The sequence below is a fragment of the Melozone crissalis genome, unplaced genomic scaffold (genome assembly GCF_028551555.1).
Source record: "Melozone crissalis strain CALT ecotype California unplaced genomic scaffold, PUWL_Pcris_2 ptg000086l_1, whole genome shotgun sequence".
Classification (NCBI taxonomy): domain Eukaryota; kingdom Metazoa; phylum Chordata; class Aves; order Passeriformes; family Passerellidae; genus Melozone; species Melozone crissalis.
Genome location: NW_026535863.1, coordinates 2,927,827 through 3,040,560, shown reverse-complemented (window position 1 = coordinate 3,040,560; position 112,734 = coordinate 2,927,827). Strand labels below are relative to the sequence as shown.

Genomic DNA, 112,734 nt, shown 5'->3' with positions numbered 1-112,734 from the left:
TGCTCAGAAGGTGTTTGTGTTTTTGTTAATGACCTGCTGGAGCACTGGGAGCTGTCCCAGCAGAGTGTCCCAGGGGTGACAGCAGCACCCAGGGCAGCACAGGCTGCTCTGGGCACAGAACCTGCTCCACATCCCATTCCCTGGCTGGACAATTCCTCCAGCTCTTGGGCTGGTGTGACACATAAGGTGTGGGTGGCACTTGAAGAGCACAAAGGCATTGCCCAACACCCCTGGAAAGCTGCATCAGGGCCTTTTTGGCCACCCTGGTCCCTCCAAGGTTTTTTGGACATGTCACCAGCACATCCCTGCTGTCCCCACGTGGCACCTGTGTCTGGCAGAGCCAAGCTCTGCTTCTCCCAAAAACTTCTGTTGCCAGGACAACGTGAGTGAAACCTTTTATTAACCCAGTAACCGGTCACAAAGAGAGACTTTTAATTAGGCACCAGCCTGGCCAGCGCTCCATGAGCTGCTGCTGTGGACAGGCTGAGGCAGAAGCGCACCCTGAGAACTCCTCCTGAAGGTGTTTGTCACCTCTCACCTGTCACCTGCAGGTCTGTGTTTACTGGGGAGGGGTTCAGACACTGGGAGCTAAACCAGAAACTTCCCAGAGATGAAACTCAGGTAGAGTTTGCTTTACATTTAGATGACAAACTCCCTAAAGCCACTCACCCATTTATTTTTTTAAGAAACTTGAGGCTCAAATGATGCCTCAAACCTGGGATTTGGGTCCATACAACATCTGCTTGGTTGGCGAGGGAACAGTTCCTCTTCTCTGCTCCTCCTTTCACTGCCTGCCCTGGGGCATTTCTGTCCCAGAGCCCCAAAACCAAAGGATTTGTACCCAAGGGGATGCAATGAGCCCCAGGCATCACGTCATGTCTCCAGCAGAGCAACAGTTTCTGCCTGAGCCACCAACACTGGCACCAAGAGAGGAGTTCCTGGAATATATCAGTCAAGTCTTGCATTTGAAATTTGAATTTATCTTGAAGGGATTTCAACAGACAAAAAAAACACCGCAGCTAAACTCTTTGAAAAAGGTTAATGCCCAATTGAGAGCTTGTAACACAGAAATCAATAATAAAATTCAATTATTTGGGGGGAAAAAGGGTAATTTTATTACAAAGGTAATACCAAGAACTTTTACTTTTAAATTTAAAGTCACCTTGGGTCAAATATTCACCTTGATTTACATATCAGAGGATTCCAGGCTCGCTGGATAGCAATAACAGAAGATCCTGCATCCATACTCTCAACAAATATTCCTTCAGAACAAAACCCAGATATTTTTGCACCTTGTACCTTTGAATTTATGTCACACACACTCTTTATTGTCCAGCACAGAAGGCTGGGAAAGAGCCTGGTGGCAGAAAATCCAAACGCTGTTTTTCCCAAGCAGGAGCTCTGGTCCCCAGTTCTCCTCTCCCTCATCCACACACACATCCAGCAGCTGGGGCACAGATTTTCCCTCTCACGTCCTGATGAGAAGCTCCCACTTTGCCCCACAGAGCAGCCCTGGAGAAGTCAGATCCCATCCCCAGACCCTGCAGCTCCCTCCACTCCTCAGGGCTGGCCAGAAATTCCTTTTTCCAGCTGCCTCAGACTGAGCTGGCATTTGGAGACCAAACTGCTCCCCAAGCTATGTTTCCACCTCCCAGCGTGAGAAGGAGAGACAATTCCCCAAATCCCAGGGAGCTGGCAGAGCTGATTCTCTGCAGGGGCTCAGTGGTGCTGTCTCATCCACATCCCCCCTGGCATTTTGGGTTTCCTGTGTCTGGCAGAGCTTTCCCTGCAGCTGCCTGCCCTTGGCATGAAGGGAAGTGTGGATGCCTCTCCCTCACAGGGCAGCGTTTATCTCCCCCCTGCTCCTGTCCTGGTGTCACACTTGGAGAGGCAGAGCCAGCAGTTGAACACAGCAGCAGCTGCCCCAGAAGGGCTGGGAGTGGAGTAAAGTTTGGGAGAAAGTGGCTCAACAGACTCGACAAAGAAATGAGTTACAGGCAACACAGCAGCTCTGGAATTACCTCTGGAACAACCCCTGAGGACAGGAGCACAAAATGAATGAAAACTGCAAGGAAAGATGGAAAACTGCAGCTTGTGGCAGCTCGAGGCTGCTCAGTGAGCAAGGCAGGGAGTGGGAAAATTCCTAAAATCTGAGAGGCACGAAAGAGCATCATTTTCCCTGCAGAAAAACAGAAGCCAAGCACCAGAGACAGCATTGCACAAGCATTTAAGGAACTGGGAGGTTTCATAGCACACTGCAATTGGATTAATGAGGGTGCTGTGCTCCAGACATATCCACTGGAAGGGATTTATTTCAGGGCTGGAAAATCTGGGCTAGGGGGAGGAGTCCCTGCCCATGGCAGGGGCTGGAAGGGGATGAGCTCTGAGATCCAACCCAAACCATTCCATGATTCCATGAATGTGCCACTAAGCTGGAATCCCAGATATATTTCTCCAGCTGAGACAGAACATGCTGTTCATTTAATCCGCATTAGGATCTATTTGAAGCTGATATTTTTATTTCTTAATAATAATCAAGTCTGGAGAGGGAGCAGCAGCATTTATTTGTGCCAGCTCTATCTAATAGCATGGCATTGTTTACTTTCCCAGTTAATATAATAATTGGAAACAGCTCACAAAGGATCCAGAGCTTCTTGCCAGGAAAAATGACGTGGATCTGGATCTTTTGGCAACAGCGCCGAGTCATCTGTGGATAAACACAACATTTGGGATTGCTGTGCCCCTCCACACACTGCTCCAGGGTGCTGGAGGTGTGTGAACATAGAGAAACCCAAAATCTTCACCTCATTCCTGCCTGCACAGAGGAGGAGAGCACCTTATCCTATGGAGACAGCGAGGGAGATTTAGTTGAAGTCCAATACAATTAGTTTAAAAAACAATTACTTTGTGCTAAGTGTCAAATCTGCTGCACAGAGGAACAGCAGAAACATAAAGGAAATATAAAGGTTCCCTCCTTGTGTGTTCTGAGTCTCTCCTGGCTGTTCATTCCCTGTGGAAATTTGGGGGTTGGGACGAGTTATTTCATTATAGACACTCCTTGAATATCCAGGAAGGAAGGAAGAAAGGGAGGGAAAGAGGGAAGGAAAAAAGAGAGGGAAAGAGGGAAGGAAAGAGGGAGGGAGGAAAAGAGGAAGAAAAAGAGGAAGGGGAAAAGGGAAGGGAGGGAGGGAGGGAGGGAGGGAGGGAGGAAGGAAGGAAGGAAGGAAGGAAGGAAGGAAGGAAGGAAGGAAGGAAGGAAGGAAGGAAGGAAGGAAGGAAGGAAGGAAGGAAGGAAGGGAGGGAAAGGATCATGCTGAATTTGTAGTCTAAAATGAAAATCCCTGGACTGCAGCACACGCACTCTCTGAGATGAGGAGTTTAAAGATAAATAACACATTTCCCTCCTGGGCACAGCCTGGGAGGAAACTGCTCAGCCCAAAGGCCACCGTGGCAGGGGGTGGCAGTCCCTGCTGCCAGCTCCTGTCCTGCAGTGCCAGCGAGGCATTCTGGGCAGGGTTGGCTTCATTGCATTCAGGGCAAGGAAATGTGGCTCTGTGTCCTGAAAAGCTCTGATTCCAAGAGGCATCTTGGAATATGCTGTGTTGTACACAAAGCTGGAGCCAGGGCCTGGGGGATTTGGAGCTGTGTGCATCCCGGCAGGAAGAGTTCCAGAGGCAGAACTACCACCAAAAGCTCTTTCCTGGTGGTGAGGCTTCTGAAATACATTTTATTGACCTGGAATCTTTGCATATCCTCAAGGTTAAGAGTCAGAGCCTGACTTGGCAGGGCTGGAAGCTCTAAAAAGCCATTTCTGCTCCAGCAGCATCAGATGGCTGATGGTATCAGCTGAGCTGGGCTCAGGAGGCAGAGGATGAGCTGTGCTCAAAGCCATTGTCCAGAGAGCTCAGGGAGCTCTGACCTTCCACAGCTGCCTTTAACAGCCTCAATAAAATGAATGAAGTGAAAGCCTGGCCTGGCTGAGGTAGCAGAGACCCAGGGAAGGGCTGGAGCTCTGCCAGGGCAGGTTTAGGTTGGATTTTGGGAAAGGTTCATCTCCCAGAGGGTGCTGGGCACTGCCCAGGCTCCCCAGGGAATGGGCACAGCCCCGAGGCTGCCAGAGCTCCAGGAGTGTCTGAACAGCACTCCCAGGGAAGCCCAGGGTGGGATTTTGGGGTGTCTGTGCAGGATAATGAGCTGGGCTGGATGGTCCTGGTGGACCCTTCCAGCTCAGGGTGCTCCATGGTTCCATGGCTTGGCAGCCTGGTGCCACCCTGTCACCAGCCTCTGTCAGCCTGGCAAGCTGGGCTGATTTAGGACATAAATTTCAGGAAGATTATGGCAGCAAATCCCTGGAATGAGCATTAGGTTGGGATTAGACCCTTTTCAGTTCCTCTCCCTGACCCAAACAGTTAATCCTACCTCTCCCAGGTCAGAGTGGCTGCTGCTGGTCCAGGGCTGGCCTTTGCCTAAATGTTAATGATCAATATTAACACATCCTTTCTCTGAGAGCAGATGAAAAACTGCTGCTTTTAGGGTCTCATTTCAGCCTTCTGTGCCATGGACACCTCTATCAGTATCACTGCATAATTTATTTTTAAAAGACTGCACTTTCTTTGAAGGCCAATAAAGTGCTGGTGTCAGAACCCAGAAGAGAGATTAAAATTTGTCCTTGGTTATAAAGTGCTAAAGATTCCTGGGAAGCTTTTGCTCTCACATCCTGCTCAGCCACTGCAGCTCAGGGGAGCAGGAGGAGCCCTCTGACATTTAATCCCTGCAGGCTCCAGGTGGCATCCGGGGTTTCCAGAGCAGGACAAGGCTTTGGCCATTGATCCCCAGCTCCAGCAGCCATGAAATGAGGGATTTTTAGGTTTGAAACATGTCCAGTCCACACAGCATATGGCTTTATCTCAGCACCATTTCCAGCAGGAAAGAAGAGGGCATTGGATAAAAGGCCCTGGATAAATTCCATGTGTCTGCACAGTCAGAGATTGAACACATCCATCTGCAGCCACCTTCCAGTAACACCTGGCAGGGAGGGCAGGAGGTACCAAGCCCCACATTCCTTGGAATTAACCCAGGTTTTAAACCATGAGTGTTTTCATGGAAACCAAAAAGCAAAGCAGGATATCCTTAATCTCAGCCCTCTGGAAGAACCACTCTAAGTTGCTGTCTGTAATGAGAAGTAAGGAGTTATAAGCTGGTTTTTTTTTTTTTTCCCCAGTGTGCTAACAAAGTATTTGCTGTATTCTGGTTATTTTTATCTCTCCCAGTGGAAATACAAGTAATAAAAATAGCAGTATTTTATAACAGGGAAAACAAAACCTATGGTGCACAATTGTGCCTCGGAGAGAAAATGCTGTAATGTTTTTATTTCAGGAGAATATTAACATGTGAAAAGAAACCTGAGAGCTCCTTGATTAACCTGCTCCAGCAGCCTCCAGAGAGGAGCTTGGATGTGCAGGAGCTGCTTTTCCTGGGCTGATGCTTCCCACCAACACTTTCAAGGAGCCAAGTCTCTGACCAAACCTCCTTACCCCTGTCTCTCCTGCTCTCCCAGGCACCTTCCAGCCCTTGGGTGTGTGGTGTGGGTCACAGCCATTCCCAGCTCATCCCAAACCTCTTTCACAGACCCACAGCCAGCAATCCCAGTGTTTTTTCCTGGTTAGAGGCGTGTGGATGTGTTCAGAGGAGCTGTTTACACATCCAGCTCACCCTCAGAGCCTCCTCTGCAGGGAGCTCCCCTGGGAGCCCAGAGCAGCATTTGCAATACTCCTATTAATAAAAAGAAAAAAGAGAAAGCCCTTGTCAATCACTTCACTACTTAATAATCTCCTTCCACAGGTGACAACAGACAGAATCCTAAATGACAGATGTGCTGGCAATCATGTCCCCAAGGACCCTCGTGGAGAAATAACCGGGTTCAGCTGAGCCATGCAGCACGTGGGCCTTTCCCAACTTTGGTTCCTGCTGCATCTGCTTTCCCAGAGCTCCAAATTCCCCAAAAGAGGGGCACCAGTCTGGAATAAGGCTGTCCTTGCCAGCTGCCCACAGGCAGAGCAGGAGAGTTGGGATGGTTTGGGAGGAAAGGGCCCTTAAAGCTCACCCAGTGCTCCCCTGCCATGGCAGGGACACTTTCCTCTACCCCAGGGTGTCCAAGCCCCGTCCAGCCTGGCCTGGGGCACTCCTAGAAGAAGATTTACAGACTGCCTTCCCAAACACAAAGGTTCTCACCCTGGAGAAAGGCTGGGATGGTGGGCAAGGGGATGGTGCAGGAGAATTCTCTGTGGGGTGTTGGCTGCCCCTGCCAGCATCAGATCCCAGGGCCAAAAGAGTTCACTGGGAATTTTTTTTAAGTGTCTTTTCTTACTGATAACATTATTTCCCAAGGCCTTAAATGACAAGAGACAAGGGCACCCTGCTGTTAGCTTTGGCAGGGAGTTGTGTGCTGAGTTCATCTGCTGTCTGACAGTCGGACATCCTCCCAGCACTGCCTCAGAGCCCAGCACCAGGGCAGGGCTGCAATGGGATGGACTCTAAGGTCCCTTCAACCCACACCACTCTGTGATTCTGTGGCTCTGAGAACTCAGGAGCAAACAGGGAAGAACATTGTTGAGTCAAAAGGAAGTAACTCATCAGGTAACTGAGGATACAGGTCTTGATTTAGATGAAGCTCTGCCATCTTACAAATATGGCCCCAATAAATCGCATTTCAGCCATGATTCTGCAGCCAGAAATCCTTCCTGTGAAGCCACTTGCTGTGCCCATCACCCAGGAAAGGCAAGAAAGAGAGAGATCCTTGGAACCACAGGGCAGGACAGAGTCTCCAGACCCAGCAGCATAACTGAATTACTTTCCACAGAATTCAGTTTTCAACAGCCAGCAGCAAATAAAGTGGCCTGGCACACTGATGTTCTGCTCAGCCACTAGAAGGACCCTGGGTCTGTATCTGCAGGAGAATTAGGCTGATTATAATTGGGCAGGAGATTAAACTGGTTTGACATGTCCGCAGTCACCCCTGAACCAGCAGCACCAGATCTCCTGCTGGGAAAGGGAACTGGGACGTGGAGGAGTTAACAAAGAGCAGACTGAGGTTTTTCTGGACACCTAACTGGAAAAGAGAGCTCCCAGACAGCACAGCAGAGGATTGAATACACACTCTGATTAATCAGGTTTTCCAGAGGGCAGGAGAGCATGGCACAAGGCTGGAAAAGCCAGGAACAAGCTGCAACTTCATCAGGAGACTCAGACCACACACAGGAACCCACAGCCCCATCAGCTCTGCCCGTGGGTAACGAAGGAAGAGCCAAAATGTGTCAGTTCCCAGCCATTCCCTGGGCCACACTGGGGGATCTCTGTGATCCCTGTGAGGGGGGCAGATGGAGCAGGGCCGAGCTCTTCACTCTGAGTGAATGTCCCTTTCCAAAGCTGCCTTTCCTTCCCAGCCATTCCATGGGCCACACTGGGGGATCTTTGGGGGACTCTCTGTGGGGTGTTGGCTACAGGTTCCCTCAGCAGGCCTGAGCCTTTCATTCTGAGCAAATCTCTCTTTCCAAAGCTCCTTCCCAGCCGTTCCATGGGCCACACTAGGGGATCTTTGAGGGTCATCACCTCAGCAGGGCCTTGTGAGGAGGGGCAGATGGAGCAGGGCTGGGCCCTTCACTCTGAGAATCTCCCTTTCCAAAGCTCCTTCCCTATCATTCCTTGGGCCACACTGGGGGAATCTCTGGGGGTCATCCCACAGGGGGGCAAATGGAGCAGAGCAGAGTCCTTCACTTCAAGCAAATCTCTCTTTCCATAGCTCCCTTTCCTCCTTTCCTTCCCAGCCATTCCCTGGGCCATACTGGGCAATCTCTGGGGTCACCCCACAGGTGCCCTCAGCAGGGGCCTCCCCACCTGCAGAACCCAAGGCCGAGAGTTTCTGCCCCATTACAGCTCCTGCTCCCCAGAGCCCGGCGTGCAGAGCGCTGTGCTCACAGCACCATCTGCTGCCGCCATCCAGGCAGCGGATTTTAAGGAATGAGCAGTTAATTTGGGGATTCTTGGCAGGATAATGCATGAATTACACACCGTGGTGCCTGCCTTCGTGGTTATCCAGAGCTCTCTGTGTTTCCCACCCCATCCCTGAAGTAGCAGCACCTTCCCCGAGCTCCTGAGCTGACCAAACCCCAAATCTGTCTCCAAATCTCTGATTTAGGAAGCAGATTTCACCCCGAGCCTGGGCCCTGCTGGTTGCAACATCTTCCTCTGGAAACATTTAGTACAAATAGAGAGGATGAAGAACTTATATTTGAGATTGCCTGGAGACACAAACTCAGAAAGGAAAAGATTCAGTTTGGAATTTTGCACCTCATTCTGCAGATAGCAGCAAACCCCTGTCAGATCCAGGGCACAGATGTTCCTGTGCTTGGTATCAGCTGCAGAACTGCACCAAACGTGACTCAAAAAGAAAAATCCAAATGAGTGGGGGTTCCAGGCACTTTCAGAGCTCTCTCTTTCCTGACAGGAAGGTGATCTGAAACAGATGCACACTGCAATACAAATACTATTGTCCACAGCACAGCCCAAAGGTGTATCCCAGTCCCATATTCCCACAGGGGTGGAAATCTTCAAAAGATGAGATTTCCGAACACTTCAGAGCAATTCTTCCACTATAAAGTCTTTTGAGTTTGTCTCTGATATACAAGATAAAAAATTAAAGGTGCTCTGAGCCAGGCAGCTGCTGGACAGGTTTAGTTGGGGTGGCTCATCCTGCCCAGCCCCAGAGGTTGTGTCTGAGGGAGGGCAGAGGCTGAGCTGCACAAACAGCAGCAAGTTCTGCCCCTGGCAGTGCTGGAGGTGCAAAAAGGGCCAGTCAGCAGATCACAGAATCCCAAAATAGTTTGGTTTTTAAGGAATCTTAAAGTTCATCCCCTTCCTGTCATGGGCAGGGACATTTTGCACTATCCCAGGCTGCTCCAAGCCCTTTCTAGCCTGGCCTTGGACACTCCCAGGGATGGAAGATGAATATCAGTGTCAGGATGAAGCAGCAGATACAGCCCAGCACACTCTGCCTGCTCCTTGATGAGGGGTCCCCCAGCACCTCAGCCACTGTCACCCAGCCTTGTGCCATCTGAGGTTCTGTGCTGAGTGTGCTCATCTGATGTGTCAATGAGAGGAGCAGGAGTTTATATCCCTGGTTTTAAACTCTGCTAATTTAGCAGACATTATCCTGGTTCCTAAGCATTAACCCAGGTGGAGATCAGCCAGCACTGTGCTGCAGCCCATGGGAAGCAGGGGAAGGTAATTTGGCCAAGAGCTGTTTGCTCAGCCCTAAGTGCTTTGTTCTGCTCCATCTGCTCCACAAACACTGAGCAAAGGACACAGGAACAGTCAGGAGAGCAGTTCAGCCCCTGTGAGTCTGTTTAGGCACTGGAGTGATGCAGAGCTCACATGGGGAGGGAGATTAATCAGGGGAAGGAAGGCCAGAGCTCTGGAGGAGATCCAGACTCAGCATCTCAACCCTCAGACAGCAGTAACTCCAAAATCATCTGTGTCTACAGAGATATCCACACCCTGGAAGTGTCCAAGGCCAGGCTGGATGGGGCTTGAAGCAAGATGGGATAGTGGAAGGTGTCCCTGCCATGGCAGGGGTGGAACTGGATGAGTTTAAAGCCTTTTCCAACCCAAACCATTGTGGGATTCTGTAACAGATGTGAATTCTACAATAGCAGCAAGGGGTTGAACAGTTTAGCAGCCGTTTCTAATCCTTGGTAGGATTTTGGGATGGGATTTTTCACCCTGGGTTGAAATGAAAATTGGCGACTTGTGTGATGGGGTGAACAGCTCAGTGTCACTGGAGCAAGCCAGGAGAATTAATTAAAGCCAGGAGAATTAAACCCAGGGCATTGAGAGGAAGAAAATCCAAGCAAGTCTGAGTGGAGTCAAACAGAGGAGCTGCAAATGCCAGATGCCAGCCCAGCCACAAAGGCCAACTGCAGCCACCCAAAGAGCTGCAGCAGATGGGCTGGCAGGGCTGCAGCAGATGGGCTGGTGGAGCTGGGAGTGCTCTGGACACAGCCAGGCAGCACCTGGCAAAGAGAAACAGACCCCCTCCTGAGACACTGATGCCTCAGGTTTGGCTTTTGTACTTTTCAAATTCTGGGCTGCTTTAGTGTGTGGGTCTGGGCTTTGTATCAGGGGATGGAGAGCTCTGTGCACAGAGCAGGGAGGCAAAACAGTTCCTGCTCCAGCTGGGGACCAAGGACAAATGATCCAAATTTCAGGCCCAAGAGCACAAACAATGTGGATTGAAGAGAGAAAAGGATGGGACTTCATGGGCTGGAGCTGTAATTGGACAATTAACTGCAATATGTAAATGGAGAAGAGCTTATCAAAGTGAGAGACTCCATGACCGGTCAAGCATTTTGTGACCATTTGGGTTCATCTTGGGTTCATTTTGTGACCATTTGGGGTTCATCTTTGTCTCATTTTTGTGACCATCTTGGTTCATTTTGGGTTCATCTTGTGATCATTTTGGTTCATCTTGGGTGTAGCCCTGGCTGGGCTCTGATGCTGCCCAAGGTGGATCCATTGAGGAGATCCTTTTAATAAATCCCTGCTTTATTCTTTAGCTCTGTCTGGTCTCTGTTTTAGCTCAGCCTTCACAAGGCATCAGCCTCCTCACTGCTGCTCTGGCAGCTCCAGGGAGGCTGAGCAGGGCACTCCCACCCCTGGTGCCCACGCAGAGCCAGCACCAGCTGTGCTGCCAGGGTTTGGGCTGGAAGTGCCACGGTTCAGGTGCAAACCACCTGTGTGAGTTTTGCCTGGGCCCTACAAAGAGACAGGAGCAGTAGTTGGTTGGTGTAAAGTTGTTTATTGCATGAATACACCAGCCTCGAAGGAGAGGGGTTCAGATTATTAAATCTGGGCTAAAAAACCTAAAAGTTTTCTGCCATAGAGTCCTGATGTTCTGAGCAGAAGCAGGAGAAGCTACTACCACCTTTTTTTTTTGGCACCCCAATACAGGGGGATTTTATTCATAAATCATCCATTCAGCTAAAAATGATTCTACAACATTCTTCCTACAGCTATCTGAGCTTAATTCCAATGTGAGAAAGCAGTGTCTGTTCTTACCCAAAATGTACACAAGTTGTTCCATCTGTTCATTCAAGTTGTTCTATCTGTTCATTCAGATGGTTCTATCTGCTCATTCAAATGGTTCTATCTGTTCTATCTAGAAATGCAAGCAATGTTCTGCTATGTTTTTGTTATGTCTGGAGCTAAGTTAATTTTGTGTAACATTAATGAACTTTAGGGCTTTTACTGGCTACCACAGTCTCTTAAGGCATTTCAGATATATTTCTACTTACTTAAAACTAAAACTTACACTCCTGCTTCGCGTCTGTGTGGCTTGATATATTTCAGTTTCTCTAAAGGTTCCAATTCATTCCTTTCTCTCTCTGAGGGGCTCGGAAGGTTTTTATTTGATGCATTCCCCTGGGCAGGGAGCAGAGCCCAGCAGGTGCAGCAGAGGATGCAGGTGTGCTTTGTTCCAGCAAGAACAGAAGCTCCAGCGAAGCTCACTGAACCTTTTCCTGGAACACAGCTCCCATCAAGGAGCCTCTGTGACACTCAGCCACCTCAGGCACTCCAAGAATAAACAGAGAGTGAGAGAAAAATTGGAGCTGGTTATGAGCCTGAAGGGAGGAACTGGTACATAACAGAGCTGCCTGGATCAGAGCCTTCAGCTGGGTTTGGGAGTTCAGACACACCCCAGGCTGGGAGGCATTCCAGAGCTCTCCCTCCCTGGCTGAGAAAAATTATTCCAAGGGAATTTAGGTGAGATGTGTGAAAAATGGCCAGATAATATTGGCTTTCACACTTATGTATTAGATTTTGCATGTTGTTAGTGATTATAAATATTTAGAAATAGTAGCAGTTAAAAAAATGTAATGCAATGCAATGCAATGCAATGCAATGCAATATAGTATAATATAATATAGTATAATATAATATAATATAATATAATATAATATAATATAATACTATAAAGTAATATAATATAATATAATATAATATAATATAATATAATATAATATAATATATAAATGGAAATTTCAGCTTAAGTGTGCACTGTGTTGCCCATAGAAATAGTAGTGTGATGAATATAATATCTATGTATTGCTTATGGAAAAATAGTGTGATGAGAGTATTTTATATAGACCTTAGCAAAATAATAAGATTTTTAAGAAAAGGTTTTTGTGAAACTAAAACCAGTGCAAGGCCATCCACTGCCCAAGTGATAACTGTGACACAAAGCAGAGCACTGAAGGACAATTAGAGAATACCAAGTTAAATTTGAGGACAATTAGAGAATACCATGTTAAAATTAAGGAGGACACACTAAAATCTTATCAGAGGACGTGAAACAGCAGGATGGAGACACAAGAAGAAATAAAATATATTGACCTAACACCCTGGACATCATGCAGTGTGAAGAAGTCAAACAGAGGAGTTCCCAAAACATCAGAAAATTCACAAGAATGTTTGAATAATGCATGAAACACATGAATCTGCATGTGATGTTATAAAGATAACACTGTCTCTATGTACCTGTGTGTTCTTTGGCTGTTGGAAATGGATTTGCTGACAATTTTTGAAACTTGTTACTAGTTCCATTTCTCTCTTGATAAAGTCTGTCTCATCCCATGGCATTTCTAAGCCAGCATTTCTTATCTTAGTGTTTGCATACAGATGCACACTCTGTGAGCCTTCTGTCAGGTTTGGAGAATTTTCTGCAAATCCATTTCCCTCATTTCCCCCTCTCTCTTGAACAGAAAAAACTTCTTTGATGGTTTGAAAATAGAATAAAAGTTTTTTAAACACCTCTCAGTTGGGGTCAGAAAAGGATATAATCCAACACTGGATTTTTGTCTCTGATTTTATCCATTATTAAACTTTTTAAAAATTCTTTATTTTAATAACTTGTGTCCCATGCCCAGGTGTAGATAAAAGTGACAAATCATTTTTTGCAGCCTCAGCTGAGCTCACCTGGGCTCCTGCAGCCCAATTTTCCCCCTATTTCCACACTGCAGGTGTTTTGAGGAAAATCTTGTGCCAGGTGTGGATCTGTATCTGATGACGTGCAAGAAAGAAACTCCAATTGAAAGAATGATTTTTCTAATTTAATAGAAATAACCAACCAAAATGGGTTTCAAACAATGCTTTAAACTGAGCTAATACAACTTCTACAGCACATTCCAGAGCACTTAACAAGAAATATTTACAGGCAGCTAAAGTATTAAATAACCAGGGAACGAAAAATTTTATTTTAATTACACACCAGCAAAAAAACACAGGAACAGAACAATTTGAAACAATAACTCTTAAAAAAAAAAAAAGTTAAATAGGATGAGTCAGATAATACAATATCACAGGAACAGCACTTGGGGTTTTTTGAAGAATCATATTAAAAGATGAGGCAAGTTTATTATGTGCAAAATGAGCCAGCTCCAGTACTGGAAGCAGGAAATAATTGAAGAACCAAAGAATGCCATGATTGAACCCTTCCAGGAGGATGTTTACATGTGAAACAAGCTTTGCACTGCACAAATCTGTATAGGATTATTTACATGTGTCCTGGTGTTCTGAGCCTGAAATTCCCCCAGTGCAGGTGAGCACAGATGTGCAGGGAGCTCACTCCAGACTGAATCCTGCCAAAATCCAGTTTATAAAACATTCCAGTGCCTCTCTTTGTAGAAAATCCCATAAATTCTCAAGGCAGCAGCCTCCAGCTGTGATTTCACCCAACAGAAAAGGCCCAAACTGCATTTCATACATCTCACAGTCCATTTCTAATAAAGGTTCCCAAATTAACTGCAATTTTGGAGAGCTGCTTCAATCCTGATGCATCAGAAAGCAGAAAAAAGGATCCCCATAAGCCAAGTGGAAGTAGATGGGAGAGTTACTGCACACACACTTTGAGAAGACAAAATAAATCACCGTACCCAAAGATACAATCCATATGTGCCATCTGTGTAAACTGTGGCATTTACATTCTTATTTTAAAAAAGTACCTCCATTATTTGCTCAAACAGCTACTTCTTAAAAAAATATGGAACTTTCCCCAACTTTTTAAAATAAAATGCCACACTCTGTATTGTCAGGAACTGCTGCAGACTTTGTTTTTAAAAGCTAGGCTTTGTGATTTGCATACAAACTTCCCTATAAAATCATTATCCTAAGGAGAGGATTCCTGTCATGCTGACAGGCAAATGACAAAGCAGTTTTATTGCTTTTTTTTCTGAGGAAGAGAGTGAGAAAAACAAGGAAAAGCCAACTGGGAAAAGCCAATTCCCAGTACACCACACAAACAGATTTAAAATACTGCTGCAATGACCTAAACTATTCCAGGTCAGCCAAAACCAGGTGATAAACCAGAAATTTGGGCTCATTTTAGGGACTTTTCCAGTCACTAGAGATGTTTGATCCAGCATGAAGAGTGTCACAGTGAAGTGTCACAGTGACATCCCCCACTGAGGAACAACCCCTCCACATTTAACTGAGCCTTTCTGTTTGCAGAATTTGGGGAAATCCCCTTTTTATGAAAAATAGCTCTGCCTTATTGTGCTCTAGGCCACTTCATTCCAGGGCACAGCAAAATAAAAGCCCTGAACCCATTTAGCTGTTGAATTTCCCCTCATCACCAGAAATCCATGGCAGGACAGCTGCTCACACTGGGCATTAGCACTCATTTCAAATTGCCTTTTCCTTCTTTGGATTAACTTAAAACTTCAGGGATAACAAAAACTCTCAGCCAAAATGAAGACATAAATTTTTGGGAGTATTTTAAATGAGACCAAAGTTCCACCAAGTGCCAGATTCCTCCTTCCACCCCAATTTTACAGATTTCCTGATGTAATCTGTGCTCTGATTTCCCACTGCCACATTGCACACCCAGCAGCTGGCACGGAGAAGATGCCCAGAGAATTAATGTGGCTCATTAACACAAACCCACTAATGAGTTACACCAAAAATTGTTCCCACTGAGCAAACCCTTCCCAGTTCTGTGATGAACACCCAGCCTACAGGACCAGGGAAGGGATTAGCAGAGTTTATCTTTGAAATCATTTCAAATAGAACTTTGCTGCTTTCAAAACAATCACTGAATTGCTGCTTTGGGAGTTCAAAAATGAAGGGGAAGAAGAAGAGAATGTTTTGTTTTCCTTGTATAAAGGAAACACTTGAGATTTCTTGCACACATTCAAAATCCCACATAATCCTGCTGAGCATTGGGGATGGGTGGGAGGAGCAGCTCTGGAGGGTGCAAGGGAAGAACTCAGGCCCAGCAAGGCCCAGCCCAGCTGCACTCCTGGTGTGCAGAAGATGCTGAGCATGAGCTGGCCAAGTTCTCCGCCTGCAGTGAAGTGTTGGAGAGGCCACCTCAAAGGAAAGGCTGTCCCAAAACACTCTGGGGCCTGGGTGGGGAGCAGAGGTCCTGCAGCAGCTGGGGGACACGAGCTTCTCTGGAGGGTTTGGGGTGAGTCCTTCCCACTGTGCTCCATTTGGGATCCCCTGAACTCCACCTGGGATCCCCTGAACTCCACCTGAGATCCTCTGAGCACCACCTGGGATGCCCCTGTCCTATGATAGGATCCCTTGAGCTCTGCTGGGATCCCCCTGGGCTCCATCTGGGATCCCCTGAACTCCATCTGGAATCCCCCTGTCCTATGCTGAGATCCCCTGAACTCCACCTGGAACCCCCTGAGCTCTGCTGGAATCCCCCTGTCCTATGCTGCAATCTCCTGAACTCCATCTGGGGATCCCCTGAGCTGCACCTGGGATCCCCCTGTCCTATAGTAGGATCCCTTGAGCTCTGCTGGGCTCCCCTGAGCTCCATCTGGGACCCCCCATGCCCGCCCCATACTCTGGCTCATCCCCAGGGTCTCTGCAGGATCCAATCCCCAGCTGCTGCTCAGGGAAAAGCTCAAAAGGTGAGGCCTGAAGGTACCAAAGTGCCACAAAAAACAGGAGGCCTGAGTGAAGAGAGCTCACAGCATCTTATTTTCATGATAATTTTAATAATATTCCTTTTGCAAAATGAAGCTGAGAAACTAGAAATGCATAAATAGGCAATACACAGAGCCATGAAATGATCCCTTGTCACTACCAGTGTCCTATTCACACATCAGCTTTTCCACAGGCAAAGTTGTTGCTCTTTGTCAATTTAATATGTTGAAGTGGAATTCCTTTTTCTTTCACATACAAACTGGTAAAAAATAAACTTAAAACAGCACTGTTCATGTCTAAGAAATTTAAAAAAAAACAACCAGTTTGAGTTTGAAGTGTAACATTTGAGTGAAGAAGTGAGCTGGAAGTTAAAAACATCTTCAGTCCCCTCATTTATTGCAAGAGGGAGAATCCCAAGGTACACAGACCTGGTTCTTATAAAAGAAACCAAACCTGCAGTGATTTGCATAAAAACTGCTGAGAGCATTTCTCCATTTGATATTGTGCTAAAATATTTCTCTTTACCATGATGGTAAAGCATGGACAATGTCACAGGAATTGTTGTGCTGAGCACACCAAACCCCCAGGGATCTCCCACAGAATTGCTGGATCCACACAAACCATGGCAAACTCAGTCTGCCATCTCGAGCTCATTGGTTCCATGAATTCTTCAACTTCCTTTAACAAGATCAACATGAAGGCCAGAAATTGTATTTATTTCTAGGACTGACTCGTGTCAGCAAAGAAAACAACTCCTGGAGCTGTAACTCCTTGTGATTCCATGATTTCTAACCAGGAATGCTGGGATGAGGCAGTGCAAGGGAAGGCACTGCAGAGGTGCCCCAGGGGTCACTGAGGAATTGGGAAATTGTTCTGTTCTCACTTTTTGACCAAAAACCACTCAAGGCCAAACCCTGTGCAAGTGCTTTGTTCAATGGATGGACAGGCAACCCAAACTCAGACTGATTCCAATCTTCCTGCACATTTCCCTCACAAGCTGCTTCTGAAGAAAGTTCTGAGAAGTACTCTAAGAAAAATAAGACAGAACCTCAAAATGAATGCAATGTTAGAAATAGCATATATTACAAATCTTTTCTTGATAGGAACAATCAATAAGAATACATATTAGCTTAAAAACAGTTCAGCAAATGTTGCTGACCTGCAAGAAATCTCAATTCACTATTTACAAATAAGACAAAGTGAATACAGGAAATTTTACACATTTGGTAGTTAATAGGTTATTGTTTGCCGAGTGGTCTATTAGAAACTGATATTTAGGAAGACTGGAAAAACACCCCAACCAGTTATTACCTCTTCAGTCTCTATTTTAAGTACAGAAAAGTAGAGAATGAACACTGGAGAGAACATTCTGCCTCGTCAGGGGGTCAGGGACAGATGACAACGCTGAGACTTCTGCCATGGATGCCATTAAAATGTTCTGGGTACAGGAGTTTAATAAATACACCTTGTCCTACTCATAGAGGGTTGGAGCCACCAGCTTAGCCTTTCATCTGCCTCCCATTCCTGCACTCGCCCATTCAGAACAGTTTAATGATTTTTCTTTCTTCTTCCTTTTGCTATACATGAAATGCAGTAAAGAAAGCAAAATGTCAACAGTTGGATGGACACAGAAGATCAGTTATTCCCAGTCCTGCTTCAATGAGATGATCAAAGCAACGACCAACACACACTTGAGTGGACACAGAGGGGATTCCAGGAGCTCTGCTCACAGTTTACACTGCAGTGGAATGCAAGACACAGTCACTGAGTGGGTCCAGTCCTGCAGGTCGTGTCACTACAGTCTTATCTGTACACGGAACATCTCCTATCAAATCTGCTTCTCTTCAACATTCCTCCACCTCTTGTCTGTGAGACCAGCATGAGTGTGTCCCCTCCAGCAGGAAAAGAAAGAATATAGCAAGTAATCAAGGAAAAAAAAAAAATACAAACCACCAAAAATTTACAATACAGGTTTTTTCCCCTTTTGATGCGAATGTTTTTCTGTACAAGTGTTTTTTGTTATCTAATACTGTTTAAAAAGCTATCAGCTTCTGCAAGATGGCCACTGTAGGCATGATAATATTCCAGGAACACTTAAATAACAGTTTTTACAATAAATTTTAGGTCCATATCATTAGATTACTTTATATGCACTGGTCTCTCATCTGATTTTAGGCGTTTTCTACGTGGTTGTATAAAATCTTCATCGGAGTCCTCAGTTATTTCACCATCATCCTCTTCCTGCTCAAATTCAGGCAAAGGCTGGAAGGTCCTGTCTGAGTAGATCTCTGTAAGTTTATCTTCAAAGTACAATGCAACTGCCTTCCCTGCCTGTGCTACTTCTGAATCAGCCTGTGGATGAAAGAAGACAGGAATATTCACCTGTTGGAAATGCACATCCCTTCACCAAGTGTGCATGGTCTGAAACGCTTACCTTCAAATTAATCTCTTGTGTTTCTGCATAAACTTGAACAACTTTCATCATCTAAAAAGGATACCAGAGTCAAAAAAAATGAAATTATAATCCTTTCTAAAGTTACGAGATCGCACAGGATTGGATGACTAAAGTCAGCCATAACAACAAGACAGTTTGTTATGGTTTGTTAGCTTTAGTTCCCAAACTTAGGCAGCAGGTTTAAAACAGTCTTAGGTGCTAAATAAACCTTGAACAGAACACACAACTTTTGTACAAGTGGCTCCCAGCCATTTTCCACTCATCACTGCTTTCCTCACAATAAACTGGAAATGCCTGGACATGATTGTGGGGAATTCTCCTTTGCAGGGAGGAGCTCCAGGAGATTTCCTGGGGATTACCCCACTGGGATTTCTGCTTTGGAAAAGCATTTGGCTTAGAGGCACTCGACATGATGCTGCTGTGAGAGGTCAGAGTGACCCAACGTTTGCCATGAGCCAGGCAAGCTGAAACACATTTATTTTTCTTTTTTAAAAAAGTTAAAAAATCACCACACCCTTCAGTCCTTCCTCGCTTGTTGTACTCGGGTCTCTAAGAGCTGCAGCATGCTTTCCTCTAGAGTGGATGCTTCATTAATTCCCCTGATTGAGAAGTTCACATAATTAAATTACCTGATGAACCTCCTCTAATGCAGGGACATAAAGGAGTCAGGGCTGTCAAAATCCCAAATGCTTGTGAGCGGTTCCAGCATCACATCACTGACCCTGATTTTTCCTAGGGAGGTTTTATTGCAGCTTTGTGCAGTTCCTTCAGTTTCCTTCTGCACAGGGCCAGAAATGCAGCCCAAACACTGCAAGTCCAGATTATATTTTGCAGAGAAATAAGAAATATTGGCTGCTTTCTGCATTTTAAGGTCAGAATAAAGCCATTCCTTGTGATGCCTTTTGTCATTCTTGCTTTAAAGCATCTCAAAAATTGGGAACCCCCTTAGCTCCTACTCACTTTCAGCCCAATACCACCTTTTTTTAATTTATATTCAGATTATTTTCCCATTGCTCAGTAACATTCAGGTCATTTATCTCCCCAAGTCACATTTCAGGTGTAAGGGATATTTCATTATCAGATGGGATCATTGCAAAATTTGTAAAAAATATGACCCCATACCCAAATTATTCACTGAAAACTGATTTTTGTGAGAGGCCAACCACCAAGGGTTTCAAGCAAGAAGGTTCATAAAAACCTTAAGGGCCACAAAGCTTTGTTGGATTCATTTGTGTGAGGTACTAAAACCAGAATAACTTCAGAAAGGCAGATTTCTCCCCAGTAGAGGAAGTTCCTCAGTGGATTCTACCTTGTTCCACGAGTGTAAACCAATTACCTGGGCAGCTTGAGACATTTTTAAGGACTCTTTGGTTGTCTTTATGGCACTTCCTAAGCACTTCTACAATCAATCTGCTGCACAGTAACCAGGTCACCCTGCTCCTCATTCACAGACACCACTGAATGCATTTTAATAGTTCCCTCTGCTCTCCCAATTTAATTAAAAATGAGAAGTTATTCTGCAATTGCCTTGAGTTTGGTTTGGTTTTCAAGTATCTGATTCAGCACCTGCTCCAAAAGCAGAAGTTACAGCTGGAAGCAGAGCTTTTCATGGGAGAAGCTGCACAACCAGGTTGAAATAAATTTTCATTTAAAGGACAGATGGTGCTCAGATTGGAAGTTAACATACTTCATTAAACCTTTCACAGTTCTTGAAGATCAGCCGCACGTCGGCCACGAAGTCCTCGGGGGTCTGGTAGTGTTGGGAATGTTTCTTCTGCAGTTTCTTCTTCACCGTGGATAAATCCATGGGCTTCTTTATGATTTTATAATAGTTTGGTATCTGGAAAAAACCAACAGTGATTTAGCACTGAATGGCTGCAGAGCTCACAGCTGAATTTCCACACTGAAGGTATCAATCCCTTATCTCATCTCATTTCAGGCACGTTCAGAAAAGCAGAACAATTTCCCATTTTCCTTTTCTCAAACTGAACTTTTAAAAGTTATTTATATGAGTATGGAGTGATAGGACAAGGGGGATTGGTTTTAAATTGAAGGGGGGTAGATTTAGATTGGATATTGGGGTAAAATCCTTCCCTGTGAGGGTGGGCAGGCCCTGGCACAGCTGTGGCTGCCCCTGGATCCCTGGCAGTGCCCAAGGCCAGGCTGGACAGGGCTTGGGACTGCCTGGGATGGTGGAAGGTGTCCCTGCCATGGCAGGGGTGGGATTGGAGGAGCTTTAAGGTCCTTTCCAACCCAAACCACTCTGGGATTCTCTCTAACCTTCAGTGCACCACAAAGCTTTTAATCAGTTATTTCTTTTACAGCTGAAAACACAAGAGTCAAAGCAGTTTATTCCCTCCTCTCACTCACAAGTTTGTCCAAAAAGCCCTCCTAAAACATTTTGAGTTTCATGGGTAGCCTGAGCCATCTTGTTCCAATTCAATAACTGCTAATTGGAAGTATTTTTAAATATGTGGGTTTGAAACTGGGAGTGAAGCATCTGCCTGGAGCAGCTCCAGAATCAGCTGCTCTCCCTCTCAGCCCCATGAAACGCTGGATGGCTGCCAGAACTTTCAGACTGATCCCAAATTCAGCTCCAGACCCTCAGGGCTGTTACCCCACACAGAATTACAGAATTCCCCAGGTGTTTGCAGGACACTCACCGAGGCCGGGACTGGCTCCTGGAACTCAATGCTCAGCTCGTGGCAGTACAGGTAAAGCAGGAGGCGTTCACATTTCTTAGAAAGAAACAAACAGGGTCAGATTAATATTCTTAATTTATCCCTAGCCCAGAAATTCATACATCCATACTTTAAACAGGCTTCTAATTTAACAGCATAGTAGAAAATTTAAATGCAACTCCCTCAACTTAATTTAAAAAGGTAAAGTTCTTTCTTAGGAAGGCAGAGTTGAGAGGCAGAACCCCATTTACTGTTCACAAATTTCCTCTTTGTTTTCTCCCTCCTAACCAAAAGTTTAGGGCTGAAGACAAGCATGGAGAAACATGCTAATATACTGCAAATTAAAAAATAAAACACCAACTACAACCACTTTTACTGCTTTTGTCCAATCACAACCACAACAGGAAAGGACTGAGCTGCAGACTTTTCCCCACAAGACAATCTGAACAATCTGAAAGCAGAGCCAGTGTTTCTATAAATTCCCTGTTGAAATATTTTTTCTTGCTTTGCTTGTAATTCCTTTAGAGGAATTTGATTTGATAATAACACTACACAGAGGCTGATGGATAAAGCTAAAAATAATTCTGATTGTCAAGATCATTAAAATTCCCCAAGAATGCACCTGAACACTCCCAGCACCTCTCACAGAATGCACTTAACACACCAAGCTCCCAGAAATATTTTATGAAGATGACACCAATGCTAAATGCAAAGGACTTTTAATCAAGTGCATGTTAAATGATGCATTTAAATACAGAATTTGTGTTCATGCTGGATTTTAGCTCCTCAGTGATTACAGTCCCAAGGCACTGGGGCACTCCCACAGTCACCAACACCTGGAGATGTGGCCACAGCAGGAAAAATCTCATTTGGGTTGTTTTGCAAAGCCATAACTACATTTAATTTGCTTCAGCCAAAGCAAAAGCATCTCCAATCAGTGAGGGGGAGCTGATGTGAATAAAGCATTTTCCTGGGAAGCAGATTCCTGCAGGTTTGACACCCACCCTTTGGTCCACAGGACTCAGGCCTTGTGCTGTCTTGCCCTTCTTGCTGTGCTGGGAATTGTCACAATCATATTCCACTTCAGGTTTGCTCAGGTCTCTGCAGAATGTACAGATCCACTCTCCACTAAAGAGAAAAACACAATTATTCCACACATCCAAGGATAAATTCTCATCAGTGATGACTACAAATAGTTTTAATTCATTCCCAAAGATTCACATTCTACTGCAGTAAAGACTTGGATACCCAAAGCCAAGGATTGACCCTTAATGCTCACAATAATTCTGCCAGTCAAGGCCATTTTTCCTGCCCTCATTTGATGCTTTAACACTTTATAAAGTATTAACTTTACAGCACACCCTTCTCACCTTGCCTTAAAATGAACTTTACACACCAGAATTGCATTGTGAGACTTTACACAAACAGATAAACAGAACAGGATTCTGTTATCAGATAAACACTGATCAGCGGTGGGGATCTCTAGCAGGTCAGAGAAAAGTTGGAAAGTCTCTTTTCCCAGCCTGGTGCTTGAAGAGAGTCAGAGCTCTTCATTTCTCGGTCTCAAGGTTGTTTATTCTATTTTATCTATAAAATTCTTTCTCCTGTCCAGCCAAGGTCTGCTCAGCAAGACAGTTCCAGGCACTTTGCCTGCCCCTGGGGTGGTGTTATTTTTTTATACAAAAAACTACCTGTACAATATTTACAATTACTTTCCAATACCTATCACCTGTGTTAGACAGTGAGCTTCTACTCTAAACCAATCCCAAAGTGCCAACATCACAGCAGAAGATGGAGGCCAAGAAGAAGGAGAAAGGCACACCCAGATTCCTCCATCTTGCCTCGTGAACCCCCATTCTAAAAACCCCAAAATCTACTTTTTCACCTCATGATAAATTCACTATCATTCTACTTAATTTGTCATGGCTTGCAGATCTTCATCTAAGGTTGGTAATTTGCTCCATGGGTCACAATCAAACCCACAGGGGCATTTTGAGCTCAGGACTTCTGAGATCCCTGGCAGGGGTCTGGGCTGCTCAGGACAGCCACAGGGATGTCCTGGGTCCTGACAATCAGCTACACATAAATAACTCAGGCAAGGGCTTGGAAATATCATATTTTTGTAGTATAAGAATATGATATTGTTGTAGTATAAGAAACCACCCTGATTTTGGAGGCAACACCACTTTGGGTTCCGTGCCCACCCCGCGACGCCGCTGGGGGTACCTGGGGAAGCTGAGCAGCGTGGGGACGTGGCAGGTGAGGTGGAACACCTTGGGGCACTTCTCACAGCACAGCAGGTCCCCCCCGTTCTGGCACACAGCACACCAGTCCTCGTTGGGGTCGTCGTCCTTGTTGCTGCCCTCCCCTGCCACGCGGGCCGAGCGGTGCATGAGGCTGCGCACGGGCGACTTCCCGTTCACCAGGCTGTGCCCAGACTGCTTGCAGCTCTCGCTCAGATCTGCTGGCTCTGTCTTCACGTGGTTCTCCAGGCTGCCCAAAGCCTCCAGTTCGCTCTCCAGGTGTAGGTTGGTGGATAGTGGTGGTGTTAAGCTGCTCTCGGGGCTGCTGAGCTGCAATGAAAGCAGCACACGGGAAATCAGGGTTGATTTTATTGCAGGATATTCAAAATCCTCCCACCATTCAAAGGCACCATGCTCACATCCCAAAAACCACGAGGAAGAGCTGAGCTGCACACAGTATTGAAATTTGCTTTTCCACATGTCCTTTCTTTGTAGAACCCTCTCATTTCTTCTGATACATAACAAGAGAAATGCTATAACAAGCCAAACACACTGAGTCATTAAAAGCTGTTAATGACAACTTGATTGTCATTAGGAAAAATCCTCAACTCCACCACCCTGCTCCCTGTACACAATCCTGTTCAATCAAGCATAGGTGGGAAACACTGAGAAAGATTATTTGCTAATTATTTGATTTATACTTTATGACTGGAGGTTTCCTGAATGCAATTACTTATATGGGAATGTCTACTATCAATGGGTGACTCACAGCTTTTAATAATTAGGGATTAAAAGCAGCAAATACACTCTATTACACTTCATTTCAATCATTAATGATAAAATTTACATTACAGGCCACTCTGTGCCTGGCAGAGCATTACCAAGGAGAAAATACCTCTTAGAATAAAGCTTCAAAGTAAAAATGCCTTTTTTTTTTTTTTCTTTCTAAATTCTTAAACATGCTGCCAGGAGAACATTGAGCATAAACTAACTTTACCATGCAAGCACTCCTTCTGCCATCCTCTGTTTTTTCCTGCTTTACTGTTCCTGAGAAGCTGCAGATCTCTTCCTCTGTGCCTGGCTCTTGCTTTACTTTCACCTGGTCAGCCTTGAAGCCAACGCCAGTTTTGTCAGCAGTCCTGCCTGAGGAGCCACAGCTGCAGAGACATCAGCACATCACCAGATAAATAACAGGATAAATCAGCAGGGCAAAGAAATTCAGGTAACTGTTTCCCAAAAGAAAGGCAAAGGGTGCCAGCACATTTAAAGAAGTGCAGGAAAAAAAAATTTAAAATATAAATCTTCATGTAAGTATTCTTCAATTCCTCAGTCAGAGTTACGACAAAGCACAATTCGCCAACTGCCAAGTCTTTTTTGGAATTATTCATGTCTGATTTTTTTAGCCTGACATTGTTAATGTGACACTCACCTTCCTCTGCTGCCTGTGCTGGAGGTGCTGGGGGGCCTCACAGGAGTGTGGGAGTTGGATAAACCTGCAAAGAAGCAGCACAGAACTGATTTGGAACAAGTTTACATTCACTGACTGGTGCTGAGTAATCCCAGAAATGCTGCAGGAATATCCCAATTTCCCAAGTCACCTAAGCCAGCTGTTCTCAGTCTTGTGATCACAACAAATCCAGCACATCACATTCAATAAAAAGTGACAACACACAGTTCTTAGAGCCCCAATAATTATTTCACCTAATCCAAACAGTACTAAAGCCTTCAAACCATCACATCCTCAAATTTTATGCACTGAGAGCCACTAATAATGTCAAAAAAGCAGCCTCTGCATGGTTTGCATGCAGGTTTGGAGAAACACAGGAAGCCCCACATTCATTGACAGGATCTTACAAATCTTGAAGAGAAAACCAAGAGAAACATCAAATCCCAGAGTGGTTTGGGTTGGAAAAGACCTTAAATCCCACCCAGTGCCACCCTTGACATGGCAGGGACACTTTCCACTGTCCCAGGGTGCTCCATGCCCCATCCAGCCTGGCCTTGGGCACTGCCAGGGATGCAGGGACAGCCACAGCTGCTCTGGGCAGTGCCAGGGCCTTGCCCACCCTCACAGGAAAGGATTTCTTCCCATTGACTGAAATAATCTTCTTACTTATAAAAATGGACATTTTCAATGTTTAACTACCTCACTATTAAGTACTGGTGACTTAATTTGTTCATATGCATAAGAAAAGCTCTACTACTGATTAGTTATACTCAGAATGAGCCTGACAGTGTCTCTATATGGATATATAAAAATATATATAAATATATACCACAAAACATATAAATATATAAATATATATAAAATATATAAATATATACCACATAATATATATAAATATATATAAAAATATAAATATACATAACTATATACCCCAAAACATATAAATATATAAATATATATAAAATATACATATATATCTATATATATTTATATATATATATCTGGAATAGTGCATCCATGTGCTGGCAGTTTGTTACTATAAAGACATCTCTAAAGGAAGGTAAAATTCAAATTTCTGGAAGAATCTATTTCTGAGCAAAACAAATTTGAAACAGAACATTGCTTCCCTTCTGACAGGAAATGCTAGGCAATTATTTTCAACTTAAACACCAGAAATAGCCATCACATTCTGGAATAACTAGAAAAAACCCATCAGATTTACCTGATGACCCTGGAGACAGAGCTGAAGGTCCTGGGGAGGGATTCATGGTGCTGGTGGGCTGTGGGGGGAGGTGGCTGCCTGTGATGTACCTACTTAGCAGATTATCTAAACTACTGGAACCAGCATCTTCCAGCTGAGGAGGAAAAACAAAAACCTGAATCAGACAGGTCTCATTCACACCTTTCAATTGTGATCACTGGAATTGTTCCCTCTCCCTTCAAGGATTCAGGAAATCATCATATATTTTTATCAGTTTCTAGCAGAAATCAGGCTTTCAAACAAATAACATTTTTCAAAAGCTCCTAAATTTGAGTTTTTTTCCAGTATGATCCTGGGCTGTACTTACACAGGGTCACTGCAAACTTTCTGCTCAGTGTGCCAGTCACACACATGGAGCTGTGTTAGTCATGAAACACCAGATTTCTGAGGCTGCAGAAGTTATTCCATAATTAAGATATCAAGGGAGGCCATAATCTTGTCTTTCCTTAACATGATGGGAAATCTCCCACTCACTTTTCAAACAGATTTTTGTACTTGTTAAACCCAAGGAAACAGGGACCTTGTTGCTGTAACTGCTTAAATGTGTTAAATGTGTTAAATTCAATAATGTGTTTGAAACACACTGCATTCCAAGTGGGTTTTAATGACTGTGCCAGCAGCTTGAAGGACTAACACCTCCTATCCACTAAACCCAACTAAAATCCATAACAGCTATTGCATGAACAGGTATAAAAAGAAGAATATCTCAGCAGAATTCTGCATTTTCAGTGCACCTGGAAGTTGCATGGTAATTCTTTGTTCTAACTCAGCACTGCAGGCTGCTCACACTGAGATGTGATTCCTCCTCCCCACCATTCTCACATTAAAAATGACCTGCAGCCTCCTGAGAACACTGAACACACCAGCTCTGAACATTTAAGAGTTGCAAAGTTGCAGCTGATATTCCAGCAGATCATCTTGGATGAAATTTATTTTGTTTCCTGTATGGTGACCAAATCTCCTGGGTTTTACAGGGGCATTTCAATGCCAAGGTTCTGTTCTCAGGATGAAGCTATCATCCTCCTCCCCTCCCTGCAGAAAACACATTATTTTTATTTTCTTTGCCTCCACATGTACAATAAACTGTGCTTTTCACCTCTCTAAATGAGCTTCAGAATCTACCTCAGCTTGTGTCCCCTCTCTGTGGGACAACGGGACATGTCCCCTCTGTGCTTCCCTCTAGAACATCCAAGAGAAACTCCAGACACCTTTAACCCTGAATAAATCACCATTCAGGGCACTCAAAATACATCACCACTAATTATTCCATCTTCCCACAAGATGGTCTTGTGGAAGAAAGGAAGTGAACACAGATTTGGGATTAATTAAAGTGTAAATTTTACTACAGGACACATTAAAAAATGATTAATCTAAAGGTTACCAGGTGGAGCAAGTCCTCCTAAGGTTTGTGCTATAGACATAAAATATTTTTGGCATTGGCTTCTACTTCCTCATAGGTGGAAAACTTCTGGGGCAAGGTCAGGAGGGGTAACCCAAATATTCCTGGGTGAGACCCCAGAGCTGACCAGGGCTGGGTTCTGATTCTTAGCAAGCCTTAAGGGAGACATTTGATCCATGACATCTGAGTTTCAACCATCAGCTTAACTAGATTTTTTGGAGATTTGATTCATCCTCTCCACACAACCAGAACTCTGCGGATGCCATGGAGTAAAATTCCCATTTTACTCCCAGGGCTTGGACAACTTTTTGCAATATTTTAGAGGTGAAATGAGTTTGAATTGTACAACTTTAAATGGTAATTACACCATCCCACAGCCAAGTCCTGGCACCCAAATATAAAACCAGAGCAGCTGAGAGGAGCAGCACTGCAGGACTACAGGATACACTAAATATTGATTAATCTAAAGGTTACCAGGTAGAGCAGGTCAGCCCTACATGGATAAACCAGCTGCATGCCTAAGACAAAGGCTGAAGATTTTAATTCTACAACTTTAAATTCTAATTACAGCATTCCATGACCAAATCCTGGTACCTAACCACAAAACCAGAGAGAGGGGAGCAGCACTGACCTGGATGGGGGGATGTTTGGCAGGGAGGGCAGGTTCTCCAGGTTGGTGGTGGAGAACTTTTTGTAATATTTTAGAGATGAAATGAGTTTGAATTCTACAACTTTAAATGCTAACTACATCATTCCATGGCCAAATCCTGCTACCCAACTATCAAACCAGAGCAGCTGAGTGGAGCAGGACTACAGGACTCATTAAATATTGATTAATCTAAAACTTACCAGGTGGAGCAGGTCAGCCCTACATGCATGCCTAAGAGAAAGGCTGAAGATTTTAATTCTACAACTTTAAATGCTAATTACACCATTCCATGGCCAACTACTATTGGCCAACTTTAAATGCTAATTACAGTATTCCATGACCAAATCCTGGCACCCAACCACAAAAGCAGAGCAGGAGGAGCAGCACTGACCTGGATGGGGGAGATGTTCTGCAGGGAGGGCAGGTTCACCAGGTTGGCAATGGAGAACTTTTTTGCAATATTGGAGAACTTTTTGCACTATTTTAGAGGTGAAATGAGTTTGAATTCTACACCTTTAAATGCTAATTGCACCATTCCATAGCCAATAACCACAAAACCAGAGAGAGGGGAGCAGCACTAACCTGGATGGGAGGGATGTCCTGCAGGGAGGGCAGGTTCTAAGGTTGATGATGGAGAACTTTTTGCAATGTTGGAGAACTTTTTGCAATATTTTAGAGGTGAAATGAGTTCAAAATCTACACCTTTACACCCTTCCATCACCAAGTCCTGGTACCCAACCATAAAACCAGAGCAGGAGGAGCAGCACTGACCTGGATGGGGGGGATGTCTGGCAGCAAGGGCAGGTTCTCCACGTTGGTGACAGAGAACAACTTTTGCAATATTTTAGAGGTGAAATCAGTTTGAATTGTACAACTTTACACCATCCCATGGCCAAATCCTGGCACCCAACCACAAAAGCAGAGCAGGAGGAGCAGCACTGACCTGGATGGGGGGGATGTCTGGCAGCGAGGGCAGGTTCTCCGGGTTGGTGACGGACGGGATGAGCTCGATGGCCGACACGGACGGGCTGGTGGGGCCGCGGTTGGCGCTGGCCATGGTGGCCGTGGTGGGGCTGGTGGGGTTGATGGTGGTGTTGTGCACTGAGACCACCGGGAAGGGCCCGGCGTGGCCGGGGTTGGAGTGCTGGGGAGACACAGACACCGCGCTGGGCACGGGGCAACCACAGCTCCCACTGCCCTCACAGAGACCTGAACCCAAGCACAGCCAGCACAGCACTGAGGGCAGGGAAACTGCTCCTCTTCCTCACTTGGACAGCAAAAATACCTCATGTGGCTCCATTTTAAACAGCACTTCTCCCACCAAGTATATAGTGGTGTTTTCTTAAAGCAATTACTTCCTCCAAAGACAGCTTTAGAGTTCACATCTAATTTTTTCTTTAACTGTTTCACTTTTGGTATTTCAGTCACATTAACATGCATTGTCAAGCATTTTTATTCTTAATGGCATGCAGAGCTCTGCATCAATGCTTCAGGTGTGAATTTAAAACCACTTCAGCAGCTGATTTAATCAAAACCCCTCAACTCCATCCCTTTGAACTCCACTACTCCTCACTATTCCCTAATAAACCTCCGAATGTTCTTTTCAGCTGAAAAGTGAAAAAAGAAACATTTTACTTCCCAGAACTAAACTGCAACACAAACATTTCATTTAATTTCGTTTCCACCCCTAAGGTTTGAATTTCCTTCCATTCAGCAAAACTGTCACAGCACAGTAATGCAACATGGAAAAGAAGCATATAAATGAGTGTAGCTGTGAGCTAGAGGGGGACAGATAAACACATTTACAGCTGGAATGAAAGGCTGGCACAATGGCACAATGAAGCATGTACACAGGATATACTTGTCTTTGAAGGTGAGGTTGCATCATGGAGTACTGAGGTCCATTGTGGCGTGGGATTCCTGGAATACGAGCAGCATTCTGAGCCATTCTCATCTGGTGTGCTTGGAAAGCCCCACAGTTCATGTTACCCCTCTGCATGGTCTGCATGCTGATCAACCTGGGAGGCTGCAAGGGTTTGGGTTTTTTTAAAATTTGTGCTTTTAACATGGAGAAAAGAAGCCCATCTCTTTCCACAGCAGTAGTAACACAACATCAAGCAAAGCAAAGAGCTGTCACATTAAAGTATCTCAAATCTCAGAAGATTTTAGTCTATAAATTGCTTTGTAAGTTTAGATCTGACAGGGCAATTTTAAATCTCAGTGTTACGGTGAAATAAAGCGAAAGAAGGTGAAATAAGAAGACACAAAGGACTCACCTGCTGCTGCAGGACTTGGGGGCTGCTCTGCCTGGGCACAGAGGCAGAGGAAGGCTGGGCCATCCTCATCTGCTGCAGCTGCTGGTGCTTTTGGGCATACACCTGCTGCTGCATGTGCTGCAGTCGAAGCTGGGCCAGGTTGATTTGTCCTGGAGCTTTGTTGACGTGGTTTGTTCCTGGAGGAGTTTGCCCAACCACTACATTGGGAGTGTAACTAGGGGTTGGTTTATTTTCAATGACCAGGTTACCTATAAAAAGCCAAAGAAGCAATCAACAGTTAGATCTCATCATCCTCCAAAGGCTGACATGTGTGGAATATTCTGGAATTTCTATGCAGTTTTCTCAGAGCAATTTAAGCTTGAAAGCTTAAAAATTAAAATTTAAATATAATTTTTAAAAATTAAAATTTAAGCTCTTTGCGTCTTCAATAACTATACATGATAAAAGCAAAAAGAGAACTTGGACTACAAGAACAGACAGCAAAATTAAAAATATGATCTGTGAGGGAAGAGTGAAAGAACTGGAACTGCACAGGCTAAAAGCCACAACAGACAGAAATGACTTCTCTGCTTTCACAAGAAATGGACAAGATGAGAAATAAAAGAGAAAAAAAACACGTTGAGTATAAGCTTTCTATGTCTAAGGAAACAAAGCCTGGGAAGAGATATTTGAGCGTCCCACCACTGAGTGACTCCAAACAGGTTCTACAAACACAACACCAAACCCTGCTACAAGCAAATCCTGTCTGGCTCCAGTGTCATGGACCATGCTGCCTCTCCACTCCTGTCCTATTTTTATATGGAAAGGCAAAATGTTGATTTTTTAATCAATTTGTGAATGTGTACTTAGTAGAATCTGCATGTCCCTTTTTATTAAGGTTGGCAGTTTCCTTTCTGCCCCAGAGAATAAACCCTCTTGACTGAAGACAGGAACACCCCAACCTTGATGGCGGACACAGAGCAAGAAGTGAGTACACACAAAAACTAATATTTTGTCAGATTTTCCATGAAATTTTTATCCAACAGAGAAGTTCACAAGCAGGTGCTAACAGATATCTTTGTGTCACTGTGCTCCATCCTCTTCTCTCATTCCAACCCTGCACTTTGCAAACTCTAAGTGGAAATGGCACAGAACCAGTGTGAAATCCAGAGAGGCTGTGGCTGCCCCATCCCTGGAAGTGTCCAAGGCTGGACAGGGCTTGGAGCAGCTGGGACAGAGAAAAGTGTCCCTGCCATGGCACGGGGTGCAATGAGATGACTTTTAAGGTCCTTTTCAACCCAAACCACTCTGTGATTAGGGCCATTCCTAGAACCAATCCCAGTACAATATCCATTGTATCCTGGAAAACAATATCCATTTAGAGACGGCTCTGCTAAAAGAAAGAACAGAGCAGATAAGGAGGATAATCAGGGCTGGATGGGTCATGAGACTTTATGGTTGAGTTTTTGCATCCTGCATTAAGAGACACACTGCACTCACTCCTGTTGGATGAATATCCTCAATTCAAGGGAGTTTTCCCACTATCAGAGATGAAACAAGCAGGGTTTCTCACCCAGATTGACCACGTTCTTGGCCCAGAAGGTGGGGTCACAGTGGAAGCGGATGGCGCCGTTGGCAGCAGGGACGGGGTCACAGCGAGCCTTCAGGATGTGCCTCAGCTGGAAGGTTATCTGAGAGAGAAAACAAAAACACTGCTGCTGACAGAGAAACCAAGAAGGAGAAACAAGTGTGTGTTTAGGCCATGGAACACCAACAAGGACGGGCAGCAGCAAGTTTGGTTCACAGCCTGGGGAATTCTCAATTTGTCAGGAAAATCCCACATTGTACAATTTCTTTACTCTGAGGATTGCAGAGCAGCACTCTTACACCACAACATTACTAAAATGAGTCCAGGGAAACACTGAGGTGCCTTCAAAGAGCTGACCCCATTCCTTGCACACCAACACTCCCTAAACCCTTCTGGTAAAGAGTGAATTGTTGCACAATTGCTTGGCTCTGCTGTAAGATCTGAAGATAGGGTGCCATGATGGACCCATATGGCAGAACTGGGTGTATCCTCTGGATTACCAACATTTGACCTCATTTGTGTCCTAATCTCACTATGGATATATTTGATTTCCCTGCTCCTCTGTGTTTGTGGCTCAGGACATGTTCCCAGACTGGCAAAGTTATGGTGAGCACACCCCTGGGCCTGCAGGTGCAGAACTGGGTGTATTCATGTCAATAAAAGTGAATTATCCTGCTGGTTAGCAACACTTGACTTTGTGTCTTACCTCACTCTGGGTATATTGGAATTTTTTCCCTCTCTGGACACAGGGACTGGGACAGAATTGCACAGCCAGGTCTGTGCAGTCACCAAGGAGTGGCTGAGGGCACTTTGCTCTGCTGGAGAAGAGGAACCCATGGAATTCCTGACTTGGACTCCTATCAGAGAATGTTTTGTGACATTTTTTGAGCTCTCAGTTTAATTATTACCTATGTGACTGTCTCTTCAAGTGTGTAACATTTCTAAGTTTCACAGTGTTGTGTTCTGGGAGCCTCACTGGGGGCTGCAGCTTCTTCCTCAAAGGGACAGCTCTGATGTGTGAGCAGGGACAGGACCCAGGGAAGGGCTGGAGCTCCCAGGGGAGTTTAGGTTGGATTTTAGGGAAAGATTCCTCCCTCAGAGGGTGCTGGGCACTGCCCAAGGCTGCCAGAGCTCCAGAAGCATTTGGACAACACTCCAGGGATGCCCAGGGTGGGATTTTGGGGTGTCTGGCAGGGCAGGGGCTGCACTGGATGATCCCTGTGGTAATCACACATCCCCTGAACAGAGACAGACATAACTCTCCCCCAGGATTTTCCTGGGAAGCTCTGAGAAAGCTCAGAGAAAAGAATGAGAAACAATTCTTATCTCCACTTGCTGCACCTGTTGTTGTACACATGTGGAATGTATCATGAACATTTGTTTACCAAACTTCTTAATTGGACAGTGGATGGTGTTTGGATTGATTGACCAATTAAGTAAAAGCTGCATTGGACTGTCTGGAAGGGGATGAGCTTCTTGAGAAATATAATATAGTACAATAAAGTGACTGCTCAGCCTTCTGTAATCATGGAGTCAATGCTGATTATTCCCTGATTGTGGAAACCCCCAGCACACAGGGAATATTTCTCTGTCTGCTCTGGGGTGCCCTGACCCCCACGGGAGCACTGACTTTCACCCTCATCCATGGAGAAAGTTTCCTAAACTTCAAGATAGACTGGAATCCACAAAAGTGTGAAATAGATTACACAGAGTAGTGTAGGTGTATCACTTGGTGAGAAATTGAGGTTTTGGGATTTTTAGTATGTGGTGGATGGCAGCAAGATGGAGGGCACAGGGTGTCGTCCTGGGTTTCTTCTTCATCCTCCTTCTCCATGGGTTTGGGTGGCATTTTGTAATTGGGCAGAAAAGTCCCCACTGGGGGCTTTGTGGGATCAGTTACTGGGTTAAAAGGGAAAATAATCCAGGTGTCAGTTCTTAATTGGATGGTTTAGTCTTAAAAGACCTTGCACCAAGAGATTGTTGGCCATTTTGTGCCTTCTCATGAAAAGCTGCTGAACTCACAGCAGTGACTGTTTTACTGATAAAAAATAATGAATATCTGAGTGTGAACATGAACTATCATCTCAAGTGCCTTCAATCCACACCCAGAGAACCCCAGAACTGGTACCCCCACAGCTGATGAGTGCTTGCTGGTGCCATGAGTCCCTGGCAGCCCCAGGTGGCCTCACCAGGCGTTTGCTGTAGAGCAGGGCAGTGCTGCTGCCACTGGCAATGGCCCAATTCGTGAAGTTCATCACGTGCTTCACTTGTCTGGACAGCCCAGTGATGTCGTTCTGCTGCTGGAGCAACTTCATCTGCCTCTCCTTGGTGACATTCTGCAAAGAAACAGAGGCTTTATTGCAATAAATTAACTGTAAAATGTAAATTGTAAAGCAATTTGTTACAACGAGACTTTTAGATGTAGGAGGAAAATGCAAACTGCTGGCAGGTTTTGGATCAAAAGGGAAATGTCCCAAGGAAATTTTAATTCATGCTAGGTAAATAAGAAAAGCCAAAGTTCATGTAATTTTGCATTATTCCTTTTAGTAATGATCTAGTTACTCTATTCTTCCAGGAACATTTGATTTCCTTGCCAAATAATTGTTGAAAAATTTATTGTGATTCATCTGATCTTAAATTTTTCATGGCATGGCCATATGCACTGAACCAACTTCTGACAAGGGATTTTCTCTGTTCAGATAAAATTTTTATGGATTTTAATAAAAGTCACAATGCAATTATTCAAAACATGCCATCTGGAAAGGATGCTTGAACTCATGGTCTCTAAAGTTGTATTATATAAGTTTAAATATCAGCATTACACCTTCATGTATAAATACTGCTCTGTTCTTACATGAACATTAAAAAGCTATTTGAGGGAATTATTAAATCATTCACACCTTAGCATTATGTTATAATACAGAAATATGGCAAACAGAACATGGAAAGTGGATTTTCAGCCACTCCTGTACAATGAACCCAACTTTGAATATGAGGCACAGACACAAAACTGAAGGAGCTCTGATGAGAGGAAAAATAAGAAATTTAACTCCAGCACATCCCTCAGAGGCAGTTTCAGTGCTGCCCCACCTGCAATCACACCAAACAAACGATTTTCAAATATTTCCCCTCAACAGGGGACTGGAAACTCAACACCACCACTGCTTTTTATTTCAAGTGTACCTCAAGGTGCTGTAGGAGAGATTTTCCCTTTTTATTGATTTCATTGATGAGGGTGAATATGGCCACTTTGATTTCCTGTTCTACTCGTTTGTTGGTTTCATTTACTTCTTTTATCCTAAAAAACAACAAAAAAAAAAGCAATGGATTGTCAGTCACTTTACCAAATACAAATTTACAACTTGTTTTACTACAAATAATATGAAAGTCCTTGTAGTTTACACATTTTATACAGAGAAATAACCAGCCACAACCACATGTGTCTGTATGGACATTTATAAATTTATATCCAAATCGTGTCACTATGAAAAATTTATATCTGATGCTTTAAACTTTTAAGACCATTTATATTAACCAAAATCAACCCTGAATTTCAAATTAATTCCTCCCTTGTAACAAAAATAAATTATTACAGACCTGTAATTAATAAAGAGATAAACATTTCACTAATGATGTGCCTGATATTAGTTTAGATTATTCTCTTGTGCTTTAATACTACTGGCTGCCAGATTTTTATACCTCTTCATCACTGCCATTTTTCCTCAGTTTTAGTGCATTTGCAGCTTCTTCAGATTCAAGCGAATCACCTTGAGCTCTGGCCACAGAATGTGAAATACAGCATTTCTTAAACTCATGGAAATTCTGGATTTATTTGATCCTACGCTGCCTTAATCTAACAAGACCAATTTTAGCAGAATTCTTTGCCATGAGCCAACGTGAAGACTTAAATTGTCCTTTTTTAAAGAGTTTTTTTTGCTGCCAGATCAAGATCTGATGTCACCCAGCCACAGGACCAACACTCAGTGCTGATGAGCACTGCTGGAGTCAGAGCCCTTGAAGGCACCTGGGACACACGTGGTTTTTGTGACAACACAACTCCAAAAAACACCCAACCAACCCCTCATTAAGTCCATGGCATCCACCCTTGGCTTTGGCACCCAACAATTATTCCAGCAGAGCTGTTCCTTCAACACTTTCATGCTCCACCACCACAGGTGATGGTGATTTTGTGCCAACATTGACAACAAAATTGTAATATCTTCATTTTTCCCATTCCCTGAAGTTTTTAGCATGATGGATTTTGTGTCCCACACACCAGCAAACCAGTGGAATGAGTTGTGTCACCTGCACCAACCACTTGGCTCAGCAGAAAACTGAGATCTTGACACAATCCCAGCTGCAGAAATTCACTGATGCCAGAAATTCTTGGGCAAAAAAAACCCCACCATTACAATGTGTTAATCCCATCACCCATTCCTGGCCTGGAATTCCTATCAGAGAATGTTCTGTGACATTTCTTGAGCTCTCATTTTAATTATTCCCTATGTGATTGTCTCTCCAAGTGTGTAACATTTCCATGCTTCACTGTGGTGTTGTGTTTTGGGACCTTTCAAAAAGTTCCATGGAAAACCAGCACCTAAAATAGCGATTTTCATTGGGGTTTTTTTTTCACACATTTGCCTTGGTCATGCTCTGTGTTCTTCATCCCTGACACTGATTTTTTTTTTTAAAATATAGCTGGCACCACAAGGAGTTAAAAATTTACATCAGAACTTCTCTTTCTATCTCGGTGCACATCCTCCTGCTGCCCTGTACTTTCCACCCCCAGCTGATGTGTCATTCTGCAAATGCCCTCAGAGCTGCAGAGGGCTCAGCAAACCACAGAGAGCCGGGGTGGAATTCCCTGAGCTGCTGCTGCAGGGATCCCGAGCTGCCTCTGCCTCTGATCTGGGGCTCCATGTGAGGCTGAACTGCAGCCAACCCTGGAAATCTGAACTGAAGCTACCTAAAAAAAACCCCAATCAAAACCCCACAACCAACCACAATTTCCTATTCAAATCCACGCTTAGTTTTTGTCACACAGTTATCAGGGGCCTTACTATGAAACATAAAAGTATTTTAATATTTCAACTTGTTACACAGTTATCAGAGGTCTTACTACGAAACATAAAAATATTTTAATATTTCAACTGTTACAGTTGGATATTAAAAATTTTAATATTTCAACTGTTACACAGTTATCAGAGGCCTTACTATGAAACATAAAAGTATTTTAATATTTCAACTTGTTACACAGTTATCAGAGGCCTTACTACGAAACATAAAAATATTTTAATATTTCAACTGTTACAGTTGGATATTAAAAATTTTAATATTTCAACTGTTACACAGTTATCAGAGGCCTTACTATGAAACATAAAAATATTTTAATATTTCAACTTGTTACAAAGTTATCAGAGGCCTTACTACGAAACATAAAAATATTTTAATATTTCAACTGTTACAGTTGAATTTTTAAAAATATTTTAATATTTCAACTTGTTACACAGATATCAAGGGGCCTTGCTATGAAACAAAACTATTTCAATATTTCAACTGTTACAGTTGATTATTAAAAAATATTTTTATTTTTCAACTTGTTACACAGTTATCACAGGCCTTCATATGAAATATTTCAATTGTTACAGTTGAATATTAAAAATATTTTAATGTTTCAACTTGTTACACAGTTATCAGAGGCCTTACTAGGAAACATAAAAATATTTTAATATTTCAACTTGTTACACAGATATCAGGGGCCTTACTATGAAACATAAAAATATTTTAATATTTCAACTGTTACAGTTGAATATTAAAAAATATTTTAATATTTCAACTTGTTACACAGAGGTCTTACTATGAAACATAAAAATATCTTAATATTCAACTGTTACAGTTGAATATTTAAAAATTTAATATTTCAACTTGTTACACAGTTATCAGAGGTCTTACTATGAAACATAAAAATACTTTAATATTTCGACTGTTACAGTTCAATATTAAAAATATTTTAATATTTCAACTTGTTACAAAGTTATCAGAGGTCTTACTATGAAACAAAAATATTTGAATATTTCAACTGTTACAGTTGAATATCAAAAAATATTTCAATATTTCAACTTGTTACAGTTATCAGAAGTCTTACTATGAAACATAATATTTTAATATTTCAACTGCTACAGTTGCATATTAAAAAATATTTTAGTATTTCAACTTGTTACAAAGTTATCAGAGCCTTAACTATGAAACATAAAAAATTTTAATATTTTAACTGTTACAGCTGAAATATTAAAACTATTTTAATCTTTGAATATTCAATATTCAAATATATTTTAAAATATTGAATATTAAAACTATTTTAATATTTCAACTTGTTACACAGTTATCAGAGGCCTTACTATGAAGCATAAAAATATTTTAATATTTTACCTGTTACAGTTGAATATTAAAAATATTAAAATATTTCAACTTGTTACACAGAGGCCTTACTATGAAACATAAAAATATTTTAATATTTCAACTGTTACAGTTGGATATTAAAAATTTTAATATTTCAACTGTTACACAGTTATCAGAAGCCTTACTATAAAACATAAAAATATTTTAATGTTTCAACTGTTACAGTTGAATATTTAAAAATATTTTAATATTTCAACTTGTTACAAAGTTATCAGAGCTTTAACTATGAAGCATAAAAATATTTTAATATTTTAACTGTTACAGTTGAATATTAAAAATATTAAAATATTTCAACTTGTTACACAGAGGTCTTCCTATGAAACATAAAAATATTTTTTAATATTCAACTGTAACAGCTGAATATTAAAAAATATTTTAATATTTCAACTTGTTAGTTATCAGAGGCCTGACTATGAAACATAGAAATATTTTAACATTTCAACTGTTACAGTTGAATATCAAAAATATTTTAATACTTCAACTGTTACAGTTCAATATTAAAAACATTTTAATAGTTCAACTTGTTACAAAGTTATCAGAGGCCTTACTATGAAACATAAAAACATTGTAATATTTGAATATTGAATATTAAAATATATTAAAAATATTGAATATATTGTAATGAATGTGTCACACCTTTGGTTCTACTCAAAGTTGTCACAAAAAACATAATCTTTAACATTTATTTCTTGTAAGAACTTCCAAGAGATGCAGAGTCTTGTTCATAAAAATTATGAAAAGCAATTAAGATACAGAATTAAGTTCAGTATGTTAATCAAGTCCCACCATTCATTTTGCTGTGTCTCATTAAAAACCAATGTAACAGCTGATTATTTTGGGGAACTCACCTATTTTGAACTTGGGCAGCTGCAAAATTTACATAATTCTTCTTCTCAAGAAGTTTGGCCAAGAGGTTCTCAATTGCACCCTTCTGGTTCTGAAAAGCTTCTTCCAGGAACTGGTACCTTTTCAACAGCAAGAGAAAAACTGATTACCAAGGGACAGAGGGCTGAAACTCAGGTGCAAAGCCATGAAATTTGGAAAAAATATGACAGAGAAAAAAATAAAAACCACAGAGAAAGAAAACACTAAAAAAATCAGACTCTGAATATTCTGATTAGTGTGTAAAATGTTGAAAAAAGTCCTTTGGTACTGGCCAGGAGATTGAATCTCTGTGGGAAATCATCAATTCCAACCACACAGGGATGCAGTGCCTCCTTTTTTTGATGAGGAAAATGCACCAAAAGCTTAAACATAATTAAAGGATACCAAAAACAACCCCCTAAATTATCCCAAATTCCCCAGTTTTTCAGCTCATGTTTGACTGCATTCGTTTAACGTGAAGAAAATTTCCCTATTAAATAAACTTCAAGTTTTTTCCACCTCTGCTGCTTCCAAGTGAAGAATTTTCCCTTCCAAGCTCTTCAGCTGAACAGCTGCTATCAAAGGTACTTTCCATTACTTCATCTGAAAAGAGGGTAAGTACCAACACTGAGGGAAAATAACAAAATTTGGTGCCTTTTCCTAAAATATTGCAATAAAAATGCCACAGAAACACAATGTCTCTGCTGAAAATGGCCAAGGGGAATTAAAATTAAAGCAGCTCCATGAATTTCTGATCAACTGCTCAAAATCCAGGATTCCTAACTTGCTAAGTCTTGTCTTGGCAATAAATAAACCTCCTGCTTCTGCAATGTAATTTGTTAACAATAGGGAAAACTTAATGTCCCAGAACACCTTGGCAATGTTTTGTCAATATTCAAATTGGCAGAAAATTGCTGCAATTAATGAAGCATTCTATAAGGTGCATTAGAAACAATTTACAGCATCTGCCAAAGAAAATGAAGAAGAAATTAGTGTTGTCTTCTGTCACAGTGTAGAACATTACAATCCAAAGGAAAAGATTGTCTGGATTGTCAGCAAACTCACAGCAAGACAGTTTTTTTATTTAAATTACAAGCATGATAACAGGGACTCAGACAAAGAATATAATTCACAACAAAAACAACTCTACTCCTGTTAATTCAGTTTGTACCAGCAACAGACAAATCTGAACTCCAAGAGTTGAGATTCTTCATTCTCAGTGGTGGAATTTTGCTTTTTCTAAGAACAGGATAAAGTTCTTGCAGACAAACAGCAGCATGAGATTTTAGATAGTACAATACCAAAAAAATAGCATTCTTAAAGCCCAAAGACAGCAAAACTTGAAATATCTGGGAGTTGCTGATTTTCTGAAATTATTTTCATTAAGTTCAAAATTATATTTCCACTTGAAGGAGAAGTGAAAAATCTACTTGCAGCTTGTACTGCTAAAATTTATCTGTAACTCTTTTCTACAGCCAAAATCCTTTTCTTTTTTTCAGTATTGCACTTCCAGCTTCCCAAGTGTGTGGACTGGAAACAACCCAAATTAAGGAATCTCACAAAATTGAATCCCCAGCAATCCCTGCCCTGACAGGGGTGGAACTGGATGATCTTTAAGGTCCTTTCCAAACCCAAACCATTCTGGAATTCTAAAATTGAGATTCTCAACGCTGGCCCATGGAGATACTGAAATGGTGATTCACTCTCCTTTGGGGTAAAATATTAGGATTTCAGGTAAGAAGAAAACAGGATTAAAATCAATTTTTTCCACTTGGCATGATTCTCCATGAAATCTCAGCTGCACTTCAGGCAGACAAAGCAGTGCCTTAATCATCAAATTATTTTCATAAAGTTCAAAACTATGTTTCCACTTGAAGGAGATGTGAAAAATCTACTTGCAGCTTGTAGTGCTAAAATTTATCTGTAACTCTTTTTACAGCCAAAATCCTTTTCTTTTTTTCAGTATTGCACTTCCAGCTTCCCAAGTGTGTGGACTGGAAACAACCCAAATTAGAGGAATCTCACAAAATTGTCAGCTTTCTACAGAATCCCCAGCAATCCCTGCCCTGACAGGGGTGGCACTGGATGATCTTTAAGGTCCTTCCAACCCCAAACCATTCTGGAATTCTAAAATTGAGATTCTCAACACTGGCCCATGGAGATACTGAAATGGTGATTCACTCTCCTTTGGGGTAAAATATTAGGATTTCAGGTAAGAAGAAAACAGGGGATTAAAATCAATTTTTTTCCCACTTGGCATGATTCTCCATGAAATCTCAGGTGTATTTCAGGCAGACAAAGCAGTGCCTTAACCATTGTAATTCACACCTGCACTCAGAACCATATGGAAAGAATATTCTGTAAAAAAAAGCACATTAATAATGACAAATTCTCCTTTTGGAAGAGCACAGGTAAGCAGGACCAGATCCATCTGTTAATCCATCAGCAACATGCACAGAACAGATGCAAAGAAACCAACAGGACCAAATTAGTGAATAAATCCCAGGAGAGCACCCTTGTGACAAGGCAGTCACCCAGGATATTTATGAAAGAACAGAGCAGGAATATTTGAGGGTAAAATAATAATAATAATAATAATAATAATAATAATAATAATAATAATAATAATAATAATAATAATAATAATAATAATAATGTTATTTCAAAGTAACAGTTTTGAGGGTGTTATTATTATTATTGTTATTTCAAAGTAAAAGTTTTGAGGGTGTTAACATAATAATAATTATTGTCATTTCAAAGTAAAGTTTTTTATTATTATCAAATAATAACAATAATTGTTATTATTATCATTATTATTTCAAAGTAAAAGTTTTCCACAGGCTGCTGTAGCTGTCTGAGAATAATCACTATTCTGAGAAAAACAGAGTAGCTTTTCCAAAAAAAAAACTGAAAAAGAAAAAAAAAAAGAAAATCAGGACACTGAATTCAGTATTACACCTTTAGAGAGAAGAGTTAAGGAAAAGCAGTGGTGCAGTGGTTGATAAATATGAATTATCCCCAAATTCTCTATTATAACACTGCAAAATATTTGTTCAGATATTCAAACAACTCCATGACAAAGCTGATAAAGAGCAGAAGTTGGAATGCGTCTTAAAGGGATTCCAACTCCTTTTCCAGCAGAAGCAAACCCAGCATTTCCTTTTACCTGGAATGAGGCAGCTTTTAACCCAAACCATTTTTCCCCTCTGCACCAGAAGAATATACGAATATAAAAGGCAAAATTTAGACTTTCCTTTACAAAATTCCCCTAAAGACTGTTGCACAACGAAAAATGCCCTTTCAGAAAATTCATTACCTCAGCCATGACTCACTCTATCACTTTTGCTTCTTTTACAGCACCAGGTGCTCAGGGCTGCAGGAATTTCCAATCACGTCCTGACCACAGAGACAGCACTGGGAACTGCCAGGCAAATGAACACCTGAATCCCACCAAACCTCCTCAGCCCATCTTGGCTTAAATCTCATCTTAGGGGACTTGACAAAGATCAAGTTTCCATCACTCCACACAGGTTCTCTGTCACCATCTCATTTTTTGAAAAATCACTTTGCCCAGGATTCTTCTCCTGGGAAGCTGAGAAGCCTCAGAGAAAAATGAAAACAATAATTATCTGATTTGCTTCTCCTTTGGAATGTGGTTTGGACATTGGTTACCAACAGGTGCTTGTTTGATTGGTTTCATGTGAATTGTTTTGATTTATTGGCCAATTATGGTCAAGCTGTGTTGGGACTCTGGAAGGAGTCACAAGTTTTTCATTATTATCTTTAAGCCTTCTGTCTGTATATTTCTGTATTCTTTATTATAGTTTATTACAGTATTCTTTAATATATTACAGATCACAAAATAATAAATTAGCCTTCTAAGAACACAGAGTCAGATACATCATTCCTCCCAAAAAATACCACAGTTTTCTGCAAGGGATGGCTTCATTCCAACCAGGAGTAAATGCAGCAGAATTTCCAACACAAGCAGCTCCCATCAATGCCACTTCATCCCCTGAGACAGCACAGCACAGGAGTTCAGAAATATTTAGAATATTTGTATGTCTGTACCTGTGTTCTTTGTGCTCCAGTAACTGACAGTCTCTGCAGGTCAGCCTGTCACAGGTTTCACAGAAAAGTTTTAACTGCTCTTGTTTGTGGACAGGGCAGAAAACAGGACGTTGACCAGATGCTCCCACGGCTTCTGTTTTTAAAAACAAACCATTTGTGCATTTTAAGATAAAATTGAGACAATCTGAAGAGCAAAACAACCCAACTAACTTCCAGCAACAACCAAGAACTCGCAAAGGCACCTCCAGATGTGCTCTCAGGCTGAGGTTACTGTGAGAACTTCAGGCCAGGGGTTGGATTTGATGAGCTCAGAGCTCTTTCCCAACCTCCATGACTCTGGGATTTACAGTGCCAGTGGTTTAGAGCGGTTTTCACTTTATTCACTCATTCTGCTTTATTCATTTATTCGACTTTTCTCATGAGCACCCAAAAGGCCCTGTAAGACTGCACACAATCTTTTTATAAACACATGTACACCAGCACAGTGTACATGTGTTTATAAAGATTTCATTTCGTCTTTATAAAGATTTAATTCCATTTAATTTCACCTCTGACACACTGAAGGATGGCTCAAACCTTTTAAACCTTTTTAACCTTTTTTAAAGGTTTTTTAAAACCCTTTTTACCTCATGGATTTTCTAGTTTATCCCTTCAAACATCTCATTTAATCAAACACAATTGAAGTGGGAACTGCAAAGCAAATGTTGCCTGTGTTAAAAGTTAATTAAACACCCAAATAACAAATAATGGCAAAAAATAGTTCTGGGTTACTAAAAAATTCCTGTACAGTGTTCTGAAGATGTTTTGAGCTCAGCAAAGAGGAAAGCAGCCTTTGGAAGGTACAGGAGGTAGGGTTTAAATGAATTTCCCTCACTCTCCAATGATTCTGAAGCTGGTTATATCATGCAAGTTATTGTAAAGAAAGAGCCGATGAACCCACAGCTGCCACTCACTGAGAGAAATTTAAAGTCTCCAGGGCACATCTTTGAGTTTAGGAAGAAAAAAACCCAAAGACCAGCCCTTCCCCACAATCACAATAAATACAATTGCTGATGAAAAGTTTATTTTATAAACTTTATTTTAAAACCTTTATTTTATAAACTTTATATTTAAAATATAAAATATTTTCTATTTTATAATTGAAATAATTTATATTTAAATATAAATATATATTATATAATATATTATCATTATAATATTGATATTATTATAATATTATGGAATTATAGTATTATATTATAATAATATTATTATATTATAATATTTATATATATTATAATTTTATATTTTTATAAACTTTCTGGTTTTGGAACAGTCACTTTTCAGTCCCTTCCCAGCAGGTATCAAAGGGAAAGCTGAGCTGTAATATCACATTTAAAGTCACAATTTAGCATTCCTTGTAAAAACATCAGTAATTCTTTCTTGAGCCCTATAATTTGAGTGAATTTAAGGGTTTCTCATCTGTGAGGCTTAATACATTGAATCTTAAATGTATAATATTTCTTATTAAAAATATTCATTAAGATATAAAGAGAAGCCTCTCCAAAATGAGGTTTATTTGACAGAGCAAATGAAATAAAATCCCTGTCTAAAGGAACTAAGCTCAACAGTAAACTTTTTAACTATTAAACAATTTTTAGAAAGAAAAGTAATGTTTGTTCCTTTGAAAGGATACAATAAAACAATTATGGAGATCCTAATTAATTTTACATTAATTTAAATGAAGAGAGCAAAGTGTTGAGATCTCTCTTCCTCAATGTGATCATTTTCAGACACATCCACATTGTGGAGAACCTAAAAGTCACTAAATCACAACTTTTAACCCATCTACAAACAGAATTTTCTAATCTAAAATCCAGATACCCTGGACCTGTTTGGAGAACATTTTCCACATTACCTCAACAAGTTCTAAATGATAAAATCCAGATAGGCTGGACCTGTTGTGAGATGATTTTCCACATCACCTCAATAGGCTACAAATGATGTATGATCAAACAACAGCTCAAGAATTTACTTCTAATAAGGCTGCACACCTGAACAAACCCTTCACACAATTCACATATTCAATTTTGCTCACTGAGGGATTAAACCTAAAACAGATTCAAATTCTACATTTACTCAGTAAAATCAGTACAAAGTAACAGAATATATTGAAGGTAACTATATAAAATATATAGTTATAACTATATAAACTAAATGACTATAACTATAGAAAATATATAGTTATATATTTTAACTATATATTTTAACTATATAAATTATATAACTATATAAACTATATAACTATATAAAATAGTTATAACTATATAAATTATGTAACTATATAAATTATATAACTATATAACTATAACTATGTAACTACATAAAACATATAGTTATAACTATTTAACTATATAAACTATATAAATTATGTAACAATATAAATTATATAACTATAACTTTATAAACTATATAACTATGCAAGTATATAAAATATATCAATATAACTATTTAACTATATAAATTATATAACTATATAAAATATATCAATATAACTATTTAACTATATAAATTATATAACTATGTAAACTTATATACACATTTCTACAGAGAGAACTATAATTGCTTCTCATAACAAAATACAACAAAATGGGTAATTTAATTTCCTTGGACAAGATTTGGAATGGGTAAGATTTTTAATATGCCACAGTTCTCCATATTTCAACCCCTCCATTTAGTTACTTGTTCTACTAAACAATCTAATTCTACTAATTTACTAATCTAGAATTCTACTAATCTAGCAAGATTATTAAGAATGGATCTAAATCCTTTCCAAACGCACAAAGTATCACTGTTATAAATTTAATTCTTCCTCTATTTTTACAGCATCTAATTTTGCACTGGTAACTTTGTAGTGCACTTTTCCCAAATCCTGGGGGAAAGGAAACACACAGAGCTGGTTGTTACCATCACCCTCCCCCTTTTTTTTTAACATATAAAGAGAAAAGGCTTTTGGAGCAGGCAGGACAAAGTGACACCCAACACTCACCTGAGGACACATCCTCTTTTTTCCTGATCATGTGGTCCTTGGTGAACTTTACTCGCTGGTGAGCCTCGATGCAGGTCTTGCACAGCCACTCCCCACACTCCACACAGAACCCCACAGCACTGGCATTGTCCTCACAGCTGGTGCACACCTGGCGGGGAACAGAAACCAGAATTGTGCTGGGAGCCTCAGAGAGCAGAAAGGGGAGGGGAAAAGGCACCAGAATTGTTCTGGGGAGAGCTGACAGCCCCAGAAAGCAGAAAGGGTTGGGGGAAAAGCCATCAGAATTGTTCTGGGGAGAGCTGACAGATCCAGAGAGCAGAAAGGGGAGGGAAAAAGGCACCAGAATTGTTCTGGGGAGAGCTGACAGATCCAGAAAGCAGAAAGGGTTGGGGGAAAAGCCATCAGAATTGTTCTAGGGAGAGCTGACAGATCCAGAGAGCAGAAATGGGAGGGAAAAAGGCACCAGGATTGTTCTGGGGAGAGCTGACAGATCCAGAGGGCAGAAAGGGCTGGGGGAAAAAGGAACCAGGATTGTTCTGGGGAGCACTGACAGGACCAGAGAGCACAGGAGGGGTGGGGAAAAGGCGCCAGAATTGTTCTAAGGAGAGCTGAGAGACCCAAAGAGCAGAGCAGGAGTGGGGACAGCCATGAAAATTGTCCTGGAAGCACTGACAGGACCAGAGAGCAGAGGAGGAGTGGGGTAAAGGCACCAGAATTGTTCTACAGAGAACTGACAGCCCCAGGGAGCAGAAAGGGTTTGGGAAAAGGAACCAGCATTGTCCTAAGGAGAAATGACAGAACCAGAAATCAGAGGAGGGGTAGGGAAAAGGCACCAGCATTGTTCTAGGGAGAGCTGACAGACCCAGAGAGCAGAGGATGGATGGGGGAAAAGTACCAGAATCATCTGGGGAGCTGTGACAGCCCCAGAGAGCAGAGGAAGGGTGGGGAAAAGGCAGAGGAGGGGTGGAGAAAAGGCACCAGAATTGCTCTAGGGAGAACTGACAGCCCCAGAGAGAAGAAGGGGTTGGGGGGAAAAGGAACCAGCATCACCCTAGGGAGAACTGGCAGCCCAGGAGAGCAGAAAGGGGAGGGGAAAAGGCACCAGAAGTGTCCTGGGGAGCACTCTCAGCACCAGAGATCAGAGCAGGGTTGAGGAAAAAGGCACCAGAATCACTCTGGGGAGCAGTGACAGGACCAGAGAGCAGAGGAGGGGTGGGGAAAAGGCACCAGAATTGTCCTGGGGAGAACTGACAGGACCAGAGAGGAGAAAGGGGAGGGAAAAAGGCAGAGGAGGGGTGGGGAAAAGGGACAAGAATTGTTCTGGGGAGAGCTGACAGACCCAGAGAGCAGAGGAGAGGTGGGGAAAAGGCACCTAAGGAGCCCTGGCAGCCCCAGAGGGCAGAGGCTGGGGCAGGACAGTCCTTACCTGCTCTGACTTCTCGTCGGAGCTGCTGGGGCTCTCCGAGGTGTCCTTCACAAAGTAATTGTCCACCAGGTCGATCTGCCGGCACTCCTGGCGACAGATGGGGCACCTGATCACCCCCACTGCAAAACACAGCAAAATACAGGCTCTGAGGGCAGCAAAACACAGAAAAACACAGCACAAAACAGGCTCTGAGGGCAGCAAAACACAGAAAAACACAGCAAAACACAGCACAAAACAGGCTCTCAGGGCAGCAAAACACAGCACCCCACTGGAGCCCCACATTTCTCCTCACGGAAAAAAAGCAAGGCACAATTCTTCCCAATATTTCTGGGTTTCACATTCTCTGAACATCAGAGAAAGAAACCACAATTCTTATCATTTGCTGTGCCTGTGTTTGTGCAAAAGTAGAATGTAATATGGAGATTATTTACCCACAGTGACGGTGTTTTGTTTCCTTGGCCTGTCAGGGCCAGGTGTGTGTGTGTGTCAGGACTGAGGGTGACAATCAAGAGATTCTGGGCAATGTGTGCAGGGTTGAATGATTGGCAGATTCAGTTTTAAATGTATAGAATATATAGTATAATAAAGTAAATAATTAGCCTAGAATAATATAGTATAATAAAGTAAATAAGTAAAGTAAATAATATTATAGTATAATAAAGTAAATATAGTATAATAAATATAAATAAATAAATATGGTATAATAAAGTAAATAAGTTCAATAAAGTAAATAATATTATAGTATAATAAGATAAATATAGTATAATAAATATAAATAAATAAATATAGTACAATAAAGTAATTAATTAGCCTAGAATAATATAGTATAATAAAGTAAATAAGTAAAATAAAGTAAATAATATCATAGTATAATAAGATAAATATAGTATAATAAATATAAATAAATAAATATGGTATAATAAAGTAATTAATTAGCCTAGAATAATATGGTATAATAAAGCAAATAAGTACAATAAAGTAAATAATATCATAGTATAATAAGATAAATATAGTATAATAAATATAAATAAACAAATATGGTATAATAAAGTAATTAATTAGCCTAGAATAATATAGTATAATAAAGTAAATAAGTAAAATAAAGTAAATAATATTATAGTATAATAAGATAAATATAGTATCATAAATATAAATAAATAAATATAGTATAATAAAGTAATTAATTAGCCTAGAATAATATGGTATAATAAAGCAAATAAGTACAATAAAGTAAATAATATGATAGTATAATAAGATAAATATAGTATAATAAATATAAATAAATAAATATAGTATAATAAAGTAATTCATTAGCCTAGAATAATATAGTATAATAAAGTCATTATTAGCATTTTGATATCCATGGAGTCAGATGCATCATTTTCTCTCCCCTTTGTAGGGACACTCACAGCATTGCAATCCCCCTCAGGCTCTCAGGGCAGCAAAACTCACAAATCAACCTGCCCAGAAGCACCAAACACAAAGCAAACTCCTCCTCTCACCTGGGTAAAGGATTCCAGGTTGGCATTGCCATTAAAAACCAGCCATTACAGGTGTGGAACAGGTTTCACCCCAAAATACACTCCCTCAACTAATCCCAAAATACCCACAGACCTCTACAGAAAAGGATGCCCCTCCTAGCTGGGGATTTCCCTAATTTTCCTAATTTCTACATCAAACTCAGTTTTTCCTACTTATTTCTTCCCCAAAAAATTCTGTCTTTTCAGCAAAGTAATTTATTGTCCCTAAACAAATATTTAATTTTTCCCCTGTTGATTTTAGATAACAAAATTTAGGATATTTGTGGTTTTTAGATTATTTTTAGAACAGTCTATGGTCCAGCCTGTCTGAAGCATTAAGAGGGCTGTGCCCAGATAGCTGGGGTGACTTCAGGGATGCTCCTGAAAATGCCACAGTATGTCTCAGTGTTCTCCCAGGTAGATTTTAAATATAATCTATTTCCATGAGGTCAGGGAGGCAGATGAAGCAATAAAACACCAGCATCTTGCTTTGTAATCACTAAATTAGTTTTAAATCCTCAGCAGAGCTGCAAAGGAGTTACTACATGAAGCAAACTGACATTTAAAGATGTCTATGAACAGCCCCCATAAAGGTTTGAAAACCTATTTATAACTTAGGTAGTGGCTCACACTTCACAGAAGTGTCATTGGATCTCAAATCAAATTTCTATACAATTTATTGAGAATATAATCTTCAAGAAGCTTTCCAAGCCATTGGGTATTTTTACACACTAAAACAACTCTGAGAAGTGTAATTAAATGATGCTCAGCTCCTTTGTGGATATTCAATTAGGACAGTAGGACTTATTTCAGGGAGATTAATTACATTAGCAGTGGAGTAGCATTAATTTTTTTCAAGTGCTAAAATTAATGATGGCTTCAGAACACAGGAGATTCACTGCAGAGCAGCAACAATCCAACCAAAAATTCCCTGTCTCATCAAGCCACACACATCTCAAAAGCAGGATACGAAAAATAACAAGTTCTGCAGCAGCTACACATCCAAGAGCTTTCACACACCGTGAAACCTTCCCCATATGCAGAACTTTGAGGTTTTCTGACAACTGAGAGACAAAATTCTGTAGGGAATACCAGGTGAAAGCCATCCAGCAGCTGATGTGTATAAACTTACAAAACAAAAATTTCAGATATTTACCATTAAAACCACTCCATCAAAACCAAACCTAAATTTGATTTTTAGTGCTGCCTTGGGTCAAACAAAATATTTCAGGAAAACAACAAAACACAAGAAGCTCAAGATCTGTCATCTCTAGACAACAGAAAAGTCAAATTCTACAGATGAAAATCCCTTCCTATAAGGCAATTTGGTTGGTTTTAAAGAAGCCAAACCAATGAAAGCTTAAAAAATAAAGGTTTTAATCCAAGTGAGAGCCCACAGGCTGGACTCTGGCCAGGGGTAACCCAACACCCAATTTCTGCACCTCCACATCCAAATAAAACCTGCACACAAAGCGCCCCCAGTGTTCTGCACAAACCTCAAGAGATCAAAACCCAAATTCAAGGCTTTGCCATCCTCGTTTAGCACATTACACTCCTTTTTCACATCTCAACACCCTTTATTTCCAACAGCAGCTTTCCAATAATATATGAGCCACTAAACATCTCATATCCGGGTCTTTTAATCTAATAAAAACCAAATTACTGCAGCAGCATTTGTACTAGAAATGAATGTACTGAAAAGATACAGATGTGGCTAATTTTGTAAGGCAGGAGGGAAAAGTGGAGAAAATCACACTGAAATAGCATTTACATAGAAAAAAAGATTCTTAGCTGTCAAAACTTGAGATAATTTGTGAGCTAACAAAGTTTATTGCAAAAAGTTTATTGAGAATGTGTTTTAGGACAAACTAAGATTCAAATGTTTACGTAACCTCTGTGAAAAACAAGTTTTCATTGTCAGTTTCAATTTAAAAAAATAATCTTATAGAAGAAAATAAAAGTAAATACAGAAGCATCATCCTATTTATACTCCAGCAGAACTTACTATGATTTGTTTGATGGAGAACAACAACAAACACATTAGTGTTGGTACAAACATTCCCACTGTACCTCTGCTTGCCAAAAGCATTAGCACATAGTAAAAACTACTATTTTATTTTTCAGGTCACATGTGAATTAAAATAAGACACATTCACACAAATTCTGAAGGTCAGGCTGGTTTATGATCTCCCTCAAGCCTAATTATTACCATGAAGATTTCCGATGGCCTCAGAGATGGCTTTATATGATTTTTTGAGCTGTAAATTGTTGCTGCAGAGGTCAAGAGCAGCAAAGAACTGAAGCAAAGAACTGAGAAAAGGGGAAGTTTCTTTCAGGAAGTTGTGACCACACCACGTGAAACCCTGCACAGGGGCTGAAACCCTTTGTGCAGCAGTTCCTTTGTGCCTCACAGAGCTGTCACCAAAACCCTGCCCTCAGCATTAACTGCAGCAACACAGCTCTGCTCCAGGTCCTGGAAAACAACAATTCAGCACCCCACAAACTTCACCAGCCACCCCCAAGGTGCTGCTGTGGATATCAGTATGAAGAAATTCAGGGAGAATCATCCTTTGGATTTAAAAGGCCACAGGAATTATTGTACAGGAGCTGCAGATGACAGGAATAGGGTTTCAAGCTTCTTTAGTTGTACTTCAGAGGATCAATATTGCTCATTTTTCCACTTGTTTCTATCACAAGACCTGTAACAACCACGAGCTCCAACCAGAAATAACATAATCATCATTATTATTATTATTATTATTAACCAATAATACTTATTACCCCTCTTTCACAACTCTCTGCACCACATTTCCCTTCCCTTACATCCTATTCCCAATTAATAATGCAGAGTTCAGATCAGATTCTGCTTTCGGTCCCACATTTCCGCAGAACAGCACCCTACAAACTTCACCAGCCACCCCCAGGTGCTGCTGTGGATATCAGTATGAAGAAATTCAGGGAGAATCATCCTTTGGACTTTAAAGGCCACAGGAATTATTTAACAGGAGCTGCAGATAACAGGAATGGGCTTTCAAGCTTCTTTAGTTGTACTTTACAGGATCAATATTGCTCAGTTTTCCGTTTGTTTCTATCACAAGACCTGTAATAACCATAAGCTCCAACCAAAAATAACACTATTATTATTATTATTAGTAGTAGTAGTAGTAGTAATAATAATAATAATACCAATAATTATAGCACCAACAACCAAAAATACTCATTACCCCTCTTTCACAACTCTCTGCACCACATTTCCCCTTCCCTTATATCCTATTCCCAATTAATAATGCAGAGTTCAGCTCAGATTTTGCTTTTGGTCCCACATTTCTGCAGAACAGCCAAAATATTTCCAATCACACACATTCCCTGTCCCCCATTGCTGCCACACACAGCACTCAGCCCAAATGGAGTTTGGTTTTTCCTTTCACCCTGCCTAAAGGGAGAAGCAGGAATAGTTTCCTATCCAATTTTGGGGTTTTTTTTCCAGTTTTCCAATCTGGAAATTTGGATTGCCAGTCTCCAGTGGGGCAGGCAGGAAAAGCCTGGCACTGCCAGCCCTGCTCAAAGGGAGATGGGTTTCACCTCCTCACCTGAGCCATTTCCCCCTGCCAGGAGATTCAGGGAGGAAAGAGGAGACTCCCATGGGGTCTCCTGAGCCTTTCAGGAGCTGAGGAGCAGCACAAAGCACTGAGAAAAACCCAGGAATGTGCTCAGGGATGGATGTGTAGGAGCTCCAGAAACCTGGGAGCAGCACACTGCTGGGAGCTGCAGCACAGCCCACATGGGAACGCTGTAAATGGGAATTTTGGGACATCCCAGCAATGCTCCTTGTCGCACTGGGAGCCCAGGTCAGTGCAAGAGGAGGAATGAAACCAAAACCACAACAAGAACCTTCCTGGAGCTCCAGGAGCTGCCCTTCCCACCCAAGGAGCCCAGCAGAAGGTTCTGTTCCAGCAGCACACATTTATTTCACTGTAAGTTACACAACTGCAGGCACATCTCCTTAAACTGCAAATGAGATCTCCTGATTTGCCCAAGACTTTAAGAACACTAATGAGAGCAGCATCTCTGTAATCCTTTTAAGTGCTTATGGTGGAGATAAAGCACACTGAGCCAGAGCACACACACCAAAGCATGTCAGAAAGCACCAAACTGAGGGAAACTCAGGAGGAAAGTTCATTTTGTTTTCCTAAAAACAGAAAGGCTGCTAAAAATTCTGCCAAAAATCCAGCAGCAAATCACTGTGGAACACTGCAAAAACCTTCAGATTTCAAGTGGAAGCTGCTTTTAATTTACCACTCCCAACTCACACCTAAAGCTGCAACACAAGTATTTTTCTTAATTGTAACTCAGAAATCTGTTAATATCTTTTATATATTTATAGCTTTTTACATATTTAACACTTACCTACATATATATATATATACACACACACAAGTTTAACACTTCCCAAGGGTAACTATGTTCCTCTGAATGCATCTCAAAACAAGTAATTTTTTCAACAGTTTCATCTTGAATTAATTTCAATAAAGCAAGTATTAAAAACCTGCTTAGAATTGCTCTCTCCAGGCTGACATATCAATACCAACAATACAAAAATACTGCCAAATTTCAAGGATGGTTGATTTTTCTGTATTTCCAGTGTTGTAGGATCAAAACAGAGACACTCAAAGAGTCAACTCTGCTTATTCCACTTATTCCAACTTGATATTCAGGAATTCAATGTGTGTTCATCTCATATCCATTGATTTAGCATCAGAAAAAAACCTGGAATTTTCTGAATCTTCTTTTCTCCCTACCCACCCTCCTGGGCATTTTCTTCTGGAATTCCCTCAGATGTTTGGGACCAGCTCCACAACAACAAGGTTCCCTGAGCCAGTAAGAATTAACCTGTTCCCCCACCAAACCCACCTACAGGCATCCTCTTGATCTGGATTTTTAGTTTTTGTTTACAAACATTACAGAAGCCTCCAGCCCTGAGAGAGAAGGGAGAGCTGGGGTGAAAGGAAAGGGGAACACACACAAAGAGCCAAGGAAATTCCTCTACTGCCTAAACCCAAAGCAAAATAAGGAACTTTTAGAAGAAGCACCACACTGAGGGCTCCACATTCACTTGCTGGCTTCAAGTCCAAGCTGACTTCAATCAACTTAAAATAAACACATCACAGCCCAACCCAACCCCACTGAAATCTCACAAAGATTTCAAAGAGAAAGAGATTTCAAGAGAACAAAAAGCAATAATGGAATAATTAAGAGAGTTATTGACCTGAATGATGATGGTATGGATCTGATGAGATCATGGACATGAACAAGGGAGGGCAGATCACGCACAAGATGTATGAAATCCAAAAATCCCTTTACACTTCAGCAGCACCCAATGGATCCTCTCCATCACTGGGACATCACAGGGAGTCTTTCCAGCAGTTCAAATTAATAAATTCAAAGTTTATTCAAACATTGACTCCAAACACTTCTGTTCCTAAACACCTCTACTTACACACTAGAGTTCCTATTTCTATAAGATTCAGCTCTGATGTGTAGCACAAAATCTTTATCAATTTTTAAGTTGCTTCATAACATTTGGAGCACTGAAACTATATAAAAAAAGAGGATAAATAAGTAAGTTTGACCTCAATACTCTAAAATAAAATGTTTGAAGTATTATGGACAACAAGCTGAACAGAAGCCAGGAGCAGATCCTTCAAAAGACAGCAATGTGTCCCAGGCTGCACCAGCAGGACAAGGACAGCCATCCCTAACTGTGGGAATCAGAAAAACAGAAACTTCCACTCAAGGGTTTGATCTGCAGCCTTGGGAGAAGCCTGGATTGATGTAAAAATAAAATACACATATATTTAGCAGAAAAAATCATAAATTTATGTTTCTATAGTTGTAAGTAAGAATATGCCTTAAGTAAATGAGAAAATTTATTGATAAAATTGTGAAGTGTTTATAGTGTAGGAGTGTGGTTGTATAGAATAAGCTGAGAGTTTAGAAGTTATAATAGAAACACAGGTGGGCCTGTGAGTAAAAAGCCAATTAGATAAAAGTACCTGCAGAGCAGTAGAAGTAAATAAAGGTGATAGGTCAGGAAAGCAAAACAAACCCTGTAACATCTGTTTATTGGGTTAGAAAGTTCTATATTGCCTAATAACAAAAAATCTCATGACTGTTCTTGAGCTATGGCTGAATGCTTGCTCCTCTAAAATCTCACAGCCTGAGACTGATGTTCATCTGAGCAATAAATCATTTTAGCTTGAAAATAGTTCCATCCCTTCATTTTCAGCAGTGACAATGATACCTCCTCCTGCTCAGCACCCAGGAGACCACACTGGGCCAGTACAGGGCTCCCAGTATGGAACCACACTGGGCCAGTACAGGGCTCCCAGTATGGAACCACACTGGGCCAGGACAGGGCTCCCAGTATGGAACCACACTGGAACGGGACAGGGCTCCCAGTATGGAACCACACTGGGCCAGTACAGGGCTCCCAGTATGGAACCACACTGGAACGGGACAGGGCTCCCAGTATGGAACCACACTGGAACGGGACAGGGCTCCCAGTATGGAACCACACTGGAACGGGACAGGGCTCCCAGTATGGAACCACACTGGGCCAGTACAGGGCTCCCAGTATGGAACCACACTGGAACGGGACAGGGCTCCCAGTATGGAACCACACTGGGCCAGTACAGGGCTCCCAGTATGGAACCACACTGGAACGGGACAGGGCTCCCAGTATGGAACCACACTGGGCCAGTACAGGGCTCCCAGTATGGAACCACACTGGAACGGGACAGGGCTCCCAGTATGGAACCACACTGGAACGGGACAGGGCTCCCAGTATGGAACCACACTGGAACGGGACAGGGCTCCCAGTATGGAACCACACTGGAACGGGACAGGGCTCCCAGTATGGAACCACACTGGGCCAGGACAGGGCTCCCAGTATGGAACCACACTGGAACAGGACAGGGCTCCCAGTACAGGACAGCTCCCAAACTGGGGCAAACCCAGCAGTGGTGAGCCAAGGGCTCAGGGCTGGAGCTCACAGGGTGAGGAGAGACCTGAGCACTGCCTGTGGGGCAGGGGCAGAGCCCAGGGTGCACAGCAAGGGATGGACAGTATCACTGGCACTGCTAAAAATGAAAGGACGGGGTTATTTTCAAGCTAAAATGATTTATTGCTCACATTAACACCAATCTCAGAGGCTGTGGGGTTTTAGAGGAGCAAGCATTCAGCCATAACTCAAGAGTAATCACAAGTTTCTTTGTTACAAACCAACACAGAACTTTCTAACCCCATAGACAGTTGTTACATGGTTTATTTTGCTTTTCTAACCTATCACTTTTTCTTACTTCTGCTGCACTGAGGATACTTTTATCTAATGGCTTCTGTCTCACTTGCACACAGATGCTTCTGTTACAACTTCTAAACTCTCAGCTTATTCGGTACAACCACACCCCTATGTTATAAACTCTTCCCCATCCTATCAGTACAGTTTCTCACTTACATAAGGCAGATTCTTAATTACAGCTACAGAAACATAAGTTTTTGATTTTTCTGCTAAATGTCTGTGGATTTTATTTTTACATCAATCCAAGCTTCTCCCAAGGCTGCAGATCAAACCCTTCAGTGTCTGTGGAAGTTTCTGGTTTTCTGATTCCCCCAGGGCAGTGGCAGCAGGAACAAAGGGATTTGTGCTCCCCAAGGAGGATGTTCCAGCACTGCTCACCCCAGCACAGCTGGAGGAACCTCCTGTCACTGCTGTCACCAGAGCAGCTCTGGGCAGGGCCGGGCACACCTGGCCCTGCCACCCCAACATGATGCCCACTCCAACTTTGGCAAGTTTGTGCCAAAGAATGGCTTCAAATTCTGCTGATTCATGGGAGACACAATAAGCAAAGGCATGAAACCATCACATCACCCCCTGACAATCAACCTCCCAAAATCCAATTTCTGCTGAGCAAGCAGCACCATTTGAGACATCTGGTTCCGCACACAGCCCTGGGCTGGGGGCAGGACCACACCGATTCCCCACAGAAGAACTGAGAGACTGGAAAATATAATAAAAGTGCTCTCAGATATTTACACTGTTACAACTGATGCCTCAGGTTTAACTTTTATATATTTCAGGTTCTGTGCTGCTTTAGTGTGTGGGTCTGGGCTCCACATGAGGGGATGGTGAGCTCTGCTCACAGAGTGGGGAGACAAAACAATTCCTGCTCCAGCTGGGCACCAAGCACAAATGATCCAAATCTCAGCACCAAGAGCACAAACAACATGGACTAAAGAGAGAAAAACAAGGATGGGACTGCATGGGATGGAGATGTAATTGGACAATGAACTGCAAGATGCAAATGGAGCAGAACTGATCACAGTGATAGACCCCATGACCGGTCGTGCATTTTGTGACCATTTTGGTTCATCTTGGGTTCATTTTGTGACCATTTTCGTTCATCTCAGGTGCAGCCCAGGCTGGGCTCTGGTGCTGCCCAAGATGGATCCATTGAGGTTTTTAATAAGTCCCAGCTTTATTCTTTAGCTCTGTCTGGTCTCTGTTCCAGCTCAGCCTGCTCAAGGCGTCACAATGACAACAAAACTTCCCAGTTGAGGAAATATTTGCAAGCACTTGTGCAATCCAGTAACTCCAGCGGCTCAGGCTGGGCAGGAATCTCTCTGGAATGAATCTCTGCCAGGTCCCATTGATTGGGTGACAAATCCAATAGTAGTTACTCCATAATATTGTCTATAATATTTATTTCTCTTAGCACTGCAATGGTCCAAGCATGTTTCTGCACAGCCATACATCAAAACCCTGCTCTAATTTCAGTGGTTAGACCTTGAAACAAACCCTCACAGGTCAAGGGAGTGATACAATCAGACTGAAAACTGTCAGAGTAAAAATACATTTTAAAAAATTACCTGCCTTCAAGGTCTGCTCCTAGCTCAGCTTTTTGTTTTTTGAACAATCCTTGACTATACTGCAATTATCACACACTGAACTGACAATACATTATATTTAATAATGAAAAAAATTACAGCTGCCACAGATATTAATTCTTATAAAAATAACATATGCCTTAATACTCTCTGATGGAAATATTTTAAAATACACTATTAATTTAGACTGAAATTTAAGTTTCACAGCAAGATTTTTTACTAAGTCCAGAATATGAACTGAACATTTTCCAGGACTCCACATATATTCTTGAGCCTCACTTATGAGCACAGGAGAAAAGTAAAGAATCAAAAGAGTTCAGGTGACGTCTACTCACATCCAGTTTAATAAAACTTAAGGTGCTGCATTTACACAGCTCAAAGAGCCTTATTTGATGCAGGAATTTTCATTCTTTTGGACTGAAAATACAATAACCATCACCAGACTCAGTGTAATGACACGCCACATCCTCATACACATTAGACACATTTTTTCATTTGCTCCTTTCACAGCAAATTAAAAACGCAAAAAACTTCATGTGTGATTAACACAACACAGCAACACTGGGTACAGGAGCTGAATTCAGCATATCAAACCCATTTCTGTGTAGTAAATGTGTTATTCCTCAGTTTACACACACACAACCAGCTGTGGAGGTTTTGCAGCTCATTTGGTTTTCCAGCCTAATTGGAATTGTGACATTCCCAAGGAGCTGGGAGAGCCCCACGCTCTCTCTCCTGAGATAATCTTCTTTAGAGAGATTGGAAATATCTCATCCAGGCAGTGAAACCACAAAGCAACCTCACCTCCAGGAGCTGGAGCAGCAGGGGTGCAGGAGAAGTTGTTTTACAGTTTCTGTTACAGTCTGAAATCTGGTTTTTATCCAGAATACTGTGATACAAATGCAGGCATTTCCTTAAATAAACTACTCAGCCTAAAAGGAGGAGTCCAGAGGACAGCTGAAACACCACTACAAAATCATCTACCCACCAAATAAAATGCACATTCTCATAACCAATTTAGAAATTAAACTGAATATATGATACTTTTCATGTTAAACAAATGCATATTTTTAAACAGATGAAACAAGAATCTATTTTTTCTCTACATAAATGTAATCAACATCCATCCACCAAATAAATGCACATTCCCATAACCAATTAAGAAATTAAACTGAATATGAGATGCTACTTTTCATGTTAAACAAATGCATATGTTTTAAATGTATGAAATAAGACTATATTTTTTTCCCTACATAAATGTAATCAACAGCAAAATAAACCTTTTTCACCAGCAAAACAGGTATGACCCACCAAGAACTTGTTTTTAATACAGCAAACCACAACTTCAGATAATTCTTTTAAGCTTTAATCAGGAGTTCTCTAACTTTTAGGAACTGAGATGATTTTTCTGCCTTCTTTAGCAGTGGCTCTGAAGGGAGTGGGAGCCTGGCAGGGGCAGAGATGCTGATCCAGACCCAAATCTCCAGGAGGGCAGAGGAGGTGCTGTCACTCAGAGCAGTTTTTCCAGTTTTTACCCAATAAATACACATATCTACTGTTTTAAATCCTGACAGCTCTCACTGAGCAAACTCTCAAACTAAGAAAGCAACCAGGGAAATTTAATTTGTACTTTTCTGGTTTATGTGAAGAGATGCTGAAGGATAGCAGGGACACAATCCAGCAGTGAGAGGCTGCAGCAAAGTGTAACCTGCCTCAGGTACAGCTACAGGTGCCACTTCTCTTTAATTCTTCCCTCATGAAAAAGCACCTGCTCGTCATGAAGGAGACTTGAGAATCAGCAGAAGTGGAAGTAACACTTCACACTTTGTGACTGCCACAAGAGGGAAGGAACCTGTGTGACTAAGCACTGTGGTGCCTCTCAGGAGGCTCAAAAATGTCCATTTTCTGTCTGATTTACTGGTAACCATCTCCTGCGCCACTCAACTGATTCCATCCTGAAGGTGTAGAGAACTGCCCACAAAAATGCCTCTGCTGGTCCATGGCCCATCCTTAGCTGAGGATGAGCCGATCCTACCATATTTCAGGGTGTACTTTTAATCCCACCTGGAAAAGTACCAAATATAAAAGAAACAAATTTCTCCTTATAAGTCCTCGAGGAGATTCCCTCTAGAAATTGGAAATATTTGACTCCAGCCAAATTTTGGCCCAAGAGCACTTCCTAATTTCCTAAGGAAACAGATTAAAGCTAAATATCCAGAGATATCAGGATGTAGCTGCCAGTTCCTGTGCTTGTGCAGGCTGAGGTGGCACCACAGCTGGATCCACAGCCCTACAGGACAATCCCACAGCAGTTGGGGTTGGAAGGCACCTGTGCAGATCACCCAGTCACCTGGAGCAGGTGACTCAGGAATGTGTCCAGGTGGGTTTGGAGCATGTCCAGAAAAGGAGACTCCACCCCTTCCCTGGGCAGCTGCTCCAGGGCTCTGCCACCCTCCACAGCAAGAATTTCTTTCTCACTCAGGTGGAACTCCTTGTGTTAGAACTGATGGCCATTGCTGCTTGGCCTGCCCTGGGCACCACTGAAAAGAGCCTGACACCATCCCCTGACCCAGCCTGGAAATATTCCTACTCATTGATGGGATTTCCTCAGTCTCCCTTTCTCCAGACTAACCAGGCCCAGCCCTGCAGTCTCTCCTCACACCAAAGATGCTCCTGCACCTTGCTCACATCACCTGAAACTTTTTATTGAACTCTTTCTACACCAAAGCACACCAACAAGAATTCTTACAATGTGTACAACAAGGAGTGATATTCCAGTTCGTACCCAGTGGTTCCCGCACCTGTGGGGAAGGCACCTCCCACAGACACAGCAGGACTCAGATAATCCTGCTAATTGCTAACAAAATAAACCCTGCTCCCCAAGTTCTGTGTATGCCACTGGCAGATCACTGCCCTGGCAGGGTGGGCAGGCCCTGGCACAGGGTACCCAGAGCAGCTGGGGCTGCCCCTGGATCCCTGGAAATGTCCAAGACCAGGTTGGAAGGGGTTTGGAGCAACCTGGGACAGTGGAAAGTGTCCCTGCCATGGCAGGGGTGGAATGGATGGGCTCTGAAATCCTCTGAAATCAAATCACTCTGTCACTCTATGATATACCACAAAATGTAGAATCTGGATTTAAAAACAAGGATCACAAAACCATCTGAGTGTGTTGGCAAACTGTATTTAATACATCATCTTTTTAACACCGATGAACTTCCTAAGATCACATCCTAGATGGACTTCTGAAGAGTCTGGATAAAAAAATCTCTACCAAGCCAGGTTAATTCCTTCACTGGGGAACACAGGAAGGGCTTGAGTGTAAAGATGTCACCAAACAAGGTCTCCCTGACCAGAGAGCCCATTTAGGACCTGCAAAACCACTTACCAGGGCCCTACTTTGCTCTGTACACACAGCCCGTGACTCACCCCATCTAAAGCTCCCAAAGCTTTTCAATCCCATCCCTCAACATATATTAGAAAAGAAAAATCAAACCCCAGCTGTGGCTCTGCTAAGAGCAGGTGGAAGGAGCAGTGTACCCCTGTTCCCTGGTACAAATTCTGTAGAGGCAGAGCTGACAAACAGCACTGGAGGTTTTATCTCAGTGCCCAGCAAAGCAGGGGCAGCGCACACAGCGTTCCCACCTGGGCAGGTAACACTGCAACAAGAGTGAATCTCAATTTACCCAGACACGTTTCACCCCAGCAGCTGCCCACCCTCGCTGTGTCACCAACACAAAACACACAGGGGGAGAGAATGACAGAATATTTGGGGTTGGAAAAAGCCTTTAAATGTCATTAGTGCAGCCCCCCTGTCACAGGCAGGGACATCTCATATTCGAGCAGGTTGCTCGGAGCCTGGTCCAGCCTGACACTGAAATGTTTCCACCACTCCCTGAGCAATTTGTTCCGATGTTTTAACACCCTCATAGTAAACATTTCTTCCTTACACTTCATCTAAACCGATCCCGCTCCAGTTTAAAACCATCGCCCCCGGTCCTATCGCAACAGGTGCCGCTAAAAACTCTGTCCTTATTTTTATCACCGACTCCCTTTAGGCACGGGAAGGGGCTGAGGGGTCTCCGTGGAGCTTCCCTTCTCCAGAACATCCCAATGCCCTCAGAGCAGGGCTGCTCCACCCTCCCACCAACTCTGCCCGCTCCAACAGGTCCGGGACGGAAAGCCCCGGCCGCGATCCGCGCTCCCGCTCCCAACAGCTCCCGATCCCCGCCGATCGCAGCCCCCCGCGCTCCCGGACGGCGCCGGGGATCCCCGCGCTGTGTGCGGGATGTCCCGGAGGAGCCCCGCGCTCACCTTGCTGCACGTCGCCGTTGGCGCCGCCGGGCACGGGCACGGTGAGCTGGCGCTCGGGCTCGGGCAGGCAGCGGCGGCAGAAGGAGTGCAGGCAGGGCAGCAGCTTGGGCTCGGCCTCCCGCCGGCTCTGCAGGCTCTGCGCGCACACCGCGCACGTGTCCAGCAGCGAGAACGGCCCCGGCGCCGCGGGCGTCAGCGGCGGCACCGGGCTGGGGCCGGGCCCCGCCGCCGCACCGGGCCCCGCCGCCGCCTCGGCCTCGGCCTCGCCGCCGCCGCGCTCCGCCGCCGCCGCCCCGGGGCTCTCGCGCTCCTCGGGCGGCGCGGCGGCGGACGGCGAGCCGGCGGGAGGCTCCAGGGAGCCGCCGCCGCCCGGCGCGGCCTCGGCGGCCGCGTCCCCGCCGCCGCCGCCTCCTTTGTTTTCCGCCATGTTTCCTCCTTTGAACCCGACCCCGCTCCGCGCACGCTCCGCGTCACCGCGTCACCGGGCGGGACCGGGCGGGACAGGCGCCGCGCACGCGCGCGCGCTCCCGCGGCAACGGCGCGGCCGGGAGGGCGGCTCGTGACGTCACTGGAAGGCGGGGCTCTGGGCCCAGGGCTGAGGTCCTATTGGGCGGTGGCGGCGGCAGGGGCGTGGCCACGCCCTCTCGGGAACGCCCCCAGGAACGGATACCGGGAATAGGGAATAACGCACCGGGAATAGGGAATAACGCATCAGGAATAGCACACCGGGCTGGGAATAACGCACTGGGCTGGGGAATGCCCCATCGGGAGGGGGAATAACGCAGCGGGAACAGCACACCAGGCTGGGGAATAACGCACTGGGCTGGGGAATAACGCACCGGGAACACCGCACCGGGCTGGGAAATAACGCACTGGGCTGCGGAATGCCCCATCGGGAGGGGGAATACCGCACCGAGGTGGGGAAATAACCCTTTTGGACGGGAAATGACATACACGGGCTGGGAAATAACCCACGGGGGAGGGGAATAACCCACAGAGGACGGGGAATAACGCGTGAAGACGGGGAATACCCATCGGGGTGGGGAATACCCATTGGGAGGGGGAATAACGGCCCGGAAATAACCCATGAGGACAGGGAATATCCATCGGCATGGGTAATACCCATTGGGGTGGAGAATAACCCACCGGGAAGGGGAATAACCCACTGGGACCGGGAATAATGCACCGGGGTGAGGGAATGGGGCACCGGGATAGGAAATAACCCATTGGGAACAAAGCACTGGGATGGGGAACACCCATGGGGAAGGAGAATAGGGCACCACGATGGGGGATGATGGACCAGGATGGAGAACAGGGCACCAGGATAGGAAATAGCAGATCTGGATTGGGAATATCCCATTGGGATGGTGATGGGCAATGGCACACTGGCATAGGGAAAAGGGCACTGGGACACAGAGCAATGCATCAGGATGGGAGTCAGAGATGGGGACAGGGGACAGGGCAGTGGGAGCAGCCCTGGGATGAGGAACAGGGCAGGAGGTGGCAGGTGGCAGCAACTCTCTGGCCACAAAGAGGAACACACAACTTTCCCAGGCCTTTCTGGGGAAGGCTGTGAAGAGATCAGAGAAGAGTGAGAAACAATTCTTGTCTTCTCTTACTGCACCTGGTATTGTGAACATGTGAGATTTGTTTACCAAAGGGTGGTTTCCTAATTAGCCAATGGTGATGGTGTTTCGACTGGAGGACCAATTAGGTCAACCTGTATCGTAAATATAGGATATTTGTATATTCTATTTGTATATTATCTGTCTATAAAAGCAATGGGTTTCTTAATAATGATATAATATAATAAAGAGATTGATCAGTATTGATCAGATTGATCATGGAGTCAATGCTAATTATTACCCAGCTGGGCCTGCTGCAGTGACTGTGGCACAAGAATCTCCTCTGTGGGCACTGCACAGCCCCAGTGCTTCAGAGAGGCTTCCCCACCCCAAATTCCAGTTTACCCCCACTCTCCACCTGACCCAGCCATCTCCTCCACAGCTCTGGGCTTTGGACATGAGGCAGAAAACAGAGAAATAGCAAAACAGGATTTATTAAAGGTGTAGGGGAAAAAACAACAACACAAGCTCCTGCTTTAAGTATATAAAAAGTGAAACAATATACAGTACATTTAGTGGTGGCTGTGATACATTTAAACAGGATGTTCAGAGTCCACCCTACCTCCTCCTAGAATTTAAAACAAGGAAAAGAAAGGATGGAAATATCCTTTTGCCACCTCACACAACTGCAACTAGAGGTGTCTACAGACACAGCATCTCCAAAGCGTGTCTGGTTTTAGTTTTTAACACATGCAGCACTAAGGTAAGTCAGGATTCATTCACTGAAAGTCTTGCTGGATATTCTCCTTGTTTGCCTCTCCATGCTGCTGCTTGATTTGTGAAATTTCATTTTCCAGCTGCACAATGGTTCGTTCAATCTCATAATTTTTACTGACAAGAGAGACCCACCTGGAAGGGACAAGAAATAAAAAGAGCCTTTAGGTGTTATGTAACACTCCTCTGGAAAAAAATCAAAGAGAACCATTGCTCCAAAGCAAGCAGAAACACCAAATAAAGCAGTATTCTTCCTAACACATGACAATCCTTAGCTGACATCAATGGTCATTGGAACAACCAAAGTGACAATGAGTAATTATTAACCCTGTTAAACCTGAAAACACAAAAATATTCATGACTAGACTCATCCACCAACTGCCAATATTGAGATAAAGAAGCGTTTAAGACAATTTAGGAAATTTGAAGCAGCTAATAAATATACCCTCTTCCCACCTGTTGATTCACTCAACCTCAGTAATTATAATATTGAACCAAACTACAAATACTTTAAAACACCTCCTGCAAAGCAGCAGTATCCTACAGCAGCTCCAAAGCATCACTGAATTTCAAGTGGAAGAATAATTTCAAGTGAATTCAAGCAATGGAGAAAACTGTGGAAGGGCTAACAGAGAAATGTCAACACTCACGTGGATTCCATCTCTCTCAGCTTAGCCCCAGCTGTGAGCTGCATGTTCTTCCTCTGCCAGTTCAGGTCTTGAATGTTTTTCCTGGGGAAAAAAAAGATGTATTTTTATTTCCTCATTTCTTTGGCATCTGCAGTACCTGTTGCTAATTTCCAAGTACATTCAATCCCTAGAAGTACTGCCAAAAAATATTTCTGTAGCCAACACTGTAATGACAACATCCAGATGGACAAATCTCAGTACAGGGCTCACAGAGAACCCTGAGATAAATAAAAAGAAAAGGTTAAACCAAACATCAGGGAAGATGTTCTTACAGAGACAACTGCACATTAAATTATCAGTAGTAAAATGAAATTTTACTGTTGGTAATTTCAGGGAGGATTCCACAAATGTAGAGCAGATTCAAACAAATCAAACACAGAATTTTGAGTAGAATGGACATGATGAATCTAACTGTTTGGGGAGAGCAGGGTCACATGTCTTAATTATTGTTTTTACTGAGTCTTTTTCCCTGTGACCATGTGAGCCAGCACATACACCTTCCTCTGTATAGCATGGGGGGGAGAGAAATGTTCACTTCCAATTTCAGTACAAAAATCTAAATAAGAATCACCCACCTCAATTTCTGAAGCTCTTTCTGGGCTTGTTCTATCATATGAACCAGGTGCCTGATGACAGAATGCAAGCAAAGCATTAAAAACACACAAATGGTAAACCAGCCCCATTTCACCTGACATTTAACTTCTCAGAGTTCAGGATTCAACAAGTCCCTGCAGCACCTTGGCCCAGCCAGCAGATCCTTTACCTGCTTTCTTTCTCCTGACCTCAGGAACCCTCTGCCTTCTCTCAGTTTGGAATTCTTTTCGCCTACTCTTTTATCTAATGCTCAGCCAACCCTTCTCAAAAGTGAGCATTAAAATTCTCTGTCTGGAATAGCCCCAGTGCTTCCTGCAGCCACACTCTACAACCTGTTCTTGGCTTTTGCAGCAGCTCTTTTACAGCTCCAGGCTAAGCCCAGGATCTGTAGTAACTCATCTTCATTTCCACTACTGAGTTACTCCTTCACAGGCTATCACCAGCCTTAATTAACACCCACTATCATCAACAATAACCCACAACATTCAAGACAGGTATGTATTAAAACACACACTGCTTCTTGGCCACAGAAACAGCTTTGAGATCAGCCTCTTCTTTCTCTTACAGGGGTTCATCTATTCCAGGCTACATTCTAAAGACCCCCTCTGGATTTACACCCAATAAATACACAGAAATTAAAGACAGAACTTGATGTCCAGCAGAGCAGCTGAGGCCTTACTCGTTGTACACCTTCCAGGCATTGCAGCCGTGCTGGGACATGAGCTCCAGGTTCTCGATGCGCACGGCCTGGTGCTCCAGCTGTGCCATGGAATTGTTCACGCACTCCTGCCACGCCGTGATGTCGTTCTTCTGCCCCGAGGAGGGGGCGGGCAGCTCGTACCTGCAAAGGGCACGGGCTCACCTGGGGCACCGGGCATGGTTCACTCTGGGACACCGGGCACGGCTCATCCGGGGCACCGGGCACTGCCCTGCCGGTCCCACTCACCTCTTCATACTGAGCAGCTCCAGGGGCTGCCGGGCCGCCAGGCGCTCGAACTCGTTCCGCATGATCTCGGTCTGTGGGGAAGGCAGCGGTGAGGGACACGGGGGACGGGGAACGACACAAGCGGGGTATGGTGGGGAGGACGGGGACAGGACACAAACGGTAACGGGGGAGAGACACAGGAGGGGTACGGCAGTTGGCACAGGGGAAGGACGGGGACAGGCAGGGTCAGTCCCAGCCAGGTTACGGAGTGGGGACAAGCGCGCTCTGCGGGTACGGGGAGCTCTGGAGCCGCCTCAGCTCACCTCGAAGGCGCTGTAGTCGTGCGCGGGCAGGTAGCTCAGGTAGTTCTTGGTCGGCCGGTACCGCCGCGTCTCCTCCTCCACCAGCGCCGCGGCCTAACGCACACGGGCCGTCAGGCAAGCGGGCAACCCGCCCGCCGCCCCGGCCCCTCCCCGCCGCCGCCCCGGCCCCGCACGCACCGCCTCCCGCACGCCCGGCGCCTCGTAGCCCTGGTCGAAGTAGGGCAGCGCGTCCACCACGACATCGCCGGCCACCAGCCCCGGGCCCGACATCTTGGCTGCGGGCACTGCGCGTGCGCACTCGCGTCACGCCCGGTAAAACGGCACACGGCTCGGGCCCAAGCCCCGCCCCCAACGATCAAACCCCGCCCCTTCCCGGCCCGCCCCTCAGCCCAGGCCCCGCCCCTCCCGGTGACTCCAGCTCCGGTCCCGCCGCTCCCGGAGCGTTTCCAGCCCTGCCCCGCCCCTACCGGTGTAATTCCGACACTGGCCCTGCCCCTCCCTGCCCGGTCCCGCCCCTCCCCGCCAGGCCACGCCCCCTTAAGGAACTGAGACACATTAAGAGTTGGATCGATGAGCTGTTATTGATCCATGGAACTGGTTATCGGCCTATGGAACTGGTTATCGATCCATGAGCTGTTATCAGTCCATGAAACTCATTATTGATCCATGAGCTGTTATCAATCCATGGAATTGGTAATGGATCCATGGGCTGTTATCAATCCATGGAACCCAATATTGATCCATGGGCTGTTATCGATCCATGGAATCCGTTATTGGTCCATCAACTGGTATCAATCCATGGAACTCTTTATTGATCCACGAGCTGTTATCAGTCCAGGGAACTGGTTATTGATCCACGAGCTGTTATCAATCCATGGAACTCATTATGGATCCATGAGTTGTTATCAATCCATGGGCTGTTATCAATCCCCGTGCCGGTTGTTCCCGCAGCACACTCGGAGCCCCTGGCCCAGCCTGGCCCTCCCGGGGCCCAGCTCAGTCTGTCCCAGGCAGGGTCTGTGGTTCCTCCTCCGCTGCTGTCCCGCAGCAGCGCCCGGTCACTTCTTCTGGAGGAATTTCATTTTACTGCCTGCAGAGAAAAAACAGCATTAGGGGCTTTAGGTGAGGGTAGGGATGCCCTGGCACAGGTGGCCAGAGCAGCTGTGGCTGCCCCTGGATCCCTGGCAGTGCCCAAGGCCAGGCTGGGCAGGGCTTGGAGCAGCCTGGGACAGTGGGAGGTGTCCCTGCCATGGCAGAACTGCTCCCTTCCCACCCAAATCATTGTGGGATTCTGTGAGCTGGAGCCACTCCAGGACTCATCAGGCTGAGAAGCTTGAGGTGGAAAGCCACATATGGGCACCTCTGCCAGCAGTCACAACTTCTGTCCCCTGGGCACATCCTCTGCCAGGACCAAAGTTAAGGAACAAGCCCTCAGAGCAGCAACTCCCACAAATTTTATCTAAAGATACAAAAGCTTAAAGAGAAAAGAAAAATCTTACACAGTGTTCAGTGCCCCCTGAAGCAGTAAATGTAAATAAGGGAACCCAGGTGCAGAAGGAGAAGAAGAAGCCTTCCTCTCCTTTGTAACAAATTAATTATTCAATAGCTACAATTACTAAAAAAAAAAAATTAACAATGAACAAAAGGGGTGCTCCTTTACCAAGACTGCGAAGGATTTTGTTCATTCCAGTTCGTTCCGTCTCTGGAATACGCTCCAAATACTCCAAAGCACGGACCTCAAAAAGGCCTAAAGAGAAAAAAAAATTAAAAATTAAAAATCACTCCCCAAATGGGTTACTCCATCTTTTAGCATATGGCATCATGATTAACAAGGCCACAAAAGGAAATCCTCTATGTAGTGTGTGTAAGGTGCAGGATGAAGGAGAAAGGAGAGAGAAACACAAATTCTTTGCTTTATAAACTGAATTATTTTGATTAATTACAAGGGCACAGGGCATGTGACATTCTCACTAACCAATCTAGTCCAAGATACAAATCCTACAGCATTTACATAGAGCCTATAAGAATCATTACATTACCACACTGTGTTACATTTTAAACCCTAAAAACTCCTCTTTGGGCCCTTCTGCCAAGCTGGCAGGGTCTGCTCTGACCCTTGGGCCTGTCTGCAAGCAGAGGGTGTTGTTCCATCCAAAGGGGATCACCTTCAGCTGGCCACACCATTGTTTTCCATTTGTTCAGTAACTGAGGGCTCTCAAAGCTTGCTTTCATTTCAATCTCGCTTATACTTTCTATATTCTCAAAATCTTTTGCCAGACAATCATATTTATAAGGCTTTCCTGTTTCATCTTCCCCAACATCGGGAAAACCCTGGGAGAGAGCTGTCTCTCTGTTCAGAGGATATGTGGTTAGCACATCTGTTCAGAGGATATGTGATCACCACATCTGTTCAGAGGATATGTGATTACCACATCTAGCCTCTGTTCTAGGCGAGGTTTTGTAGCAGGGCCAGGTCCTGCAACGCCTCCGTGGTGTTCAGCAGCCTAAGATAGGAAATGCAAGCCATAGTGAATGGGCTAGAAGCCCCTCTCTTCCACCTCTGGAGCCCTGCTTATCTCTCTGTAACCCTACAGGTCACTTTCCTTTAACCCTTGCTATTGGACAATTTCTGATCCCCCTGTACCCACTATAGAGAGCTGCTTTTGCCCAGTTTGGCAGAAGAGCTGTCACTGGGAACCTTCACAGAAGAATCACTAAAGATGCTCCTGTGGAACCTCACACAGACTTCTGTCTCTCCCTGGGTCTGTCTAAGGCACCTAGCAAGCTGGAGGGCTGAAATCACAATGTGCAGTGGGGAGACACTCTCTGGTACTGAGGGCACCTAGGCTGGCCACCTTTGCAGCAGAAGGGACACCAGAGACATTGACAAAAGATAAAAGGGTGACTCTTAGCAGGGGTTAATCCAAGGTTTTATCCCAGGAGTACCAAAGGAGCCCCTACACCTCAGGGTAGAGCCCTTACATCTCTCACTGTGAGCCCTGGAGAGGTGCCAAGGTTACATTTAAAGGGAGGTGGAAACCTAAAGTAGATAACATTTACTGACCAAAAAGTGACCCTAAGGGGTGGATACTGGGGGATGGACATTTAGGACAGCTTGAAGGGTTGACCCCTGGCCTCTGGCTAATCACTCAATATTCTGGACCAAAAACTTCTAGATGGAGGGGATGGGATGCTGAGTGATTGACAGAGAGCCAGGGTGGGGATTTAGGGATGATCTCAGCAAAGGAAAAGGATTACACAGGTAAAGGGAGGGGGTACAATCTGGAATAAACCATTTGGGAAAAATATGGGGATACAATACCAAACTATTACAAAGTATTACAAAGTATAAAAACACACTACAACAACAATGAGCTGATAATCACTAAAGAGCTGATAATCACTAAAGAGCCCCCCTTCCAGCCCTGCCTGCTCCTTCCACCATCCCAAGCTGGAAAATCCCCCGGGATTGGGATGTTCTGTGTGGGCAGTGCTGCTTTTCAGTGCGGATTTGGTTTGATTCTGGTTTGATTCAGCACAGGGAGCCCTTCCAGGGCCTGTCCAGAGCTCCAGAGCCAGGCTGGAACAGGGAAAAAGCTCCAGAGCAGCAGCTGGGGGGCGAGATGGCTCTGACATTCAGGGAGTGAGGCTGGATGGTGGCAGGAGTGAAGCTGGATGGTGGCAGGAGTGAGGCTGGATGGTGGCAGGAACAAGGCTGGATGGTGGCAGGGACTGAGGCTGGATGGTGGCAGGGAGTGAGGCTGAATGGTGGCAGGGAGTGAGACTGGATGGTGGCAGGAACAAGGCTGGATGGTGGCAGGGAGTGAGGCTGGATGGAGGCAGGGAGTGAGGCTGGATGGAGGCAGGGAGTGAGGCTGGATGGTGGCAGGGAGTGAGGCTGGATGGTGGCAGGGAGTGAGGCTGGATGGAGGCAGGGAGTGAGGCTGGATGGAGGCAGGGAGTGAGGCTGGATGGTGGCAGGGAGTGAGGCTGGATGGTGGCAGACAGGCTGGATGTGGCAGGGAGTGAGGCTGGATGGAGGCAGGGAGTGAGGCTGGATGGTGGCAGGGAGTGAGGAAGGTTGTCTGTGACTGAGAACTGCTCGGACAGCCTGTCCCAAACAGGACTGAGCTATCTGTGACCCCTGCAGCCTGCTGGGGACACCCCCAAACCCACAAAAAGGCCACAAGAAGGCTCCACAAGGCCTCACCTTTGGCCAGGCTCTTGCTGAGCTCGCGGTCCTGGATGAAGCCGGCGAACATCTGTGTCTCCATGAAGCAGTGCAGGAAGTGGCGCACGGTGCGCGAGCCGTGGCTCTTGCGGAAGGGCTCGCGCTGGAACACGCGCTGGCCCTGCTCCGTCACGCTCATGTGCAGCGAGTAGTGCCCCACGATCTCCACGAAGAACTGCACAAAAGCCTCCGAGACCAGGGAGTTCAGGCTCGTGGCACCTGTGGGGAGGACATTTGGCACTTTGGTCATTCCCCTCTGTCCCAGATTGCAAGGCAAGATGTCAGGATGGATTCTGTTTGCCATCTGTACAGCACTTGTCTTTTGTCAAGTGGGCAGCTTTCCTTATCTCTTCCACAATCACTCCTCCCTCCACGGGGACATCTGCTGATAACAGCTATTGAATGTCCCTGCATGGCTGATAAGAACTACAGCATCCCATTGGGAGATGTGAGCCCAGAGGGAGGAGCCAAGCATTCCTACCCGGATATAATCTGGAGATTCTGGAACACCAGCACGGCTTCTCCACTGGATTGCCCAGAGGAACAGCAGCTGCCTCTTCTTCCACTGGATCTTCAGAGGCAGAGACTGCACCTTTCTCCAGGATCCCTGCTCCAGCAGAACCAGCCCTGACACTGCAGGAGGGCTGAGCCACAATTCCAATGGGACTGCTGCCAACAGCCTGACCCACAGGGTGTCAGGTTGGGTTCTGACTCTGGCAGTGTTGGTTTAGTTTACTGCATTGTTTATTTTGTCCTTTTATTTTCTTCCCTACTAAAGAACTGTTATTCCTGCTCCCATATTTTTGCCTGAGAGCTCCTTAATTTAAAATTTATAGCAATTTGGGGGGGACGGGGGATTACATTCTCCATTTCAAGGGAAGCTCCTGCCTTCCTTAGCAGGCACCTGTCTTTCCAAACCAAGACATTCTCTATCAGCTTCCCTGGCTCTGGACTGAAGGCACTTGAGAGAGTAGTTCATGTCTGGACTCAGGTGTTTATTATTTCTTATCAGTAAAACAGTCTCACTACTGTGAGTTCTGCAGCTTTTCATTAGCAAAGCACAAAATGGCCAACAATCTCTTGTTACCAGGTCTTTTAAGGCTGAATTATCCAATTAAGAAATAACACCTAAATTATTTTCCCTTTTAACCCAATAAGTGATCCCAAAGAACCTGCAGTGTGGACTTTTCTGTCCAATCACAAAATACCACCCAAACCCATGGAGAAGAAGGAAGAAGGAGGTAAAGAAGAACAACCTGTCTCTGCCCTCAAACCTCCATCTTGCTTCATATTTGTTACTATATTCTAAAACCCCGAATTCTAAATTTTCCACCCTGTGACATTACACACTTCTAACCATCTCCACACCCATAATCCCAGTGCTAATTATCAATTTTGGAAACCTTCTCCAGAGCCTCAGGTCCAGGGTTCAACTGGATACAATAAAATTCAAAGCACAAAGGAACTGCTGCTGCTGGCCTAAAGGAAACTACAGTTCTGCACACACTAATTGTAAAAAGAGGAACTGTCAGCACACCAAACTTCTCACACATTCACAAGATGCTCTCAGCAAGACCACAGAGAAACAGCTAAAATGTCACTTCTTAGCATTTAGTTCAATTTGCTCATTTTTATCAACTCCCTGGTAGAGATCTGCTAATGGGAAAACATTTTTCCACAGAAATTTTTCCACAGAAAGTACCTTGTGTGTCATTCTGCTCGTGTGACAGGATTTCACTCCGTTCTTCCAGGATTTGTACAAGTGCAGCCTGCAGTTTGTGGGGCAGGATCTCATCCTCATCTGATACCTACAGACAGAAACATCCAAGGCAGGACCTTTGTGTTATTCTCATCAGCAGGAGAACCAAGGGGCAGATTAGAAATATTTAAAACATGCCTAAAGCAGTTAGAGAGGAGTTATTCTGTGATATATTTTATGGGAGACAATATATTTATCTTGCAGCCACAGAAATTAAACACATTTGCTCAGCATGCCCCAAGTATATTTTATTAGAGTCACACACACAAGTGGCCACCACACAGACTCAGGCTTATTTCACCAGTAAAAAACACAAAACCAATAAAAGTTTGCTGAGAAAAAACAACAGGTCTCAATAATATGGTTTTAAAAAATCCCCCATCCCTTTAATACCTTTCTCCAGTTGCAGGCTGCAATGCAAAACAGAACAGTGAGGCAAGGAAAAGGAGAAGCAAATATCCTGAGCTAGTAGTGAAATCCCCAGCACTTTTATAGCAACTTGTGTCAGGATGCAGAAGCACTTTTGGGGAAGTTCAGCAGAGAAGCCCAAGTGAACTGTGATCATTTGTTCCCTAGACTGTCACTCCTGGGGAAAACAAGAACCCAAACCAACAAACACCCCCCAGCTGGATGAGAGAGGAGGAAGTGCTGTACAGAAGAGGGAGAGACAGACAAAAAGCAGCAGAGAATCTTAGGGATCCCCTTCACATAAAAAACCAAGTAAGAGTTTTTAAACTCAGCTCAGCTAAGCAGCACTTTGGCTTTGCAGAGCTCTCCACCTCAAACTTGCAACAAGGATTTGTGAGCCTGTTCCCTTCTCTGTCAGTTCAAAAGGATTACAAGGTATTTCTTCAGCCACTGGAGTCTCCATATGAACACCAGCTTCTCTTGATTTCTTTTTTTTTTTTTTTTTCATCAATACCTTTTGCTGGCATAAACCCACAAGTTACTGGTACTGTTATTTCACTCACCTCTTGCAAGAACTTGTCAGCACAAAGATCAACAATCAGAACCTGGGGAGACAGAAAACACACTGACTCATAACCAGGTATGTTGCTGTATGGAAAAAAAAAAACAGGTTTTAATTTGTTTTTTTAGATGTGGGATGTTTTTTAAATAGGGCTGTCACACACAAAACCCAAGTTTTGCATGGGTGCAGCCTGTCTCTGAGAACAGGGAGTATTATTTATTTTTGACAGTGCTGGAACATCCTGACATTTATCAAATTCACCAAGCGGCTCAGAGAACTTTGAGAGTTTATACTCAGAGAGAATCCAGAGATTATCCCAGAGAGGTCAGCCTGGAATAATCACAGTCTGTGTCTCACAGATCCTCACCTCCTCTATGGGCAGGTCCCAGAGCTGTGGCAGGGAGCAGGAGAGGATGCCAATGAGGAACGGGGTCGGAGAGCACACGATGTCGATCATGGAAGCTGGCAGGACAGGGATGTAGGTGTGCTGCCAGGTGAAGGGGTACAGGGTTGCCACTGCAGCGTGCCCACATTTAGACAGAGTGCTGGAGAGGTGGGAGAAGCACAAGGAGGGTGGTCAGTGTCTCCTTCAGGGCAGGTGTCACTCGTGTACAGCCTGTGTATCAGCAGAGGCCCCATGCACCCACTTCTGAACTCAGTTATGGGGAGCTAAAACCACCATCAAGCCAAGCTAAAGAGGCAAAAAGGAAACATTCCCTTATTTCCTCTTGTGTAAACAGCATAATCCAAATTCTAGGCATGCACATGCTGTGTGGGGAATGCAGAAAGTTTTCAAATGGAACTGCAAAACCAGACAAGCTTGGACATGGGACAGGTCCAAACACAGAAGGAACAATAACATCCATTGACAGCATCCCTCAGCAAGAGCTATTCAAACTCATCTTTACCTTAAATTGTCAGCCACAAAGATGACCCTCCTTTCCAGCAGGAGGGAGGCAAACACCCGGATGGTGTGGGACACACTCAGACACTGCAAGAGGCACTCGAAGTCCACGTGCTCCAGCCTGGAGTCCAAGGGGCGGCACAGCTCCATCACCTGGAGCACACAGACACAAGGAGAGCTGGGGAGCAGCCCAGAGAGGGACCCCAGCCTGAGGCAGGGCTCAGCAGCTCCTCCTGAGGGGCAGGACCAGGGACAGGACCCAGGGAAGGGCTGGGGCTGTGCCAGAAGAGTTTAGGTTGGAGATCAGGGAAAGGTTCTTCCTCCAGAGGGTGCTGGGCACTGCCCAGGCTCCCCAGGGAATGGGCACAGCCCTGAGGCTGCCAGAGCTCCAGGAGAGTTTGGGCAAAGCTCTCAGGGATGGGATTGTTGAGCTGCCAGGAGTTGGACTCAATGATCCTTGTTGGTCCCTTCCAGCTCGCATTTTCTCTGAATCCATGATTTTAAAGAGAATCCCATGACCCAGACAGCTGGGGCAGCACAGAAGGGTGCCCCAGAAGCTCTTCATTAAGAAGCAGGGAATCACTTCCATGGCAGATGATTCCACAGCAAACATCTCTGGGACACCCTCCCTTTCAACTCCAGGATTGTTTTCTTCACACCAGGGACAGGACCCAGGGAAGGGCTGAAGCTGTATCAGGAGAGTTTAGGTTGGGTATCAGGGAAAGGTTCTTCCCCCAGAGGGTGCTGGGCACTGCCCAGGCTCCCCAAGGAATGGGCACGGCCCTGAGGCTGCCAGGAGAGTTTGGACAGCACTCTCAGGAATGCACAGGGTGGGATTTTGGGGTGCCAGGAGTTGGACTCCATGGGCAAGGGGCAGCACAGAAGAGTGCAGCACAGAAGGGTGCCCCAGAAGCTCTTCATTAGGCAGCAGGGAATCACTTCCATGGCAGATGACTCCACAGCAAACATCTCTGGCACAGCCTCCCTTCCAACCCCAGGATGTTTTCTTCACACTGATTATTTCCAAGCACCACTGTGCAGTTTGCCAAGAGCCTCTGTGCCCCAGAGACCCCAGAGAGAGCAGGCAGCTCAGCCTGCCCTGTGTTACCTCATCTCCTGCTCCTGGCAGGAAGCTCCTGACGGTGATGGTGCGGCCCGGGGCGGGGAACGGCGCCTCCATCACGCTGTGCATGAAGGGGTGCACCAGGGCTGGGGACATCTCCCTCCTCTTCTCCACCTCATCCAGGATCTGCAGGGACACACACAGAGCCTCGGGTCACTGCTGCTGCTGGTGGCATTCACATTCTCTGAAAAAGATCCCTGCACCCAGGGTTTTTCTGCTGGGAAGCTGAGAAACCTCAGAGAAAATAAAAACAATTCTTATCTCATTTGCTTCTCCTGTGTTTTGCTCATGTGAAATGTGTTTGGAGATTGTTTCATTGGTTTCATGTGAATTGTTTTGACTTTCTGGCCAATCAGGGCCAAGCTGTGTCAAGACTCTGGAAAGAGTTTTCATTATTATCTTTTAGCCTTCTGTAAGTATCCTTTCTGTATTCTTTAGTTTAGTTTAGTTTAGTATAGTTTAGTTTAATTTAGTTTAGTATACTATAGTATACTATACTATAGTATACTATACTATAGTATACTATACTATAGTATACTATACTATACTATAATATACTATAATTTGCTATGATATACTATGATATGATATAATATAATATAATATAATATAATATAATATAATATAATATAATATAATATAATATAATATAATATAACATAACAATAAATTAGCCTTCTGAGAACATGGAGTCAGATTCATCATTCCTTCCTGCCATAGGGATCCCTGCAAATCCAATACCAACCTAAATTTCCCTTGGTGCAGCTTGAGGCTGTGTCCTCTGGTTCTGTCAGTGCTGCCCCTCCTCACATGGCCTGGACACAGAGCCAGGGGCAGCAGGGCCATTCCAGAGCTTTATCACTCTTTCAGTAAAAAATTTTTTCCTAATATCCAACCTGTAGCATTCACATTCTCTGTAAAAATCCTTTTGCCCAGGATTCTTCTCCTGGGAAGCTGAGAAGCCTCAGAGAAAATAAAAACAATTCTTATCTCATTTGCTTCTCCTGTGTTTTGCTTGTCTGGAATGTGTTTGGAGATTGTTTCATTGGATTCTGGTGTGAGTTGTTCTGACTCTTTGGCCAATCAAGACAGAAAATCTCCAGAAAATCAGGAGATTTCGTTACTACAAGAAAGTGGACCAGGATTACATGAGGTGCAGTGCAAAGGACCAAAATATGAAAAAATTAACCTCACAGATATTGCAAAAGCATTGGAAAAATTAAGGAGGAACACACAACTTTGAGAGGAAGAGAGAGGGACATGGCATGGATACTTTAAAAAGAAATCTTTGCCAAAGTGAAAGCCATCAAAAGGCATGGGATGCCATCAAGTGCAGGGACATGGACCAAAGCTTGCCCAGTTGATCCCCACTGAAATCCAAGATTTTGTTTCCCTTCCCAAAAGGAAATAACATTTCCAAGCTGTGTTGAGACTCTGGAGAGACAGAGTCAGGAGTTTTCATTATTATATTTTTAGCATTCACTAATATCCTTTCTGTATTGTTTAGTATAGTATAGTATAATATTCTTTAATATAATATAGTATTATAAAATAATAAATTAGCATTCTGAGAACATGGAGTCAGATTCATCATTCCTGGGCATTCCCAGCAAATACAACAGCTGCTGAGCAGAGGGGAAAATCCACCAGAGCATTCCCATGGAAAAGGTTCCAGCACAGACCCACTGCCCTCTCCCACCTCACTTGGGACCCCTGTGAAATTCATCTCAAACATCTGAACAGTCAAACAGGAACAGCTTCCTGTGAGCACAACTCTCCAGTCTCCTGCTACTGGAAGGAAATGTCTTGTGTGTAGTAATCAAATTCTCATTATTTAGAGGGGTTAGGAGGAGCAACATCCATCCCTCTCAGAAACCTCCCTGAAATGCTGCTCTAGAAACTCTGTGCTTCAACAATCAGAACCATCTTTCATCAAAGCTTGTCCCTGGAATCTGCTGCAATAACTGCCCTTTATCTGCCGTCCTCACCTCCTTATCTCCCCTCCTCATGGTGCTACAAAAAAACAGGGGAGATCCAACCCCATCCCTAACTGATTTTCATTTCCAGGTCACAGAAGAAGAGGATGAAGGGGCACCCTCAGTAACACCAGGTGTTAGAAGGCCCTTCCTGCAGTAATTGCTGAAGGATTTGTGCATTGGCTGACGAGCTCAGCATCAGGATTTTATTTCCCTGCTCAAAGCAAAGACAGAGAGGAAGCACCACTCTCCTGGGATCAGCTGCAATCACTAAGCCTGGCAGAAGCACCCAGTCACTCTGGGGAGCCTGCAGGCTGTCAGGGCTCAGGAACAGGCTGTGCCAGCTCACCTTGGAGAAGAGGTTGAAGCAGCCCAAGCGGCTCACGATGCAGTACACCTCGGGCAGGCGCTTCCCTTTCCCTTCTGGCTGAAAGGCAACAGCAACAGCTCTGCTGAGAACAGGGGGGCAAGGAACAGCCCAGCACCCACACTGCAGCTGATCTGCAGATCTCCTTCTGCTGCAGCCCCCCCCTACACTTATGACTATGAAGGTTCTCAAGGAACACTCAGTTCCAGGAGCTGCTTCATGCCCAGAGCCCATTTTGCTATTTCTGGGCACCATCGTGACTCTTCCCTCTGCATCCCAAGGGCTGGCACCACCACAGCAGCACAGGATGGGCAACCCACGTGGGAAAGCAGCCCTGAGTCATGTCCTGACAGTGCTCCCTGTACCCCCAGCCCTCCCAGAGATGCTCACCAGGAGCTTCCTGCAGTACCCGAACCAGCGGCTGCCGTCCTCCCCCGTCAGCACGAAGGAAAAGGTTTCACTGGGGAACGAGGCAGAGTCAGGGTTAAATTCACCACACAGCTCAGGGGACACACTGACAAAGCACACACACTCCTTCTGGTCATGCTGACAAGGGCAAAAGCATGATTACAAGGACTTTGGGATCTGTTCGGGGTAAAAACCCCATGAGCTTTTCCAGCACTCCTCCTTCCCAGCTGCTCCTCACTGAGCTTTTCTAGCTCTCCTTTTCCCCAGCTGCTCCTGAGCTTTTCCATCTCTCCTCCTTCCCAGCTCCTCTCACTGAGCTTTTCTACCTTTCCTCCTTCCCAGCTGCTCCTCACCGAGCTTTTTTAGCTCTCCTTTTTCCCAGCTCCTCTCACCGAGCTTTTCCATCTCTCCTCCTTCCGAGCTCCTCTCACTGAGCTTTTCCAGCTCTCCTCTTCCCCAGCTGCTCCTCACTGAATTTTCTAGCTCTCTTCCTTCCCAGCTCCTCTCACTGAGCTTTTCTACCTTTCCTCCTTCCCAGCTGCTTCCCCATTCAGCCAAGGAGCAGCACAAGCACTTCCAGCCCCAGCAGCTGGCCTTGGACAGATTTTTCCTCCTTACAGGAAAGGCAGCAGCCTCTCTCTAGCCCAGCTCCACACCTCATCCTCCCTCCTACCACAAGGATTTCCTGGATCCTTTCCCCTTTTCCCCTGCTCTGGCTGCAGCTCCTCTGGTACAGCCCAAATCTTTCAGCATTACCTGTCTCAGTCACAAGTATTCAAAACCAAGTCTTTACCTTTTAAGGTCTGATGAAGGGAACCAGTCTTTGGGATCTGGAAAGCAGAATTTGGGAATGACCTTTAGCCTCTCTTCAGTGTCCTTTGATGGTCTGAAGGGATGTTCAGGCTGGAGGGGTAACAGATGCATTTGAAGTCACTCAAGTTGGTGCACAGCTGCAGCATTTAAAATACAGAAAGCACCTTCCTGACGCTTCCAAAGGCTGATCCAACCCATAACTAATGCATAGGTACAGGAGAACATGTTCTGACTATTAGCAGATTCCCAGTTCCCTCTTGCATTTTTCCTGCTGATTGGATCTTTGTAAAATGGCCCAGCTTGGTAAGGATGGAGTAAGGATCTACAAGCAGGGCTAAGTTAATTGGAAAAATAATGTAGAAATGAGCCCCCAAATGATGTCTGGGTCAGCCTGCCTTGGTTCTACCCCTGGGAGATTTGAAAACACTCAAATAGGAACAGGAATGTGTTCAGCTTTTGATGTGCAGATCACTCATAACTGAAGTGCAAAAACTGTCCCTGAATCACATGTTCCAGCCACACCACATATGGGTTCAAATCAAATCCCTCAAGGACTCCAGGACACTTTCCATGATCAAAACTGGCCAGAAAGGGCAAAAAAGGGTGTTCAGATAAGAGGCTCCATAAGAAATGTAAGGAAATTTTACACATTTAAGTAGGAAATGCCCCTGGGAAGTGGAAGGTTTATTGCATGAAGTTGATTTTAGACACTCAGCACATCCAGGCTATTGCAGTGTCCCAGCTGTGACAGCACAAAGTGTTAGGAAAACAGAACAGCATTTTGACAGAGTAACAGTTGTACCAAAGCTTAGATGTCCTTGGGCACACAGCCCAAAGCAGAGGGTGACAGCAGATTACTTGGAAGCAAAGCTAATATTAGAAGGGAGACACCCAATCTGACCCACTGTCCCATCTAAGCCACTCACCAAAACACTTTCCCTTGAGCAGAAGATAAATAAATCTGAGAAAATAATTTTTTGTGTCAGTGCCTTTATAAAAGCCAGTAGAGAGCAGGAGGGGAACCCAGACAATGCACAGGCTGAGAGGCTGCACCAGGGAAAACCCAAATCTGCTGCACTCCCTTCTTCCTCCCAACACCCCAAAGTTTGCACTTTTAGCAGATATTATTTAGGTGTGTTCAGTTTTACCCAATAAAACAACACTGTGCACTCTTTCTGGCTGCAGTTCCTCATTCATCTTGTGAACCCAAGGCATTCACACAATTAAGACACTGGAGTTATTTGCACACAAATCCTTTAGGCAGCAGGAACTGGGACACTGTGGGACCTGCTGGGGTCCCACACAACCTCCCTGAGTGGACCTGACATCTCCTCTGTGTGGGTGCCATGCAGATTCCTCAGTCACTCCTGGCTTTCTGAAGGCACAGCCAGAATTGCTGGCTCTGCTCTGTTCTCAGTGGAAGGCAGCAGCTATGAGCCCAGACACTGAGAACTGAATATTCATCTCAATCTGGTACCACAGAAACACCAAGGCTCCATCTCAGCTTCCCAACTTAGTTCACTGAGCTATAATTCAGTCACACACTGGTTTTGTGCTGAACATCTTATTTCAAAGGGCTTGGTTTAGCTTCAACTCCCACAGCTCTCCTGCTTTTGGGGGTTTCTACAAACAACTTTTCCCTTTTTTTTATTATTCTTTTCAAAACAGTACAAATAAGCATAAAAGCCCTGGGATTCCAGTTCCTGTGCAGCATCAGTGCCTCACTCCTTGTTTGTAAAGGACAGACTGCCAGGATGAGGACAGAGCTCTGCACTCCTTCCTCTCCTTTAGCTGGTATCAAACACCCCATCATGGCTTCATGAAATTTGAATTAAGTAGGAAAAAAGTAACTCAAAAATGAAAAACTCATTATGAAGACACATATTCAACAACCTCCTGACACCACACATCAGGTGTGTAACAGAGCAAACCCAGATCCTGACCAGTGCAGCTCAGGAGGGGAAACAGAGCTGAGCAGGTTCCCACAGAGCTCCTACCTTGCTGGGGAACTGCTGGATGATGTGTGGTGTGTAGGTGACCTCAGATGCCTTCTTGTGCAGGGACACCACCACGAAGAGCTCGAAGAGCCTCTGCTCCTGGAGCTCGATGAGATCCCTCTCCAAGGTCTGGTAGTGAGGGTTCCTCTTGGAGGGCGAGCGCCTCAGGCACCTGGGGCGACCTGGGGAGAGCAAAAAACCCCAAAGCAGCTCGTGGCTGGCACTGCCACACACCTACAGGGCACAGGAGAGGACTCAGCAGTGCCATCAGATGGGGAAAAGGGATGGGTGGATTTGCCCAATATCCAAATGCTCCCTGTGGGGAATGAAACCTGTGTCAGCTCCTTGTGCACAGAGCTGATCTTCCCCCAGGCAGGAAGGAAATAACCTCAGATTCTACTGGAGGAGGTTTAGATTGGATATTAGGGACAATTTCCTCACTGGGATGGTTGCTATCATTGGAGCAAGTTGCCCAAGGCAGTGGTGGAGTCACCATCCCTGGAGGTGTTTAAAAAAATGTGTGGATGTGGTGTCAGATGTGTTTTCTGAAAAATCCTTTCCTTGAGATTTTTTCTCCTAAGAAGCTGAGAGCTCAAAAACCAAATTTAAAGAATGATTATCTGCTGCTGTAAAATGCAACAATAAATCTGTGATTGGTCTCATGCAGTTATTTCTAATTAATGGCCAATCACAGTCAGCTGGCTCAGACTCTCTGTCCAAGCCACAAACCTTTGTTATCATTTCTTCTTTTTCTATTCTTAGCTAGCCTTCTGATAAAATCCTTTCTTCTATTCTTTTAGTATAGTTTTAATATAATATATATCATAAAATAATAAATCAGCCTTCTGAAACATGGAGTCAGATCCTCATCTCTTCTCACCCTCAGACCCCTGTGAACAGTCACAATGTGGCACTTGAGGATGTGGTTTAGTGGTGAGCATGGTGCTGCTGCTGGGTTGATGACTGCACTTGATGACCTTAGAGGTCTTTCCCAACCTTAACACTTCCAGGATTCTCTGATTCAGACAGGAAGCACTGGCCTGCAAATCCAGAATCCTGCAAATCTGCAGCTCTGCAAATCCCCTCTGACAGATCCTGAAATTTCTCCTGCTGCCCCGATGTTCTTACACATCTCAGAGTGGCACAAAGGGGTACCAGGGAGTGAAGGGCAGCTGCTCCATCCAGGTCAGGAGCTGCCAGGAGCTCAGGGAGCCACTCCAAACACCAGGGGCCCTCAGGAGAGGCAGAGGCACCCCCAGGCTGGGCTGTCCTGACAGGCAGCACGGGCTCACAAGCACAGGCACAGCCTCTGACGTCAGGAATTCCTGTGACACATTCTAGACACTCTCAAACAACTCTTCCATCAGGCAGTGACTCAATCTTTCTGAAGAAATCTCAATATTTCTGCTGAGATCCTTCATTCTCCTCTACTCTCCTTAACATAAAGAAATGGAATTTCACTTTTCATTCTAAGTTAAAGCCTTTTGTATGTTTCCCTCCAAGTAAATGAAATACCTAAAATAAAATCATAGAATAGAACCATAGAATTCTATCAATGAATTCTAGCTAGAATTCTATGAATCCTTGAATGGTTTGGGTTGAAGGGACCTCAAAGCTCATCCAGTGCCATCCCCTGCCATGGCAGGGACACCTTCCACTGTCCCAGCCTGGCCATGGACACTTCCAGGGATCCAGGGGCATCCACAGCTGCTCTGGGCACCCCGTGCCAGATCTTTCTGTTAATCTGTCTTCACATGGAAGCTAAAAGCACCTAAAACCAAATAGGAGTTTCAGGTCTGGAGTTTGGGTCTATGATCCAGCTCAGGACAAATACCCAGGTGAACTCACCCCAGAGGAAAGGACATTTCACAGCATGACATAAAACAGAACCAAGGGAAGGAATCAGGAGGGAAATAACCTCAAGCAGCAGCAGCAAAGGTGATCAGGAACAACCCAAAAATGACTCTGCTTCTGCTGACTGCCAGATTAATGGCATTAAACCTCAAGGGCTCAGGGAAAGGGCAGAAACAGAGGTTGGTTTGCCACAGCAGCAGCTGCCAGACTTGGCCATGTGGCCTCTGAGAGGCTCCCTGGCCCTGTCTCAGCAGATTCCACACATCAGCTCATCCCAGCAGGGCCTCAGCCAAGGGTGCAGTGCTGTGGGACAGGACCAGCCCTGTGATTCACTCACTTTTGGGCTGATTTTCCGTATCGCTTTCGTTGCCGCTGGTTTCACCTGAAACACACACGGTTTTCACTTATTAACCATGCAGAAGGAAGATGGGCAACACCCAAAGTTGGGAAAGAGACACAACCTGAGACTCATCACATCAACATCCCTCAGGGCTGCCCACCAATCCTGCCCAAAGCATCAGCCAAGGGCAGCTGGAAAATGTGTGACAACAGCACATTGCAAAAAGCAGAGCTGATATCAAGGCAGTGGTGCCAGTGAGTGACCTGCAGGTCAGCTGAACATGGGCAGAGAACACAAACCAGGTTGGCTGAGGCTGCTATGAAACTTAACAGAGCTGCTGAACAGAATAACTATAAATAAAACCCCTATAACTATAAATAAAGATCCTCCTATAAATATAAATATAAATATAAATATAAATATAAATATAAATATAAATATAAATATAAATATAAATGTAAATGTAAATGTAAATGTAAATATAAAATAAAACCCCACAATCAGAACAAGGCACACAGATAATGAATGCAGGAGTCACTGGTAGCTCTCATGATAGGTGGTTTTCTGAGGAATTTCTGCTTTAATCTGCTTTTTTGAAAAAGCATTTTTAACCCAGGCTCAGAATCCTCCCCTTGTGGCACAGTTAAATTTGCACATTGCAAAAAGCAGAGCTGATATCAAGGCAGTGGTGCCAGTGAGTGACCTGCAGGTCAGCTGAACATGGGCAGAGAACACAAACCAGGTTGGCTGAGGCTGCTATGAAACTTAACAGAGCTGCTGAACAGAATAACTATAAAATAAAACCCCTATAACTATAAATTAAGACCCTACACAGTCAGAACAAGGCACACAGATAATGAGTGCAGGAGTCACTGGTAGCTCTCATAACAAGTGGTTTTCTGAGGAATTTTTGCTTTAATCTGCTTTTTTGAAAAAGCATTTTTAACCCAGGCTCAGAATCCTCCCCTTGTGGCAGTGTAAATTTGGGTTAGGCAGGTGTTTCTTGAGCTGAAAGCTCAATTCCAGCCACAAGTGTGGGGTTTGCACTGCTGAGTCAGCATGAGGTGCTGGTGCCAGGCCAGGGCAGAGGAATTGTGCCCCTCAGGGAGCTCAGAGCACAGACAGTGGTGCTGCAGACCCCAGTACCTTTCACTGGAGCTGCTTCTCTCCCAGCAGGACTGAGCAGTTTCACTTTCTTCTTTCCACGTTTGGAATCAAAGATCTCCTGTATTTTCAGTACCAGCTGAAACCCAAAGCAGAAGCAGAGGTTAATGTGGGGGTCCAGAGAAGGCTCCAGGTTCCCAAGAGCCACCAGCAGGACCTGGGGGAACTGCCCAAACCCTGCAGGAACCCTGGCTCAGAGGTTCCTTCTAGCCCAGCTCACTGCATAAAGACTGAGCACAGATTTCTGCTGCAGCAGAGAGATCCCTGTCAGCACAGCTCAAAGCTGACACCAGACTGCACAGGCACTCTGGGAAATGTCACACTTGCCTTCCCAAATAGAAGTGACAAACTGTCAGGCATCAGATCTCCATTTTCTATGCATTTGCAAGAACACCTCAAACCCTGCAGCACAGAGGACTCAGAAAATGCTCCCCAACTCAATCCAAGCCCAGAAAAAGCAGAGCTCTCTCACTCTAGCTTGGGGGTTGGGTTTTGGGTTTGCTGCTGTGGTTGATGTCAGCTCAAGTCTCCTGAAGCACAAGGGAGCTTAGAGCACAGGCCCTGCCCCAGGAGTTTGCTGGAATGAGAGGATGATGGACTCAGAGCACCCTGCTCTGCTGGAAGGTGGCCATGGCCATGGCAGGAGCCATTTAAGGGCCTTTCCACCCAAACCATTCTGTGATTTTGCACAAATGAAGACAGACAGTGGGACAGAACAATGCTGCAGGACCACACAGCTGGCCCAGTGGAAGAAAAACAGCTGGGTAAAAGCCCAGCCCAGTGCAGACTAAGCACAGACATGAAAGAAGGGTCAGCACTTTGGTAATCCTCCTTCCACTGGCCACAACAGCCTTACAGCCAAAGTCCTGACACTTTCTGTGTCCCTGTCACAGCCTGCTTTCTGCTTTCCCCTCACCTGCCAGTGCCCCAGGGGCTCCTGACTCCCCACATCAAAGGCTCTTCATGGCAAGAGGGATTTACCCTCAATGCAGGGAGCAGGTCAAGTTCATTCCTGCCTCAAGAATTCATTAAACTGAACATAGGAGGGTGGGGCCCAGCCATTTGTCATCACAAATACAGCATAAAAAGAAATATATTAAAGAGAACCTGTTTGTTCAGCTCAAGTGTTTAATCCCCAGATCAGCAATCCAGGCTTAGGCTCTGCTTTTCCAATGGATTTCTCCCCATTTTCTGCCTCAGCACTGAGGGAACAAACAGAGCACTGCAGAGAGCAGTGCTCCTCCTGCCAAACCTGCCTTCTTTCCCTTTTTACCCAGCCTTGCCTAGGAAATCTTCATTTCTCTCCTGATTTTTGTGCAGCTGAGTCACCACCCTGGGTGTGTTTAGGGCAGCCATGTGTTTCTTAGGCAAAAGGTTTTGTCTTTTTAGACTCCAGTCCTTTTCTCAACCTTTGAAACAATCTTGGCTCAATTCCTCATGAGCAAAGAGAGTGAAGTGCTCTTCCTGCATGTAAATTGTTCCCAGATTTTTGGAATAGGTTTGCTTTTGGAGAACATTTTATTTTCCCCTCTCCAAATGAGATATACTCTCCATCACAGCATTTTTATAATCTCGCCATCTCCTTCCTGATTTTCCAGACCTAGAATTTGTTTAAAAACACAGACAGAAGCTACTTGATACTCCAAAGCACTTTAAAGGTTTGAAAAGTCCTTTGCAGCTGTCCAACTCTACCTCACAGCCTTGTGCAATCTGAGCAAACACACGTGATTTTCAGATGAAATAAAGATCTGCTGAAGTGAAATGATTTTACCACAGCAAAAATAAATCTTTCTCACTACCACAATCTGAGTCCCATGCACAAAGTGCCACCACAGCTGCCCTTCTACAGCACGTGGTGCCTTTTGTCACACAGGGATGTGAGCTGGTAACCAACAGAAGGATCTAGAAGCCTTCCCAAGGCAGCAAACTGAAAAGTTCTTTGTGTGAATGTGGATTAAAAGCCTTCCTCACCCCTCTGGCCTCAGCAGCATAATTGTCTTTGCAGCCAGGCAGGAGGGAGAGGCCAGAAGGGACAGCTGGATGAAGGCTTTGTGAAAAGCTCTTATCCCTGAGAGTTCCTCTGTACCCTTAAACTGTGAAACAGCTGCTCCTGGTGCCAGTCCAGAACTCCTGGCCAAAATTCCAAGGGCCCCACAGCTATCCCACAGCTCAGGAACTGCACTGAACACCAGGACCAGCCTAGGAAATCACTGGGAGCAGGGACATGTGCACACAGAGCTGCTCCTGGAGCTCTCCAAGAGCACAAACCCAGCACCAACACTCCATGGAAACACTGGGAACGAGGCTTAGGTGACAAAGCACGAGGAAGGGCTTGGGCACACACACAGCCCTGACCTCCAGGCCAACACTGAGCACTTTGTCTGCCCACAAAAACACCACTGTGATTCCTGACCAACAAAACCAGCACTGTCCCAGCCAGAACTGGCACTCAGACCCCCAGACACCAGCCCTGCCACTTGGAGAGGGAATGGCTGGAGCAGCAGTGCCAAGCAGCAATCACCTGCCTGGCCCACAGCCCTGTGGCCACTCACAAAGCAGCAAGAGCTCGAAATGCCAGGCAAGAAGTGAAGTTTTACATTTGAATCTCACCCAGGGCAGGTTCTTTCTCCTGCTGGCAGCCTCCACTGCTCGGAACAGCTTCCACTCAGACACAGTGACAGGCAGGGAGGTTTCCTTCCCCACCTTCCCGTGGAAATTTGTCTGGGAGGGTTTCAGCTCCAGTGACTTACGGCTGAGGAAGGGAGGTTTGGGGGGAGGCTGGAAAATAGAAGCAGAAGAGATAGTTAAGCATGAGATGCAGGTTTGATCCAAGGTCACAGGCAGAGGAGTCACACTACAGCTGGTAAATCTGCTCTACCAAGTCTCCATCCCACCTTCCCACTCAAGCATCTCACCAAATCTCTCTTGTTCCTACTCTGTTGCTCCTTAGCAGCTTCATCAGCTGCCATGGCTGTTCATTATTTACATCATGTATTATTTACATTAACAGCAAGCAATAAAATAATAAGGCAAACCAATGACTTGCAGAGTGGAATGTGAGGCTGAGCACAAATGAGGGCTCTTGCGGGAATGGTTCTGCAAACACCTGACCCTTTAATCCCCCCAGCCCACCTTGGGAGCCCTGCTGATGCTCCGGGGAGGGGGCAGCTTCCACACAGATGGGACCTTCCACAGGGGCAAGGGCAGTGCTCTGATATCTTCATAGGGATGTTCCTTTGTAGGACCTGGAAAAAAGCATTGGATGGGGGTTTATGAAAGGAGATAAAGCCCTGTAATTTCAGCCAGGGATATAAGTGGGGAGAGCGTGCCAATAACAGGGTCTGAGAGACCTGTTTGAAGTTGGATTCTTCTAACCCACTGCCATCACCTTGGCAAACATGGATTCAGCAGAACAAAACACTTCTTCCCCTGCACAGCAAGCAGCTCTATTGCAAAGCAGCTCATTTTGGCAGTGTTCACACTGATCTCTGTGCAACACTCAAGCAAAGCATTCCAGGGGCTAATAAAGAAATCACTTCAGCACAGGCCAACTCCAGTGACCTCCAATGACATCTGAAATCAGGCTGTTCACGTGCAGATGGCACCAACACCAACAAAGAACCCCAGATGGGGAAGAACTTAAAAACCCCAGAGCCGGAAAGGGCCGCGATGCACCCTCACCTTCATCCCTCCCTCCCCAGCACAACCTCCACCCTGTGGAAGTTGTTTAGGGCACCCCCAGAAGCCCAGGCACATACAGATAATGTCCTCGTAGATGTTGTCCTGAGACTGAGTGCAGAGCAGCCTGGATCCTGCGGAGCCATTGCTCTCCTCCCGGGGTCTGTGGCAGCCGCCGCCCGCCGGCCGCCTGCGGAAGCCCTGGATGTCCTCAAACTCAAAAGATTTCCTAGAGGAAAACCAGGGGGATTGCTTCTAAAGGAGCTGCTGTCTGCAGTCAAGCACAGTGTGGCTCTCCCTGGGACCATCCAGCACATGGATGCTCCACTCTGGGCTCGCATTTCCAAGGCAGCAGCTCAGCCCCTCACTCCCAGCCCGTGGGATGGGGCAGAGAATCAAAGGGTAAAGAGAGAAAATGGGTTGAGATAAAGACAGTCTGGAAGGTAAAGCAAGAGCTGCACAAGCAAGGAAAGCAAAACAAGGGATTCGTTCCCTATTTCCCTTGGTGTTTGGCCATGTCCAGGGGTTCCATCATGCATAACAGTGACTTGGGAATACAAATTCCAAATTTTCCCCCTTTCTGCTTCTTCCCCAGTTTTTACAGCTGAGCAGAACATCACAGGGTCTGGAACATCCTTGGGGTCAGCTGCCCCTGCTGTGTCCCCTCCCAGCTCTGTGTGAGCACTGCTGTGTTACCAATATTCTCATCACAACCCCCAAACACAGCAGCCCACAAGATGCCAAGAAGAAAATTATCCCAGTCAAAGCCAGCACAGCGAATCCTGCTCACTTACTCTGGGAGATTCATTAAGTAAGAAAAGGAGCTGGAGGCTCCATGGCCAAGCACACTCCAAGCAGGCATGGCCAGCCCCATCCTGACAGAGCAAAGAACCCAAACCATGTCTGAATTCTTGCAGCAGCTCAGAACCAGGGCACTGCTTCCTACTGGCCTCTCCTACTGGTGCTCAAGGTGTTCATGCATTTGTGGTCGGCATTTCCATCCACTTGGCCACTATTTTGAAATTAGGGCACTGAGGTCACAGAAGAGCTGGCAGGGATTTAGCCCATCATGATCATCAAATCTGGGTTGCTGCTGCACACTTTGCCACAGTGGAAGGTTTCAGAACCTCAAGCCACATCTCTGCACACCAGTCCAGCACAGGCAGCTTGCCTGTGAGCAGGATTTGCATCAAGCCACCTCAGAAGGGTACGGGAAAGAGGGAAAACCAGCCAAACCTACTGCAGGAGCAGCACCCACAGCCTCCAGCCTTAAGCAATAAGAGAAACTTTCACTCCCAGAAAAGCCAAACACTCAGCAGCCAAGGGAAAGCTACTCTGCCATCCCCAAATTGCAGCTGAGGGCAAGCAGCAGGCAGGGAGCGGGCAGGTCTCTCCCTGGGGTCACTCCACTCTGTTCTAAGGTGTGGGCTGACCTCTGTTTGGAACCTGGAGCCCTCTTTGCAAGATTGTCAGCAGCAAAAGCAGGATGCTCTCACCCAGGAACATCCCTCCCCCATGAAAAGAGGCATCACCACTAGTAGCACTCCACAAGGACATCATGCCAAGCAAGCTGCTTAAACCCACCTAGAAAGTAATTTAAATAAATGTTTCAGCCATGAGAGATGAATTATGTACCTCTGGGCTCTCCCTCTGATCCTCCTGCTGGCTATTTTCTTCTCAGGGTTGTTGGAGGATGACACCAAGTCCTTTCCACAGTGTTTTTGCAGGGGACCTTCCCTGGTGGCACTGGCAGCTCTGCGACCCCCAGCACCCTTCTCTGCCAGGTAGCGGAAAGTCCTGCGGGGTTTGGGAGGTGGATCAGGAGCTGCCTCCTCCCCCTCCTGCCCCTCAACCTCAGAGTAAATGTTCCTCAAGCTCCTCTCTGCCCTGCAGAGAGCGTCCACTCCTTGGATTTGCAGTTCTCTTTCCGCGGAGCCAGCGCTGCCTCGCTTCCTCTGGAGGTCCAAGGCCACAGGAGAGGTTCTGCCAGGCAGGGGGGGATCTGCTCTCCTCCACAGAGCTTGTGAGGTATAGAAGTTCCCTGGGGGCAGTGCCACCCCTGGGGTCAGGCAGCCTGTTTGCCCCTCTCCTTTCTCCTTGGCTGGGCAAGCTGGGCCACCACAGCCCTTGGTCTGCCAGCATCTCCGAGCATCTTCCCTAAAATCCAACCCCAGGCTCTTGGGATCTTTACCCCCAGCCCTTGTGCCATTCTCAGTGCATTCTGCCCTCACTTTGGGCAGTGCACTATTGCAGCTGGGGTCATATTTCACCCCAAAGTCCTTGAGCTGCTGCCTGTCCTTGCTGGGGCAGCCCCTTGTCCTGCCCTCCCACTGCGAGATCTTCTGCCGGATGTTGCGGCAGTGGCTGCGGGACAGGGTCTGGCCCTGCAGGGCCCCGCGGGTGAAGCTGCTGTCCCCGGCGCCCACGGGGTGCATGGCAGTGCCAGGGGGGTCACACACAGCCCATGCCCAGCCCTGGCCACGGCCTGCCCTGTGCTGCGCGCATCAAAGCTGGCACCGCGCTGCCGAGGGCCCGGCGGGGTCACAGAGTGCGGGCTGGCTGCTCCGACCTGCGGGCGAAAACAAGAGACATCAGCTGCAGGGTGTGGTGAGCACAAAATCTGGGGAATAACGGTGAAAATTTGGGGAAAAACTGTGAAAATTTGGGGAGAAAACGGTGAAAAAATGGTGAAAATTGGGGGGAAATGGAGAAAAATGGTGAAAAATGGTGAAAATCGGGGGAATGGAGAAAACGGTGAAAATTGGTGAAAAAATGGAGAAAAACGGTGAAAATTTGGGAAAAAAACAGTGAAAATTTGAGAAAAAAACAGTGAAAAATGGTGTAAATCAGGGGAAAATGGAGAAAATGGTGAAAATTGGGGAAAAATGGAGAAAAACTGTGAAAAATTGTGAAATTGGGGGAAAATGGAGAAAATGGTGAAAAACGGTGAAAATTGGGGGAAAATGGTCGAAAATTGGGGAAAAAAGGAAAAAACTGTGAAAAATGGTGAAATTGGGGGAAATTGAGAAAATGGTGAAAATTGGGGAAAATTGGGGGGAAATGGAGAAAATCATCTAAAATTGGGGAAAATGGAGAAAAACTGTGAAAATGGTGAAAATTGGGGGGAAATTGAGAAAAATGGTGAAAAATTGTGAAAATTGGGGGAAATAGAGAAAAATGGTGGAAAATGGTGAAAATTGCGGGAAAATTGAGAGAATCGGTGAAGAAATGGTCTAAAAATTGAGAAAATGGGGTTAGAAGTGGAGAAAATGGACCTCAAACCCAGCTCCTCCACCGTCACTGTGGAGATGTCACTTCCTGGGGAGAAAAATCACAAAAAATGGTAAAAATTTGTGAAAATTGGGTTAAAAACTGGGAAAAATGAGGAAAATTGGATTAGAAATTACTCAAAATTGATCCCAAACCCAACCTGAACCCAGCTCCTCCACCTTCACTGTGGAGATGTCACAGAAAAATCACAAAAATGGGGAAAATGGTGAAAACATCCTCTGAACAGAGAGACAGAGCTGGCCCAGGATTTTCCTAGGAAGCTGTGAGAAAGCTCAGAGAAAGAATTAAAACAATTCTTATCTCAATCCCTGCACCTGGCAGGCAATCTCTGTTTTAAAGAAGTTTACAAGAAGGAGTTGTCGCTTCTTGACCAGTAGGTGAGACAAAATTCCTAAAGGCCAGTCAGGTCTTAGAGCCACCATTGTTTCTGTAAGAACTGTGGATTTCTAATAATAAATATATAATAATAAAATGCTTTTTTAAGCTTTCTGATGATGGAGTCTCTGTATCACCTTTGTCCCCTTTGGTGACAGCACCCCAGCCATGCTCCCCACCCCAATGTCCCATCTGCTCCTGGCAATTGCTGCAGAACATTCCTCCCCAAATCTCATCCACCACGTGCTCAGGACAGGCTTCCAGAGCTCCCTCCCCACAGGGGCTGTTTGTGCACACATGGAAAGGGAGCTGAGGCTCCAAAAACAAACACAGCAGGCACAGAACACCCTGAGGGATCCCAGGCATGCAAACTGAAGGAAATTATTTAATGGCAGAGGAACACAGCAGTGTGGATCTCAGCCAGCCCTTCTGCAGGAGTGAGATAAATCCCTGTGGCACCTGAGCTCCCCACTCAGCAGAGACACACAGGACACGAGGAAAAAGGAAAAAGGAGCCACATCTGCCTCTCCAGAGAGGAGCTGCTGCTTCACACAGGATGAGAAGAGCTGTGGTGGCTGGGGAAAAGTGCATCCTCCTCCCAGGAGTGCTCTCTTGCTCCACAGCACAAGTGAACACATGCCTGGTGCTCTGTTTGCCAACACCCGACCTAAATTTGCCATCCAAGAGACTGGAGGGCAGTGGTGCCCAGCCTGTGGAGTTTCAAAAGGCAGAAAAAAATGGGTGAGTTTTCATCTTCAAGTGAAAAATCACCCCATGTTTGGATCAGCAGAGAAGGAATGCTAAAGGAACACTCTGGCTTCTCCTTGCCAAGCAGAACCTGCACAAACAGGAGCTGTGCTCTTTGGGACTTGCTACATGTGTAATCCAGAATCCAGCACTCATCCTCCAGAAAATCCAGCAAGGAATGCAGGGGAAACCACCAGGGAGAGCTGGGGTGGCTGCACAGAGCCAGCACCTGCAGGCCAGCATGGTTTCAATACAGACATCTCATGTGTGGAATCCACAGCTGTAGCCATGATATTTTCTGAAAAATTCTTTCCTTAAGATTTTTCCTCCTGAGAAGCTGAGAAGCCTCAGGAACAAAATGTAAACAATGGTTATGTGCTGCTGTGGAATGCAATGGGTGGATCTTTGATTAGCCCATGTGGTTGTTTTTAATTAATGGCCAATCACAGTCAGCTGGCTCAGACTCTGTCAGAGCCACAAGCCTTTGTTATGATTCCTTCTTTTTCTATTCTTAGCTAGCCTGCTGATGAAATCCTTCCTTCTATTCTTTTAGTATAGTTTTAATATAATATATATAATAAAATAATAAATCAGACTTCTGAAACATGGAGTCAGATCCTCGTCTCTTCCCTCATCCTCGGACCCCTGTGAACACGGTCACACCATCCAACCTGTTAGAGCCCATAGGCTCTACCAAGCCCTGTTCCTCCCTTTCTCTGGGCAATTATCCCATTTCAGAAGTTCCAACCCTCCAGCTGTATTTAACAACCTCCCTTTGCTAAGGAGACAAGCGCTCAGGGGCCCCTCTGGCTCTGGTAACATCCCCTGGCACCAACAAGTCTCCCTGCAAAAGGCAGGGAAACAGCAGAATTCCACACATGCACAAAAGCAGAGGATCCCTGCAGAATCTGCAGGTGGGCCCACAGTGACACCAAACCTCTGCTCCAGCTGCCACTGCCACCCTGGGCACGTGTCCTGCACAGCCAGTGCCACCACACCCGGCCAGCACTGAGTCACCACAGGCTGGCAGAGCGGGCAGAGCCAGGGATGGGCACCAAACCACGCTGGGAGGCACAGGAGCCCAAACCTGCCTGGCAAGGGGTCATGCCCCACTCTCCAGGCTGGGTGTGGAGAGCCCCCAGCACAGCAGACCCACACCCTGCCCACTGCTGGGACCACTCCTCCAATTCCAGGGCTCAGGGCTACCCCTGGGGCTGCTGATCTGCTTGGCAGAGGCATCTGCAGTGCAATTAAAAGCAAAGAACTGGCCTTGGCAGATCTCCTTGATAGCACTAGTGAGAAAACTCAAAGGTCAAGGACATGCCAGGGCTCCCAGACAGTTCAGGGATGGTTTGGGCACACATGGCACCAAGCCTTGGCTCTGCTGCACTCTGCCAAAGCAGCACAGTTGCTGTGGGAAGCAGCTCCCTGTGGGTTCCTGCAGGCTGGAATTGCTCAGCCCATTGTCCCACACAGCTCCTGGTAACTCAGCAGTGAATGGGATAAACCTGGACAATCTGGGGAAGCCCAAAGCTGGGGATATTTGCTCCATCATCAGCCCTCTGTCCCTCATCAGCATTCCAGCCTGTCCTCAGTGCTTCTGCAGCCACTGGAGACCCTCTCCCACAGCAGCAAGGGGCCCCTGCCCTCTCCTATAAATAGGCATTGTTGCCCAAACATCCTGAGGCAGAGCAGAGCCATCCTTCCTCCGTGTGTGTCTGCACAGCCCTGATTAGCAGACAGGAAAGCAGCTTTCCCTCTCTGTGCCACTCAGGACACTCTCAGGGCCCAGGCAAAGGGACAGCCAGGGGGGACAGGGCTCCAACAGCCTCCCCAGCAGCCCAGCTCCACACCAGGATCCTCCAGGGGCTGCCAAGCCTTCAAACCCAGCACTGCTGGATGCAGGGGTGGCACAGGGAGCAGAACCTGAAGGATCCCATGGTGTGGAGCAGGGTTTATCCCAGCACTGACCCAGCCCAGCACCTCTATGCCCACAACTGCTCTGATTCCAACAGCACTGGCTGATTCCTCCTGAATGCCCCAGCTGGGAGCTCCTGTGGGAGCAGCCTGGCAGAGAATCATGGAACACACTTGGAAGGGAACCACAAGGATCATCCTGTCCAACTCCTCCTGGCCCTGCACAGGACACTCCTGCAGCTCTGGGCACTCCCTGGGGAGCACGGGCAGTGCCCAGCACCCTCTGGGGGAAGAACCCTCCCCTGACACCCTCCACCATCCATGAGGACAAATGGCTGCTCAGAGGAGGCTCAGTAGCCCTGCACAGCTCTCCAGGTGGGTCCACCCTCGCTGTGCCCAAGGTGGGCAGCTCTGCTGGCTGCCAGCCCACCCCACATCCTTCCTGCCACAGCTCATGTTGGGAGGGCTGCAACAAAAACTGCCTGTGCTGCAGCTTCCTCAGACAGACAGACAGACAGACAGACAGACAGAGCCATTTCTGCTTCCTCACCTCAAGCCATGGCTGAAGTCAAGGCCTGATTCTCCCACCCTCTCCCACTGCCCAGTCCCTGCTCCCAGGGTAGGGCACAACCAGGAGCTGAGAAATGTGGAGGAGAAGCTCAGCCTTGGCCAGGACATGGAACTCCAGAATGGGTTGGGTTGGACTGGAAGGAACCTCAAAGCTCATCTCCTCCCACCCCTGCCATGGCAGGGACACCTTCCACTGTCCCAGGTTGCTCCAAGCCCCATCCTGTCACAGACATCTTTTATGGAAAATCCTTTCCTTAGGATTTGTCCTCTTGAGAAGCTGAGAAGCCTCAAGAACAAAATGTAAACAATGGTTATCTGCTGCTGTGGAATGCAACAGGCAAATCTTTGATTAGCCCATGTTAGCTGTTTCTAATTAATGGCCAATCACAGTCAGCTGGCTTGGACTCTGTCAGAGCCACAAACCTTTGTTATTCTTTCTTTTTCTATTCTCAGCTGGCCTTCTGATGAAATCCTTTCTTCTATTCTTTTCGTATAGTTTTAATATAATATATATCATAAAATAATAAATCAAGCCTTCTGAAACATGGAGTCAGATCCTCATCTCTTCCCTCATCCCAAAACCCCTGTGAACACAGTCCCACCATCCAGCCTGGCTTTGGACATGCAGGAATGAGATCCACAGAGAGCTGAGCACAAGCCTGAAGTTCTCCCTGCTCAGAGCTGCTCCCTTGGATTGTCTCTTCCAAAATCTCCATCCAAGGAAGGAGGAATGCAGCTCTTCCTGCCCAGGCTTGCTATCAAGAACCAGGCATTTGATCTGAGCTCATCACGTGAGCCCAGGCAAGGGCAGAGGCTGATCTTTGGTGAAGAAAGAGCACACACACACTGGGGTGGTGTGATCCAAGTTAAGTAACTCCTAAATGCAGCCCAGGACAGGCTAAAACACAGTTCAAGGACACAGAGCTGGCAGAGACCACCTGGGTCAGGCAGCCAGCACTTGTATCAAGCGCTGCACAAATCATTCCTGTCACAGAATAACCACACTTGTGACTGCTCCCATCCTGACCTCCCCTTCCAAATTCCTTCAGTGGCCCCAGTGTGCTCCCAGTATTTCCAGAGAAGCCAAATTCATCATCCTTACTGCTTAGAGGAGATCAGTGTAGTTAAGAATACTGAATTATTTCACTGGAAGCAGCAGTTTGGGAGAGAATTACATAATTTCTAGACAAAACACCACCCATTTCTGCCAAAAGCCTGCCTCTCTGATCCACACTGTTTGGAAGCTCCCAAAGCAGAAGAATAAGGCACGTTCCCAGCACATGACAGGTAGCCCTGACTCTTTTTCCAGCCCTGAAACCCAGCGAGCACACTACACATTTTCCATGCAAAGCCTCGAGACAATTCCATTTCCTGAAACCACATTCCCAAGGAGAGAAAGCTGCCAGCTCTGCTGTTCCACAATAAATCCCTGCCTAGTGCTGAGGTCAGTCCTCCCCTCCTGTGCTGCTGGAACCCCCAGCACCCCGAGCACCCTGCAGCAGAGGCACTGACACAGCACCTTACCTTGTCCTGGGAACACAAGCACTGCCTGGACCAGCTCGTGCAGCTCTGAGGCAATCTCAGTCCTTTTGTGAAAGCTGTGCAGTCCTAAACCACCCCAAGCCCTTGTCACCAAGCCTCCTGTGTGTTAGCAGCCGAATAAAAAGTAGTTTCTGGTCTCGTGGAGCCTAGGGAAGCTGTCAGCTCGTTCCTGGAGGGAAGGGACCCCTTCCAGAGCTCTCAGCTATTCCCATCCTGCTCCTCTCCAGAAGAACTCTGATGCTCCTCTGAACAGCTCTGCCATGCTGATGCCTCAAAGACATGGGCAGTAGCAAACAAGCAGATTTTATATCAAAACAAGTAACTCTCCAGGAATGCAGAGTGCTTAGTCATTTCCATCTCGATACAAAGCTACTCTAACCACGAGGTATTAACTCCTTCCCTGCTGCTGCAGCTCCTGCTGAAGAGCAGCTCTGCCTCATTAGGTCAACGGCCACAGCCCCTGGACACAGAAAATGTGCTGCTAATCCCAATTACACAGCAAAAGGAGGTTAAGTCTGACCCTCACGGGTCCTAAAGCTTTTCTACTGATTGTCCTTTTCTAAAGTGATGAAATTCAACTTCCTGAAAGCAAGTTTTTCCGCAAGATATAAAAATACCCAAACCAGACCACTTCCAGCATGCAAGCCCTGAAGGCTGCTACAGCAGGGTGCCCATGGCCAGAACCCACAATGTACTATTTTTAAAGTCGTGGGGTTTTGACCTGACTCACAGGATCTGAATGCCCAGGGTAGCAATACTGACAACAGCAGTTGACTCAGCCCCTACACCCTGGGCTGGCTGCCAGCCCCAGAAATGAGGCACAAGCTGGGCATGGAGTTAAAAATCAATCACAACTTATCCTGGAGCACTTCCTCGGTGCCACCATCAGAGGTGAGGTTCCAAGGAAAGTCACAAAGCCTGTGTGGCTTCACATGGGCCACCCCAGACAGGCTGTGTGGGGCCACAAGCAACCACTCATTCCTTTGGGAATGTCTCAGCAGCACCCAGGAGGTTCAAAGGGTGCAGACTAAGGCAGCACCAGAAAACCTCTCAGACACCATTCAGATAATGTGTTCCAGAGCTGCCCACTGAGTCATATCCATATTCAATTATTACAACTGGAAGACTGAGATTAAAATTTTGCCCAGCAGCAATGGACAGCAAGGTCACATCCAGGTCAGATCCTCCAGTCACCCGTGATCAAATACACATTTCCATTTCCAGTGGCTGGTTTTCCTACAGCTTCTCTTCTACTTTCCTTCCATCACTGATGCCAGTCCCAGCTGGGAGAAGGAATTGCTCCAGCAGTGCTGGGCTCTGTCACAGCCAGGTGCCCTCCCAGCCAGGCTGTGTCACTGGAACAGAGGGCTGTGCGTATGCAGGGAGCTGGGGAAGGCAAGGGGAGACCGATCCAGCGTGCCCAAGGAGCCCTGTATCCATCCATCGCTGGATGTTTGTGCTTTGTTGCACTGAGTAGCCCCACGCACCTCAGTGCAACAAAGCACAAACATCCAAAGAGCCCTAACCCAGCACAGCCCAGCAGTGTGTACAGCTCTGTACAGAATAACAGAATGGGGCGGTGGGAGAGACCCTCGGCAGGTGTGACCCTATGAAAATGTGACCCTCGGCAGGTGAGACCCTCGGCAGGTGTGACAGGTAGCCCTGACTCTTTCCAGCCCTGAAACCCAGCGAGCACACTACACATTTTCCATGCAAAGCCTCGAGACAATTCCATTTCCTGAAAACACGTTCCCAAGGAGAGAAAGCTGCCCGTTCTGCTGTCGGTGCCCTGCTCGATGGTTTTGGCCATCCCCGCGGGCAGACAGCCCCGGGCAGCCCGCGCTCCATCGCCCTCACGGGAGAAGCGCTCACCGACGGCCAGCGGGGCCCGCCCGCCTGTGCCCACCACCGGCCACCCCCACTCCGGCACCCTCCCCTCAGGCATCTGCACGAGCGGGGCAGACGAACCCACCCCAAGCCCGGCTCCCCTGTGAGCTGCGTCTCCTGCGGGCAGCTGGAGCAGCACCTGCTTCCTCCGGCCCGGCAGACACGGGCAAGATGCTGCACCGCCCGCTGCCCGCCTGTCCGCAGCCGGGACGCGGGGACTCCAAGCCGGGCCCGCAGCCCCGAGCCGGGCCGCGACTGTGGGAAGCCACAAATCCCCGGGGGACCCGCTTGCCCTCCCGGCGTAGCCCCCGCCCGGTCCCGCCGGCCCCCGCCCCGTCTCACCGCGGCCTCGGCCCGCTCCCGGCCCCGCTCCTGCAGGACGCTCCCGGCGCGCACGGAACCACCTCCCATTGGCTGATGTAGCCATCACTCAAGTGGTGATCCCGCCTTCCCCCCGCCCCGGAGCGCCAGGAGCCGCTTGCCGTTGGTTGGTGCGGCCGTCACTCAGAAGGAGGTCCCGCCCCCGCCGCGCCCCGTCCCGTCTCTCCGCCGCCTCGGCCCGCTCCCGCAGGACGCTCCCGGCGCTCACGGAGCCGCCGCGCATTGGCTACTGTGGCCGTCACTCAGACCATGATCCCACCCTCGCCCCGCCTCAGGGCGCACAGATCCACCGCCCATTGGCTGGCGTGGCTGTCACTCAGGCGATAGGCCCGCCCTCTTTCCCTCAGGCGCTCGGATCCGCTGCACAGACGGGGTTTTACTGCGCTGCTGCCCCGGCGCCGCGCAGTCCGGCACGGCCCTGTCCCGACCCTGGCTCCCCTCACAGTCCGGCATTGCCCCGGTCCCGGCCCCCCTCACAGTCCAGCACGGCCCCGGCCCCGCGGTCCGACCCCCGCCTATTCGTTCTTCAGCCCTTCGGCGATGAGGTTGAGCTCGTAGCACCAGGTCTCGTAGCGATAGGCAACGCGGATCTGAGCCACGTTCGTCTTCCGAATGTCATTGCCATCGGGCCCGTCTTCCTGGTACTTTTCACCCAGGAACTTCACTTTCTCCTGCCAGGGGCAAAGACAGCGGTACCGACCTGAGAAGCCCTGCTGGCAGCGCCCGAGGGAAGCCCTGAGCCCACGAATAGAGCTGGTGCCATTCTTAGGCTGTGGGCAGGACCAGCCCAGAAGGACACACACCTTGTGGGACAGGATACACTGCAGGACACCCCTGCGTGGGACAGGACACCCACGATGTGGGAGAGGACACACCTCATGGGACAGGACACCCCTCATGGGGCAGGACACATTGCAGGACACATCCTTCGTGGGGCCGGACACCCACTTTGTGGGACAGGACACACTGCAGGACACACTGCCCAGGGGACAGGACACACTGCAGGACACCACTGCATGGGGCAGGAGACACTCGTGGGATATGAGACACTGCAGAACCTGGCATCTTGTGGTACAGGACACATCCCTCATGGGACAGGACACATTGTAGGACACCAGTGCATGGGGCAGGACACACCTCGTGGGATATGAGACACTGCAGAACATTCAGCTTGTGGGACAGGACACACTGCAGGACACACTCTTCATGGGGCAGGACACCCACTTTGTGGGACAGGACACACTGCAGGACACATGCCTCATGGGACAGGACCTCCCTCAGGGGACAGGACACCCACCTCATGGGACAGGCCACACTGCAGGACACACTGCCCAGGGGACAGGACACACCCCTCAAGGGACAGGACACCCACCTCGTGGGACAGGCCACACTGCAGGACGCTGTTCCTGGCGATCTCACACATGTCACAGGTGCTGAGCTTGAACACCTGGGCAGCGATGGCGTACTCCTCCATGAGGGGCTCCTGCAGCACAGGGTTAGGGGTCAGCAGCCTCTGCCAGCACAGCCTGAGCTCTGCAGGGGCTGTCCCACACCTCACTGAATCACTGGGCCTGGAAAAGTTCTCCAGGATCAAGTCCAACCTTCAGCCAACACCCCCATGCCTGCTAAACCATACCACAAAGAGCCACATGTTCTCATTTTTTGAAAACTTCCAGGCACCACTGCCCTGGGCAGCCTGTTCAGATGCTTGACCACTGTTTCAGTGAAGAAATTTTTTCCAGCATGTGCTGGACCCTCTGCAAGTGCCACTGGCTTCCAAACAAACCAAGGCCCACACAGTGCCAGCCCCAGTGCCCAGCTCACACTGTACCTTGGTGTAGTGGAACTGCATGGGGTCATCTGTAGAAAGGGACACCATGAGCCCTTTCTGGTGGAAGTCAAGCAAGGGATTCTTGGCGTACTCCAGGAAGAGGCTGTTGTTGCTGAGTGGGGACATGGCAATTGGAATTCTGGCAAGGAAGTACAGGTACTGCAGCACTGGGCTCTGCAGAGAGGAGCAGAGGTGCCATGTTAGGGACAAAGTTCTGCACCTTCCACCTCTCCAGGGTCAGATCAGGCTGGTCCCAGCCAGGGAATTGTGTGCAAGGAGAGAGATGGGCCAGGCAGCAATCAGTGCTTCAGGGTAAGGAGCACAAGAGGCCAAGTATCACAGATGTGTTTTATGAAAATCCTTTCCTTAGGATTTTTTTCTCCTGAGAAACTGAGAGGCCTCAGAAATGAAATGTAAACAATGGTTATCTGCTGCTGTGGAATGCAACAGGTGCATCTGTGATTGGTCTCATGTGGTTGTTTCTAATTAATGGCCAATCACAGCACAGCTGGCTCGGACTCTCTGGTCAGTCACAAGATTTTATTATCATTCCATTTCTTTTCTATTCCTTGCTAGCCTTCTGATAAAATCTTTTCTTCTATTCTTTCAGTATAGTTTTAATATAATATATATCATAAAATAATAAATCAAGCCTTCTGAAACATGGAGTCAGATCCTCATTTCTTCCCTCCTCCTGTGACCCCTGCAAACACCACCACAGCCAAGGAGCTGTCTGATACCAAACTCAGCTGGCTCTACTGATAACAGTCATACTCTGTGATGGGTCTAAACCCCAAAATCTAATAGTCTGCTCAGCCACATCCCCACACATGCCTGGAGAAGCCCGGAGAACCATTTAACATTTGCCTGTAGCCAGGCTGTGTCAGTGTAAAGCAGTGGCACAGGTAACCTGAGGCAGCTGTGAGCCCTTCTCCCGCTCTGCCATGCTGGGCTGCTCCTGGCAGCCTGCCCCACGTACCTTCTTGAGGTTGAGCCCGTGGGAGATGTTATCAGCTGTCATGAAGGCGGCCAGCAGGTGCGTGAGGGCCCCGGCCTCGCCGCAGTGCGGGCGGAACAGGAACGTGTTCATGCCACGCTGCCTGGCACAGGGAAGGAGCACTCAGAGCAGCAAACAGCAGGGCTGGGTGCCTGGAACCTAATTCAGGCCCAGCAAACAGAGGGTTGGGTGCCTGGACCAACTTCAGGCCCAGCAAACAGAGGGGTGGGTGCCTGGACCCAGCTTCAGGCCCAGCAAACAGCAGGGCTGGGTGCCTGGAACCAAATTCAGGCCCAGCTCTGCCCCTGCCATGAGCCCCCAGGAATCCAGCTTGACTCTGAGGAGCACTCAGAGCAGCCAAACAGAGGGTTGGGTGGCTGCACCCAACTTCAGGCCCAGCAAACAGCAGGGCTGGGTGCCTGGACCCAACTTCAGGCCCAGCTCTGCCCCTGTTATGAGTCTCCAAGATTCCAGTTTGACTCTGAGGAGCACTCAGAGCAGCCAAACAGAGGGTTCGGTGGCTGGAACCAACTTCAGGCCCAGCAAACAGAGGGTTGGGTGGCTGGAACCAACTTCAGGCCCAGCTCTGCCCCTGCTATGAGTCCCCAAGAATCCAGCTTGACCTAGGAACACATTACTCCTTCTCTTCTCTCCTCTGTGTGTGCACTAGATGCATCTCTGCAACCCCTGAACTTTCTCCCCAGTCCATCACTCCTCCTACCCAGTGGGGTCTGGGTTGCTCTGGGATGTGATGCTCCAAATACAGAGCAAGGAGAGCCCCCCTTCTTCCACACCAACAATCAAAGAACTGAGGCAAGGCACGAGGCAGGTCCCAGGCCTCACCTGCGCAGGTTGTTGAGCACCAGGATGTTGGCATACATGTAGTAGATGTAGTAGGTGTAGGATGGGTTCTTCTGGGAAGTCCACTCCTCTGGCTTTGGGCTTTTAGTGCTGAACATGTGTCCACTGTGCTTGGATTCATCATCCACGCTGTCAAAGCCTGTGATCTGCTTGGCAAAAGGAACAAAAAAGGTGCATCTCACACTCCCCACCTCATCACTCCCAGGTGGGCTCAATCTGCCCCACCACAGCTCACCAGAGCCTGGCTCTGCCCCTGTGCCCCACAAGGGCAGGGTTGGGCAAGGCTGCAGAGCTCCCTCTGTATTTATAAGGATTATCACATCCCCCTAGCACAGTCCAGACCAGGAATAAAGCTCACACCTCTCCAGGAGATGGGTGCCCAGCAATTCCTAGCCCCACAGCAGCCAGCCCAAGCAGTCTGACCCCTCCTGCACTTCTGGCCACACTCCCCTTCCTCAGAATGGGGCAGAGCCCCCTGGCCCACTGATGCCATTTTCCTGTCAGGGCCAGCACCCCATTTCTGGTGCACAAACAGGGATGTGACTTCTCCCCACACCTGACAGCATCACCAGGTGACACTCACGTGGCGTAGAAAGACACTCAGCTCTTTGTGGGCTTGGGGATTGACTGTTGCCTCGAACACAGGAACAAAGATACATTCCAGCATTTTCCCAAAGTGGGGGAGGAAATTCTTAGACCTGAACACATCACTGTGGACAAAGACAGGGATTAATTGCTACCAGAGGGACAACACAGCCCTACTGTCCCCACAGCCCTTTCAGGGATGAGGGATCTATAGGGCTCAGTGCTTCTCAGCCCCACAGCACATACTAAATCCTGGGCACTTGGATCATCCACTTCATGTTGGGGGAATAGACCCTGTGGGTGTTGAACCAGCTGGCCAGCCTGGCCCACTCCTCAGGCGACCGCCCGTAGATGGAGAGCCGGGGCTCCGTGTGCTGGTACTTGGCATCCTCCAGGTCAGAGCCAACCTCCTGCAAAGCACAGCACGCCATGGCAAGGAAAGGCAGAGCAGCAGCACGGCTTCACCCCGTTCTCCTGCCCTCTCTCCATACCTTGATGATGGTAGCAAAGTACTCGCCGTGGATGGCGTTCTCTGTCTTCAGGTAGAGGTCCCTGAGCTCGCTGGCCCCCACGGGGTTGTACTTGTCATTGAACTTGTCAAAGCGCTGGAATGTCTGCCGGCCCTGCAGCAGGGAGCTCAGGCTCAAACACTGCCCTTACAGCCTGGCAGGGAGCAGGGACTGAGCCAAACCACCCCAAACAGCATCACCAGGAGCTGCTGCACCCTGGCACAAACATTAATGCACGCAACAAGTGTGGCTGCACAAGGCAAAAGCCACGGGGGGAGGAGTGGCCCAAGAGTGATCTTACATTAAATGTCCTACCACTTACAGCATGGACATCCAGGGAATCCACTGTCAGGTCGTAGGGGTGCAGTTTGAGCTGCTGGAAGAGCTGTTTCAGGGTGAGCTGTTTGCCCTTGGCGTTGTAGACCACGCGGTCGGCGTCCACACGGTAGGATTTCTTGATAAAACGCAGAAGGTGCTTCTGGTTCATGCAGGCTGCAGCATGGATGTGTGTGTCCACCTGGGAAAACAGGGACAGCTTCAGGCTGGGGTGCTTGGGTACCATCCCAGGGGGGTGAACAAACCCCTCAGGTGAGCACATTGTGTGTGAGCAGGGCTCAGCCCAGCAGGTGAACACAGCCAGAGGGCACAGCTTTGCCAAGGCAGCACATCCCACTCACAGGAGCAATGCTGCTGCTCAGACATGGACTCTAACATCCATTAGGGAGGGGCAGGCACCATGACAGCTCCTCTCCAGGGTCCCTGGAGCTCTAAGCCTTGGTTTTTACCTTCCTGCAGTTGTAGAAGTCACGGTGGGGGTTGTTCTTCAGCTCCTTCATCTCCTCCATCTCATTGAGCATTTCATGCACTTGGAACTTGGATGAGAGGAACTTGAGGCGCCGGTGAGCGTAGGTCTTCCTGGTGAGAGCAAAGGGCAGAACAGGCACTGGGCTCCTCACCCCTCAGCACAGGGACACAGATTCCACCTGGGCGGGAGGAGCTCGTGCTGGCCAGCCCTGCTCTCCTGAGGAGCCTCCCTGGCTCTATCCCAGAGCTCTGAAGGAAGGCTGGCCAGCTGGGAGACAACCTGCAGGTTCTGTCTCCAGCCCCTGAGTGCTGCTTTGCTTGAGACCCAAGCCAAGAGGGCTGACAAGCGCTGAGGACACGTGCAGCCAGGTGTGTCACCAGCAGGTTCCTGAGGGGGCTGCCCTGACCTCCCTCTGCCCTCTGAGGCAGGATTTGGTGTGTTGTGCACTTACACAGGCCCCTGTGCAATGAGGACCAGGAGGAAGTTCATGTCATCAATGAAGTTCTCGAGGCTGGGGTAGGGCAGGTCCTTTGGCTCATTCCTCTCAGCCGCTGCCTTGTCTGCATAGACATAAACTACCCCATCCTTCATCTGCACGTGGTACCCCAGGTCCTCAGGCAGGTTCCCACTGTCCAGGGGATCCTGTCCATCCTTCACTGGCGGGGTGAACACTGCAGCAAAAGGAGAATTCCATCAGGCTGCCAGGCCTGCCTTGCTCCCCCAGCCCACCCCTGTGACACCAAGGAGGGGGACTGGGCGAGTTCCTGAGCCCTGCCCCGTGCTGAAGGCAGCCCTTGGAGTGTCTGGATGTACCTGGGCCAGCGTCACTGGGTTTCCAGGGCTCGCCCTCGATGGCACGCAGGTACTGGGAGGGTGTCTTGGGGAACCTCTGCAGTGACTGCTGCATGTTCTTCTCCCGGATGCACAGCGCCCGGTACAGGCCCCTGCACACCACCTCAAAGTCTTCCACTGTCACCTGCAGGGGAGGTGAGGCTGAAGGCAACCACACAGCTGGAACACAGGTGTGTCCAAGAAACACACCCTGGTGCACTCAGGTGCAGGGAGATTTTGGTCACGGCAAGATAAAAACCAAAAAATGGTTTGGGCTGGAAGGGATCCTAAAACTCATCTTGCTCTAGCCCCTGCTGTGGGCAGGGACACATTCCACTGTCCCAGGGGGTTCCCAGCCCCATCCAACCTGGCGCTGAGCACTTCCAGGAATGGAGCAGCCACAGCTTCTCTGGGCACCCTGAGCCAGGGCCTCCCCATTCTCAGAGGAAACAATTCCTTCCCAACATCCCATCTAACCCTGCCCTCAGGCAGTGGAAGCCATTCCCTGTGTCCTGTCACTACATGGTATTGTAAAAAGTCCCTCTCCAACTTTCTTGTCATATCATATAATCATATTATTACCACATCATATAATCATATATCTCATATATCTCATCATATGTGTCAGGGCCTCCCCATCCCCACATGGAACAATTCCTTCCCAATATCCCATCTAACCCTGCCGTCTGGCAGTGGGAAGCCATTCCCTGTGTCCTGTCACTACATGATATTGTAAAAAGTCCCTCTCCAACTTTCTTGTCATATCATATAATCATATCATATAATCCTATATCTCATCTATCTCATCATATCATGTATCAAATCAAATCATATCAATGTCTCACTGCTCTGCCTGAGCAAGGTGAGGAAGGGATGACAGGCAGAAACCCCGGCATGACAAAGGGACGCTCCTGCTTGCAGAACCAGGGAATTCTGATGTCACCCCCTCTTACATTCCTCTCTGCAATCAGTAATGGACCCTGAAATGGAAGCCAGGCCTGGGCAAAACATTAAAGCTATTTTTGGAGCCCAGGCTGAAACTGAAGCAGGAACAGCAAGATGCACTAACCCTGGGTGTCAGTGATTTTTGATTTACTGCACTAACAAATGTTTTGGGCAGTCAGGAGAGACTGGAGTGGAGTCAGTCACTCCCAGCTAGGACAGTCATGGCAGGGGAATGTGCTCAGAATGGCAGGGAGGGATTTCCAGATCCTCTCTGCCGGGCAGCTCCAGGCTGAGCAGCCTTCCAGCAGGCTCTTAGAAGCAGCACAAATGTAATAGGAGGCTGAGGAGGAGAGGGAGGCAGGATTAGCACGGGATGTGATAACAGTCCTGGTCAAATGGCTCCAGGTGACCCTGCCTGTACCAGGGCTTGGCGAGTCCCCTCAGCAGTTCTGGGATCCCTGGATGTGCACAGAGCTCAGACAGAGCTGTGTGCAAGCAGAGAGGATGTGACAGAGTGAGCACAGCCCGCTCTGCCCTGGAGAATTCTGTGGGAATATTCAGCACCCCACAGCTCCTGCTAAGGAATTCAGCTCTGCATCCCCAGGGGTGCAGCAGGGCACCCCCAGATGCTTGTGACGCACAGTGGGGACACTTTCCCAGGTACAGACTCCTGTAATAGACCCTGACACTGGGCATGGGCCCTGCTGGGGGGCAGGCAGGGAGCAGAGGGGTGCCCAGTATGCAGAGGGAGCAGCCCTGGCAGTACCTACCCCAGAGGCATAGTCCCCAGTGATCTGCACCCGCTGGAAGGGGGGCACGCTCTGGTACTGGGGGCAGGTGGAGCTGGCCTCCTCGGCGACAGCCGGGCTGGGGACAGCCCCCGGGGCCACGGGCGGGGCCAGCACTGTGGTCTGCATGCGGATCAGCTTCTTCCTGCTGCAAGGAAAGGCTCGGGCAAACAGCCCCACTCCATGGTTACACACAGCTGCAGGGCCAGGGCACTTCCCCCAGCTGTGTTCCAGCTGTGCACACCGTGATAACTGAGCACCAGAAGCACAGGCCACAGCACACAAAGTAGCCACAGGCTTTGGAAGTTGCATTTTCCAGAGTTCCCAAGTCTCCCTCCCCAGCAGCTCTGTGGCCATGGCTGTGCTGGCACCCAGGGAATGGGCCAAGGGCATCTTTCTGCCCAAGCAGTTGGAGAGGAAATCCTGGAGTACCTGACAGATGGCCTGGGATTATCAAGGATTAATTCCACAGGTGTGGTGAGCCGTGCCCAAGGGCTGATTTCCATCCCCCCTGCTTGCTGTGGCCAGGAGCTGCAGGCTGTGCTCCTCTCCCTGCTGCTCCCCTGGGAGCTCACTCACCGCTTCTCCACCGTGGAGCTGGCCTCCTGCAGCATCATGTGCACCGTCATCTCCTGCCGGGAGATGGGGCAGCTCTCTTCCACGTCAAAATGAGAGATTTCCCCCCTGACCTCCTCATCCTTCACCTCGGAGGCAAAAACCTTCTCGGCGAAGGAGCGCAGGGACTCGTCCATCTCTGCAAAGAGGAGTTCAGTGTCCCCCAGGGAGGGGATTCCCAGCAGGTGCCCCTTGCAGGCAGCTCCATGCTCAGCTGCCCTTTCCTTGTGGTCTCCACACTCTAGAGAAGAGTCTGAGCCACCCCCCAGATTTGCAGCAAGGTTGGGCCACTCCTGGTGGGCTGGAGACATCCCCTGATACCCCCAGTACAGCAGGAAAAGGAAACACAGCCCAAGAGTGCTGCCAAAAGGCCCAGAGAGAAGCAGGTCCTTGGGAAGGGCAATTATGGGAGCATGCACTGGGGAAAGTTGGCAGAGCCCTTGGAGCTCCAGGGAGCCCAAAATCCACTTGCTGCAGCATTCAGGGGGACACAGAGGCATGGATGGGGCAGAGCTGGCAGCCCAAGCACTCAGCTCCACCATGCCAGGGCATTCCCAGCTGGGCACTGCCAGCCCACCACGTGCATCGTGCTGCAGAGGTGCCAGGGCCACCACTGCCACAGGGCTGGCTGGAGCTTTATGGAGGAGGAAAGGAAGGGTAAAAGGCCTTCCTCTGCCCACAGAGCACCATAAAACAAGAACCCAAGGGTTCTGCTGGCAGCAGCTCCCAGAAGCAGATGTTGGCGTGGCAGCACAGGGGCTCTGACAGCGGGTTTTGGCAGCTGGACACAAAGCAAGGAGGAGATCAGTGCCCAGGGATGGACCTCACCATCGAGTGTCACACAGGACATGGTCACAGGTGAGCACCAAAGCAGTGTGCAGAATGATATTTAACAAATTACATCCTTTGGTGCTGTATCAAAGGACCAAAAGATAGGACCATTCTGTGTAACACTGATGGGCAGAGCTGGCACTGCCAGGAAACAGCATTTCCCAGCTGCTGAAGGATCACCATGATCATGATCTGAATGATCTGCATGATCTTTCTACATGATCTCCATGATCTCCATGATCATGTAACTGCTGCATGGTTCCAGAGATCATGTCTAGGCAGTAACACAGCAGAGCAGAGAGAAACCCAGCAATACTCACGTTTCTGTTCTGCTGTTTGAGATAAAACAGAGACAAAATAAAAGCTGTTGTGATCAGCCCTTCAAAATCTGAGCTTTTTAGCCTTGTCACCTCATCAGTCTTTAAAAAGGGATTAGCAAAGTACAAGTTTAACTAAATCCTTCCACTTATAAAAGAATCATAGAATCCTAGAATGGTTTGGGCTGGAAGAGACCTTAAAGCTCATCTGATGTGCAGAGACATCTTCCACTGTCCCAGGCTGCTCCAAGCCCTGTCCAGCCTGGCCTTGGGGACTGCCAGGGATTCCACAGCTGCTCTGGGCACCTGTGCCAGGGCCTGCCCATTCTCCCAGGGAGGAATTCCTTCCCAATATCCCATCTAAACCCACCCCCCTTTGACTTAAAACCATTCTCCCTTGTCCTGTGATTCGTGAGAAGTCCCTCCAGCCTTCTTGCAGCCCCTTCAGGTACTGGAAGGAAAAGGCAGAGCAGAATTTGTCACTTTGAGGAGCACAGAGGGACGTTGTGCACTGCCTGTCCCACGGCAGAGCCTCAGTGATGCCTCAGGGTGGAAGCAAACCCCAGTGCAGGTCCCTCCCTCCCAGCCAGCCCAGCCTGGCTCTGGGAACATCTCTTCTCTGGAAGTGGAAGAATTTGGCTAAACTTGTACTTTGCTTCTCTGGAAGAGATGTTCCCTTTATTTGATGGGCACAGCTTCAAAACAAGCCGGGTGCCAATTGAAATCCAGAATTTAGGGAATTTTACCCCACCTTCCCTGTTATTCCCCAAAAATATAAATTTTCCTCCCTTCAACTGCAGAGGTGCAGCACCAGGGCAAAGCTGGGATGATGGTACAGCTTTGATATCCCTTCATGCTGATAAAATTTCCCTGCAGTGCCCAGGGTGGAGCATCCTGCAGAACCCAGATCATCTCACCCACACCTGGCAGGCAGCAGTGCTGAGCCAAGCTGGCCTGGAAGGGCTCTCCTGCCCCTGCAGGGACACAGGGAGGGCAGCCCAGCCTCCTGCTGACCAGGCAAGCAGATATTCCACCCTCAGAGCACCAGGCTTTGCTATTTTTTGCCCGTGACTGCCCTCCTCTGTGGCGCCCAGCATGGGTGGCCATTGCAGACATGCCGAGTTCCATCCCCCTGTGCTCACAGCTCCCCTTATTCCCAACAGATCAGGCAGCTGGGACCCTGCAGTCCCACCCTGACAGGGTGGCAGCAGCACTCTGAGCCTCAGCCCTGCCCTTTCCCTCTGACCCAGCAGCTCAGGCTGCAGCTCTGCCCTCACAGCTGCTGATTCCCAAAGCCCAGCCTGAGGAACACACGCTCCAAAATCCTGACTCCACATATTCATCTGCCTGCAAAGCATCCCAGAAATGTTTAGTTTGACCTTTCATCTCTTTAGTGGATGGAAATTACGCTCAGGAAGGTTCAGAGCCTCCCCCTGATGGTGCAGGGCAAGGTTTTAACACCAGCTCCATGTGCTGGGCACTGTCTCTGACAGCACAGCCCTGCAATTCCAAACATGCTCCTATCAGGGCTGTTTGGGGCTGTTATCACTCAGGGCTCTGCAGTCACCTGCCACATGTCCCCCTGCACTGCCTGCAGAGCCTGGCTGGCCCTGCTGCTGCTCCCATCCCCTTGGGGCTCCCCACAGCTGAGCTTCACCAGGGGCACCAGAGATTCCTGAAATCCTTCACCAGGGTGCCCAGAGATTCCTGAAATCCCTCTGAGCCCTTCCACAGGCATTTAATGATGTCATTTCAGGACACATCACACCCAGGAGAGACAGGATTTTCCTTCAGTACAACCAGAGGAAGCTTTAAACCATAACACAGTTTCTTCACTGCACTATCCAAAACCATCTCCAAGCAGGAAGAAAAATGCCCAGAGGTCCCCTGGACACCACACATCCAAACCTCTGAGGCTGTGGGGCTGGAACCTGCCCTGTGGCCCCTTGGCTCACACGTGGCTTTCAGACCTACCTGGAATTCTCACCCGAGACATCTCAGCAGCGTTTGCAGAGCCTCAGTGACACCCCAGAGTCCCCGGGCACCAGGGGCCAAGTGACTGCCTGGCAGCTCAACACTAATTTTACTGCTTTCCCTTCCCTGTAACCAGACTCTCCCACTCTAAAAGGAGAGTGGAGATCAACTGTGGGACTATTTAAAGTGCAGCCACAAGCACTTGCACTGAAACAGGTGAAAGCAGGGCTCAAATTTAATTAAATTTGATTTAATTAATCAAATTTAACTAATCTTTTTCTTTAAGTCAGGTTTGCATTTTTCATTTGGTGAAGTGCCAAATGGTGTCTGCCCAGATTTCTGATTTCCAGGGCAGCTGCTCCTTTCTAATGTGGAATTCAGTCTTTTAAGAGAGACTAAAAGAGAGACTAAGAGAGACTAAAAACTGATGTCTTCTAAGCTGAAACAAAGGTTTAAAGGAAATTCCCAGTCAGAACAGGGGCTGTGAATAGGTACAAACCATGTGCTCTCTCCTGACCTGTTCAGAGGTTTCTCCTGAGGGAGGGATCTGTTTGAAAACCTGGATTTTACCCACAGGGCTGCCCAGATGTCCTCAGTTCTTCAGTCCTCACTTCACAGCTGAGCCCAACAAAGAAAAGGAAGGTGCAAGGAGCCACAGTTTGTTCCTGGGTTTGTCAGGAGCTGCCTTTTCCAAGCTTTGTGTGTAATGTTGATCTGACAATCAGTTCTGGACGTGATGAGCCACAACTGAGGTTCATCTGACAGAGAGCAGCTCTCAGCCAACCCAAGGTGGGTCAGGGAGCTCCTGCCTTGGCTTGGGTCTGGCTCAGCAGCTTGGGAGGCCCCTCCTGCCTTCATCTGAAGCAGTTTGTTTCCAGCAAATTGGCTTTGAGGGCTGTACCCTCCTTTGGGGTGTCCTCAAACCTTCCTCAGATCCCACCTGCAGCTGGAAATCACCTCCTGTGTGAAGGGAAAGGGCAGGATTTGGTGTGTCCTGCCTGCTGCCAGGAGAACTCTGAGCTCCTGGTTCAGATTCCTGGTGGGAAGTGGTGAAACTGAGCAGGTCAGGAGGATAAAAGAGTTCTGAGGTGAAG

At 46.3% G+C, this 112,734-nt stretch overlaps 4 protein-coding genes across 6 annotated transcripts; all 4 read right to left on the bottom strand.

Moving 5' to 3' along the window:
• Nucleotides 1-16,038: 16,038 nt before the first annotated feature.
• TRIM33 (tripartite motif containing 33) lies at nucleotides 16,039-63,014 on the bottom strand. The gene is made up of 20 exons (XM_054290760.1): nucleotides 62,588-63,014; nucleotides 47,814-47,932; nucleotides 46,388-46,535; nucleotides 43,360-43,492; nucleotides 39,273-39,389; nucleotides 35,149-35,263; nucleotides 34,155-34,301; nucleotides 31,951-32,068; nucleotides 30,399-30,646; nucleotides 29,984-30,148; nucleotides 29,066-29,266; nucleotides 26,036-26,168; nucleotides 24,796-24,859; nucleotides 24,364-24,523; nucleotides 23,350-23,696; nucleotides 22,128-22,251; nucleotides 21,106-21,180; nucleotides 20,130-20,282; nucleotides 18,422-18,472; nucleotides 16,039-18,339 (listed from the first exon to the last, which is right to left on the bottom strand). Exons 1-20 carry the CDS (start codon nucleotides 63,012-63,014, stop codon nucleotides 18,127-18,129), a joined length of 3,258 nt encoding a protein of 1,085 aa, XP_054146735.1. The 3' UTR covers nucleotides 16,039-18,126.
• A 1,670-nt stretch (nucleotides 63,015-64,684) lies between these two features.
• BCAS2 (BCAS2 pre-mRNA processing factor) lies at nucleotides 64,685-67,764 on the bottom strand. Its single transcript, XM_054290762.1, has 7 exons — nucleotides 67,635-67,764; nucleotides 67,458-67,550; nucleotides 67,156-67,226; nucleotides 66,889-67,050; nucleotides 66,191-66,241; nucleotides 65,577-65,657; nucleotides 64,685-65,061 (listed from the first exon to the last, which is right to left on the bottom strand). The coding sequence occupies exons 1-7, from the start codon at nucleotides 67,725-67,727 to the stop codon at nucleotides 64,932-64,934; spliced, it is 681 nt and encodes a 226-aa protein (XP_054146737.1). The 5' UTR covers nucleotides 67,728-67,764; the 3' UTR covers nucleotides 64,685-64,931.
• Nucleotides 67,765-68,364: 600 nt separating this feature from the next.
• DENND2C (DENN domain containing 2C) lies at nucleotides 68,365-99,736 on the bottom strand. Of its 3 annotated transcripts, XM_054290717.1 has the most exons (19): nucleotides 99,713-99,736; nucleotides 90,677-91,610; nucleotides 89,122-89,270; nucleotides 88,496-88,608; nucleotides 87,974-88,141; nucleotides 85,346-85,442; nucleotides 84,197-84,241; nucleotides 82,006-82,187; nucleotides 79,989-80,098; nucleotides 79,178-79,247; nucleotides 78,770-78,847; nucleotides 76,430-76,570; nucleotides 75,326-75,474; nucleotides 74,785-74,962; nucleotides 74,419-74,460; nucleotides 73,391-73,496; nucleotides 71,668-71,907; nucleotides 69,118-69,204; nucleotides 68,365-68,547 (listed from the first exon to the last, which is right to left on the bottom strand). In XM_054290717.1, exons 2-19 carry the CDS (start codon nucleotides 91,474-91,476, stop codon nucleotides 68,516-68,518), a joined length of 2,787 nt encoding a protein of 928 aa, XP_054146692.1. In that variant the 5' UTR covers nucleotides 91,477-91,610; nucleotides 99,713-99,736; the 3' UTR covers nucleotides 68,365-68,515. The 3 variants fall into 3 exon arrangements, with proteins under 3 accessions (XP_054146692.1, XP_054146693.1, XP_054146694.1); XM_054290718.1 differs by lacking the exon at nucleotides 84,197-84,241; XM_054290719.1 differs by lacking the exons at nucleotides 68,365-68,547; nucleotides 69,118-69,204 and adding an exon at nucleotides 73,841-73,857 and having other exon boundaries at nucleotides 71,808-71,907.
• A 530-nt stretch (nucleotides 99,737-100,266) lies between these two features.
• Nucleotides 100,267-111,662, bottom strand: AMPD1 (adenosine monophosphate deaminase 1). The gene is made up of 16 exons (XM_054290765.1): nucleotides 111,641-111,662; nucleotides 109,670-109,681; nucleotides 108,483-108,657; nucleotides 107,886-108,051; nucleotides 106,153-106,315; nucleotides 105,791-106,010; nucleotides 105,320-105,449; nucleotides 104,857-105,051; nucleotides 104,517-104,648; nucleotides 104,272-104,435; nucleotides 104,024-104,150; nucleotides 103,423-103,586; nucleotides 102,562-102,682; nucleotides 101,583-101,756; nucleotides 101,124-101,234; nucleotides 100,267-100,422 (listed from the first exon to the last, which is right to left on the bottom strand). The coding sequence occupies exons 1-16, from the start codon at nucleotides 111,660-111,662 to the stop codon at nucleotides 100,267-100,269; spliced, it is 2,232 nt and encodes a 743-aa protein (XP_054146740.1).
• Between the last annotated feature and the right edge of the window lie 1,072 nt (nucleotides 111,663-112,734).

What these genes read in the sequence shown, in the direction of transcription:
- BCAS2 (XM_054290762.1), bottom strand. Translation starts at nt 67,727, where the DNA reads ATGTCGGGCCCGGGGCTGGTGGCCGGCGATGTCGTGGTGGACGCGCTG. An exon ending in ACGACTACAGCGCCTTCGAG is followed by an intron (nt 67,227 to 67,457) that starts GTGAGCTGAGGC and finishes CCTTCCCCACAG; the next exon opens with ACCGAGATCATGCGGAACGA. An exon ending in AAAGAGCTTCAGAAATTGAG is followed by an intron (nt 65,658 to 66,190) that starts GTGGGTGATTCT and finishes TTTTTTCCCCAG; the next exon opens with GAAAAACATTCAAGACCTGA.
- DENND2C (XM_054290717.1), bottom strand. Translation starts at nt 91,476, where the DNA reads ATGCACCCCGTGGGCGCCGGGGACAGCAGCTTCACCCGCGGGGCCCTG. An exon ending in TACGGAAAATCAGCCCAAAA is followed by an intron (nt 82,188 to 84,196) that starts GTGAGTGAATCA and finishes TGCTCTCCCCAG; the next exon opens with GTCGCCCCAGGTGCCTGAGG. An exon ending in CAGCAAGAGCCTGGCCAAAG is followed by an intron (nt 69,205 to 71,667) that starts GTGAGGCCTTGT and finishes TTTTCTCTTTAG; the next exon opens with GCCTTTTTGAGGTCCGTGCT.
- TRIM33 (XM_054290760.1), bottom strand. Translation starts at nt 63,014, where the DNA reads ATGGCGGAAAACAAAGGAGGCGGCGGCGGCGGGGACGCGGCCGCCGAG. An exon ending in CCGACGAGAAGTCAGAGCAG is followed by an intron (nt 46,536 to 47,813) that starts GTAAGGACTGTC and finishes GTTCCCCGCCAG; the next exon opens with GTGTGCACCAGCTGTGAGGA. An exon ending in AGCACAGGCAGCAGAGGAAG is followed by an intron (nt 24,524 to 24,795) that starts GTGAGTGTCACA and finishes ATGTCTCTGCAG; the next exon opens with CTGTGGCTCCTCAGGCAGGA.
- AMPD1 (XM_054290765.1), bottom strand. Translation starts at nt 111,662, where the DNA reads ATGTCTCGGGTGAGAATTCCAG. An exon ending in ACTTCTACAACTGCAGGAAG is followed by an intron (nt 105,052 to 105,319) that starts GTAAAAACCAAG and finishes CTGTTTTCCCAG; the next exon opens with GTGGACACACACATCCATGC. An exon ending in GTGCTCAACAACCTGCGCAG is followed by an intron (nt 102,683 to 103,422) that starts GTGAGGCCTGGG and finishes TCCCTGTGCCAG; the next exon opens with GCAGCGTGGCATGAACACGT.